Source organism: Quercus robur, chromosome 4, assembly GCF_932294415.1.
Source record: "Quercus robur chromosome 4, dhQueRobu3.1, whole genome shotgun sequence".
In the NCBI taxonomy this organism is placed as follows: Eukaryota; Viridiplantae; Streptophyta; class Magnoliopsida; order Fagales; family Fagaceae; genus Quercus; species Quercus robur.
The window spans coordinates 24,736,429-24,845,453 of NC_065537.1; the positions used below are offsets into that span (position 1 = coordinate 24,736,429).

Genomic DNA, 109,025 nt, shown 5'->3' on the forward strand with positions numbered 1-109,025 from the left:
GAATTTGTAGAGTTTCACTATTTTATAGTCTCTTTGAGTTTCTAGAGGTTTTTGAGCTTGGTTTAATGAACTTTGAGATCTAGAAGAATTATTTAAGTGTGCTTGATATTCAAAGGTTGAAGTTATTGAAATTCTTGATGGCTCTAGAGCTTGATTTTGGCAAAACTTTGAGATTTCTGAATGTGCTTGAACTCCTCCATAAGACTGAGAGGAGTCTCTATTTATAGGAGATTTGAAGACACGTGATTGACTCACATTGGTAACACGTGACATGATTTGAATGGAGAAACTTTATGTCTTGTTTTCCAACGGACACATGGTGTTATTTGAATTGCCAAAGTGTTTTAATTTAAAATAAAACAAAGCAGCTTTTAATTAGATTGCTTATGTCATTTTAAATCAAATATCAACATGTGTTAACGTGTGATTGACCTTTAAGTATTCTTTGTAATTTTTATTTAGAAACACTTAAAATATTTCTATTGGTCTCTAAATAATAACAGTGAGACCACCCACTTAATAGCATGTGGCACTTTGTGATTCGTTGCAAAAAAAATTTCACTTCTACGGATTGATCAATTTCATAAACATAGACACTAATTTTTGTAAATTCAAGACCATAGGATTTGTATTTCACCCGACGAAGACAATCCTAAGGCCTATATGGTGCTGAACCAAAATGGCTGTAATGAGACATGAATCTAATTTCCCCTACTAACAATGTTATAGGAAAAATTTGGCCTTTACCCTTTCAAAAAAACAATCCAGCATTTTGCCCTCTTTCCCAAACTAATTAGGGAAATGCCCCTCTTTTGAAACTCGATTTTCTCAAAATCAAGTTAAGCCCTATAGTGGCGTTTTTGAGTTTATAGTGACGTTTTAAGGACCTATAGTGGCGTTTTGTAACTCGATCTCTATGAAATCGAGTTATAGGTAAAAAAGAGAAAAAAAATTGCATGTAACTCGACTTCATAGAGATCGAGTTACAAAACACCGCTATAGGTCTTTAAAACGTCACTATAGGCTTCTTAAAACGCCACTATAGGACTCCAAAATTTTTTTTATTTATAACTCAATTTTGAGAAAATCGAATTTTAAAAGAGGGGCATTTCTCTAATTAGTTTGGGAAATGGGGCAAAATGCTGGATGTTTTTTTGAAAGGGGCATTTGCCCATTTTCTCCCAATGTTATATGTTATTAATTCTTAATTTAATGTACAGACGTAGGATTCAAATGGCAAAAGTTAGGATTTGAACCATGTCACTATTTTATTGGATAAAACTATAGGAGCAGTACATGATTTTAAACTATATTTACATCAATGTCATTACCTCATTACCTGCTCGTCGTCCACATATAAAAGCGAATAACCTCTTCCAAATGCATGCTTATGCTTTGAAAAAAACTTAAATAGTCTCGGAGGGCCAGAGCATCTCACGTAGAGAGCAGGCCCACATGTGGAATCCACTATGGGATCTGCATCTTATTTGTGAGTTTGGAATACTGCTCTAAGACTATGTAAAGATTTCCTCTTTGTTTTATATAAAGGAAAAAAAATAAAAATAAAAATAAAAATAAAAAATAAAAAATAAAAAATAAAAACTAAAAGAATTAGTGAGAGACTGATTTGCCCACCAAGAATTTAAAAGAAAAAAAGATTGAGAAAGAAAAAGAATGTGTAATGTTAAGTTAAAAGTGTAATGTTGGAAACTAAAGCAACATTAAAGACAATGGGGAAACTATTTGCAAAGAGGATTGCAACCTTTGTATGTTTACTTGGCTCAAGGCCAAAATTCAAATTCAATTTTGCAACCAAAAAAAAATATATATATATATATATATATACACAACAGCCTCACTACACAAATCCACTTTTTGCTCTAATTTATTTTACAAATCATACACTATCAATAATTCAGTAAACACTATTGCTAAATCTGCTATTTACTAAAACAAACTTGATGTAAAGCCAAACATTGGGCTTTATCAAGGGGTTCAACAAATACATTTTTAGCATTTTGAAAAGATGATTGGCAATAGCTTTTGAAACTTGAACATTTGTTTTTATAAAGAATATGCACAAATTGTGAATGGTTTTCATGTATATAGCTAATTTAAAAAGAAAAAAATAGTGTGAACAATCAAATTATTATTAAGTAATTGTTTGTATTTATCTCAAAAGTCATACCCTTGTATAAATACATTAACTATTTTATATATACATATATATTATCGCCTATTATATACTATATTAGATTATATATAACATTCTTTCTCTCAACAACACGGTAAAACTTTCAAAAAACAAAAAACACGGTAAAACTTTAAATTTTTTTGTTTTTTTTTTTTTTTTTTTTGATACCAAACAAAGCTTACAACACAAAATTTGGAGTTTGTCTTGCTATCATATTAGCAAGTTCTCTGCATTCAGTTAGTACATAGTCTAAAGTTTTCAAAAAAACACGGTAAGACTTTAAACTTGACAACCACAAGTTTTATTTTTATTTTTTTTAATGAAATCAATAGATAGCCACACGTTTAGAAGTCAAGGAACTTAAATTGTTGAAGTAGAGCAATAAGTTTATACAGCACACAATTTCTCAAATGTCAAAAGAAAGACAACAAAAGCAGAAAACCACTTAATAGTAACTAAACAAAGCGCAAGAGAGATATATACCAATGGTGCTGGCTTGGACTGGAGCTGGAGTTGAGAGGACGACATGTGGTGAGCAATTGGCGGTGCGAGTACACAGTACAGACACAGTAATATAGTTTAATTTGTTTGTTTGCTTTTTTATTTTTTAAATAATGATCTAGGATGATTTAGAATGTATTATCTGGGGTTTTTTGTGTGTTAGTATTTAGATTTAGAGGGCCATGGATTGAAGGATTTACCAAATATATTGGGGTTTTTCTAAAACTATCGGGTTGAAGTTAAACAGAGAGAGTGGCAAAGATACAAACTTAATGGCTATGGTGGCTAATAGTGACAGCAACGAACAGCAGTGGCTATGTCATGGGTGGGAAGAGAGAAGAAAATAGGGGAGGGTGTTTGGGGTTTTCAATATTTTTCTGGAAGAGATTTGTTTTCGTGTTTAACAAAAAACCTATAGGCCATAGTCGGGTTTGTCAAAGGTTTCGTGTAGTATTTACTATTTAGTTTAAAAAATTAATTTTTTTTTATAAATTAAAATGATGATGTGGAAAATTGTGGGAGCTTCAGAGGCTTCGGTTTTATATATATATATATATATATATAGATTTTCAAAAACTTTTTATTAAAAAAATAGTTGACTTTTTTATGGTTATTTATATTTTCTATATTTTTATATTAAAACATTTTAAAAATAATTAATTAACAAATGCTTTAAGAGTATTCCATTAACAGAACCCTTACACAAATTAACCAAGAGTTTGTATAAGAAGAAAAACAAAAAAATCACAACCTAACAAGAATTGTATATATTCACACTCTAGAGGCAGTGCTTTAATTTTTAATTTTTAATTTTTTTTAACTAATAATGTGAGCCATACGATCCTTTTAAATCGCTAGCCAAGTCCATACTACAAAAATATAAGGAGCAGCTATGCAGCCACTTTAGGGCCAGGGGCCTTAAAAATTTTCTAAATAGATATCGATTAAATAAATGGGTAGTCCAATTTTTTTTTAAAATAATTTTTATATTATAATATATTTATGGCCTACAAAATTAAAAATGCCAATTAATATTGTAATATATCTATAAATAAAATTATTGTGTTAAATTTAATTTTTAGAAGAAGGTCTTAGGTTTCTTATATTCATTTGTATAGAGTCACAATTCTACTAATTATAAGTTATATATAATAATTACTTAAAATAATTGAGTGTTCATAAAATTTGTAATGAATACATAGTTATCTTAACAATTATGTTGATGTTAAAAGTTGAAGGAAAAAAAAGGCTTCTTTTTTTTTTCTTTTTTTCTTCCCCTAAAAAAAGATAGCATAGTTAATCTGTATCTTAGAGTTATGTTTGTTGTACTATTTTGCTAATTTTACTATATTAGTAGGAGGAATATATAAATATATATATATACACACACACCTATTAGGTAGGTCAGATGCTGGCATGCTTCCATCCATGACACCTTACTCTTATTTTAATAGCAACACTTCAAATATTTTTTATATAATGAAGTGTTGCTATTAAAATAAGAGTAAGGTGTCATGGATGGAAGCATGCCAGCATCTGACCTACCTAATAGGTGACATAAATATTTATATATTTTATGTCATAGGAGATATAAATATTTGTTTGGTGGACGATGAAAAAAAAAAGTCAGGTGAAATGCATAGTAGTATGATAGTATTAACTATGAAGGATCTATTTGGGAACAGTTTGTTTAGTTTAAATTGAAAATTTTGTACTGAAAGTACCGTAGAAAAAAACTAAATAGTACAATAAGATCCACAAAAAAAAGTACCAATAAGTGTAATGGGATCTATGAATAGTAGTAAAAATAAACTAAAAACTCTAATAAGCTACAACTTTCATTACTTCCCAAAGGCACTCTAAGTGTACAACTAATTATCATTTATGAAATGTGGAATAGAAAATATAGTTATCATTTATAAAGGCAATTATTTTCTCTTCATAAACACATTTGGTTAAAAAATAAATATTGAATATGGAAAGTCTCAAAATTTTCATAATTCTATATTTTTTCTCAAAATTTTCATAATTGGATGACTTCAAGGAATCTTCAATTACCAAAACATTGAATTTGATGACTTACAAATACATTTTTAAATTACCAAAACATTCAAGGTATCTTCCTCTTCCCCAACCTTTCCCCTACCTCAATATTTTTGAATTATAAATACATTTTTCTATTTCCCTACATAATTTCATATTTATATATATGTTCTCTTTGTATCTCTCTTTTATATATATGTTCTCTTTGTATCTCTCTTAAAATTAACAAGCTTTGTATTTGTGATGGATTTTTTTTTTTTTTTTAATTTTTATCACTACATGTTTGTTTTTTATATCTACTATCAAGGGTACTTCTCTCTCTCTCTCTCTCATTTTGATTTCTCTATAATCTTAATCTTTGATTTGTTTTAATACATGTGCTTCCTAGATTGCTTTATATATATATATATATATATGATAACTAACATTGATCCATCATTTTACTATTAAAGATTGATTATTATTTTCTAATGTTCTTAAATTTTGGTGTCTTTATTGTTGTACTTTAGATTAATATTTTTGGGCATGGTGCAAGTGTTCTATCACCTCAATCTACATGCTACAGGGAGCAAGAGCCGTAATTTTCTTGATTTTTATGCTTACTGATTAAACCACAACTAAGCATAATGGCCAAAAGTTCACATGAGAGAAATAAGAAAAGATTTTGACATTGAAAAACTTTTATTTCTTTCTCTTTAAATTTATTTGTTTTAAATTAGCTAAATGGGAGATGCTGGATATATAATTATAAAATATTACCTCTTTTTTTGGAAAAATTTATTTTGATTAATAGTTGAAATCTTCTTTTTAGCTTTTATTTAACTTGATTCATACATAAAAATTTAATATAAACTTCTATTAAGCAATACATTTCTTGAAATAGACACCATAAGATTTTATAATTATTATCAATAAAAAATGATATCTCTCATTATATTTTTTTAAGAAATTCACATTAAAAAAAATGCAGTAGTTATTTAAAGATTAATAATTACAAATTTACAAATAAAATAAAAATTATGCAAAGTATTCGTTAACAACTAGTATTAAAAAATAAATTAATTAATTAAACAAACTAATGTTTTGGCAGTAATAATTCCTATGTTTTCATATTACTACTTTTCTAAATCAGTCCATTAACAAATGCTTTATGGGCATCCTATTAACAGAACCCTTATATAAAAAAGAATAGCTATGGAAGGAAAACAAGAGTTTGTATAAGAAGGAAAACAAAAAATCGCAACCTAACCAAGAATTTTATATTTACACTCTAGAGGCGGTGCTTTAATTTTTATTTATTTTTAACTGATAATGTGAGCCACATGATCCTTTTAAATAACTACTCTCAAGTCCATACTACAAAAATGTAAGGAGTAGCCATGGAGCCACTTTAGGGCCAGGGGCCTTAAAAAATTTCTAAATAGATATTGATTAAATAAATGGGTAGTCCATTTTAAAAAAAAATAATATATATATATATATATACATCTATAATATTTATGGCCTAAAAAATTACAAATGCCAAATAATTTTATAATATATTTATAAATAAAATTATTTTGTTAAATTTAATTTTTAGAAGGTCTTAGGTTTCTTATATTCATTTGTATAGAGTCACAATTCTACTAATTATAAGTAATATATATACTAATTACTTAAAATAATTGAGTATTCATAAAATTTGTAATGAATGTAAAGTTATCCTAACAATTATGTTGATGTTTATTCTCAAAAAAAAAATGTTGATGTTAAAAGTTGAAGGAAGAAAAGGCTTCTTTTTTTTTTTTTTCTTTTTTTTTTTTTTCTTCCTCCTAAAAAAAAAGATAGTTGATTAAATATGAGTTGAATTGAATAATTTTGTCCATCTTGACTCAAGTTTATTGAACTTAAAGAGAAATATTTTTATGTAATACATATTAGATGATAACATACTTATCTGTAATATATATATATATATATATATATATATATATAGAAAGTCTAATTAACTCTACACTCTGGACTTTGTGTTCCAGTCACAACAAGCAGGACTCCAAATTTTTTATATATAATGAAGTATTGCTATTAAAATAAGAATAAGGTGGCATGGATGGAATCATGCCAGCAGCAGACCTACCCAATACTTCAAAAGATTCCATCATATTGCATACAAATTAATGCAATTCAACCGCCACTGTTTTAGAGCAAAATTTTTGTTACATAACAAAATTCCAATTCCTAAATTTATTATTAATTTAATTGTTACAATTTCATTCCTGAAAAAATTATTTTAATATATTAGTAAACTTTATACACAAAGAAAAAGGAATTTACAGTCAATTCAACAAGAACCAAAAATATGAAGCAGCATACAAGCTACAAACACCAAAACAAAGGCAAAACATCTGGTGTGTAACAAACAACACTAAAACCAACACTACAAACAGCAAGGATAGGCTCAGGGAAAGTCCTAGCCTTAAAAAAATCTACAAACTGTAAACCAAACTAAGACATCCGTAACTAACAACGACAATTATATTACTACATATTGATATACCTAATCTTCTTATTTATGACATAATGTTTAAAGCCCCAAATACTGCACAAAACTTTATTCAAGAACAAATTTATGAAGCTGCCCTAATCCCCGCTTGAGCCTTGACCTACAATTTAATGATCTTGATAATGCTCTTATCAGCCTTGATCACCAAAATATTCCTAACATTTCTGTTCCCATATGCGATACATAGTAATCCCCGAAAAACTTACAAGGCAAGGGTTTTAAGATCGAGAGAGTTCATTTTACTGTTAAGATTTTATTTCTTAAATCTAACTGTGTACAAACTGATATATCATATAAAATTTTAAATGACAAGAAAATATGCACATCTTTAAATTTATAATATTTTAATCTGAATCTTGGATTCCTTTCAATTAAGGAGGATCATTTTCTCGATAGTACATAGCATACCTTCAATAGAACAGTACTATTGTTTCCCTATGCCAGGGTATAATCAATATTAAAAAAAGAAATACTCTATGAGGGTTTGGTGTTAATAAATAGTTTATGAGATTTGAAATAAGCAAACAGTTTATGAATTGATGGGAGCTTTAGGAAGGACCAAGAGGGAGAAAAATACCTCAAAATTTTTAAAAATTAATCTTTTTAATACTTTAGAGCTAATATATATTTTATGTCATAGCTAGGAAAAATAAATATTGTTTGGTGAACGATGGAAAAAAAAAAAAAACAAAAAGTGTACAACCAATTATCATTTATAAATTTTTGAATAGAAAATATAGTTATAATTTATAAAGGTAACAATTTTCTCTCTATAAACATTTTTGGTTAAAAAATAAATAATGCATATAGAAAGTCTCAAATTATCCTTAATTCTATATGATAGCCCAAAAGTTCTGTATTCAATTTCAAGCTTGTTATTATGCTACGTACCACATTGAATTGGATGAGTTACAAATACATTTTTCAACTGCCAAAACATTCAAGGTATCTTCCTCTTCCCCAATCTTTCCCCTCCCTCAATACTTCTGAATCATAAAGACATATTTCTCTTTCCCTACATATTTTCATATTTATTTATTTTCTCTTTGTATCTATCTTAAAATTAACAAGCTTAGTATTTGTGATGGATTTTTTTTTTTTTTATCACTAAATGTTTGTTTTTAATATCTGCTATCAAAGGTACCTCTCTCTCTCTCTCTCTCTCTCTCTCTCATTTCGATTTCTCTATAATCTTAATCTTTGATTTGTTTTAACACGTGTTTCATAGATTGCTTATTTTGTATATAATAGCTAAGGTTGAATGATCATTTTGCTATTAAAGATTGATTATTATTTTCTTATGTTCTTAAATTTTGGTATTTTGATTGTTGTACTTTAGATTAATCTTCTTGGGTGTGGTGCAAGTGTGCAATCACCAAAATCTACATGCAACAGGGAGCAAGAGCCGTAATTTTCTTGATCTTTATGCTTAATGATTGACCCACCACTAAGTGTAATGGCCTAAAGTTCACATGAGAGAAATAAGAAAAGATTTTGATATTGAAAACCTTTTTTTTCTCTTTATTTTTATTTGTTTTTAATTTGCTAAATGGGAGATGGTGGATATATATATATATAATTATAGAATATTACCTCTCTCTTTTTTTCTTTTTTTCTTTTCTTTTTTTTTTTGTAGTAAAAGATAGAATATTATTGTAGACGACTAAATTTCTAGTTTGAAATAAATCAAACAAGTAAAATAGTTTCACAAATACGAATTTGTATTGATGATTGTGTGGAATAATTCTCTGAAATTACAAAAGAATGATCCTCTGATTCGATCTCCTTGCAAGACTTATTGATTGGATTTGTGGTAATGTGATTTTGACTTGAACACAAAATATCCTTCAATTTGGTTGAGGGATAGATCGAAGATTGCTGAAACGGAATTACAATGAATCTTTGGCTATGAGCTTGTTAGAAATCCTTTGTTCTTCACGTTCTTCGTGTTCTTCGTGTGTTCTTCGTCTTCGAAGTTTTGTGGTGGAAGTTCTTCGGGGCTTTAGAAGCTTGGATTCGTAGAGCTTCACTGATTTGTGATTTATTAATGTTTTCGGACGCTTTGAGCTTGATTCCCGCAAACTTTAGGATCTAGGCAGATAGTTTGGATGATTCTGCTTCGAATGTTCTTCGATTTTGAAGGTTGAAGTTCTTGAAAGTTTTGAGGCTTGATTCTTGCAAAGCTTTTTTACTTTTGAATTTTGGTCCCCTTAAATGTCTTAGGAAGGCTTCTATTTATAGGAATTTGGGGGTGGGTGAGCGACACGTGGCGGAGTCTGATTGGTGACACATGTCACAGCCTGATTGGTCCGTTTATGTCATTGCTTACACGCTCTGGATTGTTTGTGTCATCGCTTACATGTGCTGGACTACTTGTGTCATCGCTTACACGTGCCGGACTACTCGTGTCATTACTTACACGCGTTGATATTTGATTGGTTTTTTGCATAACACTTGGCAAATTTCTATTGGTTTTTGAGTAGTGATAGCAAAACCTAGCAGCAATACGTGGTGTTTTGTAATTGGCTGTGTTTTGTGGACTTGGTAGTATGACATGTCAACTTGTGATAGGTCGAGAATTTTCCCTCTCTACAATTATCTTTATGTTGATTAATAGTTGAAATCTTTTTTTATAGTTTTTATTTAACTTGATTCATACATAAAAATTTAATATAAACTTCTATTAAGCAATACATTTCTTGAAATAGACACCATAAGATTTTATAATTATTATCAATAAAAAAATGATAACACTCATCATAGATTTTAAGAAATTCACATTAAAAATGTAATATTTATTTAAAGACTAATAATTACATATTTATAAATAAAATATAAAAAAATTGTGAAGCACGGGCTAACAACTAGTATTAAACAATAATAATAATTAAACAGTCTAATGTTTTGGTAGTAATAATTAGTTATAAATTGACCATATGAGCTTTAGAAGAGACCAACAAGGACTTGGGAAAAATCTTATTCTTGAAGTTATGGAGTTTTCTTCAAATTTCTTCCTTCTTTCCTTAATATTCTTCTTCTCGTCAGCTCTACTCCTCTTTCTCCACCGTAGAATTAAGCCCAGCCTTAACCGCCGCCTTCCTCCAGGACCGCTAGGATGGCCAATACTTGGCAACATGCTCGATCTTGGAACAATGCCACACCGTACCCTATTTGGTCTTAGACCCAAATATGGTGATGTTATATGGTTAAGACTGGGCTCAATGAACTCTATGGCAATCCTCTCAGCCAAAGCAGCCACAGAGTTCTTCAAGAACCATGACCTCTCTTTTGCTGAACGCACCATCACTGAAACCATGCGTGTCCATGACTACCACAAGGGCTCTTTAGCCTTAGCCCCTTATGGTTCCTATTGGCGTGTTCTTAGGCGCTTGGTCACGGTCGACATGTTAGTGCACAAGCGCATCAACGACACCGCAATTATACGTAGAAAATGTGTGGACAACATGTTGTTATGGATTGAGGAAGAGGCATGTAAACTTGAAGCTAAATGTGGTCTTCATGTGGCAAGGTTTGTGTTCCTCATGACCTTCAATTTACTTGGAAACCTTATGTTATCACAAGACTTGCTCGATCCTCAGTCGAAGGACGGGTCGGAGTTTTTCACGGCGATGATGGGACTAATGGAGTGGTCCGGGTATGCTAACATGTCAGACTATTTTCCATGGCTAAGGTGGTTGGACTTGCAGGGCCTTAGGAAGAACATGGAGAGGGATCTTGGGAAAGCTTTGGAGATTGCATCCAAGTTTGTGAAGGAGCGCTTGATGGATAGGCAACAAGGGGCAGAGAAGAAGGATTTCTTGGATTTGTTGCTAGAATTTGAAGGCAATGGAATTGAGGAGCCTGCCAAAATTTCTGATAGGGACCTAAATATTTTCATTTTGGTAAAACTTTTACTAACTCTTCGTAATTATCTCGTACATTTGATATGCTTCTCTTTTTCAATGTGTCAGACTCACATGACGAATTTGATGTGCCTCTCTCTCTCTCTCAATATGTCAAACTCACGAGTCCAAATCTTCTGTCCCACTTTTCCTACTCCACTCTATGCTCCACCAATAAAAACTTGCCACATGTTCACCTAACTAATTAAATACTACAATTATTGACTTATTAATACTACTATTATTAATTAATGGTAGTAATTAATTAGTTAGGTGAACATGTGGCAAGTTTTTATTGGTGGAGTATAGGGTGGAGCAGGAAAAGTGGGACAGAAGATTTGGACTCCAAACTCACATGATGAATGAGAGAGGGAAGATATACATTGAATGTGTGACATGCCTTCTCGTATTCGGTAAGATAAGCACATGTTGAATCTAATTGCTTGCATTAGAATACATTATAAATAAAAAATATAGTACTATTATATATATATATATATAAAAGAGCAATTTTTTTAGTTATATTTTTTCTAATATAGTAATAAGGATTTGTTGATTTATCTTTACCTGAGGATACTGACAAGATTTGAGAATTTAATATTGGAATAATTTATATATTAATAATATGGTACATTTTTCCAATAACCGATTAAGGAATTTTATAAGTTAATGCCTTTCATTTATCTTTACCTTGGGATACTGTCAAGATTTGAGAATTTGATACATTTAATAAATAAACAAGCAATTGCAAAGTGTAATAAAAGTTTAGCAATATTTATTTGTTTAGCTCTATCTCCAATAGTAGGTCATTGGAACCATCATTGCAAGAAAAAATAGCTTAGAATTTACTTATTAGAGCATCCACAATTGCTTATGTAATCCTATCCTATTTTACAATCCCAAAAAGTTACTTTATCAATTATACAATACTATTTTACAATTCACCAACATTTCAACTTTTATTTTACCATACTACACATTAAAATAATATAAAAATATTTTTCACTTCTCTCTCTGATCTCTGTTTCTCTCTCTCAATTACTCACCAGCATTCCTAATTTTTTGTCTTATTCCTATTTCCTTTTCAAGTCAACCCCAATAGAATTTAGATTAAAGTTTCCTTTAGTTAAATTGATTTGTTGAGCTGAATTATTACTATATTCTTTTGTACTTCTTTAAGATTTTGGTCGCACGCTTTTGGATGGAAAAAACAAATAGTGGCGTAATGTCTTAGTTTAATGGAGACCCTGGATTTTGAAAAATCATAGGCAGTGGGTTTAGACTTTAGAGGGTTTCTTTAGCCACCAAAGGCTAACGTTCTTTAGCAAATTTTATTTCACTAATCAACAATAATTGCAAATATGATGCAGGAACTATTTATGGCTGGTTCAGAAACAACAAGCAGCACTACTGAGTGGGCACTGACTGAGCTCCTACGCAATCCTAATTCCATGATTAAGGCTAAAGCTGAGCTTATGCAAGTAGTAGGAGCAAACCACAAGGTTGAGGAAAGTGACATTGACAACCTTCCATACCTACAAGCTATAATAAAGGAAACACTCCGATTACATCCTCCAATTCCATTCCTAGTTCCTCGAAAAGCAATTAGAGATACCAACTTTATGGGGTTTGACATACCCAAAAATACACAAGTTCTTGTAAATGCTTGGGCTATTGGAAGAGACCCAGATGTGTGGGATGATCCTTTGTCTTGCAAGCCCGAGAGGTTTATAGGCACAAAAATAGATTACAAGGGTCAACATTATGAGCTAATCCCATTTGGAGCTGGGAGGAGAATGTGTGCAGGTGTGCCATTGGCTCATAGAGTCCTTCACCTTATTTTGGGCTCATTGCTTCACAAATTTGATTGGGAGCTTGATGGCAATGTGACTCGAGAGACGATGGACATGAAGGACCGGTTGGGCATAACAATGAGAAAGAATGAACCATTACTGGTAGTGCCTAAAAAATGTGTTGTTATAGACTAAAAATGAGAGAGAACCACTTTATTTAGGAGTCAAGTTCTTGCAATTCATTATTTGAGTTCTCTCACTCCTGTTACCAACAATCCCCCCCCTCCCCCAAAAATAAATGCACATGTTTGAGGAAATTGAAGCACTACTTAGTTCAAGGTTTATCCGTTTAGTGCAACCATGTCTTTCCTTATCTGGTGCCAAAAAAAAAAAAAAAACCTTCGCAGTGAGACAATGTATTGTGTCTATGTGGTGATTAAATGAAAATTCTCAAGTCTCAACTATGGCTCAATTACTTCAAAATTGAAATTTATTGATCACAAAGTTGTTTTATGAAGGAACTAATTAGATTAAAAAAAAAAACACAATTGATATATTGGTATAATGATTGAAAATAATTATTATAGAGCAAACGTTATAGGTTCAAATCTTATGGTATTTATAAAAAAATTTAAAATTAAAAAAAATAAAAAATAAAAAAAATAAAAAAAAAGGAGAGAAGATGAAGAGAATCATGTCCAACAAATATTTAGAAACTATTCTTTATGGATAAAACCAAAATAATTCATGAAAAATAAAACTTGTGTTAATAAGATATAAAGAAATGAATGTTATCGAAAATTGCTAATTTAAATATAATTAACACCTTAAGTCTTGAGGGCTATATGTAAAGCATCAGGACAACACTTAACCCAACGTTTAACCCTATAAATTTAAGCCTAATTATATACTCTTCCTCCAAAATCTCCATCTTCCTTTTAAAATGAACAAATTATGTCTAGAATTATGTCTGCCATAAATTATGTCTAAGAAGTAAGAACAAATTATAGAGAACTGGTTTTCCATATTTGATGAAATTTTCAGCAATTGAAACTTCATCTTTTTCAGAGATGGTTGATAAGTCTTCTTGTCCAACACCTTTGTCTCCTATGTACAACTCTAGCCCTAGATACCAATACTTTGCATTCTATGGACGTCTGAGATTCTACATTCCTTAACCATTCAATTTTACCAATATTGTTGTCTATTCAAATGGATATACCGTCAACAAACCTGGATTGTGAAGCGAGAAGCAGCATCGACCAAGTTATATTTTGCCATCTTACCGTCATCCCATATCCCAAATTCCATGTTGCAATTTAGATCAACTGAGTTTCACTTTAATAGTAGTGAATTTTTTTTTCTTTTCTTATAAAACAACCAAAGTTTAAAATGGGAAAAAAATCAGACACATGACACAGTGCAACTAATTGAGCATAAAATAAAATGCTAAATTGTGGAAAATGATTGTATCCATTAAAAACTATAGTTTCAAAAATAATAATCCTGGAAGTTTTAAAAAATAACAAATTAAATCCTATAAGTTCAAAAATGATAAATTTAACCTCAAGTCCTGAACAAATTAAACTTCATAGTTTTAAAAGAGAATTTTTTAATCAATCTAGCAAATTAAATATTAAGATTTCAATCATTTATAACCTTAAACCCTAAACCTTCCTGGTTTAATTTATGTGGCATATATACTGTGACAATATGTACCTAATGGATTGTGCTAGTAACATGGAGTTGGTCCAAGTAAAATAGGATCCAAAAGATCTCCTATTGAGCCAGGATAGTGAATGACACCAAGACCAATAAGTTATTTTTTTTAGTAAAGTAAAAAGATGCAATCATATACCGAGTAAGATTGGCTAACATGGATGTCAAAACTATCGTATTCTAATTTTCTTGAGTGATATAAGATCCTTTTGTCTCAACCACTTGATTAGTCGTATCAAATGGTTCTGAATTCTAAAGTTCAATGATATTTTCTAGCCAGCATTTGAAATCCTAAGCTTGTATGTAGTCCTGCACTTTCAGTTTAGGAATGTTTAGAGATATTTAAAAAATACTGGAAAAACTTTCATTGAACTACAACTTAATTATGCCGTTTAATTCAACTCCCTTGAATACCAGCTCTAGATTATCATTATAAAAAGAAATCTAGTCCACTCCTTTATAATCCTACAAATTTATAATTTTTTTAAAGATTAATTTTCTTTAATATCTCAACAAATTTTGATAAAACATTGAATCATAATGATTTTGGAATCATAATATTTTGAGTCATTAGTTAAAATTTCAAACTTCATTTTTAAAATATATGTATCAAAGCATTTTAAGGGAATGATCCATAACTTCGATCAAGATATATTGTATACAATTTCTTTTGTGAATGAAATATAGGTGATAAAGCATTTATTATGCTTTCACCCGCTCTAATGGGGCATTTATTGTATTTTTCTTTGATAGTTATATTGGGGCGCATTAGACATACCAAATTTTCATTTACCTTTTCTTTACTACATGGATGACATATAGTGACTTAGTGAGGAAGACAAGGACTATGCTTGTGGTTTTTTTTTTTTTTTTTATTCAATGCTTGTGGTTGATTTTCTTGGCGCTTGCGTAAATTATATTTTATCTATTGCTTGGGGTTATATTTAATTTAATTATTCCCAACAAGTCGTGGGGTGGAGTCTATGCGTGCAGGGCTTCATCAAGTTAAGCAGACGCAAGATTTGGCTGGGCTTCAAACAGATTTGCAACGGTCACAACTTTTGGGGCACAAATTGAGACAATCAAACAGAAATTGCAACCTGAGAAAGTTGCTATATTCTCATTGAGTTGGTTTGGTTCAAATGAAGTAAGATGGTGACAATTAAAAAAGAAATGCAAATCACTCTTCAGTGAACTGATTTATTGGGTTGTTAGTGTTGATTAGTGATTAAGGGTTCAATTTAGCCTCATGCCCCACTGTTCGGATGTGATAAAAATAAATTGCTCTATCTTCTGTAGAAGAAAAATAGTTCATTTTTCATGCAATGATGGTAGAGGAATAGTTGATGATGCGTGTGTAACACATGTAATACAATGCTTTTTATGTTATCATGAGAGTATGTAGGAGACAAAGGGCGAGGAGAAAATAAGTCCCTACTAAAAGAGGGAAAATATTGTAATATCATGTTTTAGAAAGGAAATTTCATTTTTCTTGTTTGTTCCCCAATCAAAAAGAAAAATACCTCTCTCTCATCATATGTGAAATATTTTGGATCCTACAAGATTACAACAACGCCATCCTTATGAGACTTCATTCATTATTTATCATGAAATTATGAAACCAATGAATATATATTATGTTAAAATCTTTTTTCCTTCACCAACATGCCTTGGGACTATTATTTTAATTTAACTTGTTTTGATGTGGAATTGACCCAAGTTATCAACAAAGAAAATAAGGAATATATAACCAATCACGTCAGGGAATGGGTTGATATTATTTCCATCAATATGCAATAGAAAAGAAAACGAAATTAAAAAGAATATCAACTTGACATAGCCTAGACTAATTCAAAAGCAACTTTTTTTTTTCTTTTGAACAAAACTCAAAATAGATTATATATCACAAAAATGATATTAAAGCAAACATTCTGCACAAATGCTTTCTTCATAGATTTTGAAATTACAAAACAAAACAAATTTTCATACATCTAACTCCAGGGCCTTGTCTTTTTTTTTTTTTTTTTGATAAGTAACGTAAAAATTTTATTAAAAACACAGCCCAGTACACAGGAAATGTACAAAAAGGCAAAAACATCAAGAAACCAAATTACAATGATCTAGCAACGCAGGAAGGGAATACAAGAAAAAGATGGTAAAACAAGACACCATTCGAGAAGAGTAAAAAAGAAGAAAGACTTAAGCTCAATAATGACTTCAAATCCAATTACTCACTTACAATCATTGACTTCACAGGCATTGAACAAGAAATATAAACATTACCTCTAGTAATCGTGCAACACAAGTACCAACTCAAATCCACTTCTTTCAAGTCACTTCTTCACATTAAACAAATTATCCCACTCCAATTCATAGTTTTCTTGACATATATCAAACCATTGTTCAACATTCAGTCTTTCAAAGTTCCACAATTTTACCCACCCAAGATATTAACATAGCATTTTATTATAGGAACAACGTACACAAGAACATTTTTGTTGACATCATGCAGTTTATGTCATTAAATCCCTCTGTTCAGAGGGTAACAAGCCAAAGAAAGGTATTATTGTTAGGCATCCAAGTGAACTTGATAAAAGATATTTGAAAGAAAGTGACTCATTGAAATCAAAGGCAACAAAGAAGAAAATCCCTGAGTCTAAAGTGCTCAGCTAGGCATCAAAGCCTACATTCAACTAATACATTTTCTTAGCAGCGGGGCCCATTGGCACCAACCTTCAAGAAGCTGAGTGATTTTAGAGACTTACAACCCCTCAATGTTTGTCATTTTCACTGTAGCCCCTTGAAATATTCAGGCTAAAAGAACACCCAAAAGTTTCAAAGAGTGGCACTTCACCTCTCTTTGTCAATTAACCACTACGAAAATTAACAGTTAATAGTTACAAGTCACACAACTATTCAATGTTTTTTGGTCATATAGTGTCCCTAATATCTACTAATGGACAACTTTGCCCTCCCAGATGTACTGTAGAAACTAGAAAGATGATTCTAAACACTTCCTAAAAGAGCTTTAGGCCCTCCAATAGAAGTTTGATCCCACCAACCCCACCTGGAGGCTTTCCATAATTATCCATGATTCTTGTTAGATGGGTAGCATTTTTTTTTTTTGGGGGCGGGGGGGAGGTTAACAGTGTTACTAAAAGAATAGAACTAAATATAACCTGTAAAGGGTAACTACACCTTAGTAATTACAGGGCCAAACTTAATAAATAGTAAGTTAAGAATAGTGAGCAGTCTGTCACATAAGCATTTAGTATATTACCTATATTGAATGGAAAACTCCAAATTGATTCTAACCAAATAATATCTCATAACAAGATGAAAGTCTAACTTAACAAATAGACAACCATAAATATAAAGTATTAAGAGAGATGCCTAACTAAAATCACAGTGCCAATCAGTGACAAAAGGCTCTATATATATGCTGATCTAACTTTTGTTGTCTAAGCCAAAGCCTGAACACAAACAAACTAACAGTTGATCTGCTCTTCTAGAGAGTGGGTCTTGCAGTAAGTGCCTTGTGTCTATAGAATCACAAAATGCATACACTGACAATAAGGCAACCTGCCAGCAACTTCTATTGGAAAGCTTAAGCACAATCTACCGTGCATAGGGATGGTAACGACTACTGCCACCATAACCTGCCCTACTACCATACAATCCTCCTGGCCCTCCATAACTAGCACCAGGGGAGCCTGAACCACCATAACTTCCATAGCCCCCACTTCCACGTCCATATCCACTTAATCCACTCCCACCATATCCCCCACCAAGGCCTCCCATATAGGAATCATAGCGACTAGAATAGCCAAATGATGACTCTCCCTGATAACCACCGAAACCAGCACCACCAAAATCTCCATAACCACCACCAAAATCATTACCACCACCATACCCTCCATAATTGCCAAGCCTACCACCAAAACCGCCAAGTGATCTATAAGAAGTAGGGCCATAACCACCACTTCCAAAGCTACTATAAGAGTCGCCAAATCCACCAAAATCTTCATTGTATGAACGTGCCCTAGAGTCTCTACCAAATGCAGGAGGAACATGTGCTGGGTTTGAGGAGGCTTTCTTTGGTTCAGCCTTCTTGATCTCAACCTACAACAAAGAAGTGAGTTAACCTATCTTTTGCCAACATTAAATGAATTTTGAGAGCCTGGCTTGAGAAAAGAAGAAAGCTGTACTGAACTGCATTTAAATTGAAAACCCAAAAAAAAAAAAAAAACCATAAAACCCCACAGGATCTCTAAAAAAATGCATTATATCAGAAATTGGTAAACAACAATCATAGTAATTTCCACTAAGAAAACTTTTTGAATTACAACATTTTGTGGCTGCTTTATAGATAGCTGAAATATGACTGTATGCATCCCTTAACACGTAGAACCATTGCACAAAACTCACCTGTGTACGTTCCATATCAATCATATTGCCGTTTGACAGAATATTATCAACAACTTTTTCACTGTCAAATATAATAAATCCAAATCCACGAGAGCGTTTAGTCACATGATCGCATATAATCTCATGTTCCAACACCTTTCCATACTTTGAGAAGAAACTCTTGAACTCATCTAATGTCAAAAAAATATGAAATAAAAGGAATGAGAGAAAAGAACAAACCCATCAGTCTAGTTACAACAACAAAAAATTTTAATCAAATGCTAAAAGTTCAATCATCAGACCTTCACTGACTGTAGTTGGAATCCCACCAACAAAAATTTTCTTTGTTTTGATATCATTAGCTTGTGCAGAACCAGAACCTTTAGGAATGGTTCTTTTGATCTCAACCTGGTCCAAAATTCAAATTCATTACATATATCACAATCAAACACCTCAACAATTATCCGCCCCAAAAACAAAATTATCACTGCAATAGAGAAACTACAATGCAGCAAGCTTCTAAGAGGATCTCAAACACGCACATACATGTAAAATTTAATAATTTGTTATAGACAAGAAAACAAGTGGAATCGAGCTATTTAAGAGAACATAGAATAACCTGCTTGCCATTGATGACATGGGTCTCTTGGATCATCTGGTCAACAACAGAAGGATCCTCATAGGTTATGAAACCAAAACCCCTTGGTCGATGTGTGTGCCGGTCTTTCATGATAACAGAATCTGTTATCTTTCCATACTTCTCAAAGTAACTCACAAAGGTTTCTGAACACAGTCAAATACCAACAAGAACTACATCATATATATAATATATCACATATTCAAATAAAACCCATCAACAGAAACAACACACAAAAAACAGTAACTTTTCACACACAACAACAATAGCAAACCCCCCATTACAGATTCAAAAACACCCATCAAGAGAATCATAGAAAAGAATAGAATGCTCTCTCTTACCGTAGGTGGTGTCCTTGGCTAAGCCTCCAATGAAGATTTTACTGCACCAAAAAAGAGAAAAAAAAAAAATCAAAACCCAGAAAAACCCATTAACCATAGGCCTAGCTCATAGACATTTATAGCACAAAGAGAGAGAGAACGAACCCAGGACTGGCACCATCGCCGTAGTGTGGGTTGTCGTTCCTCCTGGAACCCATGGGGTGGTGGTGTTAAGGTTCGAGATTGGATGTGCGTGTGCGTGTGCGTGAGAAAGAGAGAGAGAGAGAGAGAGAGAAGTATGAGATCGAGATTTGAGAAATCAGAAAGAGGGTCTTAAACGAATGAACCGGCCCTATTTTAGAAGAATCTCTGGTTCAGTTAGAAAAAGCAGAAAAGGGAGGCCCAACTACCACTAGGCCTTTTTCATCATTCTATACGTGAAGGAATAGTTACATTTCCATGTGGGCTTGGGTCACGTACCCATCAAGGCCCACAATATTACAACCAAAGATTGTGATTTGACCAATCTCAATCAACCCATGTCAACGCAAATGTAAAGATTGGGTTCAGCGTTCAGTTGCATTAAATTTATCTAGATGATGACATGTATTTATTTTTGGACATGTATTATATTATCATCTAAATGGATCTAGTTCAAATCCAAGTCTGCCAACAAGCCCCTCAAGTTCTTGTCACAATTTTTTTTTTTTTGAAGATAATTATCATTCATATGGTGATATGGAAAAGCAACTATACTTGATGATCATATAACCATAAATCTTCATCAATTGCTTATATAAGATAGACCAATTCTTTGAATGAGTCGGTTATTAAATGCAAAAAAAAGGTTAGGTTTAATAAGATGAAACCCATAGACAAGGGTGACTCAACCCTTAGCCATTTAGCATCAAGCCCATTGCTCAATCTAATACAAGAATGGAGGTTAGTGGTACATTGTGGGAAAAAAAATGCTTACAATCCATTTGGTTGAATCAAAAACTAATAGGGGGAAAAATAGGAGAGAGGAGTGTTTAGATGAGAAGGGAAAAAAGGGGGAGAAAATGGTGAGGCTTAGCGATTTTCTCTTTGGGCCTACCAAATTTCACCCCCCAAAAAATAGGAGAGAAAATTGAGGGCAAATGGTAAATACTAAATAGGCAAAAATGCAAAACTGACCCTCTAACTTTCAGTCTTTTTCATTTTAGTCTTTTAACTTTTAGTTTTGTCATTTCAGTCCTCTAACTTTCAATGGTTGTCAATTCGGTACCTTGTTAAACCTCAATTATCTACTACCGTTAAGTGAGCCAAAACGACGTCATTTTGACTAGTTGTTGTTGGATTTTTTTTTTTTTTTTTTTTTTTTTGTAATTAAAAAAATTAAGAAAATTGTTATTAAAAAAAAAAACATTCATTTTTTTTCTCATTTTCTCTCTCGTCGGACTCTCTCTCGCTTTCTCATTCTCTATCTCTCTGTCTCACAGTGCCATGGTGCAAGGCCTCACCGCCACCACCGGCCTCAACCCACAACCTAATAACATTAACACAGAAATAGAGAGAGAGACACACAGAGTTTTCATCACTTACCTACCCCCTCCCCTCTTCTCTCTCTCTACTTGTCTGTTCTAGTTTTTCCTCCTACCTGAGACTTTGATTTCCCTTCCATCTCACTCTCCCTTTCTCTCTTTTTCTTTGTCTCCAAACCAATAACATAACCCATTTCTTCAAAAACCCTGTTTCATTGCTTTATTCTCATTTTGTTTATATCAATTTCTCTCTCAAAATTGAGAAAAAAAATGGAATTTTTGAATACCCATTTGGCCAAAAGCGAATCTTTCCCTCCGAGCAAACTCTTAAGCTCATGAAAACAATGGCTTTAGCTGTTGTTGTTGGTTACTAAAACCCCAAACAAAAATGGCAAAGCAAATTCTTTCTGATTATAAATGGGTAGGAAGAAAGGAATCCATCTGTTCGATGATAAACGAGATGGGTTTTTCTCTGTTTGTGATTTGGGTTCTCCAAGTCCATGGAATCTCCAAGATGGGTCTACTTACTTTCACCCAGACAGACTCTCGCTTCTTCCCCCAAAATTCGCAGTTTAGGGCTGGGGTCAGTACTACCTAGATTGTGAAGGAGATGATCACGGGATTTTGGGTATGAAGTTTGGGTTTGAGATTATTTTCTTTGCTTTTATATTTTGGTGGAGAGGGGGTATGAGACTTTGGGTTTCGGATTTTGGTGGAGTGAGTGACGAAGAGAGAGAGGTGGAGGCCAGCGGTGACAAGGAGGTTGTGGGTGGAGGCCGGCAGCGGCAGTGAGGCCTTGCACCACGGCACTGTGAGACAAAGTGATAGAGAATGAGAAAGCGAGAGAGAGTCTAACGACAGAGAAAATGAGAAAAAAAATGAATGTTTTTTTTTTTTTTAATAACAATTTTCTTAATTTTTTTTTAAAAAAAAAAAGTCAAAATGACGTCGCTTTAGCTCACTTAAAGGCAGTAAATAACTGAGGTCTAATGGAATACCAAATTGACAACAATTGAAAGTTAAAGGACTGAAATGACAATACTGAAAATTAGAGGACTGAAATGAAAAAAATTGAAAGTTAGAGGGTCAGTTTTGCATTTTTGCCTACTAAATACCATTCTGCCCTACATTCCTTTCCCCACTATTTTCCACATTTTTTTCTTTTTTTCCCCACTTTTAAGTTAACATTTGGCATGCATTTTTTTATACATAAACTCCAATTTTTTTCCTAGTTATATATATATATATATATATATATTCAATAGAGGCATGACAATATTTTCTATCCTCTCATTTTTCTTTTTAACCAAATAAAAAAGTTTAACATCCCTTCACTTTTCCACCCCAAATCAAACATTACAAGATAAAACTAAAATCTCTTCTATCCCTTCACTTTTCTATCATTTCTCTATTTTCAATCCTCCCACTTTTTCATCTCCCCAACCAAACGAACCCTTAAAGACACTAACTCACAAAAGGAAAATATTAACACAGTTGATCCTTGTCTCATTATGCTTAAAATATAGCAGAATGAGGAAAAAGAAGGAATTGGAGAGAGAGAGAGAGCTGTCTGCACTACCACATCCACGAGCTCCTTTTGGATTTGTTGTTTCTTAAATCAAAAGTTTGGACTCAAGGATAAGTGTAGTTATGTGAGGTAAGTGGTCTGATTAATGCATGGCTTAAAAACCATACTTTATATAGGTTTAGGACATGCCTAATGTCCATCCTTGAACAAGGATTCAAGCTTTTGGTTGTTGTATATTTCAAAAAATGGCAACCTTGAGTTTTGTTCTTATTTGAATATTAGAACCATTTTGTTTTGTAACTATTTTGGCTAATATGTTGACCAAACCTGCTTGGTTGTGCTCTCTTAAGAAAAAATGACCCCTAAAAAGGGGATTTGGTCAATTAGCATTAAGCAAGGTTATATTACTTTTTCATAGTGGAGGAAATTAGTTCAAGATTTTGAGCAAATATATAAGAGATCAGTCAAGTTGTGTTTTTCTGTTTTTGTGGCCAGCAAATAGGCTTGCTCATGGACACATAGACTATGCAAGTACTTCTAGCTTACTATGCAAGTACTTCTAGCTTACTTGGCAATCTCTATCTATTTATCCCGAAAAAAAAAAAAAAAAAATCTCAATCTTTTGGGTCCATGAGTACTACTAGTTCTCTCAAGACATTCACGTCTTAAATTGCTACACTCAACTAGGAATCTTCACAAGTTTCTAAAACAATACCATGTTTATGTCTTTCCACAATTGATAAAAAGTCAACATGTAAATACATAAATAATTTGCACTATAGAACTCAAGGGGAATTTGTATTTGGAAGTCTAGAGGATGTTTGTCAATTTATTGATTGATTAGTTTGATTTTGACTAGAAAATTTTCTTTCACAGAAGGTAATACTGGGGAAAAAAATTGCTAGTATAGGCTGATTAAGTGTCATTTATCTCATAAGTAGGCACTAATCATGAGCAACCATGTTGTTACCTCTGACTTCTCTTTCTTGGTTGCTATAATACTATTCTATGAAATTCATAAGTCGTCTAGAAGATGCAAGATGTCTCCTTCTATATATAGTTCACAATCAGAAACTTTCTAGCAGAGGATAGCAGGTGTTCATCAATTAGACTGAAATTGAGCATTTGATTGTTTTGTATAGGTCGCTGCATCAATGTTGACAATCAAGCAGTCCAAGAAATTGCAATAATGCAGGATCATGATGCAATAGCACTTAATGCAAATAAGATCAAAATGCTTTTTTGCATGAAATTGCACGCAAATACAGAGAGATGGGCAGTAGTCTTTCTCAAGAGAGTATTATATTCTTAGTTTAAATCCTCTAACCATAGTAGAGTTTTTCAATACTTTAGAAAAAGAAAACAAAATAAGAAATAAGAACAAATGTGCATTGAATGTAGTTAAGATGGGTAGGACATGTATAATATGTAAGAAACATGGCTGGTGATGGTTATGATCTTTGTTTGAGGAATCATGACTGCCAACCCAATGACCTGCATCCAAACAGAACAAGAGGTGATAATTATAGATCTATCTATATTAGCTAGAATCCAATAATAATAAGATATTAAAAGTTAAAGATAATAAGTCTCACAACATTGTCAGACTACTACTTAAATTCAAATATTAACTCAAGGATTGATCATGATAAATTACCAATTGTCCCAAGAAGAATGTAAACATACCTCATTAGTCAACTGGAAAATTTATTAACCCCTTCGTGACATCACTTCTCCCCATGGTAGACTTATTTCTGCATATCATATTGATTGGAAAAACAGTAAGCTCTTCAAACTAGCCTTCAATTTAACATGCATGTGTTCTCACATGAGAGAAAGTAAGGAAAAAAAATGACATGAGGTTCTAATTATGCAAATTGAAGCCTTCAAACCAGTCAAAATAAGGTTACAAAGGAATTATTTTACAATGTTGCACACCAAAATAATAATAATATATGATATATCCGTAATGATAATTAGATGCGTCACAAATCAGGAACTATGTTGAGAATGACAAAAGCTATTTTCAAAAGTAATTAGTGATCTAATATTGTATTACCTAGGAATTTTCCATTTAGACAAGGACCACAAAAAGTCAAAGGAAAGAAAATCACTTGTATCTAGACATAATTTAAACTCATGTATAAGAATTTCTTCCTATACCAACATGAGCATTTTCTGGTCACATTATGTGCAGTATCAGGATTTCAACAAGTAGCAGTGCTAGTTGGCCTAAAGTATAACAAAACTTACTGTCGATGTTTTTAACTGACACCTTACTCCAGCAACATGGTAACTCCCATTCAACAATGTAATGCATACTTAAGATTGAATAAAAACTGCTCTACACTCTATTTAAATTTGTTTAAGCTATACTAAAGTAAGAAAAATTGACTAATAAAATAATTGCTGAAAATTTGAACTCATTACTTACCTAAAAGTTGTAGATGATGATTCTGAATCATCCCTCAGACTAAGTGAAGCCAACGGTTTTGATAGTGATTGCACAGGATTAGCTTCAGTACAACTATTTGAGCCTATTGGCCATCTCATTGGAACCACCAAAGACCTATAGCAAATAAAACTTTGAGTTAGGTTTCCACAACACACATTCTTCCCAAATTTGAGAAATCCAACATAAAAGTTTAAAATTTCTTCTTTCCCACACCCTTCAGGCCTAAAGCACATATTCTGGAACAATGCCCATGCTTAAGTAGTAATTATAAAAATATATTGAGGTCTTCTCTCTCCCTGTCTAGTTATATTTATGTGTCTACAATATATATACCTATATTAATGGATGAAGAATCTTGAACTAAAACTCTATTTGACAGATTTCTTTGGTTAAGGCCAACTTGATTATACCATATTGCCTCCAACCAGGAAATCTAACTAGAATAGGTGGTTAGCTGAATTTGTAGCTATACCCGATGTCAAAGGTTCAAAGATTGTAGAGTAGGAAAAAAAAAAAAAAAAAACGAAGTTCACCAATCACCATTTTGACTTCAGAAATCACATCTTCCACAATCATGGGAAAAAATTATTAAAAGCTAATTGACAAGTATGAATGCAGACAAATGCATACCTGTTAAGAATTTTGTGTTTGCAGCGATTCATCTTATCCACTGTGTAATTCTCAAATAAGATATCAAGACGATTTGCTAGTCTTGGCATTTCAGATAATGGCGAAATGTCCCAGACCTTCAAAATCTGAAAGTAATATGAATTCTCCTCAAGTATATCAACCGTCCAAACAAGATTTAGCAACCCATTGATCTTGTACTGCTCTAATAATTGGGAAGAAGTTCCATGATGGTAAAAGAGTTTTTTCATTTCGAGAGGTTGACGCCAACCATTTGCAAGATTTTCCAATAATGTAAGCACTTCTTTACAAGTCTCAGCATTTTCAACTTTTGACATGGATTTCAAAAAGTCATTGCTGAAAGAGACCTATATTAATAAATAAAAAATAAAAAATTAGTGAGGGTCAATTGATTATTGTTTAAACCTAATGAATTGAGGAATATGGAATTCAAATTCCAAAAGCCTCAGTCTCCTATATTGAATATTATCTATGCTTTGGTTCCTAGCATAAAATTGTAATTAAGAAGTAAATGGAAATTAATTAAAATGAACTCACTTGGATATGTAAAATCAATTTTAATATGTTGTTCCCCTGATAATATCTGTTAAAGGGGAAGAAAAAAACTGAGACACAATGATTAAATCTTTTCCCCTTCATTTTTTGAGCAGTTTTATTATATTATGAACAAACCATACTAACTTTATGGACAAAATAGAAACTGAGGTCAATAAATTCTTCATATTGTCAAAAAGAAAACTACCATATATGAAATAAAAGAATTTTTCAGCTCATAATTTTTGATAAAAGAAGCATAGAAATTGGAAACAATAGTTGATGTATCATTAAAAATAGTAAAAGGAAAAAAATTATTTAATCAGCGTACCTTCCATCTGGCCTTTTTGAGCAGAAAGGAATCCATGTTGAGTAAAATGTGCATTTGGTTATGTTCAACCAAGGCAACTCTAATAGCCTGAGCAAAGCTTTTGTCTTCATCAGCATTGTAGAAACACCCCCACTTCTTGGCGTCAATAACTATATCCTTCAAAATAGTGCACCTTTTAATTAAAGTCGCTTCATTTCCCAATATCCAAAGGCAATGCCTGCAGAGTGAAAGCATGCCTATTAATTGCAAAAGCCACCAAAGCCTCAAAATATCTCAAGACTCAAGAATGTATTACCTTGCACGGGTTAGTGCCACATTTGCTCTTTGATGATTTTTAAGAAAACCAACTACTCCATTCATATTACATCTGACAGTAGAGACAATTATCACATCCTCCTCACCACCCTGGAACCCATCAACAGAGCAAACACTAATTGAGAAGTCATCATTAGAATCAGCACTGTAGTTTTTCACCTTCTCTCCAATTGCATTGATTTGTGCCTTGTATGTGAGATGATACCAACTTTAACTTTCTTCTTTGTTCCAACAGATTCTTTTGCAGTGGCAAGAGAAACAAATAAAAAAGAGAGTCATTGTACTCATAAAATGATCTATCATCAAGCTAACCATGATTTAAAATTCCTAGTCTAACATTTCAGCAAAATTGAGATTAGGATTAGTTCCAAATTTAGACATACCTTTGAAAAGGCTTGCAACTATCTCAAACGCCACAGCAACCTCAACCATATTTTTGAGACTCTAGCTGTTATCGAATTCCTCTTTTCCATGTGCTACATTAATGAAAGAGTAGGAGCCGAACATATTTCCCTGAAGGAAACTCCTTTCATGCCTTCTTTTTTTGACATTGGGGCCATCCAAAATCTGATTTTCATAGAACACCCTATTTGGAAATAAGCTTATGGATGGATGCTTCCTGTGCTGGACATTAAGAAGTTCTTTCTTTTGTCCTAGCAATACCAGCCTCTGGAACAAACTTCTTCCAAATTCAGCTTTCTCAGAAACCAAATAATAGCAAATTTTAAGAATACATAAAATCTACTTTAAACCTTGCTTTTAACCATCACAGGAAGTTGCTGCTCATCCCCAATGAGAATAGCGAGGCGGTGGCCAGGAAGTTGTAAAGGAATGGTGGATTCACATTCCTTAAGCTGAGCAGCTTCATCTATAACCAGTACTTCCCATCGAGTCTTTACTTCATGCAATTTAGCAGAGCTTGATACAGTGCAGAAACATAGACATGAATTTTTTTGGCAGAATTTTAAAAAATAATAATAATAAATAAATAAAACTACAATGAAATTTTGATATTACAACTGAAATTTTTGACACAGAATTTAGCATAAAGGAGTGCCAAGGGAATTCTCTTTGTCATATGCATGGTTGGAACGAATCATATCTTAGTTTTCTAGAACCTATATGACATGGATTACCTACTACTAGTCAAGATGATTTTGTTGCATGTTTTGAGTATTTACTTGTTTCAAACTTAAAATTCATTTCCTCTTTGATGAAGGATGACATTTGATCGATTTCAATGTTCAGAGAGTGAGAGAATGCCTTTGTTGCTGCTGCTTTAATGGGAACATCTATTCACCCTGAATGGGATTATTTAATTTGCTTTCCCATTATTTGATGGAATTGGTTATACATTTTTCTCATTTATGATAGTTCAGGATTATGTAAGAGAGTTGCAGCAATTTCAGAATATGTCCCTTGAGCATCAATATGATAACGGTGAATTATGAATTATCTATAGGAGTTAGAACTATCTTAGGAGATGTCCCTTTTGCATCAACATTACAAACAGACCATGGCCAAAGCAATGTGGCTTGTTCTTAAAGAATAAAAAAGTCGGATTTTAATGAACTTGAATAAAATCTAACTTTAATTCATTTGTCCAGTTAAGCATTGAAAGTAATTTTATTTTCATATTGACATGGGCCTTTGATAGTATTGTTCTCTAGTTGTAAAATTCAAGTAATTCAGGTTGAACCTGAAGAAAAAATGGCAAAGGACAGTGATGCTACCTAATTGAACGAGCCACATTGCTTGTTAGGATTATGCAGAAGATAATCTTGAAAGCTGTTCCAGAATTTTCATTTCTAGTGTCCCATTTCTTAGAGTTTTTCATTACTTTGGAAAAATAACGGCAATAAGAAATAAGAACAAATGTGCAAAGACTGTAGTTAAGATGTGCAAGACATGTATAACTTGTAAGAAGCATTTCGGGCTGGTGATGGTCATAACCTTCCTTTGAGGCATCACTGCCACAAAAAGCCAGCATCCAAATAGAACAAGAAGTGAGAATTATAGATGTCTCCAAGAAAGCTAGAATCTAAGATATTAAAAGTTAAAGATCCAAGGCTCTCAACATTTTCAAACTTCATTTTAAATTCCAATATTAACAGAATGATTGACTAGTAAATATATATTAAAAATAAAGAATCGATATTCTATTCCCATGAAGAATGTAAACCTACCTCATTACTCATTAGGCAACTTTCTTAGCCATTTCCTAACAACACCTCTGACCATAGTGGAGTTATTTCTGAATATCATTGATAGGAGAAACCGTTAGTCCTTCAAACTACCCTTCAATTAAACATGCATGTCTTGTCTTCATAGGAAGGAAAGTAACAACAAAATGTCACATAAAGTTCTGATTATGCACATTGAAACCTCAAAATATCATTTACAAAATAAGGTTATAAAGGGAAAAAATTATAATGTTGCACACCAAAGTAGGTAGTAGTAGTAATAATACTAATAATAATAACAATCACTGATGATATTTAGATTTGTCACAAATTTGGAATTATATTGATAATGACAAAGCTATTATGAAAAGTATTTAGTGAATCTAATACAGTACAACCTAGGGAATTTCCACTTGGCCAAGTTCCACAAAACAAGTTAAAGGAAAGAAAACCCCTAGTGTTTAAACATATGTAAGTCCTCTATAGGTATATCTTCAAACACCAGCATATATACAGTATTGGGAGATTATGGAACGAAAAAAAAAAAATCTACAAGCAATTGTTGGTCACAATATTTTCAGTATCAAGATTTTGGCAAGTAGCAGAGCTAGTTCACCTAAAGCATGAGTTTCTTCAACAAGTGGATCAAAGAATGAGGTCAAGTACTCTGTGGTCAAGGAGAATGTCTCTGGGATCTTTCTCACCTAAGTGAATAATTTTAATCAAAAGAAAGATAAGCACATGTAGAAGTCTGATAAACATTACATGATATGAAAATAATTGCAGCACTATATCTCTTTATGAAAATTTACATACAGAATAAATAGGTAACCACATCCAAGAGTTTCAATCAATTTTGTATCATATTAGTTAAACCAAATCATAATAATTCAACTATTTGGAATGGCTAACAGCTAGATGTCATACTATTTAGTCATAGCACGCTCTCCTTCCCTATCATGATTTACTTGACAAGATATAAGGAACTAAATACAAACTTTGAATAAAAATGACCTATCTCACTCTTAGACTTTAGTCCTTCAGCTTCTCAACACCCCCACCCACACACACAAAACAAAAAGAGAAATAAAAAGCTTTCAACAATTACTTTTCATCTACTAAATCAATTTATAATATATCATGATTAAACATGATTGAATACAATATCAAGCGCGTCTTTAACCCACATTGTTTATCTACATGACTGTGAAACTTTCCATTTCTCTAGCATGGGATTTGGGGAGGGGGGTTGGTATTGGAGTATTTATGTTAGAATACCACACATTTTATGAATCTTGAACAGAATTTTTATTGCTGAGACAATCAATCTTTTTTTTTCCCAACTTAATTAGAGTACTGGGATGGGTAATAGCAATTTTCTTATAATCAATCTTTGTTTCTCTAAGTTGTGAAGATTGTTTATGGCCATGTATTTTGTGGCTTGAGAAGTTAAGTGACATATAGTGCCAACCTGAATCACAGCTAAAATTCATAACAAAAACCTGGCTATAGGTAAATTGGAACTTTTGCATTGGATTACAAAAGGCGTACATCTTTTTCTCATCAAATGTGCTGTTTATGCAGAAAGTTGAATTGAGTCAAGTTCTTAAAATGTCTATGGATATTATTTACCTGAGGAAAAGCATGCCAAGAGACAGTTTGTTGAGCACTTGAAAGGTTTGTCATTTCCTCCAACTTGAAGGAGACACGGTGTCTCATCCTGTATTGCTCCACTCAAGAGCTATTTGTAATGCAGGTTCAGCCGAGTCTGGGTCTAAGTGACTTCATCAATGTGCAGAGAAGGAGCTTCAAGTTTCCCTTACTGTAAGAGCCTTGTAACTAACACTTCTAATGTTTTCAACGAAGACGGGTCAAATCCTCCCTCCCCCATTGTAGCTATTGAATTATCAAACAATGTACAAGGTATAAAATATCCATATGGTGATTCACATCCAATAGTTGGGAATTGTTAAAAATTGAGGCACATGTAATTTACTCCATGTATATATGTAACATAAACATAACTACCTATCAAAAAGATGAAAAATTGAAACATAAACATAGAAAGGAAAGGAAAGAAGAAATAGACAAACCAGGGGCATAGAAGCTCAACATCTGATTAGCATGGTACCTATACGCATGATCAAATCACCAAATTAAGCAACTTTAAGTATTAGATCAAGAAATAAAGAAATGGGTAATGAAAAAAATATATATATACCAGGGGATGAAATTGGCGAAGGAAGTGTGATCATCGTCAGAGGATTTGATGATATTGTCAAGAATCCTCTTGTTGAGGTCTCTAAGGATCTCAACAAGAGGGCGAGCGATGCAAGATGAGTTTGTTGATGTAAATGATTTGTCAAGTGGAACCACATAATTTGAATTCGGCACCGCACCTCCTCCACTTTTCTTTCTGCTGCTACTTTCATTGCTGCTGCTATTGTTGTTAGTAGTGCATAAAATTGGTGTTCTCCTCCCCTGACCCCCAATTCCAACAACGACTAAAGAATCATTGCATTTTGAGGTAAAAGACAGAGTTGCTGATTTGGTGAGGAAAGGATTGGTAGACTGCCCTTGTCTTCAGTTCACAGTATGCCATGAAGTTTGAGATGCTTATAGCTCATAACCTTCTGCAGAATTCAGAAGTGGGTTGACCTATTAAATGCTGATTTTCATTTTCCAACTATCCTTTCTATTTGCATAAGACTTGACTTGACTTGACTTGAAATTGGAGCTTTCCAGTTAATGCTTGTCTTATATTCTAATGGCAATGTTGTGACTCGGAACTACTTTGAAAATTTAGTTTGACCCTTAGAGAATTGGCTATAAAATATGGACAGAGGATCCTAAAGGATAGAAAGATCATTTTAAACGCAAAAACTTAAGGAAGAACAGAGTTATAACAGCCTCTACAGTTGCAATGCCAACAATAATGAAATCATGGCTCTGCAATCCTCACCATATCAAATGTTCCTAACCAATAGAGAAAGAACAAAAAATATTAAAGACCTGTGCTTTTAGACTATATCTTTGAAAATCATCTCTTCAACCAATCAAATAAAAACTATATTCTTCCAGCGATCCAACCAAAGACATTAAAATGCACAGCCATTTTAAATTAAGAAACCAATTAAGTCCAAACGAATAAATAAAACTAGGAAACAATTGCAAGATTTTTCCTCACCACGATAAGGCCACGTGGTAAGCTAAGCAGAAATTATGCATCTCAATTTGACAAATAAGATATAATAAAACAAAATCATACAAAAGAAAACAAGACTGAGCTCACATCCAAGGCAGAAGGTAATCCGGGGCCTTCAACTGCAGCCATCCCAGTCAACTGCATTAACCAAAAAAAAGATCAATTAACAGAAATAAAATAATAATTTTTAAGTTCAGAAACTTATTCAGTTCCCAATTGTTTTTACAGAAACACGATAAATACTTATAAGTTGATATGATATCCATTGCCGTTGGGTAAAAGACGCAAATGAAACAGTGCTACCAAAAAGGGAAACATACCTTGTCATCAAATGCAAGAAGGAAACAGACAGAAACCACGATGAATAGAGACTGAAGTTTACAAAGTCTTAGGCCATTGTAGTGTAAAACAAACAAAACCCAACCAAGGCCTAAGGGCCTCAGTTCAGTTACCCTTTCAAGAAAAATCTCTGGTCCAGCAAAAGCAAAATAGCTTAAAAAGCTTGGTGGTGAGCCCAACTAGCCAACTCATGCAGGACATAGAGGTGTCATCATGAACCAGAGGAGACTGATATTCTTCATTATCATCAGATCCATAAAATGGCAACTCACGCCAGTAATCAACATCGTCATCATGGACCAGAGGAGACTAGTATTCTTCTTTATCATCAGATACATAAAATGGCAACTCACGCATGTAATCAACAACATCATCATCATCATATCCAGCAGTTAGAAGGGGCAAGTTAGGTATAGCAGATTCTTGAGGAGGACAGGTGCATTCTACGTGGACCCCCAACCTTTTTATACAATTCGCACCGCTATAGATTATATATGTAACCTTAACATGATTCTGGTCAGTTGGATTTGATTCATTCAAATGCTCCTGTAGAGACCGTTGAGATGGAGAAAATAAATGTAGATTACAATTATGTCCAGAGTGTTTAATAAACTCATATTTACGTTTTTTATAACAATTGATGGAAATGCAAACACAGCCATAAAAGCCCCGTCGTCCAAGAACAATACCGACAGCCAATTTTGGAAATTTGCGACCAACCCAGAAAAATATGGAATTTTCAACACTTTGATGATTAAACCATTTTGGCATCTCAGTTCCCCCAAAAATAATAGTACGATTGGAGAACTGATTTTCATATTCAACGCCCTCAATTTCAGATGAGAAATGATTGGAGAACTGCCGATCCATTGATATGTCCCCACCTTCAGATTCAGATGGGTAGTAATTGGTGCTTCTTGCACTACCACATACTCTATTTGGTGAAATCCCAATATTTTCTATTACCTGCATGCAATTAGAAAATTCAAGATATTTTTTCATTTAGCAAATCTCGTAAAGTATTAGGAGAAAGTAACAAAAATTGTTTCTTTATATATGTATCTTAAAGAAAGAGAGAGACCTGTTTCAATAGCCCGCTTGCTGATTGAGAATCCGACAACATGCAATTGTTCACCCTTATCGGTGGTGGAAGTACTAGAATTTCACCAAGAAGCTTGAAATTCATAATTCGAAGTGTTGGAAATCTGCTAATGCTTTTAGGGATGGTAACAATATCGGTTTCAGATGGATATAATTCTATAAATGCGGGGAAGTAATCAGGCATCATCAAAAGATCTAATTCATAGCCCTTGGAAGAGCTATCAAAAGAATTGCATGTCGGTCTCAATTTGGTAGTAGAAGTCCCCAAAAACTGAAGCTGTTGCAATTTACAAATGCTATGTGGAAGATCCCGAAGGTTTTTGCAATTATCAAGGTCTAATCCATGAAGCTTAGTGAGATGCTCGATTGATGAAGGCACCTCTCTAATACCACTCCCACATAAATTTAAACTCTCTAAACATTCCATTTCTCGATGAAAATCGGGGAGCTTCTCAAGCCTTGAGCAGCCAGTAAGATTAAAATATTTAAGAGATTTCAACCTGAGTTGGCTTGGAAGAAACTGAAGTTTTATGCAACCACTGAGATACCATAATCTAAGCTTTTCAAGATATCCAAAGCATTCATCAACCTCAACTAAATTTTCACAATAAGAGAGTTCCAAATACTCTAAATTTGGGACCCATAATTTGGGTAATTTAACTAAATTTTTACAGTAAGAGAGGTTCAAATCCTCTAATTTTGGGGCCCATAATTTAGGTAATTTAACTAAATTTTTACAATAAGAGAGGTTCAAATACTCTAAATTTGGGGCCCATAATTTAGGTAAAATCCTAATAAATTCACAATCTTGAAAATTAACGTCTTTCAAATTTTCTAAGCGGCACTCCTGTAGGGTGGAGAAAATCAAAAGTTAACTAAAACAAAATTTGAAATAAAAATTTAACAAAAATCCCAATTTAAAAATACACATAATCATACCTGCTTGATTAGCTTTGGCAATCTGATGCGACTATGTGGCATGTCAATAGCAACAAGTTGTTCAGGAAAATATTCTAATGGCCAGTGAAAAGGATAATAGGGCCACTTAAGAAGTATTAAATTGTTGGGAAGAAATTCAAGTGGTTTACATATATGTACATTCTCAATTATTAGAAATTTGAGATTTTCCATCCTTCTAAAAGCTTCAGTGTGTAGTTGCACCTCTACTAGTTGAGGCGAATGCAACATTATGCCTCGAATGTGTTTTGAACCCTAATTGGAGAAGCATCAAGTCAACTATTGAAGATAATAGAATTTTCAAAATGTAAAATGATTTTGAAATTTTAAGCAAAAAAAAAAAAAAAATACTGATGAACTAATATTTTATAAAATGTTAAAAAAATTAAAGAAAAAATACAATACTTGTAGCTAGTGAAAAAAGGAAAAAAAATTAAAGAGCAAAACAATTGAAAAATAAAAAAAGAACTTATACCTTATCTGTAGTTAGTACTTTAAGTGAATCCTTATAACAACATAACCTGCTACGTTTTCTAAGGATGTCTGGTGCTTGTTGTCTAACAACTTCCTTGCCCATTTGTTGTATCAAGTCATGCATTGACAATCCACCAATTACGTCAACAGTTATGAGACACTTATTAACAAGTCTCGGAATACCAAAGCCAGGACATAATCCACAAGCATTTAATATCTTTACAACATAATCTATGTTCCAACCTTTGAAGAAGCATGCAATATCGAGAAAAATCTCTTTCTCTGTGTCATGCAATCCATCGTAACTTACTCTAAGTATTTTTTGAATGTCTTCATTAGGGATTTTGTTATAAATATCTAATGCACTTTCCCATTCATCTTTAGCTTTTCCACACAAATCACGAGCTATTATTTCTAGAGCTAGTGGAAGGCCATTGGCAAAATCTATGAATTTAGTTGCAAGTTTAGAATAGTCTTCATCATAAAGTTTGTTTCCCGAAAAGGCATGGCCTTTGAAGAGTTGAAGAGCTTCATGTTTGTTTAATTGCTCGACCTTGAATTCCTTGACCTTGTAAGTTTTCCAAAGTTTTTCTTTAAGGGCAGCTAACAAGCATCTATCTCTTAATGTTAAAATGACTCTACTTCCAGGAGCAAACCAATTATATTTTCCAAGCAAATTCTCTATTCTTGTCGAATCATCGACATCATCAAGAATTAAAAAAATCTTTTTACAACGAAGTCTCTTCTCTATCAAACTGATTCCTCTAAATTTGTTGCCTACTCTCAAATTTTCATCCACTAAGATGTCATTAAGAAGTTGCTCTTGTAGTGTGATTATGCCAGCATCTGTTCCCAAATTTTCTCTAACATTCACTAAAAAACTGCTTCCATCAAAATGTTTAGCAATTTTATTATAAACAGCTTTTGCGATTGTAGTCTTTCCTACTCCAGGAAGGCCATGAATCCCTACCACGCAAAATTCATCTAACCCAATGTCTAAAAGTGACTCTATGGCCTTTACACGAGAATTTATTCCAACTGGGTATTCAGTAACATATAACGGTGTCCAATTTAATATAGCACTTGATATCTCTTCAACAATGTTTTGAATGAAGTGAGATTCAGATTTATATGTAGAGTAGCTGACAATCACATAGCATAAGAAAACGTATAATTAGTCAAACTAGAAGATAAACTACAAATTCAAGATATCTAGCTGTAAGTTATAACACACAGCTGACACAATTTTAAATAAAGTAAATGGAATATAATTCATATCTTTGATAACTATCATTGATATTAACATCATCTTAGAAGTATAAAAATATATGAGAGATACTCATAATTGGACCTTTGTAGACTAACTTTGTACTAGATGATATGATCAAAATAGAATACTTTTGCATGCAGTGGTTATGAAAAACAAGATTAGCCGTATAAAATAAGTAAACTCATGAATCATGATATCAACAATTAAATACATACCCTTTCTTGTAATGCCATCCAGATGCATTAGCTGCTTTTCTTAGAGCATCCCTCCACCTCTGCACCTTATCCATGTTATTCTTGAACTTCATTTCATGGTTAGCCAATGCCATTCCAAAGTTTTCCTTTTGATTTCGTATTTCTGATGGATCAACATTGTAAAAAACTGGACGAATTTGAACCTCCTGGTCCTTTTCTCTACAATCAACAATCTCAACAAGTTCATCCAAGCACCATTTGGACTCTGCATAGTTTTCAGAGAAGACAATAACCAAAATTGATGAATTTTTTATGGCTTGGATAAGTTCTTCCGAAATTTCTTCTCCTCTCCGAAGTTTATCATCAATGAAGGTATGAAAGCCTTTGGCGCACAAAGCCTTGTATAAATGACTGGTAAAACCTTCACGGGTATCTTCACCTCTAAAACTCAAGAAGACATCATAGTTCCATCGGCAAGTGGAAGAAAAAGAAGAAGAGGCTCCTTTATTGTTCAGGAAAGACATCATGGGATCTATAAACAGAAGATTAAGAAAGGAGTGAATTGAATCAGAGAAAGAAAAAGGAATCAGATCAGTGCATCAGGTAATGCGTTTGAATGCGATCGAAGAGAAGAAAGTATGAGAGTGGGGTGTAGGAAAACGAAAAATGCATATCTTTTTTTAAAAAGAACATTGTAAACACGCGTCTACAATTTTTCTTCCTTTCTTCCAAGAAGGTACTTGGTAAAAGACTACCAGCACAGCAAACACACGTTTTCCACACTAATATTCATTCAAACGTATGAAAGAAACTTTACCACTCTTTCCGCGAAGCATACCTTCTCTTTTGGACTGAGAATTAGGACCATCCAAACAAAGCAAATGAAACAATTAAGAACTGAACGCATTAAAAAAAAGAAGAGTAGTGGGTTGTAAAGTTTATGTTTGTGACCCACCTCAAAAGAAAAGTTTGTGTCTGATAGTGATACCCGCCCATATATAAAAAATTTGGGCAAATCTTATGTCGGTTTGGCATGGGGTTGCCCCGTGGACATGGCCGAAAGCAAGAAATACTTTTTTGTGTTTTCCAAAAGTAAAAGCACAACAAGAAAAATTGCAATCAATTGCATGCAAATAAAAAAAAAAAAAAAAAAAGTGAGTTAAGTAAATATTTTGATATTAGTTTTCTATTTGTTGGAGCTATCTAACTATAAACAAAAAAAAACAAAAAATAAAAATTAAATAATTGATGAAGAAGTTTGTCACAAATTAAAAAGAAAGTCCAAGAACCTTCAAGTTAATTGTCAAGAAATTTCCCAAGAGTCCATGGTCATCGGCCAATTATGTCATCCTTCAGATTAACAAAGTCGATAATTTGAAGTCACTGACAAATGGGTTGGCTCTTTTTATGTGAAGAGTTATAATTCATAGCTTACTCTTCCACAGATCATTTTTGAGAAATTAATTGATAGTATTTGTTTGTTTTTAATGGGATCAGTTGAAAGAGAGAATCCAAGAGAAGAGGGAGGATAAAACAAAAACAAAAAATGATACCTACAATCCTCTCACAAAACCATATAAAAATAAAAGCATAGAGCCATGGGCCTTCAGCTCTATTCACTTTTCAAATTTTCAAAGTAGTTCATTACATTTTTCCACGCTAAATTAGATAAAGAAGGATAAAAAAATCAATCTAAAATAAAAAGAAGTCACGCCTGATAAGCCACTGGTGGGCGCAATTATGGTTTTGACAAATGTGTCTACTTTTGACAAATGCCGGCATAAAAATCATCTTTTGTTTTGTTTCTTTTTCAGGTACATGTGTGTCACACAAGATTTACAGTAAAACAAACCAGCATATATATTGGGTCAATATGTGAAAGTTGTTAAAAAATTTTGTAAGTGGGATAAAAGAAAATTCTAGCATGATTGAGTCTCCATTAGTTCAAGATGTATTGAATTTCTTACTATGTGATAATTAAAGAGATCATGTATAATTTTTGTCACGCATGACTTCTTTAATAAGTTATGTCAAGAATACAATGTAAATGTTTCTCAAAGATGAAAACTAAAATGACGTAGTAGATGATGACCATTATAAACAAAGTGATCAACCATGTTAAACATCAAACCGACAAGTATGATTTTGTTATTCGACAAACCATAGTGGACAACCGACATTATTTTATTAGTCTATTCTTCGTCTTTCCCTGAACTCGTCTTTACCTTTCTAAGGGTCCATTCTTTTCTTTCTATACCTATTTGCTTATGGATTTTTTGTGTTTTTCTGGTCTCGTACCATATATTCTGCTATCTTTTTCTCCTTTTCGAATGAAATTCCCCTCCCTTCTCATCATGGCCTTATTATGTTGAATGGTAGCTGTGAAGTTTCCCAAGAGTCCAATCGGTGCTTATAAGTCAATTGTCATGAAATTTCCCAAGAGTCCAATATGGTGTTTATAAGTCATCATATGTTGACGAACACCTTCCACATCCGCAAAATACCAGATTGAAAAGAAAGCACCTTGCTTTTACTTTTTGAAAATAAAAGTTTTGATAGGTATTACATAATAGAGCTTGTAAGATTACACTTTCACCACATCCACAAAAATACCAAATTTTGGAGCTTCATATTTTATAGCTACTTTAGTCTCTCTTAATTCCCTGGGTTCATATGCATGGTATTTCTCTTTGTCGTCCTCAATTAAATTTTGATTATTATATATGCCTCCAAGTCTATGAGTTTTCGTAGGGCCAAATTATCATTAACGATAGGTGTGGACATCACATTTCGTTCTGACTTATTCCCAAACCCTTGGAACCAATGACAAGAAATCAATTTGTTACCAAAATTATCAGCATCGTGTGTAGAGGCCAATGAGTAGATTAACCAGAAAGTGGCCTAATACAATCTAAGCCCAAGCCCAACTATGACCCAAGAACTAAGCCAAAAAACTCATTTCTGACCTAATTTGGCCGAGGCTTACAAAAGGTGCATATGCCGTACACCCCCAATCAACGGCGTACACACCTTCTGTAATATTTATGGTCTAACATAATATCATTTATAATAGAATTACCAAAACAACCATGTTTTTCACTGACTACTCTTGTAGTCTTGCCTACAATAGTAGTAACAATTCTTAAAGGAAATACTTTTACTTTCTGTCTTTTCTTTATGTGGTTCATAGTGTGGGACCTAAAAGTAAATTTATTTTTTTCCCTTTTAAAAAAGTAATTTCTTTCTTGTTACCAAAACTAGAAAATGGGAATTTGAATTTCGATTGTTTTCATAAGGAAATCAGTAAATAGCACTAAACTATAAAGCTCTTAAAGTGGCAACTAAAAAGTAAATTATTAATGTGACATAAATCAATATAATTTATGCCAATGATTACATTGTTACATAATAAATTACTTACAATGAGTGATGACTTTGTTTTACATCAATAGTTATCAACCAAGTGAATCTTAAAATTCTAATAGTTATCAACCATTTTTTTTTTTTAAGTTCAAGCAACTCTTATGATCTACCTACCAACAAATAGTCAAATTTATACTTAATTTTTTATTTAATATTGAAATTAACAAGCTCATATCTAAACTAAATAATTAAAACCTCAATAAGTTGGTATAATGGTTCTAAAAACATCATGAAATCCATGAGGTGTTGAGTTCAAAACCCTAACCCCATCTTCTAAGGGATACCTCCCATTAATTAAGCTAATTTAGATTGGGATAAGAAGAAGATCCCCGCCTATTTAAATATTCAACTTTCTTTCAATTTTTATCAATCATACAAAATTAAATAAATATCAAATGTCTTGTACTTGATTAAAAATTTGAGGAAATTGAAGGATTTAATGGGAGAGAATCTTATCCCAACATAATTTTTTTAAAAGAATTTCTAAACTTATTATCATTTATTCAAATACAAATTTCATTGAAAAAACTTAATAATAATACAATATTCTGTTGTACCTTTTCAAAGGATTTTATAAAGGAATCAAATTTAGTAACTTTTTAATATATATATATATATATATATATATTATCAAAATCAAATATATCATAATAACGAAATTTAAATTGTGAAGTAAAAACTAAGCATATTAATGAAGTAGTTCAATAAGCTACTTCTACTTTCTTTCCTAATCAACAGGGAATACTAGAACGATGATGAGCAATTTGCGTACTCATTTAACTGGTATCCTTACAAGCAGTTTTTCACGAATTTTAAAAAATTTAAAGATAATTCTAAGATAATGCCTAAAGTTTGTCATGGAAAACATTAAACTATAAAACTCTTGAAGTGGCGACTAAAAAGTAAATTATTAATGTAACATAAATTGATATATTTTATGCCAATGATTACATCATTACATAATAAATCAATTGTGTGATGAGTGATGGCTTTGTTTTACATCAATAGTTATCAACCAAGTGAATCTTTAATTATCCACTTGTTGATTTCATGTTGAAATTAACAAGGTCATATCTAAACTAAGAGAATAAATTCAATAAGGATAGAGTGTAAACCCTTTGGTTTACAACCGCCAATAAGGACATGTCACATAAGCTTTTTACTTAAGACTCATTCTAAAACCAATACATCCTAATACACTTAATAACATCTTTAAAAAATAAAAATAAATAATAGAAAAACCTATCTCACGTTATCATAATAGATGTGAAAAAGAGTACCTAAAATCTCATCTCCCTCCTTCTCAGCTCCTTTGTCTCCTGCCACAAACCTCACCAAACCTTCGTTTACCGCCGCATACCTCACCGGACCTCCGTCCTATATTTTGAATTGTGATTGGTTTTGTTTCACATGAATGTGACAGGTTTTATTTTAGATTAGAAACTTTCGGAAAAAATGTGACAGGTTTTATAATTTTTCATTGATTTTTTTAGCAACATAATTTTTCAGTGCTAATACAATGAAAATTTTCCATTGGTTTTATTCATTGCTAATTTATCACACAGAGAAATCACTGTTGACATGAATCCAGAAGTTTATCACACAAAGAAATCACTATTGGCTCCACCTTTAATGGTATCAAGATTCCCATTCAATCTGCTGTCCTTAATTGCATTCTTCTTCTTGGAAGTTCAAATTCATTCCATGAACATACAACAAGGGCAAGGTTCATTTGAACACCCTACTTAGCCACTAAAAAACACTTTACTATTTTGTCTAATGTCTTGGCTGGTGAGTTGTAGCAAAGGGTGTAATGTCCTGACATGAATCTTTAGACTCCATTTGTTTGTCATAAAAATACCTGAATACCAAAAAAATTAAAAAAGAATGAGCCTCATAATGATAAGTGGGAAAATAACAAATAATGTCTTTATGCTACTTATCCATAGAATTTGGGTTTCCAAGGAAAGAGATGAAACGGAAAATTTTTAGGGTACATTTGGTACACTGAATGAAGATTATGACAGGAATTGTAATCTTTATTACTAGTAATAAAGTGTGTTGTAATGTAATAACTAAACATATTCATTAGTTTGGTTGTGAGTTATAACATTAGAATGAAACTTAACATTTATTTTAGGAAATATCTTACTCATACAATTATATCTCCTTAAAAATTATTATTTTTAAATTTAAGAGAGATATGTGTTATTTTTTATGATTTTTTATTTTTATAATTGTTAGAATATGGAAAGTTTGTTTATTTGGAAATATATTAAGTTTTGAAATTATTGCATTTACTAAGGAATAACTAATACCACCTTTTAAAAAGGAATAGTTATTCCTCATTTTGAAGAATAGCTATTCATAAGGAATGACTATTCGTTGTAATAAAAACATAATCAAACTAAAGAATAGCTAAACCATATGAATAACTATTACATTACAACGCCTATTACAGTCTATCAAACATGCCCTTAGTGAATTTTCAAACTCAGTCAATTATTAACATATAACTCTATTGCATTTTCTTTACCCACAATAAACATGATGTTATAATTTACAGAGAGATCATTGCACATGCTAAAAATGCTAGTGCAACTTTTCAATGAATTTATAAAGGGATTTGACCCAAGGTAAGATTATATGGCCAATCCTTGAACTTTGCATATCATCAGTAATGGTTACAAGCCAGAAACTAGAGTTGTTCAAAACAATGACTTTACCAAACTTCACAATCAACAATAAGCATGAAAAATTATAAGTAAAAGAATAGCCAATTCATTAGGTGTCATCAACATTTTGCTCATTGATTTTCCTTTTTATTTCACTATAAAAAGGGAGAGAATCTAATTGAAAACCAAAAGCCTAGGGTTTGTGCTTTGTGGCCTTTTGCGTGGTTTGTGCTTTGTGCGTAGTATTATTAGGTATTTTATTAATAATAATAATATTGACTTTTAAAACGTGGTTTGGGGGTATGGCGTGCCTGGGGACCACTGACTCTCGTCGAATAGTATTGTGACACGTGTACTATCTCTCTCTCTCTATGAGATAAGTAGGAGGTGGTCTTAGGTGTTTCGGATGCATGCATCCTCATACTCACATGAGGGTGGGCTCCATAAGTGTGGGACCCACCCTCATGTGAGTGGAAAGATGCATGCATCTGAAACACCTTGTATTTTCTCGATAAGTACTGATCTTTTTAACAATTTTCGTGGGATGTGTTCCTCAACTTCCCCCTACCTGCCAGACCACACTTTTAATTTTAAATTCCTTTCTCGACTTTTGCTTTTTGGGAGTCTTGGGAGGTGATGATTTCTATGAAGTTTCTGGCTTTTCCTTTCAATCACATTTTTGCTATTTACCCCCCCCCCCCCCATGCAATTTTTGTGATTTAGCCCTTTATTTTGTTGTAATTAGTTAGTACCATGAATGATAACAATGAATCGACACAATTGAATGTTTGTTCACAACTCTAGTACCATTTTCAAATATTAATTTATGAAGCAGAACGAAAGAATTAACACCAAAGGTATCCAATATGGTGCATGTGCCTCCATACCAAAATGTTATGCTGCGCTCAACCTAGTCGTTGCTTTTGAATTTTGATTACTCACCTAAAATCCAATCTGTGATCAATGATTGGTGATCATTACATTCTTTGGAAAGCTTTACGAAAATTATTTTGACAAAACAATTTCTTACCCAAATAAATAAGTGAAAAAAATCAGGTATAATTTCTCTACTTATTGTACTTTTAGAAATTATTCACTTAGATTGGATGCATTTAATGAGTTCAAATCTTCTATCCCATTTTTCTTGCTCCACTCTATGCTCCACCAATAAAAACTTGCCACATGTTCACCTAACTAATTAAATACTACCATTATCGACTTATTAATACTACCATTATTAATTAATGGTAGTAATTAATCAATTAGGTGAATATGTGGCAAGTTTTTATTGGTGGAGCATAGGGTGGAGCAGGAAAAGTGGGACAGAAGATTTGGACTACATTTAATCTTCTAAAAAAAAAAAGATTGGATGCATTTAACTATTTCTTTGACCTCTCATAAAAAAAGAAAAAACTATGTATTTGATCGATAAAGTTAGTTCAACTGGTAAAGTCTTTAATTGTTAAATAAGAGATCAAGGGTTCAATCTCCGCCTACACCAAAAACTAATTGGTGTCTTGGTTTGATAATAAAGAGCTATCATTAAGAACGGACGCTATAGGTTGAAACTCTCTAAAAAAAAAAAATTTTCTCCAAGAGCATTAAGAAGCACTATTGACTGATATTAAAAAATTCTTGCACTAACCAACAGATCTTTTGACTGATATTAAAATTCCTGCACTATGGGTGTGACATATATACAGGTGAATGGGTTCATTATTTCAAAGAACACTAATTCATTCAGGCCAATGTTCAGTCTATCTTTAAATCCAAAAAGTAAGATTTTACCATCCATACTAATATATGCTTCACAAAACTCAAAATCTATTAAATCAGAAACAATATACACCCAACAAATGAAAAAATTGGAAGAACTCAAATAAACTAGTACAATTTTATGAAAATCTATTTACTTCTCTCATCACGCAACAGAGTAGATACATAAATCTGAATGAGAAGGTTAAAAGCAAAATTTCAAAATTACATGAAGAGTTAATATCTCGAAATCCATTTTGGGAAAAAAGAAAAAAAATAAAGAGAAATAAACCTTGAGATCACGAAACAAAGGATCCGACAATGATTGCGATTGGGACAATGCTGCTGAAATGATTAAGAAATCTCAACATTATTCACTTGAGCGAACGATGGGAACGATTGAGAAATGTTGAAATCCATTTTGGGAAAAAGAAGAAATCAAGAAAATTTAAAACTTGAGCTAACCTACAAAATGATGAGATTTCTTATTTGAAAAATTAAAACTTAAGCAACGATGCTGAAAACAATGAGATTTCAGATTTTTATTTTATTTTGGATAGGAAAGGATGAGATTTGGGCTTCAGTTTGTTCTAAAATCAAAGACGTTGATGAAAGTGGGAGTTAATTGAGATGTTATTAGCTGAGATAGAGTGTATTTCTCGTTAAGTAAAAAGTTGATGTGGTAATCTATTATTGGATATGTAACATAAGGGTTTTACACCCAATCCTCACCAAATTTGGACTCTAAATAGAAAAGCCAAAACTAAATAGGAGCTGCCTCAAAGATGCCAACTTACTGGTTGGATAAATTAGACTACTCTAAATTAATAGTGATTAATTCTATAAAAAAAAATATTAGTACAAAAGCCTTAATTTTTTTTTTTTAATATACAAGATAGAAATTCTACTCTAACCTAATCTAAGTATATATATGTGCGAAACTCCCTCCTAGAGACTTGAACCTTGACTCTTGCCCCCCCCACCCCACAATCATTTATACTTGTGGAGTAACCATCACACCAAGGATATGCAGTGATAACAAAAGCCTTAATTGGTTGAACTAACTAGAACCCACAAATCATTAAAAAATTAAATAAACAGCAATCAACTAGGAGGAGACAGATAAATGCACTTATTTAACGTAAATTTCCAACAAGATTCTGAATCCATGCTGTCAAGACATCGAAGTACGAAGTCATGAATTTTTATCGTCATGTGTGTATACATTTTATTATTTTCCTTATTTATAATCAAATAAATCTCAATTTTCCTTGACGCATGCAAAACAAAGGCAATGGTTAATTCCTTTTCGATTTTCTCTCATTTCGTTAATCTCTTGAGGGTTAGGTGTAGATTTTATTTATTTATTTCTTTTTTTTCCCATTTTATGAATGAGATGGGTTCAAGTTACACCTCGTGTAACTTAATAAAGTTACACCTTTTTCGGACCATTGATTTCTATTAGATCTAATGGTAAATAAAATACTAATTGCCATGTTATCAACTTTCTAAAAATAAGTGATGTCAAAACATTAAAAGTCATTAATGCCTTTATATATATATATATATATATATATATATATTTAAAGTCATCAAGCTCCACTTTCTCTTCCCATCGTCTTCTTCTTCTCCTCTTCTCTCTCTCATCTGCCTAGGCCTCTTTGAGCTCACCTCCTCCTCCGCTAACCCACTCAACTCACCAAAGCTACACTTTAAATTTAGCTAGTTAAATTCAAAAGTATAATTTAGTGTTAGATATAAGTCTAACACCGATCTGTTAAATTTTTTTACTGGTTAGAGTCCTCTGTGACTTAACAATGAAATAGGGGTGTTCTAGTAGTCTGAATGAAAATTTGATCAAAATTCAGAGAGTTGAAACTCAGTAAGAATTGGGTCAGAGTTAATTGTTATGATGATTTTAGAGTTGCATTGTTTTAGAAATAAGAGCCACACATGGGACATGGCACAACAGCCTCATTATTTAGGATATATGAAAGGCCATGGTGATCAAAGAAAATAGTGTGAAAGATATAAAAGGACAAATTTATCTATCAAAATACTCCTCCACGCAAAATGCATTTTCTATGATTTTAATTGTAGCAGTCAGTAAATAAATGGCGAGAGTATGAGTAATTTTGGAAAGTTAAAATGAGGAAAATCATAGCCATGCCTAAATCAAAGAAGTCTTTGATCTCTTTAAACGAATCCTAGAGAAAATGAATAAAAGTTTCTTTTAAGGCCACTGCGATTGGGTCTACCTCCTTGGGCTCCTTCTCATTCATGCCACAATATCGCAACTAGCTCTGTATTCACCGTCGAAGAGGGTGGCATCGAATTTGCAGTTTTTTTCCCTCTTCCTCTCAACGTTTAGATGATTGTAAATGTAATAAATAGGGAGAGGGAGAAAAAAATGCTACTATTAATTATGCAAGATGAGGTGGATATAAGAGATTTTTAACCATTAGATCTAATAGAAATTAATGGTCATAAAAAGGTGTAAGTCTTGTGGAGTTACACTAGGTGTAACTTGAACCTATCCCTTTATGAATATATATATATATATATATATATGAGATGGGTTCAAGTTACACCTGGTGTAACTCTTGTTAAGTTACACCTTTTTTACACCGTAGATTTGTAAGTAATCTAACAGCTAAAAAAATATCATTAAATGCTATTACTTTTCATCTCATTCATAATTAATACTAGTATTTTCTCTCTCTCTTTATTTATTGTTTTTCTAGTAGACCCTGTAAGATAAATCAGATAGAAGTTACAAAAGAAAATTTTGAAGCTAACATCAATAATGGAAAACTTACAGCAAGAACTCAAGAAGAAGAGATAGAAATCGGTCGAGTGAAGAACAAATCCTGTTTTAAAATTTTATTTTGCATTTTGACAGCTTCACCATGATAAAAGCTAAATATATTTCGAAAGAAAACGTACCAAAGCATCACACTTCATGTAATTCTTAATGAAAAAGACTATACATGTTTTATCTAACAATACTCTTACAAATATATGCTGCACGCATCATTTTCTTTTAATCTTTAAAAAATTTCATGTTTCTTACAACGGTGCATCACTAAACTGTGGTGTTCATTTCATCTTTCTGTAGGATTATTACATTACCACTGCTAGAGAACTAGCCCGAATGGTTGGAATTCGAAAGGCGCCAATCTTGCATCACTTTTCAGAATCAGTTTCTGGGGCAGCAACTATTCATTGCTGCCCTTTAATGAAGCAAAAACTTTATTTTATTTTTTTTCAAGTATAGAAATGCAAGTGGTTAAAAATGGTAGTGTGCCCTTTTATCAAGCAAAAAACAATAAATAAGGACAGAGAAAAAAATACTAGTATTAATTATGAATGAGATGGAAAGTAATAGCATTTAATGATATTTTTTTAACCGTTAGATCACTTACAAATCTATAGTAGAAAAAAGGTGTAACTTCATAAGAGTTACACCAGGTGTAACTTGAACCCATCTCTCTCTCTCTCTCTCTCTCTCTCTCTATATATATATATATATATTTTGGAAGTTTCTTCGTTCTTCCTTTTTTTTTTTTTTTTTTTTTTGCGTAAAATATCATTTTTATCCCTAAACTTTCACAGGAAGTTTGTTAGTTCTATTTTGATTGTATATGTTAGATAATATTGGACCTTATTACTCCTTATGCATGTCTAATATTCATTTATTGCCTTTCTTAATTTTTCAAGTTGCTATACTTTTCATTGATTTTCACCCTGATCCTCTTTTGCGAGAGTCACATTCCGTTATATGTCATCTTAATTGGCTGGCATCATGGCCTTCACCGAGACAAAATTGGCGTTTATTGCGGGTACACTTGGTATGATTTCATTCACATTTATAGTGTTGGCTGAAATTAAGAAGGTATTTTTAATTTTAACTCACTGAGACAAAGATATATTGCACTTATTATTTTTTGTTTATATAAGTGGTGCACATTGTGAAGCAACATGTCAGTGATGAAACCCAAATCAAAATATTAAAAAATAAAATTAAAAAGAAAAAAAAACCCTTGAATCACAACTAACTAAATTGGAGAGAAAAATGTCGTACACATTTATAAGATATCAACTTGTTCTTTACTTTACCATTTTAGGTGTTTTTTTTTTTCGAATTAGTTGTTACTATTTTCCTGCTGCCCTAATGTGTAATTTCCTTCATAATTAGTGCTGCAATAATTTCTCTTTTCTTTTCCTTTTTGATAAATATATATTTGATTTTTGTTCTTTTGGGCTTTGATTTAGCTTGCAGGTGGCAAGCATGGTTGTCAAAATCCCAATCTGGATTCTACGATCCTACGATTTTACGATCCCACCCTACCCAAAACGATCCGGATCTTTCAAGGATCTTTGCGATTGTTCAAGATCGGTAGGAACGTACAATTCTGATGATCTCAAACGACCTTTGTTTCTTGTAATCTTCTTTAATTTGATAGAAGGCTCAGTTGGACTTAAATGAAAAATAAAATCTCAATAGATCAAGTTTTTCCACTTTAATGTAGAGAGAATGTTAGTTGGACCCAAATAAAAAATATTCCAATAGAGTGTCACGTTTTGAGGTTTTTGGCCTCTATAAATGATGCTTACAAATGGATATAATGATGTATGGTAATTATATCAATAAATGTATAATTTATGTGATTATTTAACATATCAAGATGTATTTTTTGTTTTTTTCTCAAATAATATAGGATCTTACAATTCACGATCCGATCCTACGTTCCATGATCCTACCTACCTCCCACGATCATATGTAGGATCCCGATTTTGACAACCTTGGTGGCAAGTATACATCGAGTCCCACAGTTGTTTTTGGAAGTATCTCATTTTTGTTTCTATTACCTTCAAGCGTGGCTGGTTGGCTATCAATCTTTTGCCCATACAAAGGAAAAACAATTTCAAATTGCATTTTATTTAAAAGTATCAACTTCACCATCTTTTTTTGCGTAGCATTGCAAGTATAAATTTATTTTTAAGTTTATCTATACCATCTAGGATTCCTCTTTTTTTATTGAATTTTTATGTGATTCAAAAATACTCATAAACCTTACGTTTAACAGAAAAAAACTTGCAGACAACACTAAAAAATATATTTCAAACTCCCTTTAAAATGCTTATAAAATAGGACACACTTCTACTAATCCATGTCTTCAAAAAATATTTATCCAAAATTTAAAAGAAAAAAGGAAAATTATGACACTATACCAACTATTTTGATATTCTGTCATAGCATGGTCTATCTTGTGGAACAACTTCCCCTATTTCACTTAAATCACGGTTAAGAATGTTTTGACTTTTTTAATTTACTTTGTTAGGATTTAGATTGAAAATTACAAATTTAGTAATGTATCCAATGTTGCTATAATTTATTTTATAGAAACACGTGCGTATGTCAAACAAACTATTGTGTTTTAATTAATTTATCCCATGAACAATTTTATAAAGAGAAAACATTTCATCCAAATCTGGCATAAACATAGCATTTTATGCCTCCAATAATAACAAGACACATTAGCATTTCACAAAACAATCAAATACACCTGCCTCACACTATCACTCCTTAAAACCCAATTTCATAAAATAAAAATAAAAAACCACCCAAGCATGGCAGAACTACCCCATTTTTGTGTTCAAATTAAGTGATACCCAAAACCCATCAAGCCTAGTTACAAATGATGATTTGGCGTGGAGTTTCAATGGTGCTAGAGCATTTTCCAGATCTGTTTGGGTTTTTTTGGTAAATGAAAATGAAGAAGAAGATGTTGAAGTTGGGGGAGACCATAAGTCTTTAACGATAGTGAAAGAAGTTGGAATTTTTTTTGGTCGTGTAAAGGAGTTTGCTTGCGTATTTGGTAGATCTGAAGGCAAAGTCTAAGCTAATAAACAAAGAGAGCAAATGCCAAAGAGGAAAATAATGGTGGGGGTGGGGTGGTCTTCCTTTTACTTTAGATCTGAGACTAGATTTTTTTTTTTTTTTTTTTTTTGGATGGGGTGGGGGGGTGGGGGTGTGGTTTACACTTTTACTTTTGTTTTTGGTTTTGAGCCAACTGAGCTTTGGGAGTTTTTCACTTGGCAAGACCATCATTTGAATCTGGGCTTGATGGCTTTTGGGTTTTGCTGAATTCTACCACAAAAACGGTGAATCCGGTAACTTTTGTACAGTCCGTCAACACTCCGGAAGCTTATCATCTGATGACAACGTGGGTGGGTTTTTAGAAGTGATTGTGTGTGTTAAGTGTATTTGATTTGTTTTGTGAAATGCTGATGTGGCACAATGCTATTAGATAGTGTAAAATGATGGTTTTACGCCAGGTCCAGACCAAATTTGCACTCTTCTATAAATTGTGCATGCTGATCTACATCTGCAATCGAGCAACTTCACTTGTCATGCAACATACGTGGCAACCCAGATTGTTCCATAGCTAAAAAAAGGTCTCATTGGTGGTGCTGCTTTAGTGTCCCTGGATGCATCTCTCTTTTGGCTAGTGTCGATTATGCTTGCACTGAATGCAAAAGAGGATTATTTCGATGATGATATAGAAGAGGTCCCTGTTAAGGGTGGCGATGACCACGCTATCACAATAGAAACTAACAAGATAGATGTCTTAGACAATACAGAAAACTTTAATGGTGAAAACCACCAGATTAGCACAATCGAAACAGATGAACTAGAGGAGTCTGCAAGCATTACAGAAGAGGAATGCATAAAGAGTATTGCAAATGTTGAATTCTTAGATGATGTACAAGACAACTTAATTTTGGATGAAATCAGCCACTCTATCGCAACTGAAGCAGATGAACAGGATCATTTGTTACAAAACACACAAGATGATTCCAAGAGTGAAACTATCACACTTGAAAATAATGCATCAGTGGAATTCATAGATGATGCACAAGAAGATGCTATCAGCCACGGTGGCACAACTGATGCAAACGCAAAAGAAGTTTTCTTGGATGATACACAAGATGAATCTGTAAAGACTGAAAACGACCACACTGTTACTGTCAACCAACCTGTGTCTGAGCCTAGTAGACCTGAGAATGAAGGAGCTGAAGGGATAGAATTTGAAGGAGAGACACAAGAAGGAAAAGTTGGAAGAATTCTAGACTCAAATGAAGGAGCTGAAGGGATAGAATTTGATGTAAAGTCACAAGAAGAAAATGTTGGAAGAATTCTAGAAACAAATATGCCATAAAGATAAATACTAGGATATCATAATTGGATTCAAATGTATAGTAATCATTCTGTAACTACTAAAGCTAACATAGTTATGTTTGAGGGAACATTTCAATATGCAGAATGCAAATAAAACTAAACTCTCTGGAAAAATCACTGCTATAATAAATGCTTGTCCTCCCATTCCTTCTTGCAAGCCAATAGTAGTTGCAAGAGTCATCAAGATTGTTCAATGCCATGAGAGCACATTCCACCTGATTGTCAGTTGATGGTTTCAAGTAAAAGTCACATTTGCACCAAATCTAAGCAGCCTAACTCACTGGCTTGATAAAAGGAAGTAAAAAACCTCAACTGAAATTTTTTTAATGCAAAGAGGCAAATACTTTTTAGCTAAAAAAAAGAAAAGAAAATGCAAGTCTAAAACTCTTCCCAAACCTATATATAAAAAAATAATAATAATAAAAAAAAGAATGAAAGAAAACATTCATCAAAGTATCCTTCACAGTAAAATATATATTAGCGCCCAAAAGAACTACAAACAACCAAGACAATAAAAACCCAAATACCTTAATCAAAACCAATCCAACCAAAATACCCAAACCTAAATCATATATAATAATAAAATAAAATAAAATAAAAACCTTTACCGATAGTGGCAAATTTTTTGGATATGGGTTCTCATTTAAACTCTTCTTTTCTTATCTAAGAAACTCTTCCTTATTTGTATATATCTAATTATGTTTTCCGGATAAGCAATAAGTAGTTCAAAACTTCATAGTTGTCATGCTTTTCATAAGCATAACCCACCAAATTATTCAAAAAGTTTTTCAAAGGCACAAACCATAATATTTAGTAGCTCTATAAAATTCTTTTATGATTTCTCAGGTTTCTTTCTAAACTATTCAAACTACCAATCTATAGTAAAATAATTACTGCTTAAGCAACCAATAAAAGAAATGTATCAATGCAAACTGCTTTCTCACCAAAGAATCTCTAATGATGCCAACACAAAGTGTGCAGAAAATTACGAAAGCAGTAAATGATTATAAACCAAAACACAAAACTCAAACAATATGATTCATAGACTACGAACTACAATAATTCTTTACATCGGAATGGTAAAGGTTGAGCATGAGAAAATAAATTCATAGCTATAAATAATTATAGATATAAACACATTCAGAACTTTGTTTTAAAATAATTCAGTCATAGGAAATTACAAGGCTACAGATATAACAAAAATGGGATGATGAAGCTCATTTGACAATCCCAACTCGTTTTTACAAATCAAATAGAAGAAGCAAATAAGGAAGCAAACACTTACAAAAGGACCCAAAATCCTGTTTTGCTGTTGTTGTCTGTGCTATAACTCTCATTGCTGATTCCATGCTTGTGCAATTCAAGTCTGGCAGTTTTTCAGCAGCAATTGCCTGATGGTGATCTTGCCTACCATATCCATTTTTAGGTGTTTAGAACTTTTCTCTACACCTACACACCAATCATTATGATTAAACTATCACTGCTAGCTCTGATGCAAACTGCTTATGTGCCAGATTGGTATAGCTTATTTTTCAGCTTTTGGAGAATGGGGTTATTTGAAAAGGCTGTTCCTAAAGAAAAAGTATTCTGAAAAGGTTACCACACAGGCACTTGGCTTAATAATGATAAGGATATATCTAAGCATATCAGAAAGTGGTAGACCCTCTGACCTCATCAATCACTTGAATATCCAATATATATTATATATTGCTCTCATTTAAATTCACTCAATCACCATTGCAGCTTTCTTTGGCTGACTACAAAGGCATGAAACATTACTTTGATTTAGAGTGATTTAATTCAAATTAAAAGACGATCTATATGCTAGCTTAGGGATGTGCAGTAGAATGAATAGAACAAATGAAGCAAGATGAGACGTGGCAAACCTCATAGAGTTCATCTAATATAAGTATCAATTGGTGATCAAATGAGATTCTTGAATTATCATCAACAAAATCATCCATCTTTGGGTTCCCAAGCACGTCCTTGATAAAATGTTGAAATGCACATCTTTAATTTGAATACAAATAGAAGTCTAAAAACATAAGATTAGAAGATTGCATTTTCCTTTGCCTATTCTGAGACTTAACAGAACAAATAAATTTCTACCACAAACCTTAACAATAAATGTAGAAAGTTTGCAAATTAGTGTATATGTGATTTGATAGACCTATTGCAAGGTATTCATTTAGTTTTCATGTTTTTGTTTTAGGTGCTAATGAAGATGAGTTAGAAAGTGAAGCATGCGGTTCAGTATGGAGTTTCATAATGTATTACTTGGCCGTAGAGACTTATTTTCTTCAGTGAACCATGAAGATCCAAAAAATGTCCCTATTTTAGATTTGCCTTCATCACTCAGCTATACACAAACTTGCTTACAAAATAGTTTCTAAAAATAAATAAATAAATTGCTAACTGCAATAAGTCAAACTCATTGGACATACTAAGTTGAAGTTCTTTAATAGGAATTATACCCTCATATTCAAATTCAGCTCCAGCTGCATTACCTTCATCAAAACCAAGCTTGGCTCAATAGACAGATAACATAATATATTACAGATTAACTGAAGGGACTTTCAAAATAGGCCAACTAACACAATAGAGTTTGGTAAGTATAAGTAAAGCAGCAAATAGTTTTAAGTCCCTACCAAGTGAGCAAAAACAACCTTACCATGTGGCTGGGGACCATTCTAAGCAGTAGGAAGTAAAAAGAAATAAACAAACCAAAAATTTATGGTCTTTTTGTAAAAGAATCAAGATGAAAACAAACACCAAAGTTGACATTCATCAGGTTTTAGTGTGTGAACGGTACAAACCTTACCATAACTAACAAATAAAATTCGTAGATTAAAAATCAAGATTAGAATTACCATAACTTACAGTGGTGTACCTATTTCCATTTTTGACATTCATCAAGTCTTTTCCATTTATATCATGTGGGTTTTTTAATAAGATTTAAGCTTTCCCACTCTCCTCTCATTCACCAGGGGCTGTTGAACCACTAAGCTGTCCTTAGCAATAGATTTGAAATTATGACCATGATACCCAGGAGTCTTCCCATATATATATATTTGAAAGACAGTTTTATTTATGATCCCAATTAAGCACTTTAAGATACATGATGCACAAATTATTCTTGATAGTTAAACCAATCTTATGCAGCAGTGGCAGCCACCGCTGTTGTCTGTTATAAATCTTTTCTGTTTGGACAGAACCTGAGACCAAGACCACTTTTAAATTAGACCCAAATTAACAAACTCTAATCTCAATGCACAAACGCACCGTGAAATAAATCAATAAAAAATCAAACCTACTTCTCAATATCCCTTAAACTTTCAAATTGATAATCTCAAAGACCATTGTGATTCAATTAATCTCCTTTCTACTATATAAACCTATCTCACCATATACCAATCCCAATATCTAACATATAAATCATAAAAAATTCAAACCCATACCTCAGTTTCCACTAAAATTTCAAATACACAATCTCAAAGAATCAGAATTTAAAATTCCTTATGAATTTTGAATTTATATCTAGAATTAAAAGGCTCACAGATCAATGCCTACAAAGAAACTAGGTGAAAAACACATTTTGGGCCCTACATTTTGACCCGATTCCTGTTTTGGTCCCTAAATTTTTTTTTTACCGCTTTTAGTCCCTCTCCAGAAAAACGGTTCCATTTTAGTCCCTGCCGTTACGTCAGAAACGGATATTGCTGACGTGGCAAACGGCAAAGTCAAAAAATAATAAACTAATCTCCACGTGGCCTAAATTAATAATAAAAAATATTTTTTAATGCCACGTCAGCATCTAAATTAAAAAAAAATAAAAACTCTCATAAAAAAAATCCTTAAATAAAAAAATTAATTTATTAATTCTAACTAAATAAAAAAAAAATTAAAAACTCTCATCAAAAAAAAAAAATCAAAAACAAATTTAAAACTAAACCCAGCAAGAACAACAAAACCCAGAAAGAACTAAACCCAGCAAGAACAAACTAAACCCAGCATAGAATAATTCGACCTTTTTCATTTGTTTTGTTTCACACCCACGTTGAGTCTAGGCATATTCACAAAATATTGAGCACTCAAGAGTTGTTTTAAGAATTTTTATTTTCTCGGAAATTCCAAATCTGAGATTCAATCATATAATTCGTTAATCTCTTTATTTATTTATTTTTTTTCCCAAAGCTTTCTTAGCAAGCAAACGATGAACAAATAAATATAAATAGAAATTCTGGTAACCTAGAAATGACCATCAATGAAACAGAATTATTTTCATTTTTAGGACAAAAAATCAAAATGCAAAACATTTCCCGAACAAGGAAAAATCATACGAAAGACAGCGAAAACGTTGGACCAACAAAGAAGTAGATCTGATAATAAAAAAAGACACATTGGAGAGAGGAGAGAGAATCTGACCGTCGCCATCCTTGTCGAACAAACTGAAGGCCTCCTTGAACTCAGAGATCTGGTCGTCGATGAGTTGGTCTGCCATTGCTATTTTCTTGTTCGTGTGTGATTAATCCTTAGGATTGCAGAAAAAAAATTTAAAATTCGCTTGTTTCTCTTTTTTCTTTACAAAAAAATGAAGATGTTCTTGCACGAGCAGAACAAAGAGAGAGGGGGACAGTTATGAAGATGTTCTTGCACAACCTTTTTCATTTTTATGCTGGGTTTAGTTTGTTCTTGTTGGGTTTAGTTCTTTCTGGGTTTTGTTGTTCTTGTTGGGTTTAGTTTTAAATTTGTTTTTGATTTTTTTTTTTTTGATGAGAGTTTTTAATTTTTTTTTTATTTAGTTAGAATTAATAAATTAACTTTTTTATTTAAGGATTTTTTTTTATGAGAGTTTTTATTTATTTTTTTAATTTAGATGCTGACGTGGCATTAAAAAATATTTTTTATTATTAATTTAGGCCACGTGGACATTAGTTTATTATTTTTTGACTTTGCCGTTTGCCACGTCAGCAATATCCGTTTCTGATGTAACGGCAGGGACTAAAATGGAACCGTTTTTCTGGAGAGGGACTAAAAGCGGTAAAAAAAAAACTTAGGGACCAAAACGGAAATTGGGTCAAAATGTAGGGACCAAAATGTGTTTTTCGCCAAGAAACTATACACTAAAATCAAGTTTCTAAGTGGTAGCCACATGAACCCAAACAAGAATTCACAAAATTAAATCCAAAAAAAAAAAAAAAAACCTAACAATACCCAACAATAGTATTAGCAAAAGAACTGAATAGAAAATCAAAATATTACTTACACAACATCAGTAATTTAGTCTAGGAATCAACAAAAAGAAGCAAAGCCAATGAACATTAAAAAACAAATATTTAGAAAGAGAAAGAGAGAGGGAAAGATTAGATACATGATATTAAGAGCATCTCACCTCCGTAACTGGGCCTGCAACATTGGAGATTTTGTGATGGCTATGATGGGTAATGGCTCAGTCATGGGTGTGAGAGATGGCTATGGTGGACTATCAGGGATATAGAGAGAACGACTTAGAGAGGCAAAGAGAACGGTTGGTTTTAGACTTTTAGGGTTTTGAGAATTGAGAGAGGCAAAGGCAAAGAGGCTTATCGGTAAAACATGAGCAAAAAATTTAATTAGAAATAGTTTTTTTTTTTAAACATGCCTGATGTGAAAAAATGTGGGAGCTCCAAAACCTGACAGTGTGGGAGATGGCTTCTTCTATTTCGGAAAGAGTGACAGAGGAAGAAGGCTTCAACCATGAGACCTTCAAAGAGACAAAGATTTTGTTTTGGAGGAAGGAGGCAGAGATCAGTGGTTTGGGAAGCAGGTTTGGCCGTGGGTCTTTATTTTAGAGGAAGGAGAAGGGGTCTGCTTTATGCATGTATCAGGTTTTACAAATATAAAATCAGTTTTGGTGTTTTTTTTTTTATTATCGGATTTTAGAAATATATAATCAGAATCTTTTTTATATTTTATTTTATTTAAATAATGCTGATATGTAAAAATGTAGGAGCTCTAAAAAAGTCAAAGGCTAAGTCAAGCACTTCGGTTTTATATATATACTAGTCACCAACCCGTGCGATGCATATGATAGTTTTTCAAAATTATATATATATTTACTTTAAGCATGCTACAAAGTATAATTATATTTGAAACGTAATCAAACATTAAAGGAAAATTAAACAATTGTATACAATTATTGCAAAATATGTAGATGAACAAAAAATATATAATAAATGAATGCTTCCTCTATACAAATCCTGATAGACAAATATATCATTTTTTTATTTATTTAATAAATATATTCCTTATACTCTATATTTCAGAATATTAGATGATACTCATATTCTACATGAGCACAAAGAAGTTAAAATATAAGAGTTAAAGGAGGAAAAATATTAAGAGAATACAATTTTTCTAAAAAATATAAAGGAAAAAACTCATAACAAACACTAGGGATAATAATTTAATGATTAGCTATTTTTAGAGATAATTTTATTACTAAATTCATCCAAATAAGTTATAAATACCCTTTCGCTCGCAAATTTAAAAAAACTGCTATTCAAAAGCAACATTAAATAGAGACAACTACTAAAATGGTTTTCACATCAATATCTAGAAATTCCTAAGAAAATAATATTCCCATGATAATGCCATTGCATTCTTTGTTGACCCTTTGAAAAGATATTGTGCTATTTCACTTAATAGTTGTCAAAAACAATGGTGTGGTTTGTCTTTATACACAATGGCAAAACGGAATCTTTTGTGCACAACTCCTAATCTTCACTTGATAATATTATCTGCAAAATAATAGACTCAATCTCTATTTCATGCAATTCAGCCTCAACATTGCAAGTAAAGGTGTTGCCCACCCTCAGAAGATAATTCTAAAGGAGCAAGGGAATCGATTAAGATAGACGGTTCAATTGCACACATCCACACATACTACCGTCTCTGCATATTTGTAAATGTGATTTGTAGACATATAAATGTTCAACTTGTAGTATATTTACAACTATTCTGCATTTTAATCTTTCTCAACAAAATATAAAAGCAAGTGATGGTTCAACATTAATGGTTTGAAAGTATATTTACATTTTTGGTCGGCTAACAATAAAAAAGTAGATAAAGGAAATCACATGTCACATACCAATCTCTAGCATGCCAGTATAGGCTCCAGTAGCAAAGCTTCTTGAATGGCAAATTGTCCACTTTGTAATGGATCAAATTCTGGCTTTGCAAACTAACCCACAATTCAACCAACCTGTAAAAACTAATATAATACAAAACTCACAACCCAAATCCAATACCCAAAAGTTTGACTTTTAGGGACCGTGAGAAGTGCTTTAGCAGTGAAGAGAGACAAATCTAAATTAGACAGAAGAAAGAGACAAAAGAAAGAGTAGGGAGGAAGTGTTTTATCGACTATGAATTATATTATCAAACAAACGCAATCTAATTTACAAATTTTTTGGGTGCATATCGCACTCTTTAAATCCAAATTGACTTTAGAAATCAATAATACTCAAACTAAAAGTCAATTGACAACAGTTAATAAATTAAAATTGAAACTGAAACTGAAACTAAAATTAAACTCAATAAAAGTTAAAACGATTTACAAATATCTAATGCATTGAACCTGTCATGTTGTTCTGGCCTTGCAATTGCCATTATTTTTTTTCCCAAACAGAGGGCAATGTGCCGAATAATTGAATTATCAAAAACCACTCTACCTCATTTATCTCTGCTAATTATTCAAAATAAAAGCACCCCCAAACGTGACCCTAAATCAAAATCAAGCCAATTGAAATGCCAAAAGCCTAAATCATATTTAACTGGCAAGTAAAAAAAAAAAAGAGGAAACTTTACCAGTAAAGCTTTTGGGAAAGACCGGTCTGATCACAGTAAACATGTTCTTGATGTCAAACTGTAAGGCAGTGACTTCGAAAAGACGGTAGCAGGAAGCTATACAATGGGAGGAAGTGGGCCTAATGGTGAACTACAATTCGAAAAGCAAAGAGGAAAGCTTTTTGTGAGAAGTCGGCCTGATTTTTAGGGACCTAAGAAGACATGGATGCACCAGTTCAACAAAAATGAGCTAGATAGTGCTATGATTAGCAGACTTGATCACTTTCATAAACCATTACCAACAAAATATTGGGCAAGTCAACATGATTACAAAAAATTTGTAAAAAACCATACTGGCCAATCAAAAATTTCATTAGACTTCTAATACTAGTTTGAGCAAGAAAATAAACACATAAGGAGGAAAACCAAGGCAGTTTCAACCCAAATTCCCAAAAAAGAAACAGTACTCAAGGCAGTTTCATACCCTTAAACACTTCTACCTTCTGCATAACATTGAATTTTTTTTTTTTTGGCTACTAAGCATGGTGCTCAAATACTTTCAAAAACTACAACATGGCCACACAAATGCACTGCAAGCAGAAGGAAGGGGCAATCACAAATTTAAAAATAGTTGATTTCTAAGGACCATGCTATCAACAATTTATCAAGCTTAGCTTTTCTTCCAATTAAACACTAACAATCTATTATTAACCCAATAAGTAAGCATTTCATGCACATACTAATTTGATTTCAAAAAAAGCTCTAGAGAATTACTACAATAAGTAAACCATTTAGCAAAACATTCCACATAATATAATCTTTTTGAGGCATTTTATCAAACACACATCATGCATTATTGTTGCAACCACTGCTGTATATATAATCTTATCAAAGAACTACCCACAAATACATTCAACTCAAAACCCAGCATCAAAATCCTTTGATAGACTAAGTTCTCCAAACTCTTTAACAATACCCAACTCCAAAATTTTCCTAGAAACAGCATTAGCATTAGCATTAGCATTAGCTTAGCTGTTCCCATATTCTAATCACAAGTGAATCAGCGCCCACTTCATGATTATTTCCTAAGTTATGCATGTTTCATATATGATTCCCTAAGTGAGCAGTGAGCAGTGAGCACACACTTACATGCTTCATATTGCACATCAATAGCTATAAACAAATTTCTCTTCATTGGCGTAGAGGACACAGTCGCAATATTAGGAGAGGAGAGGAAGGAAGTGAGAATTGGTGAGAGACGTTTGTGGGTCTGCGTTTGATAGTAATATATCGAAAAGAAGTCGAATGGTTTGGTTTGGCTTATCAGGGACAAAGGGACAAAGAGGTTATCGGGTTTTGTTTGTAAATGAGAGAAAAAGAAAAGAGAGGGGAGAAGCAGCTTCGGTGAGGGTGGCAAATTGATGACTGAAGGTTGAGAAAAGGAGTAAAAATTGTTATTGAAAGAGAGTCAAATGACATAAGAGAGGCTTTTATCCAAAAAAAAAAAAAAGAAAAAAGAAAAAAAAAAAAATATATATATATATATATAAATGAATGTTGCGACGCCGATGGAAAGAGCCAAAGCAAGCCCACCTAGAAAAACAGTAATAAAACCATCCCTCGAAGAATAATTTATGGGTATAGTTATTGAAAATTTTCAAATAATTTTACATATAGTAAAAAATTAATTAAAAAGATTTAGATATTAAAACTTTTGAAAGGTCAAAAAATTATAAAATTCACTTCTTGTAGATTATTGAAATAAAACAAAAAATATATATGAGTACACAATAGATAAATATAAGAGAAAAATTGATTATCTTCAAAACAATAATCTATGGTATGATCATTAAAAAAAAAAAAAAAAAAAACCTTCTAAAATGCCATATATATAATTAAAGAATTAGAAGATCTAGAGCGTAAAAGTTAATGAAACAATTCAAAAATATATATAACTATTCAAAAGAGAAATACATAATCCCATAAAAAGAAATAAGTTTTAATGGGTCTAAACTTTAAACAATGAAAGGCATAGGGTTTGGTGATTCATAGTTATATAGAAGGTTGTATCAAGATCACTTTTTAAAAAGTACATGAAAAATCATAAAATAAAATAAAAAATTTCTCACTTGTTAGGGTGTGTTCTTAGCAACCCTACAAAAACAAAAGGAAAAGGAAAAAAAAAAAAAACCAAAGAAAACCATTAACAAACATTTTTAATGAGTCTAAACTTTAAACAATCAACAAAAATAGGTGCAGGATTTGTAGTTCATCGTTGTACATTTATAAAGCAAATTAATTATAAAACCATTAACAAAGATCAATGGTTGTAAAACACAACCTTTGGTATCGTGTTTAAATGGAATTTCAGATGCTTGTCCTGTGCCTCCCATCAATTTTGCTAGGCAATAAAAACATTTATTTGGGGGTTATGCTTCGGCTTGAATTATTTAATTCATCAACCAAGGCATGAAAGTTTTGGAAGCACAATCACCGAATGATTAATTAGAATATAACTTGGTGATCAGAACTTAATGGAAGCAAATCTAATACAAAACATTAAACCCGAATTCATCAACAAAACTAAATGGCCATATATGTAAACACCCTAAGCTTTTCAGTACTCTATTCTATGCTCTAATGAAATTATATAGGAATATATTGATGCATCTATAAGGAAGGCTTTGTCATGATTGCATTAGAAGTTCAAGTGAATGTTCCATAACATGTTTGATAAAGTAGTACTTATGACAGTTTTGCTTGCTACACATGTATGAGATGTGAATATCATAGAGCACTGTCTTTTTTCTTTTTCTTTTTTCTGATCAGACACTAACTGTCTTTTAAAGGGAAGTGAAGAGGCGCAAGTATAGGGTTTTTGTGTTTTAGATTTACCAAATGAAGTTTGCAACGTGTTCTTGTTTTTTTTTTTAATTATTATTTTTAAAGAAGTGTTTTTTTTTTTTTTATAACTACTTTTTGTGAACATGTGTGTGCGTGAATCTAAAATAACTGATTTGACTTATTTGTTAATTTCTCAAATGAAAATGCACCTTTTTTTGGGGAGTTTTTAAATATTAATGTGACAATAACTTATATAGCCTAATGGCATAATAAATTAATAATGAGTGGTCAACAAAAAGTCAAATGTTTCGATTTTTAGTTATTACTAGTTTTATACTTGTACAATACACGGCTTAATAGAAAAGTATATGTAAATTAAACAATTTATTTCAATAATATAATTAAATTACTTATCTTAAAAAATTAAATTAAAAATTTTGAACTTATAAAGGAGAATTTAGCTCTTGATAGTAATACTACACAAAATTGAGGACAAATTTAATATATCGAGATGATGATTATATGAGAATAAAAATGATTACTTTAAGAGAGACAAAATGTTAGAATGGAATAACTAATCATATAATGAATATACGACAATTTTCATTAAAGAAAAATTATTTAAAAAATTATAATTAGAGTTAATAGAGAAAAAAATTATTTAAATGGGAATTGAATGGTTGTCCTTAAGAGTGAGAATTATATCTAAATTTGCCTTAGTTTTCCAAGAGGGTAATTGGAAGTTTAGAAAAAAAAATAACCAAAAAAAAAAAAAAAAAAAGAGTCTAACAACATATAAAACATTTAGAAAAAGAAAAGGAAAATTAGCACGATTGAAACTAACTCTTGAAAGTCAATAGAGGCTTTTTTGACCTGAGATTTATTCCTTGTACTCTAAATCTCCTCATGGCTAATGTTAAAAAAAAACAGCATCATAAACACATAAGCTCTCGTTGTGTCCTATTGCATGATTGCACATCTTGTAAAGTTGCTTGCATCCTGTGAAGTTGTTTATTTTTTATTAGCTTATATATATATTAGATAAATATACATTATAGATTACCCATTTACGTTAATTAGGAATTACTATTATACTATATAACTCATTCACAATGAATATCGGTTTTATCTCAATAATCAAATAGATATAAGTATATAACTCTCCAACTCATGCACATGTCTAACTCTTCCTAACTATGCACGTTGGTTTTTTTTTTTTTTTTTTTTTTTTTTTTTTTTTTTTTTAACTTTAAAATTTCATGAGATAGCATTATCAAGAATCTAAAAAATTGTTGTTATTTTTATTTAAAAATTAGTTATAAAGCAATAGTTGATAAGAACAAATAAGAAGTTGTTTTTATCTATAAATGTGTGTAAGTGTGAAGTTAAAATCTAAATCTAAAAAATAAGGAGCGTGTGAAGAGAAAATCCAAAAAAAAAAAAAAAAAAGGAAAAAAAGTAACCTTGTTTGAAGAGGGAATCTAGAGATTTAAAAAAAAAAAAAAAAAAAGTGATGCTACTGTTTATTTTTACGTGTAGTAATATAATATAAGTAAAAAAAATATAGTAAAAAATATATTAATAATAAAATGATTAGAATTCTAAATTGGTATGATAGTTTTAAATTTTCATTTCTATAATATCATCTAATTTATAACATTTGACTTGTTTTGTCCGTAGCTTAATAAGATTGCCATCATATCTTGTTGTATTAATCTTATCAACTTTTTCTCTCACTGTCTCTCTCCTTTGAGACGGCCTGCGACGATGAAATCCTAATGCCTGTATAGGCCTCCTTTTCCCCATTTCGGTGGAACCTCCTCTCTTCTCTAACTCTTCACTACCCACCCTCACTAGCCATGGACGACCTCACTGGACGATGGGCAAAGCTATCACTCAACACACAAGAAAGTCAAACCGTCCTTCTTGCATCCGATATTGAAGATAATAGTAAGGTCCTTGTCATAAAGCTTTTCACCAAACGCAAAGCTAGCATGGAAGCTCTATCAAGAACCTTTAAAAGCATGTGGCGCTCCATACAAGACTTCGAACTTCGAGATCTCGAATCCAATTCGGTTTTGATTCTTTTCTCTAGTGAAGCCGACTCCCTTAAAATCCTTGACCAGCAACCATGGTCTTTTGACAAGTACCTGATTAGTTTCTATAAACCGACAGTGAAGGAGTTCATTGACGATGCCAAGTTCAACAGCGCCTCATTCTGGATTCAAGTGCACAACTTACCCTTCAGCCGAATGAATCGCGCCAATGCAGAAGCTATTGGGCGATCCCTGGATAAACTAAAACAAGTTGATGTGTTGCCAACTGAAGAATGTCGCAGTCGTTTCTCCAAATCCTAGTTGACATTGATATCAACCAACCCCTTTCTTGTGATCGTTTTGTAGACTTGGGTGACTCGGATCCACTCTGGATCTCGCTCCAATACGAAAGGCTACCCGTGTACTGCTACTGGTGTGGCCTCCTGAATCATGACGAGAAAGACTGCCAAACTTGGATTGACAATGGCGACTCACTGACGAAAGAAGAGCAGCAGTACGGGCCTTGGCTCTGGGCAACCGTACACAACATCCAGCAACCACAAACTGTGAACACCAAGACAAGACAAACCACACCGCCACCCCCACCTCACCGCCCCACTCCTTTCCCTCCACAAAACCGACCCCACCAACGGCAAACACCTCGGACCCACCACTACCACCATCATCGTCTGACACCAGCGTGACTTTAGCACCACTTTCCAAACATACCCCCACAAATAAGGAAATAATATCAAATCATGATCTTTTCCATGCACACATTACGGAAATTGACCACACCATAAATTACCCTCCAAATACAAACTCCATGCAATTGGTAGAATCCTACCCACGTGCCCATGAAAATACTTCCATATATGAGCCCTTAAAGTCAACTACTCCACGAAAAGACATCACTACCTCAACAGGACCTTACCTCCATTACACCTGAACCACACATCTCAAACTCACACCTAAGCTGCAACACTGAATCTTTGGTGGGCCCAAAAATTGGCACATGGAGCAGACTTAGGCCACCGGCCCATGCAATGGACACCTCTAAAAAAACTGAACAGGTGCTTGGCCCAAAACGTAAGTGTAATAACACTGAACCATATATTGCGATTCTCACAGACAAAAAGAAAAAACGCCTAGATGATAAAACAAAGGCTCTGGGTAAACTTTTGGTGAACAACTTGGGATCGGCGGTGGCTGCTACGTAGCACCGCCAGATGCAATGAATATAATAAGATGGAACTGTCGGGGGCTTGGGAACCCCCAAACAGTTAACGCTCTCAAGAGAGCACAGAAGAAAAAAGCTCTCATTTGTGTGTTCTTAATGGAGACAAAACTCACCACTGAACAACTGAATAGCATGAAATAGAATTGGGATTATAACCAAGGACTTGTAGTGTCCAGTGATGGCTTTAGTGGTGGACTAGCTCTTCTTTGGAAACCCAATACACAGGTACATGTCCAAAATTTCTCACGGTGGTTTATTGATGCCTATATTTTGTGTAATGACACAGGTTTGAAATTGAGGCTAACCGGCTTTTACGGATAACCTAATACGAGCAAAAGGGAGGAAACATGGACCTTACTCGAGTCTTTAAAACCCTCAAATAATCTTCCATGGTTGTGCCTTGGAGACTATAATGAGATCATCAGCCAAACAGAAAAGAGTGGAGGGAGATTGCGGCCAACTAGACAAATGGACCGGTTCCACAAAGTGATCCATCACTGTGGTTTCATGGACTTGGGCTATAATGGCTCTCCATTTACTTGGTCTTGAAATCATCCAGTTGATGGCCAAACCTACATCTGCTTGGACGGAGCACTTGCCACCATAACTTGGAAGTCACTTTTCCAAAACACTGTCGTACAGCATGTGCCAACGTCCGCTTCGAATCACTTCATGCTCATAGTCAATCTCCCTTCAATACGACATTGACGACCTAAATCACAGCCTCCATTCTGCTTTGAAGCAATATGGTTAAAGGACCCTTACTGTGCTGAAGTCATTCAAGAAGCATGGATGGAAAGGCTCTACAAACCGGAGGGTACACCTATCACAAACTGCCATGACAGTTGCAGAGCTTCCTTAACATCATGGAACAAAATGAAATTTGGCCATGTTGGATGCCAAATAGCAAGGTTGGAACAGGAGTTGTAGGCACTTGATCACCAGCCACAACAAAAATTTGAACGAATCCAGGAAGTCCCTTGATTATTGGCTGGACACAGAAAACACCATGTGGCACCAACGGGCAAAGCAAATGTGGATCATAGATGAAGATCGAAACACATCTTTTTTCCACCAATAGGCATCCAACTGCAAGCAGAAAAACTTCATTGAAGGTTTAACTGATGAACATGGCAGGTGGCAGACTAATGATCACTCAATGGAACATATTACTTTGGGCTATTTCTCTAATATTTTTCACTCCAATGGTCCAACAGACACTTCGGCAGTTGTTGCAACAATCAAACCAGTTGTTATTGACTCTATGAACAGATTCTTGTGCCAAACCTTCCAGGTAGATGAGGTCCACCGAGCATTAAAGCAGATGCATTCAAAGCAATCACCGGGTCCTGATGGTATGCCTCCTTTATTTTACCAACACTTTTGGTCTTTATCTGGTGATTGTGGTACTAAAGCTGTACTTGATTATTTAAATTTGAGCATTATTCCCCTTAAGTTTAATGAAACTCATATTATTCTTATTCCTAAAGTCAAGAACCCTACAAAAATAACACAATACAGACCCATAAGCTTGAGCAATGTCATCTCGAGGCTAGCCTCAAAAGTCATTGCAAACAGACTTAAGAGGTTCCTACCAAAAATAATCAGTGAACACCAGAGTGCCTTTATGGCCGACCGCTTTATTACTGATAATGTCTTGGTCGCTTTTGAAACAATGCGCTACTTAAACCAGAAAAGAAATGGTAAAATAGGGGAGATGGCCTTAAAGCTTGACATGAGTAAAGCTTTTGATAGAGTGGAATGGGGTTGCTTTCGGGATATCATGCATAAGATGGGTTTTGATAAAAAAATGGGTGAACCTTATAATGCAATGTGTTACTTTAGTTACATATTCTGTCAAGTTAAACGGTAAGCCTCGTGACCACATCATCCCTTCTCAGGGTTTGAGGCAAGGGGACCTCATTTCTCCTTTCCTTTTTCTGTTTTGTGTAGAGGGACTCTCATCTCATTTCCAACAGGCCACAGCAACTGGTCTACTTAAAGGAATAGTAGCCTGCCCACTCGGCCCACAGATTTCACATCTCTTTTTTACAGATGACAATATTATTTTATGCTAAGCTACCCGGGAAGACTGGACAAATTCTTGAGACATATGAGCATGCATCTAGGCAAAAAATAAACCGGGAGAAAACCTCTCTCTTCTTCAGTCGAAACACCACACAGGACCTGCAGGAAGAGATCAAGCAATGCTTTGGTGCTGAGGTTATACAACAGTATGAAACCTACCTTGGCCTACCCTTGCTCATAGGTAGATAAGAAAAGAACACCTTCCGTGCTCTGAAGGAAAGATTAGACAATAAGCTTTCAAGATGGAAAGAAAAGCTACTCTCCCAGGTAGGAAAGGAGATTCTCATTAAAGCAGTCACCCAAGCAATCTCAACTTACACAATGAGTGTTTTCAAACTCCCAGATACACTTTGTGATGAGATGACTGGCATGGTGCGCTCCTTCTGGTGGGGCCAAACAAATGGAAGAAATAAAATGGCATGCTTGTCATGGGATAAAGTCTATGTTCCAAAATCTGATGGTGGCTTAGGATTTCGAAATCTAAAGGATTTCAACTTGGCACTTCTCGCCAAGCAAGGATGGAGACTTCAAACAAACACCCATTCCCTAGTTCACCGTGTTCTCAAAGCTCGCTACTTCCCAAATACTGACTTCCTACATGCAGAGTTGGGCTCAGAACCTTCCTTTGCTTGGAGAAGCATCATGGTTGCCCAAGAGGTGGTTAAGATAGGCAGCAGATGGCAAGTGGGAAATGGCTCCTTGATCCAGATTTGGCTTGACAAGTGGCTGCCTACACATTCCACTTTTCGAGTCACCTTGCCGACAGGCACACTACCTCAAGACTCACGGGTTTGCACTCTCATAGATGATGAAACGGGTGAAAGGAAAGCAGACATGATTCGACAACACTTCTTGCCAGCTGATGCCGATGCAATCTTGGGAATACCAAGGAGCCGAAATCCCATTAGAGACCGCTTAATATGGGCTTATACTCCCAAGAGGTATATTCACTATTAATAGTGCTTATAAGGTGGCACTATCCTTATCTCCCCATGCAATTGCAAACCCATGCACCACGTCACATGGATCTGACCATACCCACTTCTGGCGCACAATATGGGCCCTCAACATTCCAAATAAAATCAAGACCTTCACATGGAAGGCATGCCACAACGCACTACCCACCAAAGTAAACCTCTGTCACCATGGAATCCTAGAGGAGGCTCTATGTGAAACATGTGGACTAAGTGAAGAGACAAGCGGACACTTATTCTGGGATTGCACAAAAGCCCATGAGACTTGGAATATAGCTGCACTACCCATTGATATCCATGCCGTACACTACAGGGAATTCGTGGACTTCATTTGGCATCTCATCTTCATCCAACATGTAGGCAAGGAGCTGCTTGAGCTGGTGGTCACCATTGCATGGTGTATGTGGTATACAAGGAACAAAGCCCGCCACCACACGACAGTCCAGCCAAGAGATAATCTTCAAAGCCCGAAGCATGATTGAGAGCTACCAGCTTGCTCGCCTGGCAAAACCTCGTCATAAGGAACCAGCAGATATACAGTGGACTCCGCCGAACTTCCCGTGGTACAAGATCAACCGTCTCCAAGTCTGTGGGAATTGGTGTTGTGGTACGTGACCATGAGGGGTCAGTTGTGGCAGCTCTGAGCAAGTGCATGCCACTGCCGTTGGGACCTCTTGAAGCCGAAGCAAAAGCCATACATGAAGCAGTCACTTTCGCCAAATATATTGGACTCCAGGACGTCATTTTCGAGACAGACTCTGCCATTCTTTCAACTGCCCTGAATGATATCTCCACGGCACCAACCAGCATTGACAATGTCATACAGGACACTCATCATAGCTTGCAAGCTTTTCGAAGAACACAGATACAGCATGTTAAGCGAATTGGAAATAAGTCGGCACACACTTTGGCCCATCATACCAAAGGAATAGATGACTTTGTTACTTGGATTGAGGAAACTCCACCATGTATTGAACTTTTTGTTTTTCAGGATGCTCTATCTGTTTAGTAATAAAATACACCTATTTCTCATTAAAAAAAAAAAAAAAAAAAAAAAAAAAAAAAAAAAAAAAAGATTGCCATCATTTTTAATAGTACAATAAATAAGTATATATCCATTAGGAACATTATGTATAGCGTTTAGGTTCATAGAGCTATAGAAGTCTAAGAAGTATTTGTTAAAAAAAAAAAGAGAGTAAAAAATAGATTAATAAATTAAGTAAAAAAATAGTAAAAAATAAATTAATAATAAAATGATTAGAATTTGGATTGTAATCCAATTCAAATTTTCATCAAGTTAGAAATTATAAAAGAAGAAGATAAGAACAAAATATATATATATATATATATATATTTTTTTTTTTAATCTAAATTTTTTTTTTCAATTTAATGAAACCACTTGGTACAACCACGGCTTCTAATCCCAATTTTTATTATATAATATATGATATGATATATAGATATAGATTTAGATATAAATAAGACAATGTATCATCAATTATGTTTGTTGACCATTTTATAGACGTGTTGTTTCCATTAATTCTGTATGTTATAATTTTTTTTTTTTGTTAATCCATATATATGTTATAATTGAAGTGTTGTATATGTTGTGGCCTATATGAAGATATACCAAGATGAAATCCTTTAATGAAATTTAAGCTGCGTTTGGATTGCGCTGATTTCTAGCGCGTTTGCGTTTTTCCCTTTTTTTTTTTTCACGTGTTTTTTAGACTTGTGGTTACTGTTTATGTACTGTTCAATGAACAGTAACCGCAAATTTTGACTTTTCAAACTTTTTTTAGCCAATCAGTGCACATCGTGTACTGTTCACGGACCCACAAATTTCACTTTTCAGCAACTTTTTCATTAAAAATTGGTCCCACGGTACTATTCACACATTTAAAAATTATTTTGCTACAGTATTTTTCAGTTTTCAGTTTCAGTTTTCAGTTTTCAGTTATATCCAAACGGATCCTTATTCTTAATGGGATTAGGATCTTGTTTTCAAGGGTTTCTAGCATTATTAGGATTCTGGATCTTAATCTTGAAACCATTGATGTTTGATTTATAAATTTTAATTTATTAAATCAAAAGGTATTTTTTATGGAAAATAATAGATTATTGTTATTATTAAAATCCTGTTTATCCACGTAGAAAAAGGAATCCCAATATAATTAGGATTGGAAGTTAATTAGTGGATTGAACCGTACGGTCATGCTTTTATTTTTTGAGCAAAGAACGATTAAGTCGGTTACTCTATCTCCCACCCTAAGTCGGTCATGTTCTTATATGTATCACAAGGCGAAGTTGTGAAATAGAAGTAGATACATACTTTCATACCTATAGGATAACTCCCTCTCTCACTCTCACCCTAAATTCTCTCTCTCTCTCTCTCTCTCTCTCTCTCTCTCTCTCTAAAATTAGTCAAATCTCATAGCTAATCGGAGCAATAGAGTTCTGTGCGGTTCGTATTGTTAGGGTTAGTGTTTACTGATGGGAATGGAGAGGAAGAGGAAGGTGAGCTTGTTGGACACGGTGTACAAGTCGAAGATCGCCAAAATCAACAGCGGCGGCTTCTCGTCCTCTGCGGCAAGTGGTAGTATTATTGGTGGAGGCCCTGGGATCAATAGCTGGACGGGAAGGCCGTACTCGCAAAGATACTATGAGATTTTGGTGAAGCGGAGAGACTTGCCTGTTTGGCACCAAAAAGAAGAGTTCTTGCAAGTTCTCAAGGCAAACCAGACTGTCATCCTAGTCGGCGAGACCGGTAGTGGCAAAACCACTCAGATTCCCTATTTCGTTTTGGAAGCGATCGATATAAAAACAACTCCAGATAAGCGCAAGAAGATGATGGTTGCGTGCACCCAACCTCGTCTGCTATGTCTGTTTCTCGCCGTGTTGCCGAAGAGATGGATGTAACTATCGGAGAAGAGGTTGGTTATAGTATCCGTTTCGAAGACTGCAGCAGTGGAAGAACAGTTTTGAAGTATTTAACAGATGGTATGCTTTTAAGAGAAGCAATGACAGATCCGCTTTTGGAACGCTACAAGGTCATAATTCTTGATGAGGCTCACGAAAGAACATTGGCAACTGATGTTCTGTTTGGACTTCTAAAGCAAGTTTTGACAAATAGACCTGACCCGAAACTAGTTGTAATGAGTGCTACTCTTGAGGTTGAAAATTTTCAGAGTTATTTTGATGCACCGCTTATGAAAGTTCCTGGGAGGCTTCATCCGGTAGAAATATTTTACACTAAAAAGCCTGAAAGTGACTACTTGGATGCAGCAATCCGAACAGTTGTGCAAATTCATAGGAGTGAAACTCCTGGAGATGTACTTGTGTTCCTCACTGGTGAGGAGGAGATAGAAGATGCATGTCGAAAAATAACGAAAAAAGTAGCAAATATGGGTGACCAGGTGGGACCTGTCAAAGTAGTGCCTTTGTATTCTTCTCTTTCTCCGGCTATGCAGCAGAAGATATTTGAACCGGCTCCGCCTCCTTTGAAAGAGGGTGGTCCTGCTGGAAGGAAGATTGTGGTGTCAACAAACATTGCCGAAACTTCTTTGACCATTGATGGTATAGTGTATGTGGTTGACCCTGGGTTTGCAAAACAAAAAGTTTATGACCCACGAATGCGTGTGGAATCGTTGTTGGTATCTCTGATCTCCAAGGCTAGTGCACACCAGAGATCAGGGCGTGCGGGAAGAACTCAACCTGGAAAATGCTTTCGACTTTACACCGAGAAAAGTTTCCAGAATGATCTTCAACCACAGACCTATCCAGAAATGTTAAGATCAAACCTTGCAAATACGGTTCTTACTTTGAAGAAAATGGGGATAAATGATCTAGTGCATTTTGATTTTATGGATGCCCCTGCTCCAGAGACATTGATGCGGGCTTTAGAGGCTTTGAATTACCTGGGAGCGATAGATGATGATGGAAATCTGACAAAGCTGGGCGAAATTATGAGTGAATTTCCATTGGATCCTCAGATGACAAAGATGCTCGTAGTTAGCCCTGAGTTCAACTGTTCAAATGAAATTCTGTCAATTTCTGCCATGCTTTCAGTACCCAATTGCTTTGTCAGGCCTAGGGAGGCTCAGGAAGCTGCTGATGAAGCAAAAGCTAGGTTTGGGCACATCGATGGAGATCACCTCACGCTCTTGAATGTGTATCATGCATACAAGCAAAACAACGAGGACCCATTATGGTGCTATGAGAACTTCATCAACCAAAGGGTGTTGAAGGCTGCTGATAATGTTCGACAACAGCTCATGCGTATCATGGCCAGGTTTAACCTCAGGTTGTGCAGCACTAATTTCAACAGCCGTGATTACTACATCAACATAAGGAAGGCTATGGTAGCAGGATATTTCATGCAGGTAGCTCACCTGGAACGTACTGGACACTACTTGACAGTGAAGGACAACCAAGTGGTGCACTTGTATCCATCAAATTGCTTGGATCACAAGCCGGAGTGGGTCATTTATAATGAAGATGTTCAAACAAAAAGTAATTACATTCGGACGGCGACTGATATTCGTGGTGAATGGATAATTGATATAGCACCACATTATTATGATCTGACGAACTTCCCCCTGTGTGAGGCTAAGCGTGTTCTTGAGAAGCTTTACAAGAAGCGGGAGAAGGAGAGCAGGAACAGAAAGTGATATGTTTTCAGCACTGGCATCTTTCAACTCCTTTTTTGCCTTTTCTCAACGGAAAGGAGGAGGAGCCAATTCTTTCGTTATATATATATTAGCCATTGTGTAACTCTCAGGAGGGCCAGCTCGGCGCAGTGAAATCGGTGTAAATTTGGCAATGTTTCTGTACCATAAACTAGTGCTAGTTTTAGTGAACTATAATTTTCTATTGTATTGATTATCTTAATTTATTCTGGATTTGATGGTTTCAAAAAAATAAATAAATAAATAAAGCATGATTGGGGTTTTTTTTTTTTTTTTTTTTTGAAGAATGATTGGGGTTCTCAGTTTTCTAGTTGACATCAAAGATTCATTCAACAACTAATGAACACAACTAAGTAGTACCAGCAACAGATATTAATTTATTTTCTAGTTGAAAGTAATTTTATTTTCTTATTTACGAGGGCCTTTGATAGTTGCTTGTAGCAATTGTTCGAATCGATATTTTCAAGGGCCTTTGATAGTTTTGTTTTCTGGGTGTAAAATTGAAGTCATTCAGGTTGAACCTGAAGAAAAAATTGCAGAGGACAGTGATACTACCTAATTGAAATACTTTCTAATGCTTACGATATTTAAAATATAGAATCGCAGCATAGGGAAGATGCCATTGCACACAATTTTGGCCAGTATTATATCAGCCTCATAACTTGTTAGGATTATGCACAAGATAATCTTGAAAGCTGTTCCAGAATTTGCAATTCTTGTGTCCCATTTCTTAGAGTTTTTCATTACTTCAGAAAAAGAAATGAGAATAAGAAATAGGAACAAATGTGCATTGACTGTAGTTAAGATCTGCATGAAATGTATAACTTGTAAGAAGCATTTCAGGCATCACTGCCGCCAAAAGCCTGCATCCAAATAGAACAAGAAGTGAGAATTATAGATGTCTCCAGGAAAGCTAGAATCCAAGATATTAAAAGTTAAAGATTGAAGGCTCTCATTCTCAACATTTCAAACTTCATTTTAAATTCCAACATTGACGTAATGATTGATTAGTAAATATCTGTTTAAAGTTAAAGATAGAAGGCTCTTAACATTTTCGAACTTCTTCTTTAATTCCAATATTGACAGAATGATTAATTAGTAAATATATGTTAAAAATAAAGAATGTAAACCTACCTCATTACTCATTAGGCTACTTTCTTTGCCATTTCCTGACAACACCTCTCCCCATAGTGGAGTTATTTTTGAATATCATTCATAGGAGAAACCGTTAGTCCTTCAAACTAGCCTTCAATTAAATATGCATATCTTGTCTTCATAGGAAGGAAAGGAACAAAAAAATGACACAAAGTTCTGATTATGCATGTTGAAACCTCAAAAAATCAATTGCAAAATAGGGATATAAAGGGAAAAAAAAATTATAATGTTGCACACCAAAGTAGTAGTAGTAATTAATAATAACAATAATAATCATTGATGCTATTTAAATTTGTCACAATTTTGGAATTATATTGATAATGACAAAGCGATTATGAAAAGTATTTAGTGAATCTAATACTGCTATCGAATTCCTCAACTATTAAACACCTCAACAATTATCCACCCAAAAAAAAAAAAAATATCACTGCAATAGAGAAACCACAATGCAGCAAACTTCTAAGAGGATCTCAAACACACACATACATATAAAATTTAATAATTTGTTATAGACAAGAAAACAAGTAGAATCGCACTATTTAAGAGAACATAGAATAACCTGCTTGCCATTGATGACATGGGTCTCTTGGATCATCTGGTCAACAACAGAAGGATCCTCATAGGTTATCAAACCAAATTCCCTTGGTCGATGTGTATGCCGGTCTTTCATGATAACAGAATCTGTTATCTTTCCATACTTCTCAAAGTAACTCACCAAGGTTTCTGAACTCAGTCAAATACCAACAAGAACTACATCATATATATAATATATCACACATTCAAATAATACCCATCAACAGAAACAAACACGCAAAAAACAGTAACTTTTCACACACAACAACAATAGTAAACCCCCCCCCCCCCCCATTACAGATTCAAAAATACTCATCAAGAGAATCATAGAAAAGAATAGAATGCTCTCTCTTACCGTAGGTGGTGTCCTTGGCTAAGCCTACAATGAAGATTTTACTGCACCAAAATAAAACAAAAAAGAGAAAAAAAAAAATCAAAACCCAGAAAAACCCATTAACCATAGGCCTAGCTCATAGACATTTATAGCACAGAGAGAGAGAGAGAGAGAGAGAGAGAACCCAGGACTGGCACCATCGCCGTAGTGTGGGTTGTCGTTCCTCCTGGAATCCCTGGGGGTGGTGGTGTTAAGGTTCGAGATTGGATGTGCGTGTGCGTGTGCGTGTGCGTGTGCGTGAGCGTGAGAGAGAGAGAGAGAGAAGTATGAGATCGAGATTTGAGAAATCAGAAAGAGGGTCTTAAACCCATAGTTTTAAAAACCGGACCGGACCGGCCGGTCCGACCGGTTCAACTGGGAACCGGTCTCTAATCCGGTCCGGTTTTGATATAAAACCGAAAATCATTAAAAAACCGATGAACAGTAAAAACCGTCTGGTTCAACTTGAGAACCGGAAAAACCGGAGGTCGAACCGGTTAATGACCGGTTGGAATTTTTTTTGATTTTCCTGGGAAAGCTACGTCGTTTTGCTGCCGTTTTGGTGCTTTGAATTTCCACAAATGTCCTAAAATGTAGAAACAAACCCTAACTCCTAACTCCTAAGCCTAAAGTTCTCTGACTCTCCCATTCCCATCTCACTCACGAAATCACTCTGCCTCAGCCCTCAGCCTCACGATCACTCTGCCTCAGCCTCAAATCTCAACTCTCTCATCTCACAATCGGTCAAGCACTCAAGCTCTCTCTGCGTCACGCACCGCACACCGGCACCGGCACCGTTACGCACCGCGCACAAGCTCTCTCAGCTGAGGTTTTTTCTTCTTTCTTTTTTCCAAGCCCGCCCTCGCCCTCGCCCTCTCCCTCGCCCTCACTCTTTGCTTCGCGCACAGCGGCAGTGGCACCATCTCCCTCAGATCGGTCAAGTTGAGGTTTTTTCCTTTTTCTTTTTTCCAAGCCAGCCCTCGCCCTCGCCCTCGCCCTCACTCTCTGCTTCGCGCACAGCAACAGCGGCAGCGGCAGCGGCACCCTCTCCCTCAGATCGGTCAAGTTGAGGGTTTTTTTTTTCTTTTTTCTAACCCCGCCCTCGCCCTCGCCCTCACTCTCTGCACTCTCTGGTTTTTTTTTTTTTTTTTTTTTTTTTTTTTTTTTTCCGGCTTCATCAGGTAATAAACTAATAGTTAATATATATATATATATATATATATATATGTGTGTGTGTGTGTGTGTGTGTGTGTGTATCTTTTTATTAGAAGACAAAGCTATAGATGAGTTGAGTTTGTTTGGATGTCCTTTGGCTTTGGATGCCCTACATTTTTTGTGGTTGGGTTTGGATGGTAACTTTGGTGGATTTGAAGCAAAACAGGGAGAATGATAAGCCAAGTCACCATTTTGAATAAATTGTTGAGTCTGTTGAATAGGATATGAATATGTGTATCTATTGAATAGAATAGAATATGAATGATAAGCCAAATCATTATTTTGTATAAATTGTTGACTGATTTTCCCTGTAATTGCCTAATTGGAGAAGGATTTTTTTATGGGCTTTCAATGACTTGTTGATAAATGTTGTAAATCAGTAAATGTGTGGCATTAAACTCTTTGTGATGTGCTAGTCATGAGTCTAATTATGTTTTTAGTATATTAAAAAATTATTAATTATTTATATAATTTAAATAAATATTAATTAAATTATTTATGACGTCACCGGTTCGACCATCGATCGGACCTCGGTCGGACCATAAAACCAGTAATTAGTTCATTTTCCGGTTCTTTCACCGTACCGGTTTTTAAAACCATGCTTAAACCATGGTCTTGAATGAACCGGCCCTATTTTAGAAGAATTTCTAGTTCAGTTAGAAAAAGCAGAAAAGGGAGGCCTAACTGCCACTAGGCCTTTTTCATCATTCCATATGTGAAGGAATAGTTACATTTCCATGTGGGCTTGGGTCACATACCCATCAAGGCCCACAATATTACAACCAAAGATTGTGATTTGAACAATCTTGATCAACCCATGTCAACACAAAGGTAAGAATTGGGTTCAGCGTTCAATTGTATTAAATTTATCCATATGATAATATGTATTCATTTTTGGATATGTATTATATTATCATCTAAATGGATCTAGTTCAAATCTAAGTCTGCCAACAAGCCCCTCAAGTTCTTGTCACAATTCTTTTTTGAAGATAATTATCATGCATATGGTGATATGGAAAAGCAACTATACTTGATGATCATACAACCATAAATCTTCATCAATTGCTTATATAAGATAGACCAATTCTTTGAATGAATCGGTTATTAAATGAAAAAAAGGTTAGGTTTAGTAAGATGAAACCCATAGACAAGGGTGACTCAACCGTTAGTCATTTAGCATCAAGCCCATTGCTCAATCTAATACAAGAATGGAGGTTAGTGGTACATTGTGGAAGAAAAAAAAAATGCTTACAGTCCATTTGGTTGAGTCAAAAACTAACACTGTGTTTGGTTGGGGTGAATTTAGGGGAGAAGGAAAACATAGGAAGGAAAATGTTGAGGAAAACAGTGTTTTCCACTGTTCAACAAGCTAAGGAAAATAGGAAGGGAGGAAAACCCGGCAAAAAATTTTCTTTCCCAGGCCTACAAATTTCATCCTCCCAAATCGGAAGGAAAAGCCTGGAGAGAAAATGCTCTCACAACACTTTTACCATAATACCCCATTCTGGAATCAAGTAAAAGAGAGAGAGAGAGAGAGAGAGAGAGAGAGAGAGAGTTGTGCTAAATAAGGAAGAAGATAAAAAAAGAAGGGGGATAGGGATAAGGAAGGACAACGTGTGGAGGAGAAAAAGAAGAAGAAAAAAAAAGAAAAGAAAAACGTATGGACGAAATGAAGGCTGGGAAAAGGGGAAATAATATAATGGATAAGAAAATGTTACTATAATATTTTCACAATAAATTTTAAATAACAGATTGTTATTAGTTAATATTGATGAGTAAAAAAATAATTTTAGTGGTGGGTTCAAATTAAAACTAGTAACAACTTTCCACATAAATTTTGTTGTGAAAATATTGCGAAAAATGTTATGGACGTAACACTTTTCATTGAAAAATATAATTGTTGGTAAATTTTATATTATTATTATTATTATTGATGGTGTCTAAAAATGACCAACTCCTAATTCGTCCATAGAGGTCGTCCATATAAAGGGTAAAAGAGTGAACACTCGTCCTTAGTCCACAAGGGTCACAAAGATTAGCTGCCTGTCCATCGTCCATAGAGATCTCTGGACGACGTCTCCTAACTGATGAACAATCTCCCATCCAACAGTGCTTAGGATGAGCCTAACAGCGGTTTAGACATGAAAAGATAACTGCTATAGCAGTAATCATGTTATATACTCTGGACTCCATGAAAATGGGGGAAGTTATCCAACGGATAACCATTTCCTAAACCTATAAAAGGGCACGAATCTCTGACCAGAAAAGGCTAAGTATTTTCCAGACACTATCTCTCTTTAAGTGTAGAATTCTTTGTTTCAGAAGAAAAGGCTAACTTTACCCTCAGAGGGTTTGTGACCGGCCAACCCCGATCTCCTCTGATCTCTTGTTTCTTATCTCTCAGGCCGTCAACATCATCACTATCCGTGCTGTTCAACTAACTGATTCCTTGATCGTTATCAGCTGGCACCGTCTGTGGGAAAATTGTTTTACAGTTTTCTTCTCCGTGACAAAAGGTTGATGGTACGGACCAAATCGAGGGCTACTAGCCCAGGCCATCAGGGAAGCAGAGATGCTTCAAGCAACCCTCATCGCGATCGCCAATCTGCACCGGTCATGCAGACTTCATCTGTCCAACATGTGCAATCAATGGCGACCACAATGGCGGAGTTGACTCGCCAAAACCAAGAGTTAAGAATGGAAATTAATCAAAGGAAGCAGGCACGTGAAGAACGTGAAAGAGGAGGACAAACACAGAGTCATGATGATAAAGAGAATACTGAGATTAGAAGTCAGTTAAGAGGCACCACTTCACGAACGGTACCACATTTGAAGGAAGAGATGGACCAAATGAAGAGAGTCATGGAGGAAATGAAAGAGAATATGAGAAGGGCAAATCCTATAGAAAATTTAGTCCACAGAACTTATTCCCCCTTTATGGCTTCTATCAACGGTCACCCTCTACCATCAAAGTTCAAGTTGCCTTCTCTGGATTCGTATGATGGAATACGGGACCCGTTTGATCACACTTCCACCTTTAAGACCATCATGCATCTTCAAGGGGTTCCCGACGAAATAATGTGTAGAGCCTTCCCTACTACCCTCAAGGGCCCAGCACGAGTTTGGTTCAGCAAAATACCCCCGAATTCGGTAAGTTCTTTTGAAGAGTTGAGCAAGTTGTTTGTTAATAACTTCATTGGAGGACAAAGACACAAGTGTTCCTCGTCCAGCTTATTGACCATAGAGTAGGGAAAGAACAAGAGCCTACGGTCGTTCATCACCCGTTTCAACAGAGAAGCCCTAAGTGTGGACGAGGTAGATGATAAGCTCTTATTGGCGGCTTTCCATAATGGGGTGAACTCGGATTTGTTTATACATAAACTCTATGAAAAAGAACCTCAGTCTATGGCCGAGCTCATCCATTCGGCTCAAAATTTTATGAATGCAGAAGACGCGATCATTTCTAAGAAGAGGAAGAGATTAGAGGCAAACCCTAGTCGCCATCCAGAGCAAGGTTCTCGTCCAAAGAAAGGACGAACGGAAGAGAGGAAAAACCGAGATAATAAGAAGCCAGGCTCTTCAGTGCGGAACCAGCAATATACCCCATTGAACGTGCCACTTGAGCAGGTCCTTATGCAAATCAAGGATGATCCTTCTTTGAAGTGACAGGAGAAAATGAAGGGAGATCCCAATAAGCGTAATAAAAACAAGTATTGTCGCTTCCATAGGGATCACAGTCATGATACAGACGAGTGTTTTGATCTAAAACAGCAAATTGAAAATCTCATACAGCAAGGGAAGTTGAGGAATTTCCTTGGACGAGACCACAGGGACGAGAAATTGAAAGGAAAGATGGAAGAATCATCACGACCACCGCTCGGAGAAATAAGAGTCATTATAGGGGGAATTCGACAGGCCAGTCATCCAAGTCTAAGAAAGCATACTTAAAGGTGGTGCAGAGTGTCCAACTTTCTGGATGATCACCAAGGGCGAGGTCTACGGACAAGCAAGCCATCACCTTTACGGATGAAGATGCTGAGAGAATTCATCACCTTCACGATGATGCTATCGTCATCTCCTTGCTCATTGCCGATTACACAACCAAAAGCGTGCTAGTGGACAACGGAAGCTCGGTGGACATTTTTTATTACCCAGCTTTTCAACAGATGAGGTTAGGACGAGACCAGCTCCGTCCAGTGAACTCCCCCCGGTAGGTTTTGGTGGAATGAAAGTACAGCCTGTGGGTACTATTGTATTATCAGTGGTAGTGGGGGCATACCCGTGACAATTCACCAAGGACGTGAACTTCCTTGTGGCAAATTGTTCATCCTCCTACAATGCCATAATTGGAAGGCCAACTTTAAATAGTTGGAAGGCTGTTACGTCCACCTACCACCTATCAATCAAGTTTCCAACAGAACACGGAGTGGGACAAGTGCAAGGAGACCAACTGGTAGCAAGAGAATGTTACCTAGCTATGTTGGCCATGGACGAACAAGTTCAAGCCATGAATATTGAAGAAAAGAGAGTTGTAGCAGAGCCTACCGAATCATTGGAAGATATTTCCTTGGATGAAAATAACCTTAAGAGGTGTACCAGGGTCAGAGCAAATCTAGAAAAAAAGATTAAGAAGGACCTCATCCAGTTTTTGAAGAAAAATATTGATGTGTTTTCATGGAGTCATGAGGACAAGTCGGGTATAGACCCTAATGTCATTACCCACCGTCTGAATGTATGTCCTTCCTCCAAGCCAGTGCGGCAAAAGAAAAGGGTGTTTGCCCCTAAGAGAGATGATGTTATCAAAGACAAGGTTCAGAAGTTTATTGTGGAGAAGTTTATTCGGGAAGTGTACTATCCGGATTGGTTGGTCAATGTAGTAATGGTCAAGAAAGCAAACGGCAAGTGAAGAATGTGCGTAGATTTCACCGACTTAAACAAGGCTTGCCTCGAGGATAGTTACCCACTACCGCGCATTGACCAGTTGGTAGATTCCATTGCAGGCCACAAATTACTTAGCTTCGTGGATGCTTTCTTTGGATACAATCAGATAAGAATGGACGAAGCAGACCAAGAGAAAACATCCTTTGTCACCAGTCAAGGATTATTCTGTTATAAGGTGATGCCTTTTGGCTTAAAGAATGTAGGGGCGACATATCAGAGATTAGTCAACCACATGTTTCGTTTGCAGATCGGGCGGAATGTGGAAGTCTATGTAGATGACATGTTGGTGAAAAGTCAGGACGAGGGAAGGCATCTAGACGACCTCCAGGAGACATTTGACACACTGAGACAGTACCACATGAAGCTGAATCCTAGCAAATGCGCTTTCAGAGTATCATCAGGGAAGTTTCTTGGATTTATGGTCTCCCACAGAGGAATTGAAGCAAATCCTGATAAAATTCAAGGAATATCGGATATGAAGCCTCCGTAAAATACCAAAGAAATCCAATCCCTCACTGGACGAGTGGCTGTACTTAATAGGTTTGTCTCTAAAGCCACTGACAAATGTTTGCCATTTTTTAAGATTCTTAAAAAAGCATTTTAATGGACTAACGAGTGTCAGAAAGCTTTCGAAGATCTAAAGGCCTACCTTTCCACAGCTCCTTTGTTGAGTCCGTCCGTGGTGGGAGAGGAGTTGTATTTGTACTTAGCAGTAACTCAGCATGCCGTGAGTTCAACATTGATAAGAGAGGAAAACAAAATGCAAAGGCTTGTGTATTATACAAGTAAGGCATTGAGGGGAGCAGAAGGATGATATCCACAAATGGAGAAATTAGTCTTCGCATTGATAACCGCTTCCAGGAAGCTAAGGCATTATTTCCAAGCGCATGTCATTAACGTCATGACAGATCACCCGCTCAAGAAGGCAATGAATAGACTGAAAGTTGCAGGACGATTGATCCAGTGGGCTGTAGAGCTAAGTGAGTTTGACATTAGATATCTGCCAAGGCATGCCATAAAAGCTCAAGCTCTAGCAGATTTCAATGCGAATTTTACCCCAAATCATGATGAGACCGAAGACAGTAAAAGATGGGTCGTCCATGTGGATGGTTCATCTACATGGCATGCAGGTGGAATTGGTGTGGTCCTACAATCCCCAGAAGGAGACAAGCTGAAACATATGGTTCGTTTGCAGTACCAAGCAACAAATGACGAAGTCGAGTATGAAGCCATTCTCAAAGGGCTAGAATTGGCTAAGTCTGTGGATGCCAAATCTATACTCATCCTGGTGATTCTCAGTTGATCTTGGGACAAGTGAATGAGATATATGAAGTTAAGGAAGAACGGATAAGGAAATACCTTAATAGGGTGATGTGCCTTATAAAAAGATTTGAAAAAGCTAATTTTGTTCAAATCCCTAGGGAGGAGAACGTGGAAGCTAATACCATAGCAAAGGAAGCCTCAGCAAATGAAATTGTGGATGAATTTGATGAAATTCAGTATATGCCAAGTATAGATATCCCAGAAGTACAATAGGTGGAGAGCCGAGAAAATTGGATGACCCCGATTGTATCATACTTGAAAGACGGATGACTTCCAAAAGAGAAGGATGAAGCCAGGAAGTTGAGGATAAGATTAGCTAGGTACATTCTAATAGACGAGGTGCTATACAAAAGAGGTTTTTCTCAACCTTATCTTAGATGCTTAGCCCCAGATGAAGCAAACTACGTGTTAAGAGAAGTTCATGAAGGTGCCTGTGGCAATCACTCAAGATCTAGGTCGCTTGTCCACAAGGTCGTCCGTGCGGGGTATTATTGGCTAAACAGGCAAGCTGATGCTAAGGCATATGTCAAATTCTGCGACCAATGCCAACGGTTTAGCAACGTCTCCAGACAACCATCAGAGTACCTCACCCTGATGATGGCACCGTGGCCCTTTGCGCAATGGGGACTAGACATTTTGGGTCCTTTCCCGCTAGGTACATGGCAGATGAAGTTTCTAATTGTGGGCATCGATTACTTCACCAAATAGGTGGAAGCTGAATTGTTAGCAAGTATCACACAACAGAATGTTAAAAATTGCGTGTGGAAGAACATTGTGTGTAGATTTAGAGTGCCCAAGGTATTGGTGTCTGATAACGGATGACAGTTTGACAATGCACTCTTCAGGGACTTCTGTGCACACTTTGGAATACAGAATCATTATTCCTTACCCGCTCATCCCCAAGCAAATGGCCAAGTTGAAGTAGCAAATCGATCCTTGTTGAAAATCATCAAGACTCAGCTTGAGTGGGCAAAAGGGGTATGGCCAGATGAGTTGCCTGGTGTTTTATGGGCGTATAGGACGACAGTGAGAACCCCTACGGGAGAAACTTCTTTCAAACTAGCTTATGAAAGCGAAGCAGTCATACCTGCAGAAGTACATATGGCCAATCACAGGGTGATGATGTATCAAGATAAGGACAATGAGGAGCAACTCCGTTTGAACCTTAATCTAATAGACGAGGTAAGGGCAAATGCAGAACACAGGACAGCAAACAAGAACCTCATGGCTAGGCAATATGATGCAATGGTGAAGCCAAGGCGTTTCAACATAGGAGATCTTGTCCTGAGAAAGGTCTCTTTGGCAACCAGAAACCCAGCTCATGGGAAATTGGGCCCAAATTGGGAAGGACCCTATAGAGTTATCAACTGTAAAAGGCAAGGATCCTACTACTTGAAGGCCCTGGATGGGAGGAAATTGGAACACCTTTGGAATGTGGAGCACCTGAGGAGGTACTATCAGTAAAAGTGAGCTTGGACGAAGTATACTTGTCTGTTTACTTATGTTCTACTTATGTTTTATGCTGTTTGAGTTTGATTCTACTACTTTACTATTTATGTTGTGTTGTGATTATGGACGAAGTTATGGAGTTTGTATTTATTAAATAAAAAGAAGGGCATTAATATGTATATGCCTTATTTGTAAACAATATTTATGTTATGTACAAAATGTTGTGTAAATTTCTTATCTCCATGCTATTTTCGTTCGAACTAACCCACAACAAGGCCGAAAAGCCCAAGACGAGGAAATTCTTCAGACGCGGAGATGTAACTTCAATTCCAAGTATAGACAAGAAAACTTTCCCCAAGAAATGCCACGTCCACAAAATGTTCGTCCCTAAAACAGATGGGATGAAACATAGTATACATCCACACATGGACAAATAATGGCACGTCCACAAAACGTTCATCCCAGAAACAGACGGGATGAAACATAGTACACGTCCACACATGGACGGATAAATGCAAAGGCAAGATGTTTTGACTTATTGACTAAAGCATTCTAAAGCAATCTAGTTTATGGACGAATGCAAAGTTGTCTTATTTGCATTAGAAATGAAAAAACAGTGAAGTCTCAAGACGAGTGATGCTTGTAATTAGTATTTTACCAAGACGAGTATTTCACCAAGACGAATTATATCTTAAAAGTTCAAGTACTTTATAAGGTATTACTTCCATGGACGAGTAGAAATTTAAAATGAAACCACAAATAACTTTCGTCCATGTTATAACAAAAAAACAAGTAAAGCAATTGTTTTAAGGGTGGACGACCAACGTCCAAACACCCTTGAAAAGTAAAACTTGTTGATAACTTGTCTGAAAGCTATGGACGAGATTAATATAAAATTACAACAACAAGTCTTAAGATTAAAAACAAAATAAAAAAGTAAAAAAGCATAATCAGGCTGGAGGGGCATTAGTGTTCTGATTGTCTTGGGGTGGCTGGGTTGTAGCATCATCCTCTATGTTAACATCTTCTAAGCTCATCTGGAGGAGGGAACTGGTAGGAGCACCACTGAGATTAAGTTTGATAGAACTTAAGTCAATATTAGGGAAGCTCTCCATGGTGTCCAGCCTGAAGTCCTCAAACCCAGCTGCATAGTTGGTATCCAGTAGGTCCGTAAGCTGCTTGGACGCCTTAAACTCTGCAACTGCGTCTTCCTTGGCCTTCTTGAGAAGATCAGTCAGCTCGTCATTCTTCTTTTGTAAGTGGTCAAGACGAGTGTCCTTCTCCACGACATTAGTCTTCAGCTTTTCAATCTGATTTTGCAGCTCCTTTGCCCCTTCATTGGCCTTAGCAGCTGCCTCAGCCCACCGTTTACTCTCGTCCTTCACTTCCTTGATTCTCCTTTCCAATAAGACCCTCGTCTTGTCCAGATCAGTTGCTTGCCTGGACGTAGCAATGAACTTGGACATAACTTGGATCAAGGTTTTTGTTAGGAATCTTGTCAAAAAGGATGAGACAAAAAAGAAAAAGAAAGGGAAAGTATACATACTTTGAAAAGGTCATGAACCTCAGAATGCTCAAAGTCCTTCAAAGACATGTCATAGCAGGCAGTCACATCCGCATCAATCACAGCCATCCCAAATCTTTCCCAAGCTAGATCCTCGTTCCCAATAAGGTGTTGAGGTACTTGGTGAGAAGGCTGAGACGAGGAAGGCGCCTTAACTATGGACGGGGCTTGCATAGGAGAGTCCTTGGGTTTTTAATCAAGGATCTGGACATCTTCAGGCTCATGAACAGGAATAGGTGTGGATTGAACATCCTTAGGCTTAGACGACTTGTGTTTGACCTTTTTCTCCCTGCGCCTACTTGGAAGGTTCCCCAAGTCAACCCTAGGGATAAATTCTTTCTTTTATCACCTATTGATAGATGAGATTGAGGCGGTGACTCCTGCCTAACTGCCTCATTCACAACTTCTTTGCATTTGTTTTCCTTCATTGTAGCTATTCCTAAAAAGAAAGATGTTAAAAAAAAAAAAAAAAAAACAAACAAACAAACAAAAAAAAAAAGGGTGAGAAGGGAAAGGGGAAACAATTAGGAGAGCTTACGTCTACGGATGGTAAGCTCATGTGCAAGGGCTTCAGTAGACGGGTTAGGACCCAAACCCCAAGTGGCAAGACGTTGAAGACTAGCCAAAGAATGGAAAGCCTTGTTAGTATGCAGACAAACTTTTTGAATCCGTTCAATATAAAACTTGCTTAAGCGAGGTCGTCTAGCACCTGTGCAAAAAAATAAAAAAAATAAACAGCCGTTTACAAAGGTAAATACAATACAAAACGAAGCAACAACCATAAGCATATCTTCAGGACAAAGGTTCCCTAACTCTTCTGTGAATGGAGGAAATGGGTCTTGAGAAACCTCGAGGGGGTGTCCAGCCCAGAAACCTAAGATGAAGAAGAACTCCATCTTCCAATTCCTATCCGAGGAAACTATAGACTTAATCAATCTATAATCCTTCCCTCTAGTTGTGAATTGATAAAAACCAAGGGACTGATTAATCTCGGAAGGCTTGTAACAATAAAGGAACTCGTCCACGGTAAAAGGACGGTTCCCCTCAAATACATCCCTCCATAAAACTTGCATGGAGACAATTAACCTCCATGCATTGGGGTTAAGTTGACAAACACCTATACCTAACTTACTAAGTAATTCTCTGGCAAAAACATTTAAAGGTAACCTAAGTCCACCTAAGAGATAGGCTTCATAAATACCTATCCCAAAATGTGGCTGACAGCACCACTCCCCACGAACTGCTAACCTAGGTTTGAGGTCGTCTGGGATTTGGTACCACTTCTTGAGTAAATCTAATCTCCTATCATCCGTCTTGGATTCTATTCCTATAACACAACTGTACACTACCTCAACCTAGTCCTGAACTACGGACGAGGGAACACTTGTACCAGACTGGGATCTAGACTCGGTCCTCATCTTAAGTCCTTGGAGAACCTCTAAAGGAACCCCAGGGACACCGGACACATACTCGTCCATGGTGTTTCCTCCACTACTAGTACTGCTATTACTACTATCACTAGAGCCACTAAAACTACTTGGGTCATGATACTCGTCTATGGCTTTGCCCAAACTATTACTAGACGAGGAAAGAACGGTCTCAGACATTTTTAAGAAAACTTAAAATCTGAGGACGAGGATTAAAGAAATACCTGAAATCTAGACGAGAAAACTAAGGACGAGAGGATACTTCTAGACGAGGCGCTAAGACGAGGATGCTCAAGGAAGGAAATCTCAGAAATGTAAAGGGTACTGGAGGAATTCTACTATTTATAGGCTGTTAACTTAGGGATGTGAAATGACGCAGCCAACCAAAATACAACACGTGGCATACTCCTAGAAAAAATAACCAAACGCATCAGTTTATCAGTAAGATTGTGACACATGGCATGCCCAATTGCTAGCATTAAGTGCACATTTTGAAAATTGCCTAAAATTATCCTAGAGACGACTCATGGACAAGGGGGCAACTGATGGTGTCTAAAAATGACCAACTCCTAATTCGTCCATAGAGGTCGTCCATATAAAGGGTAAAAGAGTGAACACTCGTCCTTAGTCCACAAGGGATACAAAGATTAGCTGCCCGTCTATCGTCCATAGAGATCTCTGGATGACGTCTTCTGACTGATGAACAATCTCCCGTCTAACAGTGCTTAGGACGAGCCTAACAACGGTTTAGACATGAAAAGATAACTGCTATAGCAGTTATCATGTTATACACTCTAGACTCTGTGAAAATGAGGGAAGTTATCCAACGAATAACCGTTTCCTAAACCTATAAAAGGGCATGAATCTCCGACCAGAAAAGGCTAAGTATTTTCCAAACATTATCTCTCTTTAAGTGGAGAATTCTTTGTTTCAGAAGAAAATGCTAACTTTACCATCGGAGGGTTTGTGACGGGCCAACCCTGATCTCCTCTGATCTCTTGTTTCTTATCTCTCAGGCCCTTAACATCATCACTATCCGTGCTGTTCAACTAACCGATTCCTTTTTTTTTTTTTTTGAAAACCCAATCAAAACTCATGCATTCATAATAACAGAGAGTCAGAATACAAGGCCTCTAAAGCCGGGGGCGGTGAATCTTCCAGCCATACAATTTCATTCTCTATCTCCCTAGCAAACTGAGCTAACGAATGAGCAGCTCCATTAGCACTCCGTCGAACCCAGCTTGTGGACCAGGCATGTAGACCAACTGTGAAGCATCTAATATCATCATATATATGGCCTAACCGTGAACAGTTAACCCGAGGTGATGATATGGCTTTCATAACTTCAGCATTGCCTCCCTCAATGATCAGATCGGAGAAACCGCATCCACTGCAAACTCCATGGCTTTACGACAAGCGAGCGCTTCCGCTTCCTCGCTATCTGTGACTGGTGGACCTCGGGCTGCATAGGCAGCCATCACTTCCCCCTTCTCATTCCGTATGACCGCACCAAACCCAGAGGTCCGCAAGCTTGGAGACGTTGCCGCATCGAAATTCAGCTTGTAGACCAAGCCCGATGGTGGTTTCCACCTATCACTGTCCCCACCTAAGGGCGTCTCGATGGCCAGCAAGCCCTGAGCATCCTGGAAATCCACCAACATGTCCTTGGCTCTTTAAGTAAGCTTAGCTGGATCTTGAACATGTCCTCCATGAATAATAGAGTTCCGTTGGTTCCATAATATCCATCCTTGCACCAAAAACAACTCAAACTCTTCTGTAGGCAGCCTATCCATCATGCCTTCAACCAATTGCATAAAATCCCATTGTCCCAGGACACTTTTCTGAATTTTGCTAGAACAGCCCGCCCACACATCTTGAGCCACTCGACATTCCCACAGAACGTGAAGCACAGATTCCGATCCTCCTTTGCAAATTTCGCACCCACCATCCTCTGTTATCTTGCATCGAAACAAAGCATCCTTGGTTGGGAGGATATCCTGACATGCCCTCCATCCAAAAATCTTTATTTTGTTGGGCACATGAAGCTTCCACAACTTGGCCCACACATGACTTCCCCGAATTGGCATAGAGGACTCGCCCACTCCTTGCCCCTCTCTTGAAAGTGTACGTGCAATATAATATCCCGACTTCACCGTGTATGCCCTAGTTTTATTATGGAGCCAATACACCTTGTCCATCACATATCTCCTACTCAATGGAATCCGTAGAATCGCCTCCGCATCATCCCTGTGGAATCTACTCCTTATAAGCTCACCATCCCAGGTATGCCTTTCCCAATCAATTAACTCGGCAACTCTCCATTCCCATTCCTCTTCAACAGGTGGGTGAATCACCTTATTAGATGGATAGTTAGGGATCCATTTATCCTGTGTGACTCGAATAGAGGATCCGTTACCCACTCTCCAGCAGCAACCAGTCTTCAAAATTGGTTTGGCAGCAATAAGGCTCTTCCACGTATATGAGCTATTTGGGGTATCAGAGGCCTCCAAGAAGCTTGTTCTAGGGAAGTACCTTGCTTTGAGGCAGCCATAAAGAAGCGAGTTTTGATCTTGTATAAGTCTCCACCCTTGTTTTGCCAGCATAGCAAGGTTGAAATCCCTCAGATCTCTAAAGCCCATCCCCCCCTCCTTTTTGGGTTGTGATAATGCACTCCAACTCCTCCAGTGAATTTTCCTCTCATCCCCCACCTGTCCCCACCAAAATCTTGCACACATAGAGTTTAGCTCATTACAAAGTTTGACTGGGAGTAGAAAAACCCCCATCGTGTACGTCGGAATGGACTGGGCCACCGCTTTTATTAGCACCTCATTTCCCGCCCTAGACAACATCTTACCCTTCCACCCTTGAATCTTTTTCCAAACTCTATCCTTTAGAAAGGAGAAGGTTTGGTATTTTGCACGACCAACAAGAGTGGGCAAGCCTAAGTAAGACTCAAATCTGTCCACAGCCTTGACCCCTAGTTCATGCTTAATCCAATCTCTCTGTGCTCCCTCAGTGTTACTACTGAAAAAAACTGAGGACTTCTAAAAGTTGATGCATTGGCCGGAAGCATCTTCATATAATTTGAGAGTTTGGTTAATGACATGAACTTCTTCCTTATTGGCCTGGCAAAAAAGCAGGGAATCATCTGCAAACAATAGGTGGGAGATACTTGGGGCTCTCCGACAAACAGATATGCCATGTATCCTTCCTTCCAGCTCTGCTTTGGCAAGTAATGCAGTAAAGCCTTCTGCACATAACAGAAACAAATAAGGAGACAAAGGGTCTCCTTGACGGAGTCCCCTAGAAGGGATAATATGGCCATAAGATTTACCATTAATGCAAATAGAAAAGGAAGGTGAAGTAACACAACCCATCACACGCTTAATCCATACTTCTGGAAAGCCCAGTTTCACCATGATTCCATTAAGAAAGGATCATTCAACTCGATCATAAGCTTTGCTAATATCCAACTTCAATGCTAAGGATCCTTTCCTTCCCTTTTTTCTACAATGCATACTATGTAAGGTTTCATATGCAACCAGCACATTATCAGTAATGAGTCGGCCAGGTACAAAGGCACTTTGTATTGGAGAGATCAAATGAGGGAGGATCAGTTTAAGTCTGTCTGCAATCACTTTGGAAATAATCTTGTAGATAACATTGCAGAGACTAATGGGCCTAAAGTCTGTCATTTTTTCTGGGGATTTTATTTTTGGAATAAGGACAATATGGGTATAATTAATATTAGGCAACATATTCCCATTATTTAAATAATCCAGAACAGCAGTAGTCACATCATCACCAACAATATGCCAAAATTTCTGATAAAAAAGAGTATTCATACCGTCTGGACCAGGAGCTTTTGTAGGACCCATCTGAAACAGTGCTACTCGGACTTCCTCAGCAGTGTATTCACAAGTTAGGACTTCCTTCATATTGGTGGTTACTTTATTAGGAACAGCACTAAGACAATCCGCCATACGGTCACAGCTACCTGCTCGAAACAAATTCTCAAAATATTCAGTGGCCACCCTAGCAATATCCTCAACTTCATCACACCACCTATCATGCCCATCTTTAATCCCCTGTATGTAGTTTCTCCGCTGTCTTTGAGTGGGTTTAGAGTGGAAAAACTTTGTGTTCTTGTCCCCATGTTTCAACCAGGCCACTCGGGATCGTTGAGCCCAATAAATCTCCTGTTTGAGGAGAAGATCATCTAACTGCCTACTTGATGCCAACAGTTCAGCTTTGCACTCTTCAGTATAGTCACTAGCTTTAAGCCTCTCCACGTGTCTCTGTAACTTTTTAATGGCTTCAATATCCGGGTGGGTCCTAGAAGAACCCCATGCATGTAATTCCTCCCCACAACTTGCTATCTTTTCATGTGCAGCAGCTAAAGGAGATAACACTCCACTTGTTTTGTTCCAAGCATCATGTACAGTTGCCTCACAATCTTCCCAAAGCAGCCAAGCTTCCTAAAAGCGAAAGCTCTTTGGCCCATGAGTTCTAAAGTCCCTAGCTCTTCTAGTCTCCAGCAAAATTGGGAAATGGTCAGAGGCATGTGAAGAGAGATGATATACAGTGCTATCCAGGAACTTTTCTCTCCACTCCACATTCGCCACAGCCCGGTCCAGCTGTTCCTTTGTATTTGCAACCCCTGGCCGTTTGTTGTTCCATGTGAGAGGGAATCCAACAAAGCCTAGATCAGCCAAACGGCAGGAATCCAACGCCATGCGAAACTCATCCATCTGTGACTGACTCGGTGGACATCGACTTTGTTTTTCGGATGTGTGCAGGATAGCGTTGAAATCCCCTATACACATCCATGGCCCATTAACGAAAGACAAGAGATGGTTTAACGGAGCCCAAGATTTATGTTTCTGACTTGCTTCCGGCCACCCATAAAATCCAGTTAAGTACCATTCGAAACCATCCTCCTCCACCACCTTCGCAAGCACATGGTTATCTGTAAAGTTAATGACATCCAATTTTACCTCTGTTTTCCAAAGCAACGCTAGCCCACCTCCAGAATTCGGCTTTTTGACAATCAACTTGTTCTTTTACGGTAACTCTCTACAATACCAGTCAAAACCTTCTCTGTCCAAGCGTGTCTCCATTAAAAAACACACTGTGGGAGCTTTGTCCTTCACTAGTTTGTGAAGGTTGCGAACTGTCCAAGGGTTCCCAAGCCCTTGGCAGTTCCAACTTAACAGCTTCATTGTGCTCGGCAAGGGCGTTCCAACGCCCCCGCCGCTTTGCTATCCTGAGAGTCATTCTGCACCTTCCCACGCTTTACTTGTTTTATCTCCATTCCTTCTGCATGGTCCTGTTCATTTTCATGCACCAAGCTTCTTTTTCCCAGGGACGTGTTAGTCTCGCTCTTCTTGTTTTCATTAAGCCCACAGTCCATATGTGAAAGTCTAGTCCAAGTGGGCCAAGACTTATTTGAATTTGGCCCATTATGCTTTAAGCCTTCCCCATGCTCATTCACGTTACTAGCATGGTTTGTCACTTCCTCACGTGCAAGTTCAAGATTCAAATTTTGAGCTTCGAAAAATACTTCCGTAGATCTCGCATTCATCCGTTCACTATCAATCCCGGATTTCACGCCTTCCCCCATGATCTCCTCCTAGAATTTTGGGACAATCCCGGAACATCCGTTACCTACATTCTTAGGCTTGTCAACCGCCATAGACCGTAATTCATTGGAAGCCATCGCCGCCGCTCCACCATGCCCATCTCCATGCACCTTTCCGAATACCTCAACATTCTCATCCCGTTGGTAATTCGGCCGGCTTGAATCTTGCCTTGGAGGCGACCGGGTTCGCCCACCCGAAGCTCTCATCCACTCCCCATATTGGCAGACCACATAGCCGCCGCTGCTTTTTGTCTGTGCAAAATAGTGCCCACAGTGCTTGATGTCGTGCCCCAATATTCCACACCAATGGCAAAACAATGGTAGGCGTTCATATTTAAAGGTGACCCAAGTTTTCTAACCATCGGACCCAGCAAGAAAGCCTCCTCGGCGAATTGGTTTCAAGATCGGGATGGCCACTTTAACCCTCATAAACAAACTTTGAGTGTCTTGTCGCCGACGCTTCTCCACTTCCTCCACTTCACCTAGTCGGCTACCTACTTCCGTCGCAACCTTTGGGGACACCATATCAAATGGGGCGCCCCATATTTGAATCCACAAAGCCACAAACTCGAACCTAACGTTCTCCGCTGTCATCCCTTTTTTCCACCTTTGGAGCATAAGTGCCTGATTGTCAAAGGTCCATGGTCCACCCCTGAAAACCCTCTCCAGATCATATTCCATGTTAAACTTGAATAGGAATAAGCTTGTTCCCACTTCAACAATCTGTACACTCTCCTCCAATCCCCAGGCTCTCTTTAAAGTATTCAGAGCAGCTTTCTTGTTAAACGGTTTGCAGGTAAGGAACTTTCCGATCAGGCTCTGAGTACAGCTCTCGATTTCTTCCTTTCTACCCTCATCTGTCAAAGCTATAACCTCTTCCTCTTCCGTTGTCAATGTCATCCTCTCCAAACTGTTTATCACGTCCTCCGCCATCGTTGTCCAATGAAAATAAAAGCAAAATCAGACCCTTAGTGAGGCACCAAGGGAGGGAGATACCACGTAGTAGCACGGGAGAGAGAACTCCTACAAAGAGGAGAGATATGCGGTCAAGTTCATTTTCTTAAAAGCTAGAGAAAAATTAACTAACTAACCGATTCCTTGATCATTATCAATTATTATTATTATTATTTTGAGAAAGAAATTTTATATTATTTAATGAGTACAAATAAATCTATTTCTTACCTATTATGTAATAAGGGTATAATAGTCAATTTATATAAACTACATTTTCTATGCTCTCACTTTTCTTTTGAACCAAATAAAAAAGTTTTTCACCCTCCCACTTTTCCACCTCTCCAACCAAAAATACACGAGAGAAAACTAAATATTTTCTATCCTCTAACTTTTCCATCCTACCACTAATTTTTCATCCTCCCACTTTTCCATTCCTCCAACCAAACAGACCCTAAGAGAAGGAAAAAAAATGGGAGAGAGGAGTGTTTAGATGAGAAGGGAAAAAGGGAGAGAAAATGGTGAGGCTTAGTGATTTTCTCTTTGGGCCTACCAAATTTCAACCCCCAAAAAATAGGAGAGAAAATTGAGGGCAAATGGTAAATACTAAATACCATTCTGCCCTACATTCCTTTTCCCATTGTTTTCCACATATTTTTTTCTCTTTTTTTCCCCACTTTTAAGTTAACATTTGGCATGCATTTTTTTATACATAAACTCCAATTTTTTTCCTAGTAATATATATATATATATATATATTTAGTAGAGGCATGACAATATTTTCTATCCTCTCATTTTTCTTTTCAACCACTTTTCCACCCCAAATCAAACATCACAAGATAAAACTAAAATCTCTTCTATCCCTTCACTTTTCTATCATTTCTCTATTTTCAATCCTCCCACTTTTCCATCTCCCCAACTAAACAAACCCTTAAAGAAACTAACTCACAAAAGGAAAATATTAACACAGATGATCCTTGTCTCATTATGCTTAAAATATAGTAGAATGAGGAAAAAGAAGGAATTGGAGAGAGAGAGCTATCTACACTACCACATCCACGAGCTCCTTTTGGATCTGTTGTTTCTTAAATCAAAAGTTTGGACTTAAATAAAGTGTAGTTATGTGAGGTAAGTGGTCTGATTAATGCTGGCTTAAAACCATACTTTATATAGGTTTAGGACATGCCTAATGTCCATCCTTGAACAAGGATTCAAGCTTTTGGTTGTTGTATATTTCAAAAAATGGCAACCTTGAGTTTTGTTCTTATTTGAATATTAGAACCATTTTGTTTTGTAACTATTTTGGCTAATATGTTGACCAAACCAGCTTTGTTGTGCTCTCTTAAGAAAAAATTACCCCTAAAAAGGGGATTTGGTCAATTAGCATTAAGCAAGGTCATATTACTTTTTCATAGTGGAGGAAATTAGTTCAAGATTTTGAGCAAATATATAAGAGATCAGTCAAGGTGTGTTTTTCTGTTTTTGTGGCCAGCACATGGGCTTGCTCATGGACACAGACTATGCAAGTACTTCTAGCTTACTTGGCAATCTCTATCTATTTATCCAGAAAAAAAAAAAAAAAAAAAAAAAAATCTCAATCTTTTGGGTCCATGAGTACTACTAGTTCTCTCAAGACATTCACATATTAAATTGCTACACTCAACTAGGAATCTTCACAAGTTTCTAAAACAATACCATGTTTATGTCTTTCCACAATTGGTAAAAAGTCAACATGTAAATACATAAATAATTTGCACTATAGAACTCAAAGGGAATTTGTATTTGGAAGTCTAGGGGATGTTTGTCAATTTATTGATTGATTAGTTTGATTTTGACTAGAAAATTTTCTTTCAGAAAAGGTAATACTAGGGAAAAAAAATTGCTAGTATAGGCCGCTGATTAAGTGTCATTTATCTCATAAGTAGGCACTAATCATGAGCAACCATGTTGTTACCTTTGACTTCTCTTTCTTGGTTGCTATAATACTATTCTATGAAATTCATAAGTCGTCTAGAAGATGCAAGATGTCTCCTTCTATATATAGTTCACAATCAGAAACTTTCTATTAGAGGATAGCAAGTGTTCATTAATTAGACTGAAATTGTGCATTTGATTGTTTTGTATAGGTTGCTGCATCAATGTTGACAATCAAGCAGTCTAAGAAATTGCAATAATGCAGGATCATGATGCAATAGCACTTAATGCAAATAAGATCAAAATGCTTTTTTGCATGAAATTGCATGCAAATACAGAGAGATGGGCAGTAGTCTTTCTCAAGAGAGTATTATATTCTTAGCTTAAATCCTCTAACCAGAGTAGAGTTTTTCAATACTTTAGAAAAAGAAAACAAAATAAGAAATAAGAACAAATGTGCATTGAATGTAGTTAAGATGGGTAGGACATGTATAATATGTAAGAAACATGGCTGGTGATGGTTATGATCTTTGTTTGAGGAATCACGACTGCCAACCCAATGACCTACATCCAAACAGAACAAGAAGTGATAATTATAGATCTATCCATATTAGCTAGAATCCAATAACAATAAGATATTAAAAGTTAAAGATAATAAGTCTCACAACATTTTCAAACTACTACTTAGATTCAAATATTAACTCAATGATTGGTCATGATAAATATCCAGTTGTCCCAAGAAGAATGTAAACATACCTCATTAGTCAATTGGAAAATTTATTAACCACTTCGTGACAACACTTCTCCCCATAGTAGACTTATTTCTGCATATCATATTGATTGGAAAAACAGTAAGCTCTTCAAACTAGCCTTCAATTGAACATGCATGTTTCTCAAATGAGAGAAAGTAAGGAAAAAAAATGACATGAGGTTCTAATTATGCAGATTGAAGCCTTCAAAATACCAGTCAAAATAAGATTACAAAGGAATTATTTTACAATGTTGCACACCAAAATAATAATAATATATGATATATCAGTAATGATAATTAGATGTGTCACAAATCAGGAACTATATTGAGAATGACAAAAGCTATTATCAAAAGTAATTAGTGATCTAATATTGTACGACCTAGGAATTTTCCATTTAGACAAGGACCACAAAAAGTCAAAGGAAAGAAAATCACTTGTATCTAGACATAATTTAAAGTCATGTATAAGGATTTCTTCTTATACCAACATGAGCATTTTCTGGTCACATTATGTGCAGTATCAGGATTTCAACAAGTAGCAGTACTAGTTGGCCTAAAGTATAACAAAACTTACTGTTGATGTTTTTAACTGACACCTTACTCCAGCAACATGGTAACTCCCATTCAACAATGTAATGCATACTTAAGATTGAATAAAACTGCTCTACACTCTCTATTTAAATTTGTTTAAGCTATTCTAAAGTAAGAAAAATTGACTAATAAAATAATTGCTGAAAATTTGAACTTGTTACTTACCTAAAAGTTGTAGATGATGATTCTGAATCATCCCTCAAACTAAGTGAAGCCAACGGTTCTGATAGTGATTGCACAGGATCAGTTTCAGTACAACTATTTGAGCCTATTGGCCATCTCATTGGAACCACTACAGACCTATAGCAAATAAAACTTTGAGTTAGGTTTCCACAACACACATTCTTCCCAAATTTGAGAATTCCAACATGAAAGTTTAAAATTTCCTCTTTCCCACACCCTTCAGGCCTAAAGCACATATTCCGGAACAATGCCCATGCTTAAGTAGTAATTATAAAAATATATTGAGGTCTTCTCTCTCCCTATCAAGTTATATTTATGTGTCTACAATATATATATACCTATATTAATAGATGAAGAATCTTGAACTGCCTTCTAAAACTCTATTTGACAGATTTCTTTGCCTCCAACCAGGAAATCTAACTAGAATAGGTGGTTAGCTGAATTTGTAGCTATATCCAACGTCAAAGGTTCAAAGATTGTAGAGTAGCAAAAAAAAAAAAAAAAAAAAAAAAAGGTTCACTAATCACCATTTTGACTTCAAAAATCACATCTTCCACAATCATGGGAAAAAATTATTAAAAGATAATTGACAAGTATGAATACAAACAAATGCATACCTATTGAGACTTTTGTGTTTGCAGTGATTCATCTTATCCACTGTGTAATTCTCAAGTAAGATATCAAGACGATTTGCTAGTCTTGGAATTTCAGATAATGGCAAAATGTCCCAGACCTTCAAAATCTGAAAGTAATATGAATTCTCCTCAGGTATGTCAACCGTCCAAACAAGATTTAGCAACCCATTGACCTTGTACTGCTCTAATAATTGGGAAGGAGTTCCATGATGGTAAAAGAGTTTTTTCATTTCGAGAGGTTGACGCCAACCATTTGCAGGATTTTCCAATAAAGTAAGCACTTCTTTACAAATCTCAGCATTTTCAACTTTCGACATGGATTTCAAAAAATCATTGCTGAAAGAGACCTAGATAAATAAATAAAAAATAAAAAATTAGTGAGGGTCAATTGATTATTGTTTAAATCTAATGAATTGAGGAATATGGAATTCAAATTCCAAAAGCCAGCCTCCTATATTGAATATTATCTATGCTTTGGTTCCTAGCGTAAAATTGTGATTAAGAAGTAAATGGAAATTAATAAAAATGAACTCACTTGGATATACAAAATCAATTTTAATATGTTGTTCCCCTAATAATATTTGTTCAGGGGGAAGAACAAAACTGAGACACAATGAATAAATCTTTTCCCCTTCATTTTTTGAGCAGTTTTATTATATTATGAACAAACCATACTAACTTTATGGACAAAATAGAAACTGAGGTCAATAAATTCTTCATATTATCAAAAAGAAACTACCATATATGAAATTAAAAAAATTTCAGCTCATACTTTTTGATAAGAGAAGCATAGAAACTAGAAACAATAGTTGATGTATCATTAAAAATAGTAAAAGGAAAAAAATAATTTAATCAGCATACCTTCCATACCTTCCATCAAGCCTTTTTGAACAGAAAGGAATCCATGTTGAGTAAAATGTGTATTTGGTTATGTTCAACCAACGCAACTGTAATAGCCTGGGCCAAGCTTTTGTCTTCATCAGCATTGTAGAAACACCCCCGCTTCTTGGCATCGATGACTAAATCCTTCCAAATAGTGCACTTTTTAATTAAAGTTGCTTCATTTCCCAATATCCAAAGGCAATGCCTGCAGAGTGAAAGCCTGCCTAATTAACGCAAAAGCCACCAGAGCCTCAAAATATGTCAAGACTCAAGTATGCAATGTATTACCTTGTACGGGTAAGTGCCACATTTGCTCTTTGATGATTTTTAAGAAAACCAACTACTCCATTCATATTACATCTGAAAGTAGAGACAATTATCACATCTTCCTCACCACCCTGGAACCCATCAACAGAGCAAACACTAATTGAGAAGTCATCATTAGAGTCAGCACTGTAGTTTTTCACCTTCTCTCCAATTGCATAGACTTGTGCCTTGCATGGTGAGATGATACCAACTTTGACTTTCTTCTTTGTGAAAACAGATTCTTTAGCAGTGGCAAGAGAAACAAATAAAAAAGAGTCATTGTACTCATAAAATGATCTATCATCAAGCTGACCATAATTTAAAATTCCTAGCATAACATTTCAGCAAAACTGAGACTAGGATTTGTTCCAAATTTATACATACCTTTGAAAAGGCTTGCAACTATCTCAGACGCCACAGCAACCTCAACCATATTTTTGAGACTCTGGCTGCTATCGCAGGAAGCTGCTGCTCATCTCCAATGAGAATAGCATGGTGGAGGCCAGGAAGTTGTAAAGGAATGGTGGATTCACATTCCTAAGCTGAGCAGCTTCATCTATAACCAGTACTTCCCATTTAACCATTACTTCATGCAATTTAGCAGAACTTGATACAGTGCAGAAAAATAGACATGAATTCTCCAGGCAGAATTTTTTTATCTCATCCTCGCATCTAAAATCTGGAACAGGGAATTTTTGGGGAAGTGATCTAAGTATCCTAAGGCAATCTTTTCTCACAAAACTAGATTTCATTAAGTTACCGAGTCTGCTTTGTTCATTTTCACCAGAGACTTGCTTTAATCCTTTATCAGCAACGGTAACAGTACACAACAATGTTTCAAGAGATCTGAGAAAATCAAGAGCCAAGTTCATGTTCTTTACCACTTCTAATGAAATAAAAGAAGTGGGTAAGTGTGTAGACAAATTTACAATACAGTAATTGAGACGCTTTAAAGTGCAATCAATTCTTCTCTGAATAAACTCCTCAAAAGATAAAGGATCATCACATTTGTTTTGCATTTCCTCATTCTCTAATTTCTTTTCCTTCTCAGAAGGAAAAATCTCCAGTGTTTTCTTGTTTTTGTTTTCATTTAAGACTTGAACAATAACTTTCTTTATATTTTTCTTGCCCTTCTTGTCTTCAAAGGATTGATCAATCTCCTTTCCCTGGATCCTGTTTCTCCCTTTATTTTTAGTCATCCCTTCAATTTTGTCCTCCTTATTGTCTGTCATGCTTCTTTCATTCAAGTACAACTCATATTGGCGTTTAGGGTCCTCCAGCAAACACATCATTGATAGTAAACTACCTTTCCAACCAGATGATGAAACAAGGCATTCATATAGTATTTTAACACGGTTATCAAGGAATACATCAAGGAGGTCAGGACGATCGAAAATCTTCATTCGCTCACTATTCCCAAATAAAACCACATCTCCAAGCCCATAAGTATCATATTCAAGTGACCCTGTCACATTCTTTAGAAGCCGCTGCGTCACTTCTAAAAGAGCAGTATTGGTTGGGGCACATGTAAGTGTTCCGCATTTCATTCTAAGAAGAGAGCATAACATGAAACCAACTGTCTTGGTTTTCCCAGTCCCTGGAGGACCCCATATTAGTTTGACAGTACTCTGATGGTGGCATTCCCTAGTTACCAAGCAGCTTAAAACTGCATCTTTTTGGGAATCATTTAAATCAGAAGAGCAGATTCTGTACCTAACGTCTGCAAAGGCAGCACTGCAATTTTTTTCCAAAAGGCAGGCAGTACAATTTGTGGCATTCTACATGATGTGAAGAAAGTTCCTCAAAATTAATTATTGCCAAGAATAATATCAAGCCAAAATACACTTTTTGTCCCTAACTCTAGCGATTTTAGTCCCTAAAGTTTAAAGTGAACCCTTTATACCCTTAAAATGATCACTTTTAGTCCATGTAGAGTGATGACATGTCAGCTTTTAGTTTACCACATCATTTAAGGGACTAAAAAGTGATCACTTTAAATTTCCAGGGCAAAAATCGCTCATGCATGTACTAAATATTAGAACCAACAAGAACATATTTAAGCCTAATATCAATATGCCAGACGAAATAAGCAATAATTCTTACCACTGAACTATATTGCAGCACATTCTGAATGATGTTTAAGTTCCCACCTTCCAGCTTAGAGTTCAACGCCATCCATATATACGGATATTTGTGTTCATGTTCGTCAAGGGAACGGCATAAAGAGTCTCTCTCTTCTTGTTCTTGTCTTTTTTAAACAAGATAGGCTTTGAGGATAATATTGTCATACAACTTTCTTGTCTCACACTCAGAACAAAAGCAACAAGATAGGATCTGTTGGGGCTTACTAAATCCGCAATGCATTTTGGTCTCACATCTGTTATGGCAATGAGGTCCCGAGCCACAGGTTCATATCTCCCACCACGATCCTTGAATTTCCTCACACTTTCAAGTGTAACATGGTAAAAGAGGTCTTTGGGTGTTTCCAATTTCACAAATTGTTTGACAAAAAATATTTCACGTGTAGGTGCTTGAGATAGAGTTGACATGCCTGAAAATAAGTCAGCATGTGTTTCTTCAGCAAGTGGATCACAGAACGAGGCCATGTACTCTTTCGTCGAGGAGAATGACTGTGGGATCTTTCTCATCTGTTAGGGAATCAATAATTATCATCAGAAAGCAGATAAGTACACGTAGCTTCTTTTTTTTTTTTTTTTTTTTAATTATTATTATTTTTTATTTATTATTATTATTATTTTTTTTTATGGCCAATAAGCACACGTAGCTAGAATTGTGATAACCATGATATGAATATAATTGCAAAGCAAGGCTATATCTTTGCACGAAAATGGTAACATATTGAAATAAATAAGAACTACATCCAACTCCAAGTTACCATTAATTTTGTATCAATTAGTTAAATCAAATCACAGTAAATGAACTCAGTGCATAGTCTAACAACTACACATAATACTAAGTAGTTGTAGCACATTATCTTTTCCTATCATGACGAGGATTTTAGAGTAATTATTCAATACTCCAGAAGCAATATTTCTTTCTCTAAGAGATAAACGAGTCAATACGTAAAGGGATTTGATTGCCTCATATCCGAACACATCATGTGTTAAGTATAGACATTCTTAAAAAAAGTGGACACTTTGTGTGAAAGTGTGAACAAACTATACATTAAGGAGTGTAAAACAATAATTTTATATACGTAAAAGTCTGGGAATCACACTACAACAATAGCAATGAATATTACTTTTCGTCGCTAAATGTTAACATTTTTTTCATTATTAGCGACGAAATCTATATTTCGTCACTAAATCTCTATTTTTAGTGACGAAAATAATTTCCTAATTAATTTTCGCCACTAATAATACATTTTGTTGTAGTCAGCTACCAAGTGAATATGGAATGGGTACTATTCCAACTGGTACCATTCAAAAATGCAATGATTCAGCAATACATGAAAAAGAAAGTAAGACTAAAAGGGAAAAGAAAATGGTATTTTGGATAAGTTTTTTTTTTTTTTTTTTTTGAAAATAAAATAAGTAAAACCGTTCTGTATAATTATAATTGGTTCTGTTATCCACATTTACAATGAGGAGGAGAGTGAGGGCTACATGGTGGACAAACCTGGCATTTGTAAAGATCTTCATTGAGAACATCCTTGAGAGACCAAGAGAACATCCTTGAGAACATTTACGCGTACGCCTTTTGGTCTTCAATCTGGCTCATTTACGTTTTATATGGTACGAGTTATTTTTCACAGACATTAAATAACTGGAGAAAAAGAGATACAAATACAATGCACACAGTCCTCGAACACAACGCACAGCAGTTGGAAAACGAGGCACCAGTTGCAAGGTTTGCACCTCTTGGTATGAACATGCGAGCATAGTAAGTTGCATGGTGTAGTACTACAACGTACCTGGTTTGCACAAGCCAGGAACGCTGTGGATAGTGGTGAGCATATATGTACGTGACACAAATTATTGAGCATGTATAGTGGGTTTTTTTTTTTTTTTTTTTAAAAAAAATTTATGTGGAGCAAGAATAGTTAAATATGAGCAAATACTCATAATGAGTGTGAGAATGAGTAGCCTTTTTCTTAATTTATTTCTCAGAAAAACAGTGAATGAATAGCAGCCCTTGTCGACCGCTTTCTTCTTCTTTAGTGTAATTTTATTTCCCAAATGGATTAGTCATGGACTGAAGAATCATAATCTTTATTATTTTCACTTCATAATTTTTGCTTCGCTTTATGACTTTTGCTTTAACTACATTCTGCCTTTTGAGATTACAAGCTTTTTTTAAGTTTTAAATTTATTAGGAAAATAATGACAGCCAATGTGCTTCACCATTTGAGATAGTCTACAATAGTCTAAAGCTCTGTTTTATATACACAGGAACAGCCGAACAGAGCCTTGATGAAGAAGGAATAAAAATTCTAACCCACCTAGATTCAAGTCCCGCTACTGGCAGGAGTCTGTTGGTGGGCATCTATAAGAGTTGGTTGCATCCAAAATGGAAAAGTTTAACCCGAGAGCCCGGCGTAATCTAGCTAACTCCTTTTTTTTTTTTAGAATAAAAATAAAATGGGGTAATTACACTCCTCTTCCAAGTTTGGAAAAATGACATGCCACCCTAAATTTAAAGGGAAAAAGCACTCCCCTTTCTTAAGATTCAAAGAAATTAACACCCTAACCCCTTTTTGTTTATATTAGTAATGAAATGTTCTAAATTTTCATTAGAATCTCTTTATGAAAAATTTAACCATTGTTAGTAAAAAAAATAATTGATAAATTTAAAATAAAAATGCAAAATTTATCAAGCATCAAAACACTTACAACCAGGGGTGGCCAACAAAATTAGAGGCCTAAGGCGACATATTTAAATGGGATCTTTTTATTATCACTTAAATAATATTTAACTAGTATTTAATATCATAATTTTTATAACAAAAATTTATTCTTTTTATTTTGTATTACGTTTTTTTTTTTTTTTTTTTTTTGGAAAAATGCTAAAACTATAACAAATTTTACTACAAAAAAAACTTGCAAACGATATAACAATGAATTTGATTAGTGACACTTCAAGAAAAGAATAAACAAGTATTTTAATATATGATGTTAGAGATATTATAAATTTTACAGCATGAGGCTTACAAAGATGTATCAACAATCACAAAAAGTAATTCAAAAATGTATTTAATAAGTTGTTGATATCCACCGTGGGGCCAAAGAATTTGACAACCCCGGCCCATTTTATACTAAGCCCAAGGCCCACGCCGAGGAGGGAGGTACGGCCGAGGATGAACAAAGAAAGCCCAAGTAGCCTAGAAGCGCTGTCGAGGATGATCCTGTTCTCGACATCCCAAACCCCGGGAGGAAAGAACGGCACGCCGACAAAGGCAGCCCCCCCAGAACACCCTCATAAAAAGGACAAGTGCAGTAGGATACCCATGGGCGTATATGGTGTAGGAACAATTCAAGGAGAACTGTCACCTCCGCATTGAATAAACCCAACCAACGTTCTGGCCACATTAATGAGAAAATGACTCCTAAACGGTGCGGTCTTGGTTGCCGTAACTCACAGAGGGTTTGGGAAGGTGGCTGATGGGACGAGCACTCGAGTAATGACCTATATGGTCAACAGATGTATAGCCAAGATCAACTAGAAAGAAGTATATAATGTGAGAGACCCTCCAAGAATGGGGATTGAGAAGAAGAAAGAGAAAGAAAGGAGAAAAGAGAGGAGAGGACAGTAGCAATTAGCGTGACTTTGGAAACCTCTATAGCCTAATACTGAAGAAAGAAGAATAAACACTAAGTTCCTCAGATAAAGCGCCCGAGGACACCATTTCACACTTTAGTCTGTATCCTAGTTACCCAATCCATGCATAACCGTGTCTAGTAGTTGTAATCCAGACTAAGGCCTAGTTCTTAAACTCATTCTCTACAAATTTATTGTATTGGGCTAATTGGGCTTGAGACCACTCATCCAACTAAAGAAGTACTCGAACCCAGTCCCTACATCCACAAATCATATTAATTGTCTCATCAATTTATAAGACTCATGTACTTAAATTTATAGTATTTCTAGCGTTTTCCAATCTAAATCATTTTTTATGATTAGCGACACATATATTTGTAAGACCCATGTATTTAAAGTTGTTATCTTTAGCATTACTCAATTCTTTAAGACTTCATAAATGTAGAAAAAAGATGGAAAACTTTTTTTTTCCTACATCTCAAAAAAAATATATCAAATTTTTTCCCAATTTTTAGGGCATTTCTCTAGTAGGGGGCCCTAGGCAATGGCCTAAGTGGCCTAGGCCTAGGGCCGGCCCTGCTTACAACGAAAAATATCTCCATAATTTGTTAAAAAAAAGAATAATAAGAAAAATTCACACTAAGCATTTTAAATAAAAATATAAAATAATGAATTTTAGTTATGAAATAAGATAATTTTGCCCAGGCTAGTACACAATATTTTAAATATTAATTTATCAAAGTTTGCTCACTTACATGTTGTTAGGGTACTTTTTTTTTTACGCCTAATTTTATTTGAGTACCACCTATTTATTTTCAAATACCACTAATGAGTTATTGAGTTTTCCCAAATATTTTTTACTCTATTATTATGCTAATCGCAAATGTTTCATATCTCATTATCTAAATTGGGTCATGATATAAACTATCACAAAAAGCCCAAAAAATCATATTCTATCCAATTTTATTATCATTATTTAACTAAGTCCAAAACCGGCCCTATGAACCCAATACACACATCCTACTCTATTTAAAGCCCAAGAATACTTATGCTTGGCAATATTTGAAAAGCCAATGATTCAAGTCCATGGCAAAACAATTTTATCAATGGAATTCAAATCCATAATCAAAGCCCATGATTTAAACCCATGGCAATTTATTTATCCAAAGTCCAGTTCTCATTGGCAATATCAAACCCAATTCTCGCTAGTAATATTCAAAACCCAATTTTCATTGACAACATCAAAACCCAATTCTCATTGGTAATATAAAAGCCCAGTTCTCGCTGGCAATATTTAAAGCCCAATTTTCATTGGCAACATCAAAGCCCAATTCTCATTGAGAAATATCAAAACTCAATTCTCATTGGTAATATCAAAAGCCCAATTTACGTTGGCACTATTAAAAGCCCAAGCTAACTACTTGGCACTATTTTATCAAAAGTCTAAGATTATTAATACTTGGCAAAATACTATATCATAATTATTTCACTTAAAAGTCCAATAATGAACAATAGATTCTTAAACCCATTACTATAGTATTACAAGCTCATGGGATTTATGAATTATCTATTCTCAAAACCCATGGCAATTATCTTATAAAAACCCATGGAAAGTTATGATTATTTATCTTAGACCCATGACATTTATTTATTTCATATCATATTATAAACTAATGTTCACTATCCATCTTACATCACAACATTCATAATATTTATTTCCAAAACTCATGATAATTATTTATCCTACATGTCCATTTTGATTATCCATAAAGAAACTCTTGAGAATATCACGTTATTCCATTATAGTGGTTGTTACCATATTTATTTAAAACCCATAGTAAATATTATTCTCAAGAAAATATTGGAGGTCCTTATTTAAAAAGCCCTAAAGAAAATATTATTTACAAAGTAATCCATAGCAAAAATTATGAGAAACTATACAAGTTGTTATTCAAAGTCCATGAAAATTAATACCCAAAATCTATCATAAATATTTATTAAAACTCATGGATTCATTTTACTTCTACTAACAACTAAAGCCCATGAGGAGTGAAAACCCATGGCAAAGCATGTCTTTAATGCCCATTTTGTAGGCCCAAGAATCTCATGGAATAGGGAACAAGCCTAAGCAAAGAAAGGGCCATGTGGCCCAACTAAAAGTGCTGAAATGGAGCAAAGTCTAGCCCCAAAAGGTCCCTAGCGAATCAGAAATTCAAGCTGAAACAAGCCAGCCTAATCAAGCCCACCACTAGCGGAAGGTTCCTCCACACCTCTAGGAATGAACGAAGGGGTTGTCATGGCAGAATTCTAACACATTTTCTATTGAGAGCAGTAGCTAATAATTATTCCTAGCAACTAGGAAGCTGATGGGCAGAGAGGCATCATCATCTCCCTCAAGGTCCTACCTCTAGCAGAAGCTAGTGGGCAATAAATATCCTTCTTCTCCAAGTTCTGGTTACAACTCAAGGAAGCCATGACCAAGACTCATGAAATGCTCAACTAAATAGTTTATTTTATTACTAAAAATGTATGTAATTAGTTCATGAACCAAGCCCATGAATCCTAAAGGGGAAAAATTGGGAACTTGTGGTTTGGAGGGCATAAAGGAATCTCCAGCGGAACCCTCTGAAGTGGATTTAAACTTTGACACCTGACTTGGGGTGTTGAATCCTACTTCCTAGGGTCCAAATCTCAATTGCAGCACTAGGATTCTTCCTCAATACTGGCCTTAATCCCATTGGCTGAACACAATCTCAACAATCTTAGCATTTAATGCATGATTACCCCAAATACTACCCATGTGTGACATTGCCCAAAGAAGCCAGACAGCCCCAAAAGCAAATCTTCCATTTTAGGCCAAATCCAAGTTATTAATTCAGTTGTCCTGCTCTCCTAAATCAGACCTACGTTTTTTGGATTTTAGCTAATTAATGCTTGCTCTAATCCTCTCTATAAAAGGCAAATCACTCCAGCCCCTAAGGGGGGAAGCCTCTCTAAAAATTTCTGTCATTGACTACATTCTACAGAAATTCAGTCCCTATTGAACTTTCTTTAAGCTTCCCCAAGCTCTCTTGAGCTCACTCATAACCTTTCTCAGCCTATAGTCACCTAACACCAAGATTCCCCACCTTGCTTACACCTTCCTACTCCATAAACATTCCATAACTGACCATAACCAGCCTAAACTCACTCCATGAAACTCATCCAAGCTGCCTCTTAACCAACTTCTCATAAGCTCACACACTCACCCAAAAAAAAACCTTTACCTTACATACCACCCACATTTCCCTTAAGGATCTTGGTAACCACATGCTGCACTGAGCTGGGATTCCCTCTCTCCCTTCATACCACGCCAAATAACTCCTTTTTCATCACTATGTAGCCACTAATATTTACTTATTGTTTTGAGACTTTTTTGCAATTTTTTCTTCATATTAATGTAATGATGGCTGAGAGTACTGT

At 35.0% G+C, this 109,025-nt stretch overlaps 5 protein-coding genes, 3 long non-coding RNA genes and 1 pseudogene across 13 annotated transcripts; 2 read left to right on the forward strand and 7 right to left on the reverse strand.

Annotated features, from left to right (window-relative positions):
- Positions 1-10,235: 10,235 nt before the first annotated feature.
- LOC126720945 (cytochrome P450 76A2-like) lies at positions 10,236-13,439 on the forward strand. Its single transcript, XM_050423879.1, has 2 exons — positions 10,236-11,182; positions 12,553-13,439. Exons 1-2 carry the CDS (start codon positions 10,271-10,273, stop codon positions 13,168-13,170), a joined length of 1,530 nt encoding a protein of 509 aa, XP_050279836.1. The 5' UTR covers positions 10,236-10,270; the 3' UTR covers positions 13,171-13,439.
- A 4,540-nt stretch (positions 13,440-17,979) lies between these two features.
- On the reverse strand, positions 17,980-20,391 carry LOC126720946 (uncharacterized). Its single transcript, XM_050423880.1, has 6 exons — positions 20,224-20,391; positions 20,080-20,120; positions 19,721-19,884; positions 19,404-19,509; positions 19,123-19,292; positions 17,980-18,816 (listed from the first exon to the last, which is right to left on the reverse strand). The coding sequence occupies exons 1-6, from the start codon at positions 20,274-20,276 to the stop codon at positions 18,313-18,315; spliced, it is 1,038 nt and encodes a 345-aa protein (XP_050279837.1). The 5' UTR covers positions 20,277-20,391; the 3' UTR covers positions 17,980-18,312.
- A 3,942-nt stretch (positions 20,392-24,333) lies between these two features.
- Positions 24,334-100,238, reverse strand: LOC126720957 (uncharacterized). Its single transcript, XM_050423899.1, has 7 exons — positions 100,170-100,238; positions 99,947-100,026; positions 27,373-27,551; positions 27,078-27,294; positions 26,195-26,559; positions 25,544-25,678; positions 24,334-24,603 (listed from the first exon to the last, which is right to left on the reverse strand). The coding sequence occupies exons 1-7, from the start codon at positions 100,216-100,218 to the stop codon at positions 24,582-24,584; spliced, it is 1,047 nt and encodes a 348-aa protein (XP_050279856.1). The 5' UTR covers positions 100,219-100,238; the 3' UTR covers positions 24,334-24,581.
- On the reverse strand, positions 28,363-37,868 carry LOC126720948 (disease resistance protein RUN1-like). 4 transcript variants are annotated; one of them, XM_050423893.1, is made up of 12 exons: positions 37,137-37,867; positions 35,653-36,793; positions 35,160-35,432; positions 34,201-35,067; positions 33,101-34,085; positions 32,868-32,918; positions 31,797-32,208; positions 31,669-31,706; positions 31,208-31,471; positions 30,192-30,279; positions 29,579-29,646; positions 28,363-29,362 (listed from the first exon to the last, which is right to left on the reverse strand). In XM_050423893.1, exons 1-5 carry the CDS (start codon positions 37,640-37,642, stop codon positions 33,429-33,431), a joined length of 3,444 nt encoding a protein of 1,147 aa, XP_050279850.1. In that variant the 5' UTR covers positions 37,643-37,867; the 3' UTR covers positions 28,363-29,362; positions 29,579-29,646; positions 30,192-30,279; positions 31,208-31,471; positions 31,669-31,706; positions 31,797-32,208; positions 32,868-32,918; positions 33,101-33,428. The 4 variants fall into 4 exon arrangements, with proteins under 4 accessions (XP_050279850.1, XP_050279851.1, XP_050279847.1 ...); XM_050423894.1 differs by lacking the exons at positions 28,363-29,362; positions 29,579-29,646 and having other exon boundaries at positions 33,101-34,003; positions 34,049-34,085; positions 37,137-37,868; XM_050423890.1 differs by lacking the exons at positions 28,363-29,362; positions 29,579-29,646 and having other exon boundaries at positions 32,844-32,918.
- On the reverse strand, positions 53,295-61,509 carry LOC126720963 (uncharacterized). Of its 3 annotated transcripts, none has more exons than XR_007653754.1 (5): positions 61,191-61,509; positions 60,063-60,253; positions 59,344-59,457; positions 54,689-54,721; positions 53,295-53,663 (listed from the first exon to the last, which is right to left on the reverse strand). It is a non-coding gene; the product is annotated as an uncharacterized LOC126720963 (long non-coding RNA). The 3 variants fall into 3 exon arrangements; XR_007653752.1 differs by having other exon boundaries at positions 59,344-59,537; positions 60,063-60,192; positions 61,191-61,508; XR_007653753.1 differs by having other exon boundaries at positions 59,344-59,537; positions 61,191-61,508.
- On the forward strand, positions 71,717-73,893 carry LOC126720953 (probable pre-mRNA-splicing factor ATP-dependent RNA helicase DEAH3; annotated as a pseudogene).
- On the reverse strand, positions 74,461-75,281 carry LOC126720967 (uncharacterized). The gene is made up of 2 exons (XR_007653757.1): positions 75,046-75,281; positions 74,461-74,774 (listed from the first exon to the last, which is right to left on the reverse strand). It is a non-coding gene; the product is annotated as an uncharacterized LOC126720967 (long non-coding RNA).
- LOC126720960 (uncharacterized) lies at positions 96,708-98,101 on the reverse strand. The gene is made up of 3 exons (XR_007653745.1): positions 97,945-98,101; positions 97,194-97,261; positions 96,708-97,001 (listed from the first exon to the last, which is right to left on the reverse strand). It is a non-coding gene; the product is annotated as an uncharacterized LOC126720960 (long non-coding RNA).
- LOC126721613 (uncharacterized) lies at positions 100,238-102,433 on the reverse strand. Its single transcript, XM_050424664.1, has 2 exons — positions 101,889-102,433; positions 100,238-101,563 (listed from the first exon to the last, which is right to left on the reverse strand). Exons 1-2 carry the CDS (start codon positions 101,958-101,960, stop codon positions 100,238-100,240), a joined length of 1,398 nt encoding a protein of 465 aa, XP_050280621.1. The 5' UTR covers positions 101,961-102,433.
- Positions 102,434-109,025: the final 6,592 nt, after the last annotated feature.

Bases quoted from the DNA above. Each gene is read 5' to 3' on its own strand.
- LOC126720945 (XM_050423879.1), top strand. From the start codon at position 10,271: ATGGAGTTTTCTTCAAATTTCTTCCTTCTTTCCTTAATATTCTTCTTC. The intron at 11,183-12,552 runs GTAAAACTTTTA...AATATGATGCAG, and splicing joins ACCTAAATATTTTCATTTTG to GAACTATTTATGGCTGGTTC.
- LOC126720946 (XM_050423880.1), bottom strand. From the start codon at position 20,276: ATGGGTTCCAGGAGGAACGACAACCCACACTACGGCGATGGTGCCAGT. The intron at 19,885-20,079 runs GTAAGAGAGAGC...GACTGTGTTCAG, and splicing joins AGCCAAGGACACCACCTACG to AAACCTTTGTGAGTTACTTT. The intron at 18,817-19,122 runs GTGAGTTTTGTG...TCTTTGTTGTAG, and splicing joins TTGATATGGAACGTACACAG to GTTGAGATCAAGAAGGCTGA.
- LOC126720948 (XM_050423893.1), bottom strand. From the start codon at position 37,642: ATGATGTCTTTCCTGAACAATAAAGGAGCCTCTTCTTCTTTTTCTTCC. The intron at 35,433-35,652 runs GTATAAGTTCTT...TTCTCCAATTAG, and splicing joins AAGTACTAACTACAGATAAG to GGTTCAAAACACATTCGAGG. The intron at 34,086-34,200 runs GTCTCTCTCTTT...AATTGCATGCAG, and splicing joins CAAGCGGGCTATTGAAACAG to GTAATAGAAAATATTGGGAT.
- LOC126720957 (XM_050423899.1), bottom strand. From the start codon at position 100,218: ATGGTTGAGGTTGCTGTGGCGTCTGAGATAGTTGCAAGCCTTTTCAAA. The intron at 100,027-100,169 runs GTATGTATAAAT...CCACTGCTAAAG, and splicing joins AGTTGCAAGCCTTTTCAAAG to AATCTGTTTTCACAAAGAAG. The intron at 27,295-27,372 runs GTAATACATTCT...TTCACTCTGCAG, and splicing joins GTGGCACTAACCCGTGCAAG to GCATTGCCTTTGGATATTGG.
- LOC126721613 (XM_050424664.1), bottom strand. From the start codon at position 101,960: ATGGCGTTGAACTCTAAGCTGGAAGGTGGGAACTTAAACATCATTCAG. The intron at 101,564-101,888 runs GTAAGAATTATT...CACATCATGTAG, and splicing joins TGCTGCAATATAGTTCAGTG to AATGCCACAAATTGTACTGC.